The sequence below is a fragment of the Ochlerotatus camptorhynchus genome, unplaced genomic scaffold, assembly GCF_037179485.1.
Source record: "Ochlerotatus camptorhynchus isolate MF236.1 unplaced genomic scaffold, CSIRO-AGI_Acam_v1.1 ptg000360l, whole genome shotgun sequence".
Taxonomy (NCBI): Eukaryota; Metazoa; Arthropoda; class Insecta; order Diptera; family Culicidae; genus Ochlerotatus; species Ochlerotatus camptorhynchus.
The window spans coordinates 125,468-247,363 of NW_027040848.1; the positions used below are offsets into that span (position 1 = coordinate 125,468).

A 121,896-nucleotide genomic window follows, 5' to 3' on the forward strand; every position below is an offset into this window, starting at 1 on the left:
GTGGATGCAAATTTGCATCGGATCTTACAGAGAAATTAATGCATATAATCGATTTTTGCAAGTGGATATTAGCATACATGAAACCCGTCCCCTCTCACTCGACAAGAACGACATCCGTGCACGCACAAGTGAACGCACTTTGCAGTGCCCTCCTTTGCCGTTACTCCTATTTCACATGAAATGTCAACATTTAACCTAGAAGCAATATATTTACGTCCCAGAAAACCTTATATGAAAAGGAATCAAGAGGGAAAGTAAACCTTTAACCAGTTTATATGTATATAAAATTTCTCGACAAAGAACGGGTACAATTCTCAAAAGCTGCTTTTGTCAGATGGGAGAATGGATGTTCTTTGTTGTTGCTTTTCGATTGTTACGTTGACAAATTATCCGTGACAAAAACATTCGATGATATTTGTTTATCGTTTGCATGCTACAAAGTTGCTCTATAGGATATTCAAGACGTAAGCAACTCATCGCAGATGATACAGATGATTTCAAATAGGTAATTGAAATTCTGTATTGTAATGTCTGAGTAAAGATGGGAGTAGATTTAGAAGTTACTTCGGATGTAAATACGAGGTATAATACCGATGTTATCGTTTGCACGCTCTGATAAACACTGACTGAGTTTATTCTCGGATTTCTGATATAGTATCAGCGATACTCACGTGAAATGGCAAACCGAAATCGCCTGATGAAGTTGAAGCTGGTAGTTCGTTAAAACGTTCCGTATTGCCTGACTTCCAACTGCTGGATGGCTGCAATAAGTCGTTGCTAATCGAGGGAATTGGTTTAGGCACACTATTTCTTGATCGTTTAATTGGCAAACTATTTAGTGCCAGCCTCTGATGAGCATGACAAACTATTTTGTGTGTCGAATAAACTTGAATCCAAAACAAAACCATAAAAATCTTCATCCGAGTCCGAATCGTCTGCTTTCTTTCTTGCACGCTTCCTGCTGTCCGTATGATCATTCTGCCATCTACACACGATCTTACACGGACGGCTTCTGGTACCTGAGCTTGATTTGATCGCGATGTGCAGTTACGTGCGTCCCCCAAGCGAAACCTGGAAAACATTTGGAGAAACTTTCTTTAAAAAGGTAGCATCCAACCACCTTTTCTGTCGGCTTAAAAATCTTGAAGTAGATTGGATCTCCTGTACGTAACTTAGCAAACTCGTCTCGTTCAGACTCGTCAGTATTAAAACCAGTGCTTTCCTCCTCTTTTTTAATTTTCAAATGCTGTTTAAAACTACTTTTAGGTTTGACTAGATCTAGTATCGTTTTCGGTTTAAAGTTAAACAGTTTTTCAGAAAGAAACCTTGAATCTTCAGTACAAGTGTTGCAATAGTTAAACAAGAAACAAGAGACTTGATCTTCAAGATTCAAACTTTTCGGTTGTGGATCGATCAAAAACTTCTTCAACACTTCTTTAACAACACGAACCATTCTTTCGGCTTGACCATTACTGGAAGGGTGATATGGCGGAATTTTCATGACCTTGGTGCCTTGTTTTTCCCAGAAATCTATGAGATATCTAGAGTTAAACGGCGGTCCACCATCAGTCACAATGATATCTGGTAGCCCAAACCTGGCAAACAAAGACATAAACTTACTTTTCACTCTTTTAGCATCTGTTCCACCTTTCATAAGTTCAATCTCAAGCCATCTCGAGTAACCGTCAACCATAACAAGAAAAACTTTGTGGTCGAAATAGAAGAAATCTGCGTGTATCCTACTAAAAGGACGGTTAGTAGGAATCCAGCTAGTTTATGATGGCTTCTTGGAAACAATAGCCATTTGATTACAAATGTGACAACTTTTCACAAAACTTTCAACATCACTATTGATTCCATACCAGTAAACAATTCTCCTAGCTAGCTGCTTGATCTTGTGAATGCCTGAATGATTTCTGTGGAGTAGCTTCAACACAGAATTTCGCAATGGAATTATAACACGATCTTGATAGAGCAGGCAACCATTCAACACCTCAAGATCTTGATGATGCAAGTAAACGTCTTTAAGGTGATACTCTAAGGAAGCCTTAGCGTGAAACTTTAAAGGCACAAATGTCAGCTTCCACTAAACATACATATTTGAAATTGCTACTCCTTGTTTGCTGTGCTACTACAAACAGAGAGTGGGGCAGTTCGCTCGTTCGGTTTTTGCACCCTAGCATAGAATTTGATACGCTGAACTAAATCACTCTCACTTTTGTCGAAGCGTTTTCGCAACGCTTCCGTCAAATCCTTGTATTTGATGTCCTTGAAATCCTGACCAGGATACAACAACCTTAGTTCACTGTACACAGCAATACCGTAAGATGCGAGAAATGTTGTCTTCCTTTCGGCTGGATCAACTTTCTGGTGCAAATAAATCCATTCAAGTTGATCCAGGTATTGCGAAAATGTAATACATCCATCTGGATGGGATGGCTCAATTGTGCTCACAACCCGCATTGTCGCTTGAATAGAATTCATAAACAAAGACACACAGATTTTAATACCTTCTCAAGTAGTAGGTTATCTTAAAATTAACACTGTTTGAGAAAATAATTTAATCTCGACAGTCAAAATATTTAAACAATAAATAAAGTCAAATAAAAAAATATGTTCAATAAACATTGGTTCGCAAAAAAATTGAAAAAAAACACACATGTATTGCTCAAATAAAATATTCTTTTGATACAAAACAATTTTTAATGTACTGATTGCAACAACATTAAACCGAAAAAAAAACGATAAAAACATACCTGATTAGCAAGTAGGACTATATCCAACACAACCGGTGACCTTTCCAAACAATACCGTCTATTCAAAACACAAACCACTACCGCGAAAAAAGGTTCCATTTAATTCAACTTAATTAATTTTGGTATCCATGACAGATACGTATTTCGACTACAATGTGCCGTCTTCATCAGTGTCATTCCCACTAAAGAACTTATCAAAATCTAACCCCCTTAAGTACTCATTCTCTAGGTAAAAAAGTCAAGATCATAGGTATAAAAATGAAACTACAATGTGTTGAATCGGAACCTACCTAACTAATAAAAACCAAAGATTTAAGTAAACACAGGCGTATAAAAGCTACCTTGTATAATACGATAATCTTTCATAAGTCGACCAAAGAAAATTCTTACGAGCAGCAAGCAAACACTTCTGAAATCGAAAACACTCGGCAACGGTATTTGCCGAAGTCAGAAACGCTCGGCTTTGGTGTTTGCCGAAGAATCCATACACTGGTGCAAACAATTATGCACGGGCACCGGTACCGGTGCCTTGTTCGCTACGTTTGGTATTTTCAATCGAGCACTGGTACGGAGCGTAAAACTCAATGCTCTTGGTGGTGCGTTTGTAGGCAAAACTGCCTCCCATACAAAAGGACTGTTTTTACCATGGCTGATACCCAGGACTCGTCGGGAGTGAAGTAAGGGCGATGCTTTGATCGTCGGAACCGAAGACAAAACGACGTAGGCAGCACTCCTCCGGAAGGTTCGAGGGGATCCGGAGTTAAAGAAACTAGGAAAGAACGTGGTGAAAACCAGGCGCACCCAGAAAGGCTAGCTGAAGAAGGTTCCTTCGATCAAGAGCTCAGCCTTCAAGGAGCTCATCGAAAAGTCTCTTGGCGAAGGAGTGAGCGTAAGAGTTCTGTCTCAGGAGACAGTGGTCGAGTGCAAAGTTCTGAACGAGATCACTATAGAAGAGGAGCTGAGAAGTACTTTGAGAGTGCACTGCGGTCTGGGAGATGTCGCGATGTCAATCCGGATTAGAAAGGCGTATGGCGGCATGCAAACGGCGGTGATGCGGTTTTCGACAGTTGCAGCGAACAAGTTGTTCGAGACAGGCAAGGTCAAGGTTGGGTGATCAGTCTGCTCGCTGAAAGCCACTCTTCAGGTTACCAAGCATTTGGAGCAATGCTTCAAGTGCATGGGTTTCGGTCACCAGGCGAGGAACTGCAATGGCCCTAACAGATCTGATCTATGCAGGAAATGCGGAGAGAAGGGTCACATTGCAAGAGGCTGCACGATGCAACCGAGGTGTATGCTGTGCAAAAAAAGAGGACGGAAACTATCATACGACGGGATGCTTCAAATGTCTAGTATTCAAAGAGGCGACAGCCAGCCATCAGTAATGGAGGAAACCCATATAAACCGCAATCATGGCGACACTGCACAGCAACTATTGTTGCAGTGCGACGTTGCAATCATTGCGGAGCCGTATCGAGTTCCTCCCGATAACGGTAACAGGGTGGCGGATAGAGCTGAGGTGGCTGATATACAAGTGGTTGCGAGCTCATACAAAGGTTTCCTGATCGCCAAAATTTACGGAATCTTCATATGCAGTTGTTACGCACCCTCGAGATGAACGATGGAGCAATTCCATGAGATGCTGGATGAACTTGCTAATAATGTATATATCTATATCTTTTCCGGTACCATGGAGTCAACAAAGTAAAAGTATAAGGAGAGCCACAAAATAATACGATGCGAAAATGGAATGATGCTCGTGTTACGGTTTTATAAGAGGCAACTAGGAATTCAAGATGACCAAACTAAAAATGTGGACGTCATTATATCGTGGATCACATCAGAAATGACATGGGAAACTTTCAGGAACTAGCAGTGATGGAAAGAAGGACAACGAGCTCACAAATAGACACGACAGTCGGACAAAAGTGTGAAGAAACAGCGAAAGTTGGTGAGATCGTTTTAAACTATTGCTCATATTTGTACAAACATTGCTTAAAATAAATACGCGCCAGAATAAAAAAAAAGGTTTTTTTTTTAATTCTGGAAGTGAGAATGCATTATATGTTTCCAATTGATATATCGATGTGTTCATGCGGGGCTTATTGTATATGAAGGCGACCTCAGAATGTACGTGCATGAGCAGGCATTCTTAAAATGGGTCGTTGGATGTACAGTAGAGCTATCACCTTCCATCGCCAGGGTTAAAACTGTTTGCATCTATGTATAAAAATAGATGCAAACAATTTTCTTCCATAAAAGTCTGCCGGCCAGTGGAAAATGGATTGTAGACACACACACACAGTACGTAGGACGAGAACTTGCGACCGGAAGTGGAAGACGAAAGATCTTCAGCGGCCACATGGATCTGAACGCAGACGAGCTGACAGAAACTTTAGTGAGATCATGCCGAGGAAACTGGAGCCAAATAACATGCGGCGTCCAGCTTACTGGTGGAACGAGGCACTTAGCACCTTTCGCGTTAGTTGTCTTAGCGCCAGAAGACATGTTCAGAGAGCAAGAACAGAAGCAGACAGAGAAGAGCGAAGAAGAGGAGTGTTTCGAGCGACCAGGGCCGCACTTAAACGAGAGATAAATCGGAGCAGGTCAAATAAAACAGGAGCTGTATCGAGACGCTTATGCCAACCCCTGGGACGACGCATACCGAGTCGTGATGGCGAAGATCAGAGGTCCAACGATGCCCGCTGAAATGTGCCCAGAGAAGCTGAAAGCCATCGTGGAAGGACTTATTTTTCCGAAGCACTACCCAACGACCTGGCCACCTACACCGTACGGAGAGGAAGAGAGAGATAACGTCGAAGTCGAAAGGATTGAAGATGAAGAAAGTTCCCGGTCCGGATGGAATCCCCAACGTGCCGTTGAAAGCGGCGATCCAGGCGTCCCTGGATATGTTCAGGATGGTGCAGCAGAAATGCCTGGACGAGGGTCACTTCCCTGATAAGTGGAAGATACAGAAGCCAGGAAAACCGCCGGGGGATCCAGCATCGTATAGCCCTATATGCCTGCTAGGTACACTCGAAAAACCATTGTCGGAGAGGTAGGGGAGAATGGTATACAACGCACCCCCTGGGTAGAACGCACCAGCAGACTTTCATTTGTGTTTTTCATGGCTTTTACGTAACTTTTTTGTTGTCTTATTAAGCAGCACTTCTAGCATAGCATCTGAACTCTAAATCCTGCATGATAAATCCTTGAAATGAATTAAAAATTCCAAGAAAAACTCAAAATAAAATAAAAAAGTGCGTCTTACCCCGGGGGTGCGTTATGTACTGTTCTCCCCTAGTTCGGATTCCGGAAAGGGAGATCAACGGTGGAAGCAATGCGGTTAGTGATCGAGAGAGCCGAGAGGGCATCCAAACAAAAGTGGAGAGAAGATCGATATTGCGCCGTGATACCGATCAACGACAAGAATGCGTTCAACAGCGCCACCTGGAAGGCCATCGCCGAAGCGCTGCATAGAATGAGGGTTCCTGACTGACCTGTACAGGATCCCGAGGAGTTATTTCTAAATCCGGGTTCTGGTTTACGAGACAGACATGGGACAGAGATCGATTAGGGTCACAGCGGGAGTTCCACAAGGCTCCATCCTTGGCCCAACGCTTTGGAACGGGATGTACAACGGTGTGCTAACGCTGAAGCTGCCCAAAAAGTTGAGATCGTTGGCTTTTCGGACGACGTCGTCTTGACGGTAACAGGCGAGACGCTGGAAGAGGTGAAAGTGTTGGCACCGCCTCGGCATGATTTGTAACTGGATGCTAGGAGCAAAGTTGCAGATAGCCCACCACAAAACGTAAGTGTTATTGGTCAGTAAATGTAAAGCGGTACAGTGCGCAGAAATCACCGTCGGGGAGCACGCCATAGCCTTGAAGCGTGGGTAAAATACCTGGGAGTGATGATTGCTGACCGGCTAAACGTCAACAGCCACGTCGAATATGTCTGTGAGAAGACTTCGAAGGCCATCAACGCAATAGCTAGAATCATGCCAAACAACGCTGGTCCCAGGAGTAGCAAGAGACGTCTTCTAGCCAGTGTGTCGTCGTCGATACGTAGGTATGGAGGTCCAGCCTGGATTGCAGCGCTGGAAACGAAGCAGAACCAAAAGAAACTGAGCAGTACGTTCTGGCTCATGGCCATGCGAGTCGTGAGTGCGTTCAGAACCATCGCGTCGGAAGCAGTATGCGTTATCGCCGGTATGAACCCTATCGGCATCACCCTGGCGGAAGACAGTGAGTGCTACAGGCGGAGAGAAGCCGGAAGTGTACGGAAAGTTGTGAGAGGTCGTTGGCTAAGTGGCTACAGTAGTGGAAATATCTGCATCGGTTCGGACACGCAGCGTCACCCCTCTGTCCGGAGTGTGACAACGTCGATTAAACACCGGAGCATGTGGTTTTCAACTGTCCAAGGTTCGAAACAGTGCGAAGGAAGATGCTCGTCCTTAACGTGGAGAATGTCATCGATGAAATGTGTCGAGAGGAGGGCACTTAGAATGTCGTCAGCAGGGCAGTCACTCAAATACTGTCTGAGTTGCTGCGTAAATGGAGAGAGGAGCAGCAATCTAGCAACGTCAGCTAGTGCTGAGAGTATGAGAAGTGCATGAGCACAGCAATGCCCCGAAGTAGTCGCTTCACCGTGGTCCCGGCAGGATCAAGGCAGAGGAGAGAGTAAGGTAAGGGTTTTAGTGAAGCTGCACTAGGCAACTAGTGGATAGCACACCGTACCAGCTTCCCTACTCAACTATTTTAAAGGATGTAGCGCCAGGTGAAAAGAAACCACGCTGTCTCCGAAGGTCGGGCTCAAGCTGTTTCGAGGCGACGCTGGAACATATCGGCGAATCCGGTCCATTCAATCAGGGAATTTCTTCTCGCTTGGGAAAACAGTAACACTGGTTTTGATCTTTATCGATATTTATTCTTAGGATTCTGGTGAAACAACTAATCTTTTTCGAAAATGGATATTGCTTTTATAAGCTAGGGGAAATGTCGGCTTCCGCAATACCTTAACCTATTATTGTCAAAGGGTATACGACGTCCTTGAGAGCTCAATTTTGGCATTTGGATACATTGTGTTTCGGGGCATCTATTGGCCAAATTTGAGTGCTCTACATTAATTCAACCTTTCCAAGTAACAATTTTGGTTTTATGAGGCTCTGTAGGTTATGATTTAGACTTGCAGCGTGCTTTGAAATCTCGACGATACTTCCAATGTTACTTGTTTCCCCATGTAAATGCCAGAAAAACACATTTGATACGTTAAGATTACTGAATGGATGAAGATCATGTGATATTAAAGTAATACGCATACAGATACTCAGTGTACATCAAAAAGACATTTATTTTATCATCATGTTCGCGGTGAGGATAAACCACCGTCCCTTTCTCCATTTGACAACAATAGATACAAGTGTACAAGATTACTAAATTTCGTGTATAAGACTTCTCGTTCGTTTACAGTAATACTTAGCTCTATATTGAACTATAGTCGTCGAGATGACTCTATATAATAACAATCATATAATCGTAAACACTTATAATATACAAACACTTACCAATAATGCAAGCAAGCGCCGGCCAAACTATCCATTCACCGATCAATTCGTTATAATCACAGGTCATAAAGAACCATTTACGTGGCTGTACTTAGTAGACAATTGAAAAGAACTGCTATACTCGTTACGCTAACATAAAACTCCATTGCTGTAAGTCATCCAGCATTCTGGATCAAACTTTCGACTGCTGTTAAATAACCTGATATTTAATCCTTACCAACTCCAGAAACAGTCGAAATAACACTCAACTGTATAGATCCTCTAAAACGACTATTTCGTGGATGTTTTCCGTTTCCTTGTCAACACCAATTTGAAATAGGTCAGGGACCAGGATATACAACTGTATGAGTCATATAAAAAAAAAGTTAAGTTTGTCATCAGTTTACATTGACAAGTTCTCATAACAATATGCATGCAACCATCCCCTAGTTCTCTGACAGACCGGCGCTGCTACTTGCTACGTACGACCTATACGCTATGTTTATACCTTACTATGTAGATACGACAACTGGCAATCAACAATTTTTGAGGCATCGTCCGGGAGAGTTAGAATACAAGTTTGTTGCGTGATAACGGATGATTGATTGATGGGGTGAATTACACGTGACACATGTGATATAAATAGCTTTTCAAAAGTTTTCTCCTTCTGTTTTTGTTTTGTTGTGTTTCTATTTCCAGCCTTTGATTTGAGCACTTTTATTTATAGGTTACAGTTTCTCTATCGCTAATTCAAGGATAATCCTCTACAGTTGAGTAGGATCAGAGCCACACGTCTACGGGAGCTACCTAAGGTTCTAGTTTTAGTGTGTCATTTTGTGTTGTTACGTTTAAAATGAACAACAGCTTCGGGTATCACGCATCCTATTCTCAGTCATTCTCAGAGGCAGTAAAAAAGGTTCTTCCGTGTAATGTGGATGTAAGTGAATAATGATATCAAAGAGAGAAAAAAAAATAATCGAATGAAACACTTTCGAGCAATTAGTTACACACATGGTAGAATAATAGTCATGACGATGTTAACTACCGCACGTGATAGTGAACAAACACAGCAGAAATTGAGACTCATCAAGGGAACCAGGGCATCATCACGAAACGATATGTGGAGTGCGCAGCACTATCGGTGTACAATAGCCACAAAAAGCAACAGGAACATTAAACTTTGACTCGTTGTGGCCATTAGGGCGACCCGGGCAAAACATAGAATGTGTCATTTGAAATTGTATATTTTCCTGAAAAATTCCTTTTTTTTCGATTTTAGAGCAGACATACATCACTACAGAAATGTAAGAAGACTAGAAAAAAGAGTCAAACAATCTTCGTGTCGATTTTCTCTGCCTTCTTCAACGGCAACCGCATTAGAAGCTCAGCCAACCATTATTACCCGGGGCGTTGTGGGAAAACTGCTCACTTCAAACGCCGCTACCCGATAGCCCGGTAGAATAAACATTCAACTTTATCAAACCATTCCATCGGCCAACATCAGCGTAAAACTATCACTGAGTCCACAAGGTTCTACCATTGAGTCATCAGACCCACCCACAAACGGGAAAAGTTTTCCCAGAGAGAAACCGAAAGGGTTGTCCTCACTTCAAAGAACTAAGGGGAATGGCACACGATACAAACATAGCCAACCATCAAACGATCCAACTATTTAAAGGAAGAGTAGCAATCATCATCGTTCATACATATGGATTACCGACTGAAGACCGAATTCCCGTGCGCAACGTTTTGATTGGATGGGAAACTAAGAGCGCAAAATTGCATTCCCATGGCTTGACCTGAATTTTGTCTCCTGTGAATGGTGAAAACGTATCCGAAACTTCTTCATAGTTGTTTCACATTACGAGCTCCAAGGATCGAAAGTGGATGCATAAAAATAAATAAATATATGATTTCGATTTTAACGTAATCCCCAGAAAAATCCAATCAACCAATAGCTTAAAAAATTTCAGGATTTCCACAGAAGAAGTTTCCAAGTTCAGTTCGGACAACCAATGCCAGTGGCCATCCGATTTAGGTTCAATTTTGTTGATTTTCTTTTTTATCCCCCCACTTTCCCCTCGACTTTGCTTTGCTTCTGCTCGTTGAGTGCCTGATTTGTAGTTTTGAAAACCGGAGCAAACGATAACTGCAGCAATTTCGTTCGAGTGCTCTTGTCGATTTCGAGGACATTCCAGATCGGAGCAGAAATATAGGAAACCCGGATAGTGACAAAACCACTGCAGGAAGAACGTTTCCAAATGCGCTTAGCTGCGGTTGGAGATCGGTTTTAGCTTTTCTCAGTCCCATGTGTTGACTTATTGGGCGGAAAAATGCTCTTGGGTGATTTATGTTCGCTTGCCGGCAAGGGTGGAGAGATAAAGCTTTCTGATTGAATACCTGGGTGCCATGGGAATGGTGCTTATCAGACCGAAGCAATGTCAACATGTTCATCATACTGTGAAATTGAATGTTACGAACTGTAGCAAATTCGGATCTACTTTCTTCATTCATATGTGTATGCAATTTGAATTTCTGTCTACTTTACCATCCAACTCATCCAGATATTGGATTTTAGAAAGAGGATTAAACTTGTTTTAAAATATTGAGAGCAAATACTGCACCCTTTATTCGGTTTTAATACATAACTTCTTCTTCTTCCTCGCATTTCAAGCTTATTGCTTATCACATATTAGATTATTGCGTACTCTCAACTTAGTGTTCTAGATGCTCTTCCACAATTATTAATTGAGAGCTTTTGATGCCTTTAAAGTTCTGTCCAGTTAGAATCCGGAATCACTTATTGTGTTGCAGCGGCACGGAAAGTGACCTCTGCAAGAATTATTTTACAGCGGTTTGTTTACCTAGACGCCCACTTTCTGTGGTATAAATTTCACGGTGTTTCGTGCAGTGAGTCAAAAATTATTCTAGATGGAAACCGAGATGAGAGAAAAAATTCTGCACACCCACGTTGATAATCCAACGTGGTCCGCAATAAAAATTGCAAAAACGTTGAAAATTGCCAAATCAACCGTGTATGATGTGCTCAAACGTTTCAGGGAGCGAAAGAGCGTGGATCGAGTGCCTCAAGGTAAGCGTCGTAGTGGAACATATGACCGCAAGCTGAACTAGAAGCTGTTGAGAACCGTCAGAGCAAACCCTGGACTATCAGATAATGAAATCGCCCAAAAATACGCTGCTGCTCGCAGTACCGTTCGAAGAATTCGTTTGCGAGCAGGATATCGTTCTTATCGAGTCAGCAAGCAACCAAACAGAACGTTGAAGCAAAGTTTCGTCACCAAAACTCGAGCTCGGAAATATTACCAGCAGGTTTTGACGAAGTACCAAGGATGCCTGCTCATCGACGATTAACAATACCTACGTCGAAAAAGATTTCGGACAGCTTCCTGGCCAAAAATTTTACATGGCGACGGCACGAGGAGATGTTCCTGCGAAGTTTAAGTTTGCTTCTATGGACAAATTTGCCAAAAAAAAACTGATCATTTGTCAAGGGATATGCAGCTGCGGAGCAAAGACCAAAGTGTTCGTGACGAATAAGACGATAGAATCGAAGCTGGAAGAATGCCTCAAAAACCGTTTACAGTTCCGGCCCATCGAGAGCTTTTGGGCAATAATGAAGCGGAAGCTTAAGAAAAGTCGAAAATCGGCTCGGGACGCGATTCAGATGACCAAAATGTGGAACAAATGTGCCAAGGAAGTTGACTCCGGAGGTGTGTAGCGTTTGGAGGGAGGAATAATGAAGAAAGTGCAAATTTTCATTAGAAACGAAGAAAAATTATTTGTTTTGATATTTTTTCCTAAAAGTACAGTACCTTTGTTTTGATGTATTAACCTTATTTGTCCGTCAATCCGTTACCGAGATACAGATGATTTTATTATTATGGATTCTAAATGGACATAGTTTTATCATTTTTGCATTAATATAATTGTATGGTAAGTACAATCATACTCACCAAAAAATTCTGAATTTTACTGGCGATGTAAACATCCATGCATGCAAACATTTATATACGTAAACTTCCTTTTCACGTAAACTAGCAGCTTGCAAGAAATGTTGCAAACAAAAATGGACAGTTGCATATAATATATGGAATATTGCATGACATGTCTCATAAATTTACACGATCTATAATCTAAACTTGTATGATATATGACGCTCCATTTATGTGCATCATAGTAACGGAAATTTGCACTATTTTTTTTAGCTGTGTACTCTATGCCCCGGGAAATTGAGAAATTTTCCAACCCGTGAAATTCCTAGACCAGACCGGGAATCGACCTCAGCCATCTCTCCAGCATGGTCTTGCTTTGTAGCTGCGCCTTTACAAACTGAGCTAAGGGAGACCGCATATGACATTTGGGTCTAACATAGAGTATCTCGTGATCATGCACACTAATCCAGCATTTAGTTGTTCGGTATTTTTTTATACTGGGCTTGCACCGTAAAACGACATTTTTACTGAAAATTCAGTTCAAATCTGGGAAATAACTGACAATCTGTAAAAACAAACTGAATTTCGGTAACGTTTGATACAAAACACTGTACACAGAATATTAATTTTCGAGATTTCACGAAAAGTCAGTAAAATTAAATACTGTGCACTAAGTAGTTCTTATTTTTTTACTGGCCAGTCAGCAAAATGATCAGTTTATTTTACCGTCCAAGAATTGTAAAATTATAAGCTGTCAATTTTTTAACCGCCACCAGTTTGGCTCCGAAAAAATCCGGAAGCAAGTTATCAAGTTCGACAATAGTTCATTGGCTGGAATCGCAGAATGGATCCAAGTACGTACGAGTATGAATAATTTGCCTTATGGTTTGTGAAAAAATGTTTTTTTTTTTTCGTTTAGATGAACAATCCAATACCAACATCAAAAGCCCAACATTTTTCGTCCGTGGAAAATTTTCAGAAGACATCACCGATGGAATTACCTCCTGAAAGAACGTCACTTTTCTTTGGCAAAGGAATGTTTCCATAATGTTGGGAATGTCTCTGTTTTCAATGTTGACTGCATCGAGCGGCCGAGCGACAAGCAATAATTATTCTTGTATTCCTTAAAACAACTTTTATCGGGGTGCGGGAAACCAACTACGAGTTTCTCCGTAGTTAACATTGATTTTATGGATAACAGCAACCCTACCAAATCTAAATATATGAGAAAAAGTAATGCAAAATTAGCTTACAAAAATGGAAATAAATGAGTTTCATGTGCGTCCAATTATTATTAGAATGCAATGTTTATTTTTCACCTAATTAAGCTTTTAATATAACTGGGTTACCCGGTACAAGCATGCACAAAATAACTGACTTGCCAGTTTAATTGTGACAAAATAACGATCACATTTACTGGGCTTTCCAGTTAATATTTCCGAATGCAACTCGCATAAATTACTGGATATACAGTTTTTTGACAGATTGACTTTTACGGACAGTTCGGTAATGATTTGTTTTGCTGTGATGATTACTGGGCGATCCGCAATTCAAAAACCCAGTAAAATTCTACTGACTCCAGTAATCTAAAGTTAGTGTGTGGCCATATAGAAAGTTGCCGTCTGGGGCAAAGTTGTTCAGGCGACCAGGTCCTATCGGATGGTGGTCAAATTAGTTAATAACTCTCTCACTACGTAGTGCTAGTGAGTATGTGAACTTCCTATATAAGCTGTATCTCGAGATTCTGGCCATATAAAAGGTTACTGTGTTCTGCTAAGTAGTTCAGATAACCATGGTCATATTTGGTGGTCATATTTGGGCCTATTCTGCACAGCGTGTGAGGTGAGGTGACTTGCGGTCTCTTATGAAGTGACAATTGTCACTTCGGGTGAGGTGACTCTCCATTTGATTTGAACGAAGAATCACCACCCGAGGTGACAATTGTCACTTCACCATCACTTCACTGTCACCTCACCACACACGCCGCGCAGAATAGGCCTAATTAGCTAAGAACACTCTCACTACGTTGCACTAGCATGTATGCGAACTTTCTGAATATGCTATGTCTCAAAGCTTACCCCGCATCGATCATCGATGTTGATCCAAAATGGTGGCCATTGGTTTTAGACTGTCAAATACCCAACAATATGGGTGTTTTCAAAACGCGTACGAGGTTTAGATGTCAAAATTCGATATCCAACGCCATTTTGGAATCCAAGATGAAAAAAAAAAAAACTGTCAAACCTTACAATATGGATATGTTTAGAAAGGGGATTACGTGTAGAGGTTAGACCTGTGCGCCGGTCCTTTCATCGGCGGCGGCGGCGGCGGCGGCGTAGAAACCATGTTTGCCTCGGCGGCGGCGGTGGCGTGCATCGGCGTATCACTATGGTAGCTGTCAAAATGTCACATTTCAAAGTTGAAGCTAAACCAAAATATTGTATTACTGCATATTTGACTTGTTGCAGATAACTTTATTTTGGATTTGTTACCGAAAACACCATAAAAACATTTCGGAATAGTATTGGAAGTTTTTCCTAATGTGTTTTTTCAGTAATTAAGATCATCCTGGATTAAATAGCCTTTTCAGAAGAGATGGTCAGGTACGGGCATTTGTACCCGAAATCCGACCCGTAACGGGTTCAGTTCGGTACGAGTATGCTAAATAAATAAATTTTTGGATCCGGGTCGGATACGGTTTAACAACAAACTTGGAAAAGTCGGGTACGGATATTTCTTGCATCTCATCCAATTAAGAAAATACGAGATGAACTATCCAATGAGCTAAAAATCTCGCTAATAAAGTTTTAAAAGATTAAGAAAGTAATGATTTTGAGCATCAAAACAAGCTTTTTGGCGAATTTCTTCGACAAATAACACATATCATGTGCTTTGACAAAAACAGAAACCTAAAATCTAGATAGAGCTGGAATTAGGGCGAACAGCTTTTGTAACATTCAAAGTGTTTTTATGTTACTTCATACGCGAAGTTAACGATTTTCAGAGTTTTTTGGAAATGCTAACATGAAGCTTTAGTGTGATGATTTATTAGCTAGAGAATGATCTTTAGAAGAGGGTAGGTGGATAGTTCCGTAAGAGTACGGTAGTATGAAAATTGAATAGAAGTTGAAAATGAGCGAAGGGCCATTAATGCGACAGTTTTTCAAGATAGACGCAAATTTTTGCCTAACCCGTACGATGTACGCGGGGACTTGAAGTATGTCTCCAACTCCACAGGCAAAAAAGGGCGTCCCTCTTGTTGCTCATAAACTGACTGCGGCTGTGGAATAGTTCTAGCGACGTTTTCATCACTACCTAAAGCCCCACGTGTGCGTCTATCTTGAAAAACTGTCGCATTAATGGCCCTTCGCTCATTTTCAACTTCTATTCAATTTTCATACTGTCGTACTCTAACGGAACTATCCACCTACCCTCTTCTAAAGATCATTCTCTAGCTAATAAATCATCACACTAAAGCTTCATGTTAGCATTTCCAACCAACTCTGAGCTTTTGTAAATAATGACTTCTCTCAATAATTTCTACTAAATCTAGGCTTGTCCACGCAAATCAACATCACCACCGGGTAGAGGAAGACTTCCTCTACCCAATGGTTGTATTGGATTGCGTGGGAGTGCCTTGTATTCCTAGAAATCTTCAAGAGAAGTCATTGTTTACAAAAGCTGTTACGCCCTAATTCCAGCTCTATCTAGAAATATAGGTAAATATGTCCATTGAACTATATATGGCCGTCGCCGGTGGTGTAGTGGTAAGCGTGACTGCTTTCTAACACTCCAATGGGTCTGGGTTCAATCCCAGCCGAGGTTGGTGGGATTTTTCTGAGGCATAAAAATCTCTGGTCACGTCTTCCTTCGGAAGGGAAGTAAATGGGTGCGATATTCTACGCAGGTGTGGAAGCTGCCTTCCTGCACATTCGATTGCCGTCAATGGATGGCAATCGATGTCCGTCGGTGATTGGCACTAGATTGCGGAACAGAGACCGACGTTAAAATAAAGGAAATAAGAAGAAGAAGAAGAACTATATATGGCCAGGAACGGGTTTGTTTACCCAAAAATTCACCCATACCAGGCAAGTTCGGGTCGGGTACGGGTTTTCAGAAAACTAAATTTTCGGCTTCTGATTGGGTACGGGTACACAGAAAAAAATTCTGAATTTTAATAGTGATGTAAACATTCATTCTCGTAAACTTGTATTTCATTTTAAGCATCCGAGCAACTTGTAAACAATGTTGTTTACATCAATGGGCTTTTGTATACAATATTTGCTGCATTGCATGAAATGTTTCAGAACTTTACAGGGTGCGTGACGAATTTTTGCAGTAAATTTCAAATAGTAATTTCTCATGCTTGTGCATCATGATTTAGATATATTTGGCAGCACTAGATAGCTTATACTGTTAGGTGTAAGATTTAAACAAACAATGTTGAGTAAACGTAAAGATGTCGAAACAAGAGAGCAATCTGCCAGCCGTTGTCGCTTTGTTGCGCGCCGGAGTATGCATGAAAGAAATAATTCGGTCGGTAAATGTGCCTGAAAAAACAGTGTATAATATTAATAAAAGGCTTGGGAAAGTGATAAGACAGAGCACCTGCTCATACTGCTAATAAAGCACAGAAATGGCTTACGGAAAATATTTCGTAAATTTGGGAGGAAGAAATTTGGCCCCCAAGCAGTCCCGATATCAATCCGTTGGATTATTTTGTATAGAGCGTCGTCCAACGGGATACCAATAGAACCCATCACACCACACTTAAGTCGCTAAAAGCTAAAATAAAGGCAGTGATGACATCTATGGATCGAAACATTTTAAAACGTGCATACTGCAGTTTCCGGAAGCGTCTAACTACAGTCGTCGAAAGGGAAGGCAATTTTTTTGAATAAATTTACTTACAACTTCCATATGTTGCGAAAGAAAATAAATCGCACAAAATTCATTGCTAGAATAACTAACTGGTGTATTTTTTCTCAAATATGCCATTTACTGCAAAAATTCGTCACGCACCCTGTACATGATATATATTGTAAACGTATATGATATGTGACGCTCCATTTAGGTGCATCATATTGAACATAAATGTACACTACATTTTCGAACTGTGTATTTAAAATAAAAACACATTTCGGGTTCGGGTCGGTCACATGACATACCCGACTATCCCTATTATTCAGTTAAAGTAGTTTTATCAAACCGATGACGGTGAGGTGGTTTAATTTTTAATTTAAAGTTCTAGTAAAGTTCTATGAGCGAGCATCAGAAAAGGACTTTCTGGCAGCCTTATTTGCTATTTTGTTTTGATTCTGCGTTCCGTTTTGCATCGATCTATTTCGCTTTTCTCTATAGAGATTTTCACGTCCGGTTGTATTGGTGCGATATGTGAAAGCGTGTTAGTGAATATCCGAGAAAAATACATAACAAATCGATGTAAAACTCATTTTGACAGATCTACTTTCATACATTTTTTAGGTTAGCCAGAGGAAAATAGTAAACAATTTTAAACGGCGTTGCTTCCGCTAGTGTGCGTGCGATAAACATCACTCATATCTATTCCATGTGCTGAATGTCGCTTGAGAAATAATTTGAATAGCATGACAGTTTACCGGGAGTCCACGGTATTGGTTTTTTTTTTTGGAAATTTCACCTTGTTTGTGTTTAATTATGTGCAATGGTTCACAATTACTTCAGCAATGTTCCGAGAATTACACTGAAATTTAAGAAACGTAAGAAAATTTACATGAACATCAGGGAAACGTGAAAACATTTAAAGGAAGTTTGGCAACTTCAAGAACTTCATAAAACTTCGAGAACTTCTGAAGATAAGTGAACTCCTTAAAAGTTTAGAGATTTTAATTGTTTTTGATCTAATACAATAGAAATTATGTCAAATCATGATAAAATAGACTGCATTGTTATGCTCAAAAACAAATTTATTGCACATGATGAAAATTAATCAGAAAAGTCAGTGATAAAATACATTGTTTAAATAAATTTACCCCGTTTTACGGTTCTTCGAGGCCCATCGGAAAACATCATAGCAGTCCCATTAACTTAAAGACATTGCAGGAATTTTCAAGGCATTCTGAGGAATTATGGGATATTCTTAAGGCATGTTCCTAATGTTTCCTGCTTAAGGGGTCTTCCGAGATTTTTAAGAATATCAGAAAAGTTGTCGGAACATTTGAAAATTTAGGAAATTTTTAAAAAACTTCAGGAAATAACAGATAAATTAAGGTATAATTGGAGTTTTTAGATGTAGTTCCACGAGCTTCAAAGATGTTTTCAAATCTTCAGAAAGGTTATTATGGGAACTTTAAGGCAATTTTGTTATCTTCAGTAAAATTTGGGTAAACATTTTTTTTTAAATACCTGTGCGCCTTAAACATCAGTAAAATGTAAACTGTAAGCGAAGTTTTAAGATGACGAAAAATTAGTTTCGATAATTTAAGGGCGGTTCCATGTAGTTGAGAAAATTTTTATTAATTTAAGTGAGAATCTAAAAACAATATTTATAAATTCGAATTAATTTCAGAAAAATTGAGCGATCTCACAGAAGATCCGGCATTTTCCTAACAATCCAAAAAATTGCTTTCCCAACAGGCCAAAAAGATGCTTTTCTGAGTTCTGAGAAGCTAAGAAATTGTAACATCTTCACAGAAGTCTAAAAAACTTCAGGAAAGCTTTAAGAACTTTAAGAAGTTCAGAGAAAATCCGGGAACTTCAGTTTCATGAATATCAAGAAAATATAGGAATGTTTTGAAAGAAGCTGCGTTAGCTTTAGAGCTGTTTTGAGAAATAATAAATATCCCGAGAACTTCAGGGAAGATCAGATAAGTTCATAACAGTTCCATTTATTTCAGGGATATTCCTAAAATTTTAAAGAAGATTCGTGATCTTCAAGGAATTTCTTTAAACTTCAGGAAATTCCTACGTTCCAGAAAATTGCTAGAACTTCAGGGTGACTGAGGCCTTTAAGGACGTCCAGTGAAGCTCAGGGAAGTTTAAAGATTTCATGGAAAGTACCGTGAGCAGCAGGGTAACTTCGAAAGCACTTCAAGGCAGATTCATTAATTTTAGCAAAATTATGGATACTTTTAAGAAATTCTGAGGACCTCCCTTAGCTCAGTCGGTAAAGGCGCAGCTACAAAGCAAGACCATGCTGGAGGTGACTGGGTTCGATTCCCGGTCCGGTCTAGGAATTTTATGGGTTGGAAAATTTCTCGACTTCCCTGTACACAATTATACTAAAGCAAACATGGTACCAGTATCGAAAGCTCTCAATTAAGAACTGTTAAAGTGCATCTAGCACACTAAGTTGAGAGCACGCAATAAACTAATTTGCGATAAACAATAAACTTGGAATGCGAGAAATAGGAAGAAAAAGGGCATCAAAAAAGTTATGTAAACTTTAAGTTAATACGAATTCGAGGAAGTTCAGAGAAGTTCGCGAAAGTTTTGAGATCTTTAGGGCAGTTCCTAGAGCTTCAGGATAATTCCGAGATCTTCAAGGCTGTATTTTGAATATCAGGAAAATGGCAGGATTTCCGTGACCTATGGACTGTTGAAGACGGTCCCGGCGTAGTGGTTAACATCCCTGTCATGTACCTTCTGGCAAGTGGTCACAATAGGAAAGAGCAAAATGACAAGATCGTAGGCTGCATCTAATAATAAATTGACCGCATTCAAACATTTTGAGGGTGCCTTCGAAGGAGAAACCAATTTATATAATATGGCACATTATACCACATACTATTTAATGCGGGTTTGAGTGTCGTTGTCTAAATTTAAATAAATAAAAAGGGTTCGATCATACCAGAGATGAATCAATTTATGTTTAAATAATAATTTCACTCTGACTCGCACTTTGGCGAGTTAGTCGTAACCAACATATTTTGGATGTTTTCAAAAGCACAGTTCTGACAGTTTTGAATATTACAAGAATTCTCTATGCCCCTGGCATATTTCAGTACTCTCGAGGTGTACTCGAAATTCAGAGAGTTCTGAGAATTGAGTTAAAGCTTATATAGAAGATGTGCATAATTAGATAGCTCTTAGATTATCGGGTTTCCGTAAATTTTCCGAGGGTTACTTATTTTCCAGGCGATTCGAACTTCTTAGTATTCTTGCAATTTTTAATGCTCTGACAGTTCTTCTCTTCTCGTTGTAGAGTGTATGAATTTATTTAATTACCAAGAGTTCCATAAGTTTCAGGAAGTCTAGGAATTTTAAGATGTTTAAACATGCCCAGAGTACCGGAGCGTCTTGGAGTTCTCAGGAGTACGGAGGGTTACTTGAGTTTGACAAGTTCACGTAGTCGTAGAACTTTAGGATTTCATGAAGATATTCAAGTGTAGTCTACGTTTCTTCCAATCCTTGCCAAAGTACATCGTGGTTCTCTGATCTCAGAGTAACCTGTAGAATATCACGATCTACATTGTAATAATCCAGAAACTCCTCAGTACGGCTAAGTGATGCCAGAAATGTATTCCTTCTCACATTCAACCGTTGTATTTTTACTTGGTCTTCCATCGCGTGTTAATAAGTCAGTTTCTGAAGCAAGACAAACAAGACCAGAAGCACGGGAGGGAAATAATTAAGTGTTAAAAATGGTACTAACCTGTCTATTTGGGGATTTGTGCCTTGCCTATTTTGGATTTTCTAGATGACTACGTATGTGGACATTCCATACCAGATGTTCGTAGCGCTTATCACTATCCTGGTCAAGGAACATATTTTTGTTGATCGTTACTTGCTTTTATGTCGGTTCTGTAGAGCATGCTTTAAAACTTCGATAAAACTTGCAATGTTACTTGGGCTGCGTCACTTGTACGATCTGCAACTCGATAAGCAGACCATTTTATTACAAATCACGAAACCTGCAGCAATACAAAAAGCATCTTAGAAAAACACACTATCAGACCCTATTTCCTATAACTGGGCATTGATGTTCAGCCCCGTTCATTGGAAGCTTAATCGATACAGTGATGAAATAGAACATCCCTTCAATATCGAGTTGTAGAGAGTTCACTGTACTTTTTTTTTTTAAATGAATCACCCTAATGTTCCTTGCACAAAAATAAGTACCGAATGTCCTACACGACAGCTTTTAATTCCATATTTTAACCATGACTTTTCTTAATGTTGTGATTTAATTTATTTAAATTCAAGAATTAACATATAAATGACAAACAACAAACATTAGAATTACATAATGGAACTCATTCTCTTACATTGAACTATGCTCATCTGATGTGAACAATGCTGATCTGATGTGAACCATGCTGATCTGATGCTTATGATCAAAATTAAGTGAAATGTAGTGGATTGAGTAAATGTAGGAACTGTTACTCTAGATCGCAGCATATATCTTCTCCCAGAAATGCACACATTTAGCTAAGATAGATCAGGTAATTGCTCACAGAAAATTCGTTCCCCCAAACAGCCGTAGTTTAGTCAACTCTGGAGATAGCTACTGTAATAGGGTCAAAGGTAAAATACTATAATAAAATCCGCTTAGAACTGAATAAACAAACAATTTGCCACATCAACCCTTGTCCTGCGGTTATCAACTCATTCACTCTTTCATGCACACATTTACATCTCAACAGCAATGTTATTACCATCATCTACAACCGAGTCAGGTGTATCCATTTCTTCCATAGCGCTATCCTGTTTGCCGTCGCCACAATATGCCTTATCACGTGCTCCCGAGCCACCCACCCCCACGTCATCACAACTGCCCTCACTGCTGACACCCTTTCGCTCACCATCATCAACGCCGCCCAGGTGCGTCGGCACAGTTTCTTCACTTTCGACACTGCTGGCACCTGCATTATAGATAACCGTGTCATACCGTTGAATGGAGCTATTGTGATCCGTGCTTTGTTTTCCATCACCATCTTCATCATCATCATCGTCGTCGGCATCGGTTGAGCCACCTTGTTTTCCTCCTTCAACCCCCTGTAGACCACAATCAACGGCAATCGTTTTCGTAGTTGCCTTCTGTGGGAGCTTTTCCGGACTAGCTTGCAATAGATTGGTCATGGCAGATGAAATGTCGGCCACCACGCTAAATTTGTTCGAACCTAAGCTCTCCCCAACCAGGCAGAAATCATCACCTTCCTGTCGACAGGAAGGGACCTCCTGGCCCAGTCCACTATCCTGATCCTGTGTCTGCTTTGACTCATCCCCACACACACTGTTGAATTTACTAAAGTTCTTACTTCGTCGCTCGTGTATAACCTCAATCGAGTCGTAGTAGTCATCATCACGTGCATGATGGAAATTAGGATAACGATTACTTCCGGTGCCCGAGCCAGCGAGAGCCACCGTTGCCGAAGGGCTTCCGTGCTCGGGTCCACCGCCACTGCTGCTGCTAATCACGTATATCTGATCAAATTCGTTGCTTAGTTTTTTGCTTTTGATTTTTGGTTTCGGTTTACGGAAGCTTTTCGTAGAATTGCTCCGATAGAGGAACCGATTGGCCTTCTCGTTCGGTAGATGACCGTCGTCAGTGGTCGATGTCCTGCCCACTAGAACTAACGAGTCCGGTCGAATTAGCTGTGCAGATTTTGGCCCCTCTGTCTCGGGAAGGGGGGATTTATTCGTTGAGGCATTGCTAATAGGCGGTTGATGACCATGACGGGTGGGAGATTTCCCTGCACATTGCGATTGTTCCTCCTGCTCCGGACTATTCTCCTCGCACGGTTCTAAGCTCGATTGACAGGACAGATTGCGAGGAGCAATCGCCGGTTCGGAGCATATCGATAGTTGACTCCTGAGAAGAAAATAAAAATAAAAAACACCTATGAGTCTTTCGCACATCTAAAGTAATGATTTCAACAACATAAGATGATACTCAGATACACTGAATGAGCTGAAATAGCATTTTGCCTGCATCGACGAAAATCACTAGCGGAAGACTTGGGAAAACTAATTTGCCGGTATTGTTCCAAAGTTCATTGCCACTTGCCGAAAATAACCAAACGGATATTCCATATCCTTCCACTGAGCGAAATAACGTAGCCTGTTGAGCTTCTCATTACAATTTAGAAATCAAAATAATACAGCTTCATCATACTGGGCGGTTCGGACATATTTAATCCATCACAACGTCTATATCTATAGGTAACGGTTCATTCAGAAGGGGGTAATACGGTATCACTTCAAGTCATATAATCATTTCTGTTTTATCGAGATTCTCGACCAGCCATATTACAGGCAGGTACGACCTAAAGGCACAGCGGGAAACCGTTCGACTGATGGAGTTTGGTTTCATGGAACTTTTCTTTTCATGTACCTAGCTAAAAGAGCATATAAACTTGTAGCATGAGCTAAATTTTTCGTGACACTAATGATGGCGTTTCGTTTTGCGGTTAGTCACCTTGGCTTTCTTTCGATTTCTGGTGCCTGCTACGAACAGACCACTAAATTCTGAAATCTGTTGCTTACGTGTTCGTCCGAGGAAACTTGTTGGTAGAAAATAGGCAAAAACGAACTTCTGCTCGATTAAAAAAAAACCGGGGTTTTTCACATTCACACGCAAGTTATTCTGATTACGTAGATAGGTGTGAAGACGTGTCATTCTTAGAACAAAGAACGTCACTAGTCAGGGACACGCAACCAAGTCGGTGACCGCTTAAGTGATTTCCGACAAAAAAAAATAATGGCTTGATATCAAGGGGTAAGCCACTCAGCACATTATTCCGAAAGTAGAATCGGTACACCTTTGGCACAATCTCGTAGGCATTGGATTGTTCATTGCATAAAATGGGAGCAGTGCTGAACAACTGTCATTGAAGTTGTTCACAACATTACGTCGTGTTTGACTGTATATTTCAGGAACATCCTCTAATTGAATACACCAGAGGAACCCGACCAGCAGTTACTTCTCGGTTCATAGAGTGCCAGGGTATATGTAGATTTGAATCCGCAATGTAGGCTTTAGCGAGGGCTTAAGAGTTAGAAGCAGTTAATCAGACCCCAATAGTAACCGTAATTGAAAAAAATACTGCAGCTCACACAAAACAAACTACAAAAGTACATACTAATCAAGACTCATCATCCTCCATATTCGGTCTCCAACAATGTTCTGCACCGGATCCAACTCTTTCCTGCCGCTAATAGACCGTTGCGTTTCCATTGGCGTAGCTAGAAAACTTATCTGGAGGGGGCCTGTTGCATTTTTTTATTTTGCTAAACTATGGTTAAATAAAAACTCGGGAAGATGCTATTCAATCACATTGCGTCAAGGCGACATTTAGGCTTGCTATGCTGAAACAATAAATTTGATTATTTTTCTTTCATAACAACGATTGGGAACTCAACTGGGGGAGCATCTCAGACTTAAGAAAAGTCTCAGAGTAAGGTAATTTCATAAATTTTGTAACTTATCATTAGTTAAATATTAAACTTATGAACCAAAATTAAATTTTAGGAGTTTTAATTTTAAACCAAGTAAAGTTCACACAGAATAAATTTCATACATGTAGGACTTGTGTAGGAAAATTTTCAATATATATGTCAATGCTTATATGTCTTAATATTTTGACTAAGACTTCGTTAAAACATAAATAGTTTTGTGTAATGAATGTATTTGTACAGATATCGTAACGACCATATTGTTCTTTATTCACGACCAAAAGTACATGTTTATCGTCTTCTTCTCTAGTCCATGACTGCCGCTCGACTCCTCATTGACAGGCGGACACGTCTGATACAAGGGGTGACTGAATGCTTTCGATTACTAATTACCTCTAACGTCACATTTAGAGATCCCAAACCCATATTTTTGCCAGATTTTATAACTAAAAGAATATAAAAAAAATATAAACTAAAGCTTAGACAAACTTTGCATCTCCTGAACTTCAAAATTCGTAATCCAAGATCTTGGTAAACTTACTTAGATTCTGAGACTCACATAATTTTTCAAGAGGAAAATTCTTCGAGATAAGAAAGTAATTTAAAAATCTTAACATCTGGCAAAAAATATGAAAAATTATGTTAAAATTTGTCATAATTCTGATATTTGAAAGGAAAATAGATTGATAAAGCATTTATCCAGCACAATTTTTTATTCAATGCATCGGACTAACTAACATTCGGAGTTATACATAAAATCAAGATTAAACATTTATTCCAATCGAAAGGAATGAACTCAAATCTTGAATGATTGTGTCACTGTTTGTAACTTGATCATAATTGAATTTATTTTTACAAAAGCATTGGGATTTATCTATTTTTTAGTTTTAAATGTAGTTAGTCTTGGATTGTTAATGTGCTAATATCCTGCAGCCGAATTCCTGGTATAAGTTTCATCGAAAATAAAGAAATTTATACATATTATGTACATACAGATATGTCCATTTCTTCGTTAAAATTTATGTCCGGAATTCAGCTGCTGGAGTACCAATTCTCGACAATATAGCTAAAGCACCAAAGCACCTATAGAAAATGTACAAACATGTGCATAAAGTTTAGATTCATCATTCAACTAGCTGGAAAACTTTTGAATACTTCCTGAACTGCATACAGTCTTGAAAGAACATTGAATTTATAAACAGTTGGAAATTCTTAGAACTTGATCAACCTGAAGTCTTGGAAGAATAATCAAAGAACCATTCTAATATCTTCGTCTTTATGGAGATCTTTTGAGCATTCCCTGCTGCCTATCAAGGATGTCTGAAAGAATATCCTGTAACTTATTAAAGCTTAGCTTAGCTTAGCTTAGCTTAGTTAGCTTAGCTTAGTCTGACTGCACGTATCGATAGTTGCACTCCGTGATTGATCTGAACCAGTGAAATTGTACAAAGAATCAACTGAATGTGGCTTGGTAGTAACCTGCCATTCTCAGTGTACATGTTCCAGTGACTCCTACCTTTAAAGATCAATAACGTCACCGGCCACGTCCTTGCAATCAGGTGGGAGAGGGAAGGAATGTTAGTGTGTGACTTTTGTTGTTTTGGGACCGTGTTTACCTCTGCATCCCACAAAAGTCACAGGAAGGAGGTTTTGTTAGTGGGTTAGGTTCGTTGGATCAGGATTCACCTTGATAAGTGATGCGATCTTTTGTTTTGTGTAGTTATTTATAAGTGTTTTCGATTTATGCTCTAAACAGCCGGCTGTCTAGAGATGTAGATCATTATTAGATGTGTGTATACCGATTTAAACCAACAATAAGGATACTGTTGGGGCCCCTCACAAAGTGTGATGATGGTTTATTTTATTTTATCAATGACCAAAATAATTAATTATAAGCGGTTTGAACCGATTTAAACCAACAGCAAGGATGCTGTTGGGGCCACTCACAAAGTGTGATGGTGGTTTACTTGATTGAATATAAAATAATTATTAGAACCGATTTGACCCGATTTAGACCAACGGCAAGGATACTGTTGGGGCCACTCACAAAGTGTGATGGTGGTTTATTTAGTTCGGAAGAAAATGAATATGTATACTTCTTTTTTTTTTTATATAATAGAACGAATTTGTACTGATTCAAACCAAAAGCAAGGGTTCTATTGGGGCAACTCACAAAGTGCGATGGTGGTTTATACTATAAGGGCATAAAACAAAATCAAGAGCCATTTCGGTTTCCATAGCTTCCTAGACACTCGGCCGCAAAATAATCTTATCCGACGGAAACGTCTCGATCATCGCTGCACAATGGTTTATTATAGCATTTATAAAGTAAATTTGAATACCTTATTGTTTATTTATTATCCATTTTGACTTGACTTGGTACCGTTCAGTTTTATGATGACAAAGTTGCCTGGAGAAAAGTGACAGTTCAAAATGTTTCGGAAGGGAGTCAGCTAGTGTCGTCCAAGTTCAAGTGCGGAAAAAATGCCATTTAAAGTGGTACAAACAATTGAAAGATGCGAAACATGCCTAACCGTAATTCTTTCTGGTTGGAAAGAAGCTGGAATCCTACACTGGCCGGAAAAAAAACGCGGTAGCGAAACTCTCTCAAGACGAGTTCTCCATGCCAAACCCAATGTGGGAACGTATCAATTGAGTGAAAAAAAGAGAGTTCAAGACTCGCTTGTAGGCTGAAGCAGAATTGGAACAGATGTAGCCAGTTTCGGATACGGAGGCGAACGAAGGGAATAATCCACCACCGTCAAAGAAAGTTTGCCCCGAAGTCTACAAGTCCCCCAGTCGGAAGGGAAACACAATAAGAGACTTTAACGAAGTTTTCCTTATTCCTGGGCAGGAGGTTGACACCTGTGAAGCTGACTGTAAAATCCAGAATCAGATGAGATTATAATATATGCGACACAAATTCACTTTTTTATAGGGGAACATGTGATGTGAATAGAACCCACCATCAGTGCAAGGATTACATATGACTGCAGATACTTCACTGGTTGTAAAGTTCTGCCTGATGGTTTGTTGCAGCTGGGTGAATCAACTTCATTGAAGACCTTTGGAAGACAAACGACAAGATGTACGTCTATCAACACGTGACAAGGGACTGGCAAATCCACGAACACTTGTCCAGTCTACAAATCCATTGAAACCCTTAGGCTGCCCCCCCCCCAAACCCAACATATAATAATGTTTGATTGATGAAACGTATTCAAAAAAGGGATATTTAGAGAGAACAATCTTCAACTGGAACGTACTCACCAAATCAATACATCCGGGAGCGCATTCTCGATGCTTAATTTTCTCTAGTCATTTTTAAACAATTCCTCCTCCAGCGAATCCAAACACACAATAACTAAATATCACTTTTCTTCTTCATGTCACTCTGTGCACAAAAGCAATGCACACCGCAAAAACCTAATAATAGATCAGCGCGGTCGAGTCACACTGTCAACAAAGGGAGCGAGAGCACACCAGGCACCAAAGCAACAGGGGAAAAACAGCAGCACAAATCATTCTAAATAGAATTATCGCGTCCGGGACATAAAACTATTCAAATGCGAGCACCGAAAAACTACACGGCAGCACAAAGATAGCCCGAGCTCTAAAAAAAAAAAGCACGCAGCGGAGCAAAAACACACAACCGTTCTCGGACGCTTCTCAAAGCGGACTCTAAGAAAATAGGGAGAGGAGTTGGTGAGAAATACAGAAATTAGCTTTATTAGATTTAAAGTTTCACAAACGCGAAGATGCGTGAAAACACGATGCTTTTAGAATAAAAATAAAGTCATATAGATCATCTCACGACCACACCAAGTATTAGGAAGCAGAACAATGCATTAGCTCCCAAGCAACATTGACAGACCCTCTTTGTAGATTTTCTCTTTGCATGTTAAGGCACTTACAGTTATTTTCAATACATAGTTCGATATTAGATGCTATTATCTAGCATCTAATATGGCAAATATGACTAGAAATGGTTTTGTAGCCAAGTTATTAACGAAAGAAAAAGTCAACGAGGAGAATCGATGCTACTTAGGATTCAATGCATTGTTCAGCTTGATAGTTTTTGGAAGGGCTTTCACGTTAAATTAATCTAACTCATATTTGAATCGCGTTCACTCAAATTAGAAAAAACGTGGTTTACTCATAGAATAAGTATGAGTAAATCCCACTTATATATTAGTAAATGTCACTATATGAATAAAATTTACTCATATTTGATAAAAAAAATCTCATTCTACGAGTGACCCACGCTTTTACAAGTTTGAGCAAACGGTACGGTACGGTATGAATTGGTCTCATTTGCCGTGAAGTTTGTTTTGATGGGAGGATTGACTGCACGCTATTTCTAAACAACCAAAATTTGAGTAGGATCTACTGCCGGCGCCGGTGGTGTAGTGGTAAGCGTGACTGCTTTCTCACCCCAATGGGTCTGGTTTCAATCCCAGCCGAGGTCAGTGGGATTTTTCTGAGGCTTAAAAATCTCTGGTCACGTCTTCCTTCGGAATGGGAAGTAAAGCCGTTGGTCCCGGCCCATGTGTGTTTGAATGGGTGCGATATCCTACGCAGGTGTGGAAGCTGCCTTCCTTGCTCATTCGATTGCCGTCAATGGATGGCAATCGATGTCCGTCGGTGATTAGCACTAGATTGCGGAACAGAGACCGACGTTAAATAAAGGAAAGAAGTAGAAGAAGAGTAGGATCTACTCATATCCTACACTACACTAAATTGAACAAACAAATTTGGAACTGACAAGATGACAAATAAACAACTTCGTTGGGATTCAGGTTTCCATTCGACATCTAAACTTTGTTTACTAATTTGGGGTGGCCTACTTTTGACGAATATGAGTAGATCCTTCTCAAATTTTGTTTGTTTAGAAATAGCGTATGCACCGTGTCGACCCTTCCTTTCACGCTTAGATTAACATTTTGCCTACGGGATTTTTCAGTGGAGTGAAAGTATAAAAAACGATCCGCTATGTTTCACGAAATTCGACATTTGCTTATGGCATTTTCCTATAGGAGTGAACAGCTGCAGAGTCATCGTCAACGCGAATGGTTTCATCAATACCAAAACAAAGTTATCAAATAAAATTCGTAGGCCATAATTAGGAACACATCTCAAAATTATGTCCCAAAAGTTCGGTCTATAGTATAAAGTGCTAAAACACCTTCAATTTATGAAATAGGTACCTGCATTATGTTCTCATTGTATTTTCGCAATTCTTCTAATAGTTAGCTAGAATTCTGCAGATTTCTAATTACTCCAAAAATTAATTCAATCATCTAATATATCCATGCAAGAAAATCGGTTGTCCAGGAATTATTCTAAAGAGCTTGAATTGATCAAATACCACCATAATGTTCTCTTCTGGGGGTGACCTCGACGTAGTGGTTACATTCATACCTCTCACGCCAAAGTCACGAGTTCATATCTCACCCCCGGACAAGTCATAAATGACCCATGAGCTTTAAAGTGAATATAATTTAAAAAAAAAATACAATTAAAATAAACTTTATTATGTTAAACACAAATTATGCTTCGTGTGTAAAACACGCTGTTTCACTTCTCATCGATCTTGTTTTCCGTGCTGAGCACCAATGCTACCAACGCCAGGGAGACAGCTTCCACACCTGGACCCTACCTATCGACTCATCAACTCATGAACCGGGGACCAACGACTTTACTTCCCTTAACCACGCTTAACACTACACCACCGGCGCTGCTATTTATTCATTTCTGTTTGATATGTTTACATGTTACACTCAAAAAATTCCACACGTCGTCATTATGTGTCTCACACTTAATTTTGCGCATATTGTGAAACACATCCATTTCATGTGTGAATCTTATGCTATGAACCATGTCTGAACACTATGGATTTGAATTGTGACACACTTGGATTCTATGTGCCTCATATGGTGATATCAATAGCTTTGCACACCATAGTTCAATATTCTACAATATTCTACTTTATCGAATTCTACTTTACCGACTCTAAAAATGAATCGACAAATATATAAACAAAACTGCCAGAGGCCAGAGCTTTCACATATATTTTTAATGGGTCTGATTTGGGATTCGATCATGGACTGTTGGGGTATGCTGCTGCCGGAGTCTTCGTTCGATCTCACTGTGTCACGGTTCTCATATATGAGGCAGGTTGATAGGATAAAGTCACAACTCTTGTTATCGATGTATACCTTTCTGAGCAAGCAATTCACATCGTATTGAAATGCAAAACACTTTAAATCCATCTGTTTTGAACAGTAGCGTGATTCAATGTGCATTACACTTGAATAGATAGTGAAAGATTTTCAACATTTCAAAGTTTGAAACACTATAAATTAACGTGTATAACACATTGAACCAAGGTGAAATACACTTAAAGTAAATGTGATTGTGCATTTAGAAAATCAAGTGTTTAAACACTTCGATCAAACGTGTGAAATTGTTTGAGTGTATACCTCAGGGAAGCCACATGGGACCGTTAATTTTTATGCTGTACTTCAACGACGTGCATCTCATCGAAGCTCCTCGGTTATCATATGCAGATGACCTCAAAATCTTCCTACGAATCTGCTCCATTGCTGACTGTCACTTTCTTCAACGTCAACTGAATGTATTCGCTAGTTGGTACAGGTTAAACAGAATGGTAGTGAACCCAGTCAAATGCTCCGCTATTACGTTCTCACGAAAACAACAACCGATAATATTTAGCTATGACATGCTTGGCTCGAAAATCGAACGCGTGAATCAGGTGAAAGACTTGGGTGTGATCTTGTATTCGCAGCTTTCATTCAAGCAACACATTGCATATGTTGTTGATAAGGCGTCAAGAACTTTAGGGTTCATTTTTAGGATAGCTAAAAACTTCACTGATATCTACTGTCTAAAATCTCTCTATTGTTCGCTTGTTCGATCGACGCTTGAGTATTGTTCAGCGGTTTGGAACCCAAACTACAACAACGGTGCCGAGAGAATTTAATCTGTTCAACGTCGCTTTCTTCGTTTTGCGTTGCGTAGATTGCCTTGGAATGATACGTTTCGATTACCAAGTTACGAAAGCCGTTGTCAACTTATCGACCTAGAACTTCTCCGGACTAGATGAGACACAAGCAGAGCCCTAACCGTGGCCGATATCCTACGAGGAAGGACAGATTGTGAGGCTATTCTGAGGCAAATGTTCAACCCCGACCGCTTCGTAATAACCTTATGCTAAGACTGCCTCTACGTCGCACAAATTATGGAGCGTATGGTGCGATTTGCGGACTGCAGAGAACATTCAACAGAGTTGCATCTGTTTTCGACTTTCATCTCTCCCGTGATGCGCTTCGTCGAAAGTTTTCTTCTGTTTTTCGCCGGCAGGAGTTAAGATATTGACTATAAGTTATAAGATATACGTTATTTAATGTTTTTTTAATTTTATGACCATGCTTGAATGTATTTTTTTACCATAGTTGATAAGGTTAAAATCATTGGGGCCAGCCTGCTGTTGATGTAAAACAACAATAAACAAAGTTTGACAAACAGAAATGAGCATTGCGTGTAGTTACCAATTTTTCAAGTCATAGACTTCAGATAACTGTTCAAAGTCCCAGACTTTTTATAACGGAATCATGAACAAAAAACCAAAGACCACTATGACAAACGCGATCGGTCTGAAGGACCCAAGTTCCAAACCCTTTTGTAAACTCACATTTTTTTTTGGAAATACCTCAAAAGCCTATTCCAGCACTTAAGGGGAAGTTAACAGGCCCGAAAAAAAAATATTTTCGGTGCGTTTTTATTTTCTAAAAATATTGGGAAAAAATATCAAAAATCCAAGAAAATCAGTTCCTTCCCCAAATTTTTGTCAAAAATTACATGCAAAAACACCTTTTCCACCTCATCATGGAAAAATTGGACCCTCAGCAAAACCGAAAAGTTGATGTTTTGTGGTTTTTGAAAGAATATCCTGTAACTTATTAAAAGTTATTAAGTATTTATTATTGCAAAATTTCCTCATCTTCTAAGAAGTTCCCTTAATTGAACATGTAGAAAGTTCCTTGAAATTTACCGAAGTTCCCAAAACCTCCAATAAGTTTATGGACCTTGTTTGAAATAAGATCTCTGACAAACTGCAACGAATGTACTGGTCGAAAGATCATATATGATTACCTTTGTATGGGTTCCCTCACATTGCTCAATCCCAGGCAATGAGAAGGCGAACTTTATGACAGGCAAATTTCACACGATGAATTTTACCATTTAGTGCGTCAGAGTACCCTTTCGAGTTGGCAAACCGATTGGGACCCTGGAAATCTTGGACGGTGGTGTTCAATTATTCCTAATGTTTCTTCGAGAGCGTGGTTTAAAGGCTTGGGCTTAAGTCGTGACTTCATTCGCGTGATGAGTAGACTTATGTCCAACCACTACTCGCCAGATGCTCATCTCAATAGAATAAACCTCGTGGACAGCAACATCTGTCGGTGTGAAAACGGTTACGATGACATCAATCACGCAGTTTGGCAATGTACAGATAATGACGCCGCCAGAGAGCGACTTTTGAATACCCTCGAGGCCCAAGGAAGACAACCCTATATCCCTATCAGAGACGTGTTGGGTACCCGCGATCTCTGCTATGTGCAGTCGATTTATGTGTTTCTGCAAATGTCTAGTATAAGAATTTAATTCGTTTGTCTTTTGTATCTCTTTATTAGTTTTTGTTAGTCTTGTTCCCCGTCTCGATGAGTCTCATCGTCGCCCACTGGTCACCATAGCCGGTCAAACTCCAGACGAATCTAGAACCTTACTACCGTTCATACTAGCAACATCGCTCTGATGAGACAACGCAACCCTACCCCCAAGCTCCTTCCCTTTTCCGATCCTTCGACAATGTACCTCTCTAACCTGGCGGTAGCCACGAGTATTCGGCCCAACTCCTACTAGACATAGAATTAAGTGAATTTTGTTACAAACAAAGAACAATGAATTATTGGCTAACGCGATTGAACCTACGAGCGGTTGAGATGTCGAAGAGGAGTTATCTCAAGGGTGTTCTTGGTCCGCGGTCTGGTTCCAGGCAGTGTTGCCAATTTTTGTCTAATTTCTATTTATATTTGCACCATATTTTTTTTTTCAAATCTGTTTCTGGATGACAAATATCTGTATAATTTCTTTATTATATGGTCTTAGCGCGTATCAACGTAAATCTTCCTGTGGAAAATCGTAAAATATGAAAATTTGAAAATTTGCAAAATGCTTTAATTTGCGTTATGAAAAATCCTTATTCTGATGTAAACAAACGGTTTTGTTGTCATTTCCTCTCGAACTCGCCTGGCCCCGTCTACATTGGTGGTACACAGGCCTAGAAAGCACATCAGAGCGTTAGTAAATCAACTTTGTGCATGCATCTTACAACACTCGACGAAGAGTATGTGGTTCTCCGAATATAATATATAAGCGCTAATGTCTTCTCTGAATTCTTTGTAGACTTTGCTTACCACGACTGCATGCATAGGAGATGAAGAAGGGCATATCAAAGAAAATTTTTTTTTTTTTGCTATTAGCGAATTCGTTTATTATTCAGTTCCAACCTGGATCGGGTATCAAGATTGGGTCTGCTTGTTTTCTGACAAACGTCAGTTTGATCGTTTGTTTTTAAAACCCAGCTCAGGTTGAGGTTCGCACTGACAAAAAGTTCGGTTTCGCACTGGGTTGGAACTGGTTCCAACCCCGATAATAAACGAATTCGCTATATGTTTCCCATCTGCAACCCTACACTGAGTGGCGCTCTTTGCGTCGTAGCCGTCGGAGTCTTCTCTTCTCTTGCGCAGGATGAAAAACAAGCCAACTTTGTGTTTGCTTGATTCTCACATTGTATATTTCTGAAAATCAGTACATTGCGCACATTGAGTGATCAGATGACAGCCCAGGTGGTGCATTAAAAAAGCCTATTCAAATGTATAAATATTTAGTCACCAACTGTAATCAATCAGTGTGTGCGTTGTAAATCCGTTTGTTCACTGATTCGACAAAACCAAAATTGACATACCTACAATACGTGACAATCTACAATACCGAAAATAAAATCCTAGTCACATAGATTGGTGTGAAGAAGCTTTGAAAGAACGATCAGCTTTTGAAAGAAGGAAGATGAATGTGATGGAATATTTTATTAGTAATGCCAAAAATGTCAAAACTAGTAAAACTCGAACGAACTGCTCATTTTTGAAGAAGTTAAAATTTTTAAAAACATTGCATTTTATTTGCTTTCCAAACTTGAATCTTTCAAGCTTAAGGAATTTTAAAATCTTAAAACATATCTATGCTAGGAAGCTCGTTAAAATGTATTCAAGTCTGGGCTACTGACCAATTTCACGTAACATAAAAAATGCATGTTCCCTCACATCCTACCGAGGAGCTTTGTGTTGCACACTGCTTCGATTGAGCTCAATCGCCTTCGATAGGAATTTTGTTTTTCATAGATCGAAGTATACTATTCATAAGCAATACATATAAATAAAATGATTAACACCCAAAAGTCCGCATCGTGCTCTCTGCCGTGTGGATCTATTTGCTTTTTGCTGAAGGAAGTGTTACTACTACCTAAAGCTACAACAAATTTAAACAGCACTTTTCAGTGCTCAACCTGTAAAACTTCTATCTTGTTCAACTCTTATTCCTCTTCGATCCTTGTTTGGACCCTACCCGAGGTAATCCTTCTTGGATATCGATTTGGAAAATGCCTCTTCGATCCTTCAGATTCTTAAAGTAATCTGCTTGGAAGTCGATTTGGATAAAAATTTACTGCCGCCATGGCGATCAAACGCAAAAGAAAGGGGCAAACTCTTGATCCCCCTTCTGATGAAAATAATTTGAGTAATCAATTTGATTTGCTCACGGATGAATTCTAGTAAACTTTCCAGGCTTAATGCCAAAAAGGAAAAGATTCCCCCTATTGTGATAACCCCTTCCGATTTCCATGCTCTTCATATGGAACTTTTAAACTTCGTGAAAGTTAAGTTTTCACTACAAATTGGACGTCGGGGTGAATGCCGTGTATTGGCTGAAACCTTGGACGGATTTAAATGTCTTCTCAAGTATCTTACTGAGAAGCAGCACAATTTTTTTAGTTACGACACCAAAACTGAACGTGTGTTCAAGGTTGTCATGAAAGGACTGCCCAGTGGTGAATCCTTGCATCAGATCAAAGATGAACTGGCAAAATTACTTGGAGTTGTGCCACTCCAAGTAATCAAAATGAAATTGAAATCCCGTCCTGGCGATTCGCGCAACGGGATTTCTAATGATTTTTATTTAGTTCACTTCAAGTCTAGTGAACTAAACAACCTTAAGGCCTTAGAAAAAGCTAGCCTTATGCTCCATGTCCGAGTGAAGTGGGAACACTTCAGGAAGACTGGAGGAAATTTCCAAAATCTCACCCAGTGCTGTAAGTGGCAGTAATGGGGTCACGGAACTAAAAATTGCTACATGCCAGCTAAATGCATGGATTGTGGTGATTCCTCTCACGCAAAGGACGACTGTCCTGTGAATGAAGATCCTAAGAAATTTAAATGTTCAAATTGTGGTGAAAACCACAAATCCAATTTTTGGGAAATCGCAAAGCAATCCTACAATTTTGAAGTATGTACTTCATACATACTTCAAGTCTCCGCGTACATCGTACGGGTTAGGCAAAAGATGTGCGTCTAACTTTAAAAACTGTCGCATTAATGGCCCTTTGCTCATTTTCAAACTTCTATTCAATTTTCATACTGCCGTACTCTAACGGAACTATCCACCTACCCTCTTCTAAAGATCATTCTCTAGCTAATAAATTATCACACTAAAGCTTCATATCTTTCTATGTTTTTTGAGATGTACTATTGAAAAAAGGTGGTTTGTTCAAGAAAAATTAAAATCAATACCAAGTCAAATTGTCCCACAGCGAAAAGTAACCGCAAGTCAGTCCCATTAGAAAAAAACATATGTTAGAAATGTTAGACAACACATCGCATCATGATATTTGTCTCAAGACAGATTTCATCCACTTACCCTAGGGTATCTGGAACATGTCCCAGATGTGGCCAATATAGTTCTTACGATACTCAGTTTGACCGCCCATGGATATGGCTTTGAATTCTCATGTGATTTGATGTATCGCTTGATGGATTTTGATTTAAAAAGGATTTACTACTTCCCCGGGTGTGGCCAACATGGTGCTGGTCACTTATGATGACTTTTATTCTAGTTTTTTACTTTTATTTATTATTCAGGCTACAACTGCAAATCGATTGCCAAATCATGGCCTTCTTCGCGAATTTGTCGGCAAACACGAACTTGAATCTTCACGGCACATCCCCACGTCCAGTCGCGATGTAAAACTTTTTAGCGGGAAGCCTTAAAATCCAGTTTTACGTTTGAATCACCCGGGTGCGAGAGATATCATTCTCTGGGGTGAATCTCTGCTTGCCTCCTCGGAGATTTTTCTTGACACCACTACTGGAGAGATTGTTAGACACAGCACGAGAGAGTGAGAGAATTAACAGTTCACTGCTTGTCTGTTTATACACTCACTTCCGTGAGAAAGATGGCAGCGCAAATGCGTTATCGTTTCTCCAATAATTCCGGCAGAGCTTGACGTGAGTGTATGAAAACATCAATAAAAATGGCTGAAAAACGTATACAAGAGGACAAATCGTGAAATTTTTTCACGATGAAAAAACCCCGGTTTGACGACGATACCGAAAAAGTGGTTGTGAATAGACTGTTTCTATGCACCACCAATGTAGAGCTAGGGGATTATGAGAGGAAATATCAACCAAACCGTTGGTTTACATAAAAAATTTCAATTTTTTACTTCAAATTAACGCATATCTAGATAGAGCTGGAATTAGGGAATAACAGCTTTTGTATACAATTACTTCTCTCGATGATTTCAAGGAATTCAAGGCATGCCCACGCAAACCAACATAACCATTAGGTAGAGGAACTCTTCCCCTACTCGGTGGTAATGTTGATTTGCGTTGGCGAGATCTGACTTTCTAGAAATCATCGAAAGAAGTCATTGTTTACAAAAGCTGTTACGCCCTTATTCCAGCTCTATCAAGATATTAAAATTATACTTCTGAATTCAAAAAAAGGGTTGTAACAGATATGAATAAAACGATCTAACAATCAAGACAAATGTTTTGAACCATCTTAATTTTTTAAATTGGGTTTCATAGTACTTTGAAAGAATTAGTCATTGAATTATAGATGCAAAGTCTGTTCAAGTCGAGGTTCATGTACAGCTTCCAGTATCAGAAGGTCATCATATCATCGTTATGGCAATACTCTACGGCATTGCATGTTTTTTTTTTTAATAAATGTAGTAGTAAATTAGAAACAAGCAGCCACAAACCGAGTTAGTTGCCGTAACATTGTGAGCAGGTGCAATCTTTAAAGATGAAGGACCAGGAAAAGTAAGAAAGTAACGTACAAGGTAAACATAACTATCAACTAGAGAAACGACATCAATATACAATTTAACCTTGTAACATGTTATAACTGAGTAGTTTGCACATTACATTACGGTAACGGTCAAATTGCATTCCCAGGTTATTCATTAAAATCACATAGCACAACATCACATTGCCGAACAAAACTGAAGCAAATTTCAATAATGATGCGCTGATGCACTTCCCTTATGCGCATTTCCAAACTGTGTACATTATTATTTTACCAAATTTTAAAATAATTGACTACATACCTACTGTACGTTTATAGAAAAAGTAACCTTTCAAAAATCTTTGTATGCCACAAACTAACAACCAAAGTCTTCACTGGGGTGATTCTCTCTGGTGAAGCAAACGAACTCTCTATGGTGCTCTCTAGTGATCACTCATACGCTCCGGTGTGTTGGATTGGTTGAGGTGCGAACGACAGAAAATGTGTTTGTTTGCGAAGTGGGAGAAACGGTAGAAAGTGAAAACAAAATAAAGATCTCTCGGGTGAGTTAGCTTTTGTCATAGTGCGAGGTGTCTTTTCAGCTCATCACCCTGCTCACACTGGAGAGAGTGGCATCGCTGTGTTTCGTCATTGATCAAAGTGTCTTGTGTTTCATCAAAACACGGTCGTACAAAAGCCTTGCACACTTTTTGGCCACGGAATTCTGCTTCATGTGCCGTTTCAGATGTTTGCTAGCTTTGTACGACTTGTATCCTTCCCTGGAAAGGATGTTCCGCACCGTTTGAAGGTTGGCGTTGTAACTTCTGGTGACATCTTGGATCGAAAGACGATCCCTGGTTCCAGTTTTTACGTAGGTCCACTGTTTCCTTTCCACACTCAGGGTTTCCTTGTAGGTTTTGTGCACTCGACAAACTGTTGTTTACGGCATTTTCAATACTTACAAGCCGGCTAGGAAACGGATAACTCCGGATTTTTCAGGTGTTTGTGCACAATATGTTTTCTTCTTTCGAGTTCCATTTGACGTTATTTCTGAACGCGATCGACTACTTTGATCAAACTTGCACCAGTTCTAGATAGAGCTAGAATTAGGGCGTAACAGCTTTTGTAAACAATGACTTCTCTCACGCCCACGCAAACTAACATAAACTCCGGGTAGAGGAAGTCGTTCCCTACCCGATAGTGATGTTGATTTGCGTTAGCGAGCCTTGATGTTCTAGAAATCAACTAAAGAAGTCATTGTTTACAAAGGCTGTTACGCTCTAATTCCAGCTCTATCTATAGAAGTGTCAAAGATTTTCTACTCCCAACACTAGAGGCGTGCTAGCGGCGCGCGAGGGGCGTACCAATTTAATTTTAGTCAACCTTTAAGTAGTTGAAATTGAATACAAGTATAACTAAATGCGTGGTAATTTCACGGAATCGAGTAAATGAAAACGTGTCCGTTTGTAATTGATGATGAGACTATTGATCGCGTTCGGGAGATTAAATATACTGGCGTGATTTTTTATGACGAACCTAAGTTCAACGCTCACATTAACAATTTCATCAAGAAATTGCCATGAAGTATGAAATATCATGTGGATTGAAAAACGATTTAACTATTACCAGTAAAATACAGCTCTACAAATCTGTTATGTCTCCTCATCTAGACTTTTGCCCTTGCATTTAACTTTTGGCCAATGAAACAAAAATATTGCGTTTGATTTTGAGATGTAATAGAATCACTTCCTCAACTTGGATTCTAGATAATTAAAAAAGGTTCACCGACAACCAATTACATATTTGACTATGGTGTTCATTTTTAAAGTAGTAAATGGTTCGCTGCCTCGATTTTTGTGTGATAAAATCGAAAAAGGAAGTGACTTTCATAAATATAATACTAGAAATAAGAACACCACATTTCTTGACTTGTGCTTCACTAAATTCATTATATTTTTAAGGAATAAATGTTTTCAATTCAATGCCTCGACATTTCAAACGTTCAGCAACACTTACAGAATTTAAGAAACACTGCATTTCACACGTTAAAACTGTGTTTTAAACAGTTATTCAGTGATTTTTTTTTCTGAATTGACAAATGTTGTACCTTGATAAAGTTATCTCTAATGAATTATTTTGTATGGATAATTGTCATAGCAACTTTTAAATAAATATTGTAGCACTGAAAACCATTGTTTGTTGCCACGACGGTGATGATGGATTTTTGATATTTGGTTTGATATTAGTTGTTGATTAAATAAAAATAAATGTGAGAACTATACAAAAGTTTGAGCCTCGCGCGCCTACTACGGATATAGTGGACTGAAATTAACACTGGACTTTGGGTCTTTGAAGCTTATTTGGAAGATAGTTTGAATTAGTAGTAAGTTTTCTGGGTGAATGTCGGGGGCTCTCTATGATATTTAACATCAAATTGCGGAGTTGCTACTGGACCTAATATGATACTTTGTTGATTATTCATGAACTCTTGATCGCTGGGAATGCTTGTAAATATTTGAGGTGGTCAAAAGGGTGAATAGGGAGGCGAACGCCTAAGCTTTTCACATTTATATCGCGGTGAAGCAACTGAGAAGTGTTGAGGGAATTTATATCTGTAACTATAACCAGTTCGTTTTCTTTGCTTATCTGGTCATACTTAATTATCTTAAAGAAAAATAGTCCAGCTCAAATATTGGTAGGGGTGAGAGGTCATGATTATTTAAATAAGCTGCAAAATAAATGCTTTCAAAACGACTAAATAGTGTTAAATTTGTAGAAATTCAAAAAAGTCACTTACACTCCAGTTATCCCAAATTGGTGTTCATAGATCACCAATAACGTTTATGTACTCCTGAAACTGCGTAGTTGTGATAAATGTCCTCCAACAAAACTTTACGGAAGCCATTTATCTTCGGTAATGGGCACATATTTGCTCAAGCACCAAAACATCAGGCACATGTTCTCCGAGGGAACACCACAATCATGAACAGAGCTATACATCATCAACAACTGCAGATTGCACACTCTACTATGGACATACATTAGCCGCATAGACACTCTCAGTCTGATTCTAGCCAGAAAGAACGTTTCGAGTTTCCATGAACGATACCGTGTTGAACTAAAGCAAGGCAACAGGAAAGACATGTGATATCTTCATGCGGCCATCTAGCAGACACTTCTACTCGTCCCTCGGATGAACGCTCAAGAAAGTGAATTTCCATTTTGGCCCAGTTTATTTACACATCACTTACTTTTCCAGCCAATGTGTGCTTCGGTCGGATTTTGCAACAATGGTGCTCGGAAGCATCCTTCCGGCGGTCAATGTGTGTGCCTCTCCCCCATGCTTCCTGCTTCCACTGTCCGGGGGAAGAATAGTAAAAGACAGTTTCCCACTGTGTAATTGATGAATATTAAAATGGAAAACCTATGCTGGCATTTCTGCACCATCACCGCCCGACCGAAGAACTCTGACTTCGATGTTGCTCCATGACACTGGCGATATGGTTGGATATGTTTACCACAGGTCGAAATGTAAAATGCAGCAACTGGGCGCAATGTGTACTTTTGGATAATGGAATTCGAAAGCAGAACATTGTATGAGTTTTGGAAAACCACAAAATGGAATGTTGAAATGTTGTGTACCGACGTTAACACAGATCAATTGTTTGGCTTTCAGTCAGTGTGCTTTGTGTGGGCACAATGAATTCTGTAGGTCACGTTTCAGTGGCAATCGGTCCGGCTGTTCGGATTCCCAACTATGCACATGATACGTTTAACGATTATTTGCGGGAAGTTTGTGGCTTTAGCCATCGACATAATTTGCTTGATATTGCTCGTTTGCGGGAAAAGTTTCCTGTTTAATTTAGAAAGCAAAATTCATGCATATCGAAATATGTAAGCGACTAAATCAACAGTACACTGCATATCAGTATGTATTCTAAAATCATATTGAACCACCACTTACCGACACTCCTTCTCCACCGACGGGGTGGACATCTGCGCCATTGCGTTCGCCTTTCGCGGTGTCATCGCCAGCAATGACCGCTCCGGGCTGTTGACTTCCACCGTCGAGGCCGCTCCCCTCGAGTCCATACTAGGCGTTTTGGAAATAGTTGAGGCACGTCTACTGCTGCTCTTGTTCAGCTTGGATGAGGCATTCGAAATGGTCGACGAGCGTCGGCTGTTGGCGAGCGGATTATGCTTCGGGCTGGCCGGTTCGTCCTTTTCTATCTTCGTCTGCCGGGATAGAACGTGCTTCCGGGCCGTGTCCGAGCGCTTCGTTCGGTCACGCATTTTGTGCACTATTGGCATGTCAGTCGGATGGCCATAGTGCATCGAACCGTGTGATCGGGTTTGGTTCAAATGTCTGTACACCGGACGAAATAAAAGAGCATATATGTACAAGGAAAATGTGAAAATGATGGAATTCCCATTGTGCTTTGTAATTGGATTTACTTTGGAAACGGTTCCGGTTCGTCGACCGACAGTGCTTGTCGATGGTAGTGAAGCATCGCTGGATGCAACAGGCTGCTGTTCGTTTCCCGCGTCGATCGATGGACCATGCTGCTGACACGTGATCCACGGTGATGTTTCACAGCCGAGCGCACCCCAGCCGGTGAACCGGAAACTGATGGAACGGTCAACTTGTCGTCGGATAAATTTGGCTCGGAACCACTGCGAGAAACTCGTCGACTTTCATGCGGCGACTGATGGGTGGCTTTGGGAGTCCTGTAACGGTAGAGATGTATGTGACGGATGAAAAATGTGCATTCGCTCAATCAACTCAGATAAATAAAATGAAACGATGGCAAGTTGCAGGTCTGTTATTAAAATTCAGGGTCTAGATGCAATTGTTTGCTAAGGTACTGGCAACAGAATTCATATAGGTAACATTTGTTCAGAAAACGATATGAAAGTTTTGCAGCATACTTTAAAGCGTGATTTATAAGAGTATAATGTAGTTATTTTAGTTGATTAAAATATAAAACTTAAAACTCATTAAATATTGCAAATGGTGGCCAGTTGTGCGGAAAGGGCCGAATTAATTAATGAAGTGGAATGGATACCAACAGAAAGATCAAAACCGTTAAGTAAGGATACCGGATACCTGACGGCAATTAATGATTATTAGAACCTTTAATTTCAAGGTTTGTAAGTGCCATGGTATTCTATATGATGGTATTATTATCGATCTTTAAACAAGTAAAATGATATTGGATGGGTAATTTACCATGATCTTTCGTCTAGATTGATTCGATTGGTAAACTTAAAATTACTTTTCTAACCTTTTTGTGTGTAGAACCAAATCATAACCAAAATTTTCGCAATCCAATGCTTTTAATAATTAGAATCAAATGTAATCCTTGAATTGGTGCTGTTTATTTGATATTTTGACCTATTTCATGAAGTTCTTCGCTATTTTCAGGTAGTTTTTTCACGCCAAAAAGTAATTTACTTCTAGTAGCATTTATTTGTGACATTATTGACTATATTGACTATAAGCACATGTGGAACTCGATCATCCAAAATCGACTCCATTTCAGTGATTTCAAGTTGTATAGAAAGACATAGATCTGTCAAATTGATTATACCAGTTATAAATGAGAAAGGGAATCAAGAGGGTAGTCAATTCTATTGAAATAATAATAGAGTGGTTTATAATTCTATGATTTCTCAGCACTTCTAAGCTCATGCCTTTGTTTATCGTGAACTATTTATGTTCTTTATTTATATCTATATAGCTGGATTTAACAAATTCATCCCCTTGCATCACACAGCTAACAAATAAATAAATGTTTTCATTTAAAAAAGTAGACTTTTTTCGCCGATACTTTATACAATGACCTGCCACCAACGTTAATATTAAAATGTCATTGTAAGTTGCCGTAACTGTTTACAGCCCAATTTTGAAAGTATTGTTTTTCTGTTGTTATGGCAGAAAAGTGAGGAAACTTCTCGCGAATACTTGTTTGATTCTTCTAATTCAATATTTTTGCAGGTATGTTTTTTCAATTAAATTTTGTAAACTTAAAAAAAGAATGTATGTACCATTTTTTTGTTAAACTTTTTCAAATCGTTTGATTTCATAGGAGGAAAAATACGACCGCGCAAACTAGGAGTTTACATCACATATTTTGAAGTCCAGAGCGAAGCAGCAAAATTTTGCAGCAAGTGGATCAGTTTAGGCGGAAAATATGCAATGCTCAAATATGCAGTGCTCAAATTCGAACACAAAGATCTATTCCTATTATTTTGTACTCGAAATCATGAAAAGATTGATCTAAAAGGCAAAGGAAGGGCTAAGGATTCTAACAAACTTTTTTCGACCACTATGGCTAAGATTACAGGCTGGGACTCCCAGGAACAGCTATTTTTTTCAACATAAGCACTATTTACAAACAAAAGTAATTGTTTAGATCTATTTTACGTAAAGTAACTGTACCAGTTTGGACATAGTGGTATAGTTTGTGACCCCAGGGCTTAAATCAAATTGGAAATAAAATTTCATGGTTATGACAAATGATATGTTCGAACACTGTATCGAAAAAAAAATGAAAATAATGTAAAAAATGGAAATTTAGGATAGGGCCAATTCGAGGACCGGGGCCTAATACTGGCATACTTACCCTAGTTTTATTTCTAGCGTTTTTGGAAAAAAAATCAAGTTTTTATTAAAGGTAACCGTTAATATCCATCAACAGAATAGTTCGTGCTGAAATCATAACATTCATAAGTAGACTTACTAAAAACACAATTCGTGACGTGACGTCGTCATTCGCTTGTTCATCAATATTTACAATTTTTTTTTTTTTTAACTCTTTATTTGTTCCAAATTCAAAATAAATTACATTTCATTTTTTAACCTAGGTGCTCCAGTTACTGCAGTAACGTACCAGCCTTAATTGTTATGATATATATCTAAGTGTTTTTACATTGTTCCTGTCTTGGCAATTCAGTATTTTAAACAGGTTTTTTAACCTGCATGTAAGTATAACAATTGATATCTTAAAACTAAAAACTAAAACTAAATCTCATCTAAGTATAAAGGAAATTAATCGTTGCAATTGAGGATTGCAACGATTTTTGCCTGAAATTACATTCGAAATTCTATGTACCTCGATAGTACTGTACCAGGGAGGCAACTTCAAAATCATTTTCAGAACTTTGTTCTGAATCCTTTGAAGTGATTTTTTCCTGGTAGTGCAACAACTAGACCATATTGACACAGCGTAAAGCATGGCCGGTCTAAAAACTTGTTTAAATATTAGAAGTTTATTCGTCAGGCAAAGTTTGGATTTCCTGTTTATAAGAGGATACAAACATTTAATATATTTGTTACATTTAGCTTGAATGCCCTCAATGTGATCTTTAAAAATTATTTTTTGGTCAAGTATTAATCCAAAATATTTCACTTGGTTTGACCAGGAAATTGGAACTCCGTTCATAGTGACTATGTGACTACTACTAGGTTTCAAAAACGAAGCTCTAGGCTTGTGTGGAAATATTATAAGTTGAGTTTTGGAAGCGTTGGGAGAAATCTTCCATTTTTGTAAATAAGAAGAGAAAATATCTAAACTTTTCTGCAGTCTGCTGCAAATAACACGAAGACTTCTTCCTTTAGCGGAAATGCCTGTGTCATCAGCGAACAAAGATTTGTGGCAACCCTGAGGAGGTCCGAAGTGAAAATGTTATAAAATATAGGCCCAAGAATGCTACCCTGAGGAACTCCTGCTCTAACAGGTAGTCGATTAGATATGGAATTTTGATAATTTACCTGCAGAGTTCTGTCAGTTAAATAATTTTGAACTAATTTCATAATATAAAGTGGAAAATTAAACTTTTTGAATTTAGCAATCAAACCTTCATGCCAAACACTGTCGAATGCTTTTTCTATGTCTAGAAGAGCAACTCCAGTTGAGTGGCCTTCCGATTTGTTTGAACGAATTAAATTGGTAACTCTTAAGAGTTGATGAGTAGTTGAATGCCCATGGCGAAATCCAAACTGCTCATCTGCAAAAATTGAGTTCGTATTGATGTGAAGCATCATTCTATTCAAAATTATCTTTTAAAAAAGTTTACTTATTGAAGAAAGCAAACTTATTGGGCGGTAGCTAGAAGCTTCAGCTGGATTTTTATCCGGCTTCAAAATTGGAACAACTTTTACATTTTCCATTTATCAGGAAAGTATGCGAAATGGAAACATCTGTTAAATAATTTTATCAAGAGAGACAAGGTACTCTCTGGGAGTTTTTTGATGAGGATATAGAAAATTCCATCATCACCTGGAGCTTTCATATTTTGAAACTTTTTAGTTATAGACCTTACTTCGTCCAAATCAGTCCCCCAGGAATCATCAAAAATATTTTCCCAAGAGAAACTATTCAGATAATCCCGAGCAACCTGATTCTCAATAGGACAAGTAAGACCCAAACTGAAATTATGGGAACTCTCGAATTGCTTAGCAAGTTTCTGAGCTTTTTCCAAATTTGTGATCAAAATGTTACCACCTTCTTTAAGCGCTGGAATAGGCTTTTGAGGTTTTTTCAAAATTTTTGTGAGTTTCCAAAAGGGTTTGGAACTCGGGTCTAATTTAGAAATATTATTTTCAAAAGTTCTGTTCCTCAGGGCAGAGAATCGCTTTTTAATTTGTTTTTGCAAATCCCGCCAGATAACCTTCATGGCAGGATCGCGTGTTCTTTGATATTGTCTCCTACGGACATTTTTAAGACGGATCAAGAGCTGAAGATCGTCGTGTATTATAATTGAATCGAATTTAACCTCGCATTTTGGTACTGAGGCAGCTCTTGCTGCAACTATAAAAGTAGTCAGAGATTCAAGAGCATAATTAATTTCATCTTTGGTTTGCAAAGGAATGTTTGGATCGAAGTTATATTCCATAAATGTTCGATACTGCTCCCAATCAGCTCTATGGTAATTGAAAGTAGAGCTGTTGGGATTAGAAATTATTTCTTGGGATATTTCAAAAGTTACTGGAAGGTGATCAGAACCGAAGTCAGCATGGTTAACCAATTGGCTACAAAGTTGACATGAACCAAATCAATAGTTGAGGGATTTCTTGCAGAAGAAAAGCATGTTGGGCTGTTTGGATATTGAATAGTGTAATAACCTGGCGAACAATCATCAAACAGAATATTACCATTGGAATTGCTTTGAGCATTATTCCATGAGCGGTGTTTTGCATTAAAATCACCAATAATGAAGAATTTAGACCTATGACGGGTAAGTTTCTGAAGGTCACCCTTGAGAAAATTCTTTTGCTGGCCTACGCATTGGAATGGCAAATAGGCAGCTATAAACGTGAGTTGTCCAAATTTTGTTTCAACAGAAACTCCCAAAGTTTCAAAAACTTTGGTTTCAAATGAAGAAAGAATTTTATGTTTGATTCGTCTATTAACAATGATGGCAACGCCACCACAGGGTCTATCAAGACGATCATTTCTATAAATTAAAAAATTTGAGTCCTTCTTAACCATATGCTCAGGTTTAAGGAACGTTTCAGTTATAACGGTAATATGCACGTTATGAACTCTCAAAAAGTTAAATAGCTCGTCTTCATTATCTTTAAGAGATCGAGCATTCGTTTAATGTTTTAAAATCAATTACTGAATTTTAAAGTCATGACAATATTATTAGCAAATTTTACTCCAGTTTGAATAGCATCAAACATGGAGTTAGATTTAAGCATATCAGAAATCATGTCAATTAATGAATTCTGTAAAAATTCCATTTTAGAGGCAGTAATGTTTCCTAAGTCAAAATTGTCAAAATTTCCGTTAGAATTACTTTGGTTAGTATTTTGATTTCTACCCACTGCAATAGCAGCATAGGTAGCTCCATCAACTCGCTGAACATTGTTAGCAGCGAGGGGATTAGGTACAGATGAAAAAATTGAAGCAGGGGTGATATTTGTACCTACGGGTACGAATGTAGAATTTGTTCCTCGCTGACCATTGTAAACAGCAGAGGAATTTGTACCTGGTCGGAAACGTGGAGTGTTTCTTACCTGACGGTTAGAACGAGATTGTAGGATCGCTTTGCGAGTCTTACATTCCCAAAAATTGGATTTGTGGTTTTCACCACAATTTGAACATTTAAATTTCTTAGGATCTTCCTTCACAGGACAGTCGTCCTTTGCGTGAGAGGAATCACCACAATTCATGCATTTAGCTGGCATGTAGCAATTTTTAGTTCCGTGACCCCATCCCTGGCACTTACGGCACTGAGTGAGGTTTTGGAAATTTCCTCCAGTCTTCCTGAAGTGTTCCCACTTCACTCGGACATGGAGCATAAGGCTAGCTTTTTCTTAGGCCTTAAGGTTGTTTAGTTCACTTGACTTGAAGTGAACTAAATAAAAATCATTAGACATCCCGTTGCGCGAATCGCCAGGACGGGATTTCATTTTCATTTTGATTACTTGGAGTGGCACAACTCCAAGTAATTTTGCCAGTTCATCTTTGATCTGATCCAAGGATTCACCACTGGGCAGTCCTTTCATGACAACCTTGAACACACGTTCAGTTTTGGTGTCGTAAGTAAAAAATTTGTGCTTTTACTCAGTAAGATACTTGAGAAGACATTTAAATCCGTCCAAGGTTTCAGCCAATACACGGCATTCACCCCGACGTCCAATTTGTAGAGAAAACTTAACTTTCACGAAGTTCAAAAGTTCCATGCGAAGAGCATGGAAATCGGAAGTGGTTATCACAATGGGGGGAATCTTTTCCTTCGTGTTATTAAGCCGGGAAAGTTTACTAGAATTTTTCTTGGATGATGGATCATTCTCATCATCCGTGAGCAAATCAAATTGATTACTCAAATTAATTTCTTCAGAAGGGGGGTCAAGAGTTTGCCCCTTTCTTTTGCGTTTAGGCACCATGGCGGCAGTAAATTTTTATCCAAATCGACTTCCAAGCAAATTACTATAAGAATCTGAAGGATCGAAGAGGAATTTTCCAAATCGATATCCAAGAAGGATTACCTCGGGTAGGGTCCAAACAAGGATCGAAGAGGAATAAAGTTGAACAAGGTAGAAATTTTACAGGTTGAGCACTGAAAAGTGCTGTTTAAATTTGTTGTAGCTTTAGGTAGTAGTAACACTTCCTTCAGCAAAAAGCAAATAGATCTGCACGGCAAGAGAGCACGATGCGGACTGATCAATATTTACAATATTTTTGCTTCTAACACAAGCAAGCTGGAAGATGCACTATCAACCAGGAATACCAATAATACAGAATAATCTGTGTTTATACAGATTTTTTAGCAGCTTTTAAACCAAAGATCTGTATATACAGATATACAGATTTTTTGATTGGGTAAATGTTTATACAGATATTTTGGGATCTGTCTTTAATTCAGCAAAAAAATTGCGTCAGTGTTACTTTCATGTAACCGTATGATTTATAACCTTGCCTCGAGAGTGTAGAACTCACTGAAGTGGATTACCGGGGTAAATTATTCGGGCACACACAACTGCATACACATTGTTTTTTTGATTACTAATACTATTAACCAATTCAATCTTAAGGGGAGGTTCTTATTCAATGACCAAAAAGTAAGCAATGTTTGGCATTTTTTGTGGCCAATGAAAAAACATAGAAGGACGCGGTTTTAAAATTCAAAAACCTTAAAACTTCGTCTTTATTTTCAAATTTTAACAAGCTGACAACAACAAAATGGCGCCCATGGTCGCGTTTTGAGCCTGAAATTGTCAAACTGCATACAGCCAAGAACCTCAGGATCGATCTGAAACACAACACGATTAATGGGGCTTTAAAGTGAACTAAATTTATTGGAGGAATGACCTAAGAACGGGTAAATAAATTCAAATTTGACAAAATAGTGCGATCTCAAACTTTTTGGTCGATTTTCACCCTTTTTTTTCTCTTTAAGGCTTCATAACAAATAGTGAATACAGAGAATTTCCTCCAATGTAAAAGGTTTTCTTTCCAATGGTCAAAGGTGGAAGTCATTAAATTGAACCGTTTTCAAATGAGATTGTACGCAGTTTTGAAAAATCATGCTTCGAGATTAACGCGTTTATAGTTTTGGCAACATTTTCGATCGAATATTAGTGCCGGTACGCCGCTTTGAACAATGGCGTGTAGAAACTTTTCTTGTGTGCGGATCGAAAACTCTTAGACACTTATACCTTTCAAAACATGCAATAACAAAAAAATCGAGTTTTTGAAAACTTTGAATGAGCCTCTTAAGCAAACATTTGCAAAAGTAAATCTGAGTTGAAGCTTACCGCTATTAATGTATTCGGCGCAAATACGCAATATTAAAACTATACAGATATTGATACAGATTTTTCGAGGAAGAAATACAGATGAAAAGATTTTTATAAGCGAAAATACATATTTACTTTTGGAAACCCTGCTACCAACGGAAAAGCAGCTTGGCACAGCTACTATTGAAGATGGCTGGAGGAACATCCGTTCCGCTGCAGCGGCACTAGGTACTGCGATCCCGGACCGAAGAAATGAATGGTTTGACGGCGAATGCAAACTGTTCGTAGAGGAGAAGAATGCAGCTCGGGCGAGAATGCTGCAACACCACATGAGATTGAATGTGGAGCGATACAGACAAGCGCGGAACATACAAAACTTGGTTTTCCGAAAGAGGAAGCGTCAGCGGGAAGACCGAGACCGCGAAGCGATGGAAATCTGTACCGCGTAAACGACAAAAGTAAGTTCGACAGTAAGACAAATAGTTCGCGCAAAGGCTACGTGCCGCTAGCCGATATGTGCAAGGACTTTGGACGGTAACCTTCTTACGAACGAGTGTGACGTGATTTAAAGGTGAAAGCACTACTATGACGAGCACCTCAACGGTGATGCAGCAGAAAACGAAGGGGCACGGCAACAGACCTTGGAGCACACGCAGAAGACGGCAGGCTACCGGCCCCTGATCTTCAAGAAGTTGAGGAGGAGATCGGTCGACTGAAGAGCAGCAAGGCAACTGGTGTAGATCGACTACCAAGTGAGCTATTAAAATACGGCGGTGAAGCACTGGCTAAAGCGCTGCACTGGATAATTGCCAAGATTTGGGAGGAAGAGAAATTCCCGGAGAAATGGATGGAAGGTGTCGTATGCCCAAGCTACAAAAAGGGTGACAAGTTGGATTGCTGCAACTACCGCGCGATCACAATGCTGAGCGCCGCTTTCAAGGTACTCTCTCAAATTCTATGCCGCCGCCTGTCACCATTTGCAAGTAAGTTCGTGAGGCAATACCAGGCGGGATTCATGGGTGCCCGCGCTACTACGGACCAAATTTTCGCTATTCGGCAGGATTTGCAGAAATGTCGCGAATACAGTACAGTACGGATTTGCGGATAAACTGACGCAATTGGTCAAGGCGACGATGGATCGAGTGATGTTCGTTGTTTGAGTATCGGGGACATTCTAGAGTCCCTTTGAATCTCGCAGGGTGTTACGGCAAGGTGATGAACTTTCGTATCTGCTATTTAACATCGCGGTAGAAGGTGTGATAAAATAGCTTGAATAGACACGAGTGGCACGATCTTCAGAAAGTCCATCCAGCTCCCTGGCTTCGCCGATGACATCAATATCATGGCACGGAACTTTGAGACGATGGCGAAAACGTACATCAGACTTAAGGCTGATGCTAGGCGGATTTGACTTGCCATCAACGCATCGAAAACAACATACATGAGATTAAGAGGTTCTAGGAAATACAAAGTTAGCCTCCCACCCCGAGTTCAGATTGATGGTGACGAAATCGAGGTGGTCGATAAGTTCGTGTATTTGGGCTCACTGGTGACCGCCGAAAATGATACCAGCAGAGAAATTCAAAGACGCATTATGGCAGGGAATAGTGCCTACTATGGACTGCGGAAGAAGCTCCGGTCGAATAAAATTCACCACCGCACAAAGTTGACGTCTACAAGACGTTAAATAGACCGGTAGTCCTCTACGGCAAAGAGACCTAGACTATGCTCGTGGAGGACTAATGCGCCCTTGCTGTTTTAGAACGTGTTGCGTACCATCTACGGTGGAATACAGATGCATGACGGAACGTGGAGGAGGCGAATGATCCACGAATTGCACCAGCTCCTAGGAGAACCATCCATCGTCCACACTGCAAGAAATGGACGACTACGGTGGGCTGGGCACGTCGTAAGAATGCCGCATGGTTCTCAAAAGCAACCCAACAGGAACTAGAAGAAGAAGCTTGCAGCGGGCAAGGTGGATCGACCAAGTAGAAGGTGATCTGCGGACCCTTCGCAGACTACGAGGCTGGCGAAGTGTGGCCATGGATCGAGTAGAGTGGAGACGACTTCGTCGGACAGCATAGGACATCAAGGCCTCAGCCTGATTGGTAAGGTAAGTAACCAGCAAGCTGGCTATTGTTCCAGATCTTGTATGATTGACATCGCATCTGTAGGACCTCTGGGGGAACTTGCGAACAGCTTTCAGGAGAAGTCGTAAAAATCATCTGGCTTCAGTAAAAAGAAACATTCAGAGCACGTTTGAAAAAACAAACTCCGTTACGATGGTAATAGAAGAGAAATCCAGAAGCACTCATGAGAAAAACTGGGATAAACTTCCAGTAGAAGTTGCAGGAATCTTCCAGTGGAAAAAAGAAGAAAATTTTAAGATAAATCCGAAAAACCGTTCAGAGGAAGTCGTAAGAACATCCTAATTAAACTGACATAACTCACATCGGTAGCAGCGATAGATTTAAATATTATTTTATTTCCAACGCGTTACTGACAAGAATATCACTGATATAAAGTTAGACTATAGAAACTAAGCAAAAATTATATGACATAATTGCATTTTTGCATGGAAATTGCAAAATCAAAAGTAATATTTAAACGGCGCCGGTGGTTTTTTTTTTCGAACTTCTCCTTCATAGCAACCTTCCACAACATTTGCACAGAGCTCCCGATTGCGTCCTCGTAGCTCACAGGTTCTTGCTCGACAGCCATGGCTACGTCCACCTCATAATCTCCCAGATGCTTCGGAAGTACGCCTCTTGTGCTCCGAACTGTTTGCTGGTTCTGATCGGGATCTTCTTCCTCGGTTTCGAAACCGTAAAATTCTCCTCCTGAATCTGCTGCTGTGCATCCTGCTCCTCCTGAACCTTGGCATCGTTCATTCCCAAGTCGAGCACCACACCATACCGACGATCCATCATCATGGAACCATTCTGCAGCTCCACAAAACGAGCGTCTCGGCTTATGGTAATCTTGTTGGTCTCCGGATCGACATATGCAGCACTCCCGAACACTCGAAAATGCTTCAGCGATGGCTTCCGTCCGATCCATCTCTCGATCTATCTGGCGTTTTGTCCACAGATCGTGACGGCATACGATTCTGGATGTAACCGGCAGTCATCACTGCCTCCCCCCAGTACTGCTTCCCAAGACCTGCGTCGAGCAACATGCAGGTTGCCATTTTCTGGAGGCTGTGGTTCTTCCGCTCCGCAACTCCGTTCTGCTGCGGGGAGTAGGCAGCCGTGTACTGAGCTTGAATTCCCTCCGAGGCATAGAACTCGTTAAGCTCTTGGTTCACATATTCGCCAGTCTGTCATCTGGAAGCCATCGCTGAGTTCCTCCACTTGGATGCGCTGCAGCACCGCAGGGTCGCGGTGTCCAAACCGCCGGTGCCAGGTGTGCTGGCAGCTTTCCGAATGCCGAACCTCCTTGCTCAGCCGTGCATCCTGTGCCACGCTCAGCTCGTACAGGTTTCCACTAAGAACTGCCACTGCAACCACTTCTCTTTCCATATTCACCACTGTACACCTTGACGCGATGAATTCCACCTTCAGTCCCTTTTGTGTTAACTTCCGAACCGACAACAAACTACTGTCCAGGTTCGGCATGTACAACACATCTTGAAAGGTAATGTCTCTCACGCGGCCGTCATTGTCAACACACTTCACAACACCTTCGCCGATTCCGGCCGATCTGGTCACAGATCCATCGGCCAACACAACATCGATCTTCACATTTTCATTCAGTTCCCGAAAAAAGGCTTTCTCGTTCGTCATGTGGCTCGAGCTGCCACTGTCCACGTACCACGAACCGCTGCACCGATTGCTTCCAACCGTGAAGCAAATCGGGCTGTCCGTTTCGACAGCCTGTTTGGCTTTACGCGCACTTCTCTTCTTGTCACTTCTGGAATCTTCTTTTTTCTTCTTATCCTGCTGCAACAACCGGCAATCACGACGAAAGTGACCAGGCTTACCGCAATTGTAGCACTTCTTCTCCTTCCGCCCTTTGCTTTGCAGCTTCATCGTAGTTTCACTACACTCACCGGAACGCTCCACTCTGCGCAAATACTCGTCGACCAGCCGCTGTTTGACGAATTCGATCGTCTGATCTGCGTCCGGACAGCTTTCCATCGCCGTCACCAATCCGCCATATGATTCCGGGAGGCTGCGATAAATCATCGCTACTTTCAGTGGTGTTTCCAGCTTCTGACCGGCGCACTCCAGTCGGTCAAATAACTCCTCCAGCTCGAAGAGGTGCTTCTCCACGTTTCCTCCTTCCGTCATATTCAGGCTACAGATCCTTCTGAGCAGCGACACACGGGATGTCATCGTGGCTTTGTTGTGAAACTTCTTCAGCACGGCCCACGCATCCTTGGCCGATTTGGCGTACTTGATCAAATTTAGCTGGCTATCCTCACAAAACAACACGATGTTAGCCAACGCCTTTTGGTCTGCTGTCGTCCAAACGGGAGTGACTGGTGTCGGCTTCGCGTCATGCCCCGCGAACCACAATTCATCCCGCTTTAACAGCATCTCCATCCGCAGTTGCCACGTCGAGTAATTCTGGTTTTTGAGGCGTGGAAATAAAACATGTTTCTCAGCCATTTTCGATTTTGCTCGAACTCACTGACGAAAAACTGTTTTTTCTTCAAAACACGACACGATCGAACACGTTCGTTTATAACCTCAACAACGCACGCGAATTCACTCTCGCTGCTGCTGTCCTCCCGTCTCACGACCGAGCAACACACGCACACAGGCAACCAACCGTACGCCACTGACGCTATCGAAACCAACGCCACCGACTCAACGCTCCGCTTCCCCACGCCGAATTTTCACTTCGCAGAAAATGTTCAGTTCCGGGGGAAAATCGCACTACCACTTTTCTTCAGCCTCACTTGGGCCCATAACCTGTGGGAAAACGGGATCGACCAGCAGGTTATCACAGCGCACAGAACCCGACACAAGGCAGAAACTCGGGTGAACGCGTAACGAGGCCAGAAAAGAAAACGCAACACGGAGCTCGGTACGAAAACATCTTTATTCGCGGTCGGTACAAAAGTAACTGAAAATCGTTTCTGTTCTTTACTTACTCTTTCTCCTCTCTCTCGTTCATCGACTGGTTTGTCGACTCATCGTCGGTGTCGCAGTGGTGGCGTATATAAATATCGCCCCCACCAACAAATTGTTCCGTCTGGCTCGTCCAGCAGACAATGAAGCGGGCCGGACTTCATGTCTTCAAGGTAAGGAAGGCGCCTAACCGAACCGATAAACAGAATACGGTGGCCAGGAAGCTGTACCGAGAGTGGTTGGTGCAGCCGAAATGCATCGTAATGGACCACGAGACGTACATTAAGGCGGACGCCAAGCAGATCCCCAGCCTGGAGTTTTTCATCGGCAAGTCTCGCCTGGATGTTCCAGAGAAGTTCCGGAAGAAGAAGGTCGAAAAATTCGTAGTTAGTGTGGCAGGCGACCTGTGGGTGTGGCAAATTCAGCAAGCAAGCAAATATATAAAGAAGAATGCCTCCAGAAGCACCTGCTGTCCTTCCTCCGATCCCACGAAGGTGACACTTTGTTTTGGCCGGATCTGGCATCGTGCCATTACGCGAAATCGGTGATGGAGTGGTACAAATCCAGCGATATTTTTTTTTTGTGCCGAAGGAGGCAAATCCGCCAAACTCGCCAGAATTTCGCGCAATAGAAAAATTCTGGGCGATTATGAAAGGCAAGCTCCGGAAAACAGGGAAGGTCTTGAATAACGCTATCATGAACGTCGATTGGATTGATTCGGTCTTCGTCCAGACTCTTTCCTTGATTTGGTAGCCAAGACCGGCAACGAAATTAACAGTAGATTCACTTGATCGAGTTTCGTCACCGTTAGCCCGGCAACCTTCAGTTGCATAGCGTCAAATTATAGACTGCTTAGGCTGAGTGTGCAAGCACTGCTCAATTCAATTCATTACTCTATTTTAATCGTATGTTCCAAACGGTAAAGGACAGAAACTTTTAACGGCGCCGGTGGTGTAGTGGTAAGCGTGATTACCTCTCACCCCAGCAGGCCTGGGTTCAATACCAGTCGGCGCCGCCGGGATGTTCTGAGGCATAACATCTCTGATCACGCCTTCCTTCGGATGGGAAGTAAAGCCGTTGGTCCCCGGTTCATGAGTTGATGGGTCGATAGATAGGGTCCAGGTGTGGGAGCTGCCTTCCTGGCACGTCGGTAGCATTGGTGCTCAGCACGGAAAACAAGATCGACGGAAAAAACAAACCAAAGAAAAAAAAAAGTAATATATAAATGATGCACACGAAATAAATTTCAGTCAAACAAAACAAGTCTTGTTCAAGCAGACTCATCTTTCAATGTGCTCTTCGGCTGTCACAAGCTCGCGTCTACCACATACCGAAAGCAATCCAAATAAACAAATAAATAAATCATAGTCGGATCCCCCTACAATTAAGTTTAACCCAGCAATTCTGGTTCCATCCAAATGATCTTCTCACCATTTTGTTTTTGCCTGGAAAAAGTAAGCCTAACCGTGGGATTACTACAGGATTGAAGCAGTTTGAATAAACATCCTTTGTAATTTTGACGAAATGTTTAAATATATTGTGTTTTAAACAAGTTTACATTGTCGGGTTACACTCCCAATTGTTGACCTTACCTAATTAGTGCGTCAAGTGAAAAATGGAACGGTGTTTTTAAAGATATAAGCCAACATTACAAAAGCTATGACGTCAGATTCAATTTCAAAAAAGGTTCCGGCTTACCTAAGAGAGCTTCCACGTCTCGCAAAAATAAATTTCTTTAACCCACCTCCCCCTTTCGTTACGTTTTTCTTATACCTTACGCAATGCTTGCCTCAGATTTCTTAGCTCCCTTTAAAGCAGGGATTCCCAACCAGTGATGCGCGGCCGAAAGGGGGGCCACAAAGTTTTTTCATGAGGGCCGCGAGGGTCTTTATTTGTTTTGTAAAAAAAAACTATGCCAAAAGTCATATCATGGTTAAAATCAAAACATTTTTTGAATCGGGTGGTTTACAGTGGGAAAAAAGTAAGTGGAGTTAATACCGATGGCGCTCTATCAATGCTTGGTAACAAATCCAGATTTCAGAAAGAAATTAAAGAGCTTGCTCCATACGCCACAGGTGTTCGATATGCCCTTGTCAGCAAGAGCAAGACTCTGCCGGAACTAATGTTAAAAGTACTTGATTCTGTCATCAAATCTGGCGCTCTGAACACTCGTTTATTCAAAGAACACTACTAGCAAATTGATTCAGATCACGTGGTTCTTCTTTTCTACACTGTTGTGCGCTGGTTGTCCAAAAGCAATGTTCTCAACCGTGCTTTTGAATTTAAGGAAGAAATCACAATGTTCTTGGAAGTTCAAGGAAAAAAATATTTCATTGCTAATTTTAGTGTGGAAGGTTGGCATAAGCGTCTCGTTTGTTCAATAAATGTTTGTGCATCAAATTTGCTGGACATGAAACTACGGGGCCAGTAATTTTTTTTTTATTCTATTATTAATGAGATTTTTCGCTGATGGCTAGTTCATCTCAGAGGGCTAGCAAACCCATCTAATTCACTTCGAAGACGATCTTCAAGCATTCAAGCAAAACTGGCCCCGATAAGTTAGTATTGGAAATGTTTCCATGTTCCATAGACTCTCAAATATGACTGACAAAAGAGCTACTTAACGATCCTGCACACCTCCAGGGGTAATGGTCCTTTGTGCAAGATTTTTATCCTGGGCGATTACTAGCTTTGCCCAAGTAACATTGCAAGTTTAATAGTGGTTTTAAAGCATGCCACAAGCCTTAATCATGGTCTACAGAACCTTCATAAAACCAAAATTGTTACTTGGGTGGCCTTGACCTGTGCTCAAGTCAAATTTCGGTCAACGTACTTAATTTCACTGTTTAGGCTCCGCCGCCACGAGCCTCTGGGTCTGCCTCTGCTGCGATGTCCTGCTAGATTCCAGTCCAGTGCTTGCTAGCAGATTTCGTTTCCGCTCCGTAGTAGTGCGTGGCCAACCCACCTCCACTTCCGTTTACGAATTTCTGTCTCTATCGGCTTCTGATTCAAACGAGCTTCAAATTTGAGATCCAATTGTGGGGTCACCAGGCACGAATTATGTACCGCAGGCATCGGTTGATAAACACCTGCAGCTTCTGAGTGTTCTCCACTGATACACACCATGTTCCACTGGCGTATAACAGCACAGACTTCACGTTCGAGTTAAAAATTCAGATTTTGGTGCGTCGACTAATCTGATTCACTCTCCATACATTTCACAAACTGGCAAAAGCAGCCCTCACCTTCTTTATCCGTGCACCTATGTCGCTCTTGGTGACGCCGTCCGACGCTATCTGGCTGTCAAGATATTGGAAACTTCCGACTTTCTCCACTGCCTGCCCAGCTACCGTGAAATTGGAACGGTTTTCCGTGTTGACATCCAACGATTTGGTCTTGTTGACATTGATGGTTAGACCTGCTTCAGAGGAGCGTTCCACAAGGTCGTCGAGCTTACTCTGCAAGTCAGAGTGCCGTTGGGTTAATAACGCAACATCATCAGCCAAATCGAAGTCATTGAGATGCTCCATAGTAATAGGCTGCCACAGCAACCCACGGTTCGGTACACGGTTAACGGCTCCAACCATGATCTCGTCGATTGCGATGAGGAACAGTAGCGGTGATAATATACATCCTTGCCTCACACCCGTGATTACCCGAATCGGGTCAGACAATGCTCCGTTGTGCAACACTCTGCATGAGAAAGCCTGATACTGCGCTTGGATGAGGTTGACGATCCTCTCAGGGACTCCCTTGCGTCTCAGAGCGCCCCACAAGTTTTCGTCGTTTAGTCGGTCGAATGCTTTTTCGTAGTCAATGAATACCAAATACAGGGACTCTTGGAACTCATTGACCTGCTCCAAGATGATGCGGAGCGTGACAATATGGTCCACATAGGATCTTCCATCACGGAATCCTGCCTGCTGTCGTCGGAGAGTCGCGTCGATCTTCTCCTGTATCCGATTGAGGATAACTTTACACAGAACTTTGATATGCGATCGACCCCCGGGGCTTCGGATGGCTGGTTCTATCTTCTGCAATAATGGAGCTTCAGTGTTGATGCGAGTAACGCGCCTCACCCTTGGCGGATCATGCCGAGATATTGATGGTTGGTTGACCGCTGAAACTTCGAGAAGTTGTTCAAAGTGCTCAAACCAACGTTTCAACTGGTCAGTGGGGTCGGTGAGCAACTGTCCAGTCGCGTCTTTCACAGGCATCCTTGGGTTCATCCTTGCCCCGCTCAGGCGTCGTGAAACATCATAGAGGAGGTGGATATCGCCAGTTGTTGAAAAAAGAGCAAATGAGCTAAATTCGCATCTTTATTCAGAAAATATTGCTCATTTTCACTCACTGGATGATCAATGTGAGCTGTGTTTCCCTGAGCTGATACAAGAAGATGCTGATGTAGTCCGCAATCCGTTTTCTCACCTCGTGATTTGTTCCGTGAACAAGATTTGAACCAGTGGTTCTGGCGTGCCATGTCGTATCCCCTAGCAGACATTGAAGATCCTTGTCCAATTTGCATATTCGTACGTACGTACGAGAGCGGATTTTCAACTCTTCTCCACATTAAAACCATGACAAGAAACAGATTGAACGTTGACGGATTGACATGATCAAAAACGCAGCATCGGAACTAGATTTGAGATCTATAACAATCGCACTGAACGAGTTATTGGCTGTTGTTAACATAGTATTTTGAAATAAAACGAATAACTAACAGATCAAATTAATGGTTTTTATTCATCTCAGCGTAATTTATACAAGGTACTTTTCAGGGGGCCACGGAACACTCAATTGTTCACAAAGGGGGTCGTGGAGCTGACAATGTTGGGAACCACTGGTTTAAAGCATAACGTACGTAATGGATCGCCCCTAATAGACTATCTCAACTTCTCGTCTGATTCCATCCGACCCACTTCAGCACCGCTCATACGTGGTCGGGCGTACGATGTTGTGACGTTCACATAGATTTATTGCATAATTTAACCCAAAACGTTTCAGCAATTTAACTTCAAGACAACCCCGACTTGTTTACTTTTGTTGGCCCGAATTTTACATCCTTCTCGGCCTGAATCACAACTAGCTCGGCAAAGACGAAGTATTATCAGGATCAAAGATAAGTGCTGTAAATTTCTCGCTTTAAAAATACCTCCATAAATCAAGCCCAGTGACTGCCTGACTGTGACGACGGGAGTCACCTTCTTATCCTTCGCGCTTTTGTTTCGCAGTTTGACATGGCGTCGTGGGTTAAGAATGATTTGTCTCACCACACGACCCGGTGTCATCAGGTCGGGTAAACTCGAGAAAGTTTATATCCTTACGTGTTTATTGCGTTCTGGTGTTTCTAGTCGCAGTCTTTAGAACCACAACCACAATGCACACCGCAGTCGATCGTGCCGTCGTTCATGATGGTGGCGAGACGAGTCTTTCGATAAAATCCTAATTGTTTTCGCAAATGTTAGTCGTAAATATTTTCTACCACGAACGGTGGCGTGAGGTAACCAGTTCAAATAATAAATGGCTCAAACGTTGCCGGCTGCAATACAATATGTTGACTGTGGATAAATTTCCCAGGATATTATCGTTGAAGCTACCGGAATGACTTCGTCGTCATCATCATCATCATCGGCAAATATTGTTCTTTGTTACTAATTTTTTTCGTCGAGGGAAACCGGTGAAAATTGAAAAATATTACAGTTTATCTGATTTGTTTTAGAAGCTGTAAATTTAAAACATTTCAATTTATTCAACTGTAACTAGTTGACGCTCAGAAATTTTTAGCTCCATGGTACGAATGACACGCCAAGCTGATATAGAGTCTTAAGCTGCCACTCTGATATTGCGAGCTTCAACACACACACGCACCGCTTCCAGGTCCTCTTGAAAATCAATTATAGGAAGGAATATGGCAGAATTCACAGGTCTTCCTGAAGGGTCCTCCACTGAAATCCCGTGAGATTGGGGAGTGTCCTGTCCGGGGTCTTGAAAAAATCCTCTGATCTCGCAGCTTTGCAAGGTCCGTCCACTTTCCGATGTCGCCTTTAATTTTTCTAATAAACGGTAGTCTGGCACTGGACCATTCCGTTGCCCACGCTGCCCGCACTGTGCAAGTGATCCATCTCTTCACCTCCTGCAACGGTACCTTGTGCGAGAATCGAGAACCCGATGGGCCTGACCCGGCTAGGTTGTCCGCCTCGATGTTCCCTGGGATCCCGCAGTGTCCGGGAATGCATGCGTATGTAGTGTTTGGTGGCGCAACTTCTGCCGAGAACACCGAACATTGTTTTGGCAGACTTCTACTCGTTGCGGAAATGTCACCAGCGATTCCCATTCCAACTCCAGCTCTCGATCTTGACCCGTCCGTGTAACGATGCATGTAGTTTGGGTACAATCCGGTCAGCTCTGCTACCGATCTCCTAAGGGCTTCGGAATTGTCCCCGGCTCTGAACTTCTTCTCCGGCTGTCGATATTTGGTGCGGGAGATTGCCAACTCTTATCTCCGTACCAGTGAATCTTGGCCACTGGGGGGAGCTCTGCGTTGGCGATTGTACGGCGAACTCTGTCCCCCTCGCTGAGGAGGCAGATTCTGTCGTTTCCGACGGTATTTGCTGAAAATGCAGCGGCTTTGTTGGCAATGGCTGTGTAGATGCGGTACCGGAAAGGGAGAGTTCCGGCTTCGAGGGTAGGAGACCGGAGATGATGCGCGTGTAGCTATTGTACACCGGGGCGAGTATTTGTATTGCCTTGTCGGTAGCGATGCAGGTCAGCTCCAGTCCATACATCAGCCGGCTGTCTACGATGGCCCGGGCAACACGGAAACGTACTTCTCTGTTGTTGGACGGGTGGGGACGGGAGATTGTGTGGATGAGGTTGATCAGGCTGCAACAGCTGGCCTTGACCCCTTGAAGGTGCTAGTCAAAACTCAGCGACCGGTCAATGACAACCCCCAGCAGTTTCACAGTTTTCTTCAATGGGATAGCTTGATTACCGATCTTTATGGAAGGTCCGCAGACCCGATGTCGGTACTGGCAAACGTGGCACGTAGCGCTCTCTCCAGTAGACAGCTGAAAACCTTTCGAAGCGGTCCATCTGGCTACGACGGAAACCCCTGCTTGGGCTCTAATCCTCGTTCGTCCCGGAGTTTGACCTGTGGTTACGATTAGCACGTCGTCTGCGTACACGAAAATGTAGATGTTCGCTGGTAACCGCTCGAAGACACTGTTCATGGCTACCAGGAACAAAGTGACAGCGATCAGAGCTGTGCTGAGTTGCTTAAGTTGCTAGCTGTATTGCTTTGTTGCTCTTGCTTTACCGTTGAAAACTGTTGTTTAAGATCGAGGAAAATTAAAGAAATATCATTGCGTAATTCTGCTAGTGATTCTTTCGCATGTTCAAGCCGTTGGATTTGCTGATATCATCATACATCGCCGAGAAATTAACATCAACCATCAGAAATCGGAAGATTGTTATACCATCGCTGTTGAACTGAGGATTCCATTGTCATTGAATTAAAAAACATGCCGTGCAAAAAGTGCTCTCATCCCATCGACGCAAAAAACGATATATTCACTGTCTGTCAAGGAAGATGCAGTAAAGCTTTTCACGCACACTGCTTAGATCTCACAACAGATACAGTACGTGCTCTTTGCAGAAACGTCATTTGGCTTTGCGATGATTGTTTGGTAGAATTTGGATCGGTTCGCTATCGAGATACAAATAAATGTATGCAACAACAGCAACCACTGCAGATTATCAAGGAGGTGACGAAATTGAAGGCTCAAGTTGCTGAAATGATCAAAATGTTGCCTGGAGGTAATCAGATGCTGGCCACAGAAAAATCATTCTTGATGCAACATTCAACGCCAGTGTCGTCGTCTAAGCCTTCAGATTCAACGAACATGTCCAGCCATGGTTGTGGCGTCAGCCCGAGAAGAAAGGATGATTACTTCACTATTAGTAGGGATAACTCGTTTTCATTGGTACTCTCAAATATCGATAACCAAGTAAAAGAGCATGACATCGACCTGCTGGTGTCTCAATCGCTTGGTATAAAAGAAACGGATATTGTTAGGGTGACCAAACTTGTGCCTAGATGGAAGGTTTGTGAAGATATGGACTACGTTTCGTTTAAAGTTATTCTTAATAAAAAGAGGAAGTATGCAGCTTTGAGCACTTCTACATGGCCTCATCAAATTAAATATCGTGAATTTGTCAACCGACGTGCCGTTGCGTGGTATCCTATCCAGTAACATGTTAATGTTATGAAGTTCAATAGCAAGCAGATTCTTTTTTTCTAGCGGTGAATAAATTCTATGTTAATGATTATGTTCAAATTTTAATGTTAAAGATGTGTTTGTATTATGTTTGTATGACATTGTTTCTCATTATTGTACTCAACTAATTTTAAGTCATCATTGGGGCTATATCAAGCCTGTTGATGTAACAAAAGAATAAATAAATAAATAAATCACTGAACCTTGGAGAATGCCAGTTTCCTCGCAGAAAGTGCGGGATTTGGTATTACCTACCGAGACTCGGAAGGATCTGCCAGTCAGGCAATTTTGGACAAAATTTATATGGCCGCTAAGTCCCCAGCTGACGGGTTGCTTCAGTACCACGGGCGTCCATGTACGGTTGAAAGCTTTCGAAATGTCCAGGGAAACCAACTCCGTATGGAGACCATTATCCTTGGCATCCTTGAAGAGCTCTCCTAGCGTCGCAAAATACGTGGATGTACCGTGGCCTTGCCGGAATGCGTGTTGGCGATGGCCTAGAAAGCCGCCAGACTCGAGAAACTGCTTCAGTCGTCGGTTGACCATCCGCTCGAACACCTTTGCCATGCAGCAGGTGAGCGCAATGGGTCGGAACTTCGCCACGTCCCGTGTCGGTTCGTTTGCTTTGGGGATGGGGACAACCAAGCTCTCCCTCCAATGCTCTGGATACGAGTCTGTCTGCCAAAGCTGGTTGAAGAGTTACAGCATTTTTACTTTACCCGGGATAGGCAGGTTCTTGAGCAGCGGGTAGCCGATCTCGTCTGGGCCGGATTTCCCGTTGCTTCTACTAAGCGCGAACTGAAGCTCCTGCCAGGTGAAATCGTGGTTGATCTTCAGGTTGTTCGTGTTTGGAGAAACTCGAAAACTGCTTACGGACGAAGTCGATGGGTTTCCTAGCCGTTGAAAGGTTGCCTCGTACTTGGAAATCGCAGAGAGGTCAGTGAATTAGTCGCCAAGCTTATCTGCAACGATTGCGGGGTCGGAGTTTGCGGCGCCTTCTTCCTATATATGCAGTGTGGCCGTACGAGGGCGTTGACCTTACCCCAGAGCTCCGCCGAAGACTGTGAGGCATTTATGCTTTCGAAGAAGTCCGTCCAACTGGATCGTTTGGCATCTCAGACCAATTGGCGACACTGGTTGTGCCGTTCTCGATAGATACAGAGCGCGTTTTCCCTATCCGGATCATCTATGGGAAGCCGTTTGACTCGTCGCAGGGCCTTAACTGCCTTCTTCGTTTCCTCGTTCCACCATCTGAGCGCTTAACGCCCCGGAATGCTGCTGGTTTTCGGGATGGTTGCTGACGCAGCTGCGTTTATTGCTTCAGTGATACTCTCGATGCTGTCAGGGTTACGTTGTTGAAGGAGCGACTGGAAGGTTTCACCGTAACTCTCCCAATCGGTTTCGTCATAGTGCCACCGAGGTCTCCGCGTTTCTGCCGGTATAGCGGCGGCAAAAAGTTGCACCTGAAATGGATTACTTTGTTCTGTTATGATCAATTGAGCTAAAATTTTGACACAGAACCTCAAATATGCTGAATTTTGCGTGAACAAAAGATCAAACTTTTTGAAACTCCTGCGGAAAATGCTGATACATGGTTAAACATGTTTAAAATAAAAGCATTTTGGATATTCGAAATATTTCAAGATCCTTATTTTAAATTATTTTTGGTACACGCAAAATTTACCATAGTTTGTTTCTGCATTACAATTTTGGCTTCACAAATCAAAATTATATAAAAGTTGGCTAATTTACATGAAAATCCGCCTATGATGCTATTTTATGGCTGCAGGTGTAAAAATGTATAAGAATATAAAATATATTAAGATTTTTTTTAACGTTCAGTCATTAATAAAACAGCAAAAAAAAGGGTTATCTTCCATTAAATTCCACTCAATTAAATTTGGTATCCATGACAGATACGTATTTCGACTACAATGTGCAGTCTTCATCAGTGTCATTCCCATTAAAGAACTATCCCCTTTAAGTACTCATCCCTAGGTATAAAAGTCAAGATCACAGGTATAAAAATGAAACTGCAATGTGTTGAATCGGAACCTACCTAACTAATAAAAACCAAAGATTTAAGAAAACTAAAGGAGAAAAATCTATTCAACTCTCTAATAAGGAAAATCCCACTAGCACTAGCTAGTATCTCCAATATAACTTTATGCCGGTAGATCAAATTAAAATCAATACCTGTTATTTGACCAGCGGTTTCCGGATCATCAAAGAATCTTAGACTAGTGTTGATCGGCAACTTGTAAGAAATGCGAATCCTGGCATGAAAAACGGATAGTACGAATTCAAGAGAATCTGTGTTGATTTTCTTTTTAACACCAAGATTATTGAATTCCTTTGAACTTGCGCCACATACATAAATTTTTCATCCACAGACAAACAGACATAACACATTGAATATTTTTCAATACAAAACATCGTCACTAAAACACTATTGCCGTCTGTTGAGCATACTGTGATGGGTAGTACGTTGAACATATGGCAGTAGTATGTAAACGTCAAACGCAAAGGCTATTGACTATGTGCGCCACAGGTGGCGGTACTTAGTTGGTAGTAAAACATTTAAATTGACCGTTAAATGCGTGTTCGATGAAAAAATTGCCAGTGTTATATCTGTTTGTCTGTGCTTCATCATTGATGTCGTTTCAGCTGCTGCATTACGCACTTTCCCATCAACCATAGTGACCATAAAAGTTAGTCTAATAGTGAACTGCTTGCCATTTAATATAACTTTGGTTGACCGTAGCGAATTGATTGCATTTGAAAAATATATTTGATCTCTTCATTAATTACCTCAGATGATTCCTTGATAAACCTAATGTGGATTGCGCAACAGTAGCGAGGTTAAGATGGAGTTGGGTTTTGCCAAACTATGTTTGCATTGGATCCACAAACTATTCTCAACTTTGAAACACACTCGTATTAGAATCTATACGCACCTGATGGAATTATGAAACAAGAAAAATATACCTGAAAGGCAATCAACACCCCCCCCCCCCTTCCCCCTCCAAAAACAAGGTCTGAATGAATGAATGTAAATGTCAATAACTGCATTTGTGTACCTTATTTTTTTTTTTGACGTAAGAAAACGTCTGTGATTTCTATATGGGGGTACACTTTATGAAAATGCAACATGTAACAAAGTTATGAAAGATTTTGAACATTAATAACTCAGCTTCTCCTGGACCAATTTCAATAATTTTATCGCCAATCGATCGGAAATATTTCTAAGCATCTGTTTAATTTAAGACATCATCATTTTTCCAAATGTCACTATTTAAAATTTGCACGGAGTACAAATGTTGCTATGATAATTAAAATTATCACCGATTGCCTGCAAAAAGCGATTTCCCTTACACGGATTTCAAAGTTCAATTCCACCCGGTCTGCTGAGTGGTGGTGTTCTCCAGTACACAGCCAAAGGCTGCCTGCAAAAAGCGAGTTGCAGTTCACATGAGCATCCATAGAAGGAGGAAAAAGCAGCACCGCTATTGATCGGAATCAGTAGCTCTTCGTGAGTCGCTGTGGGCCATCTATGTCAAGCGCGTCATGCTAAAGAATTTAAACAGAGAGAGCCCCGCTCAAATTCCTATTCCTACACAAAACACAAGCTCCTGTAGCAGTTTTTTTTTCCTTGATTTTGTTTTCCGTGCTGAGCACCAATGCTACCGACGGCAGGGAAGCAGCTCCCACACCTGGACCCTACCTATCGACCCATCAACTCATGAACCGGGGACCAACGGCTTTACTTCCCTTCCGAAGGAAGACGTGATCAGAGATGTTATGCTTCAGAACATCCCAGCGACGCCGACTGGGATTGAACCCAGTCCTGCTGGAGTGAGAGGTAATCACGCTTACCACTACACCACCGGCGCCGCTGATCCTGTTGCAGTTAACAAATAAGATTTATTATATAAGACCACGTATTCCTACGTCACCACTGCGTACAACCCCATAGGGCTGTCCCTGAGTGGTGCGAAGACGGACCTCAAAATCGAACCACTTTCGAGCTGTCAAATCGAACCACTTTTTTATCATTGTGGTTCGTTGAAATAGATATAAGTATTGTTATCGTCCAAAATAAAAAAAATAAATATTTTTCAGTAATGTTTTTGATCTTGATCTTGATTAAAAACGTGATTCGAAACGACTCAAACAATTAAAAATAACAGTATTATTGCGTATTTTGGACCAAAGTAGACTCCTGCGCTGAAAAAAAACCCCTCCGATTTTTTTTTCGCTCAGGAACGACTGTGACTTCGGAGAACGTTCTAAGGAGATTTGTGATGATAGTACAAAAGTTCCAGGAAATTTCAACAGATTTTTCCCGCGACAGAAGAGGTTTCAGTGGATATTTTAGTTGCTGCCAGCGAGGTTCTACGGAGTGAGCAAAACACTTCATTCTGAATTTTATTCCCCTCCGTAAAAACTCCAGCTATGAACAATGTCAACAAACAATCACAAAGTCACGAATCGGCTCTGCACAAAAAGCCTTTTGACACTTCTCTCTACCAACCGACGGTGATGAAACGTTTATTTCAACACTACCAACATGAAGAAAATTTCACTTCGCACCACCAACAAATAATCCTGTCCCTTGTAGTTTTTGATAAATTCGCCTATATGGACGCGCCATCTTCAATTTCCAATTTCTCGAAAGATCGCAAATAATCGCAGCTGATTTTTTGCTTTAATCTTCTATACTTATGTACATATAATGCCTCATATATGCCTTTGCAGGATATTACAGGATAAGTCAACTTTTTTATCACGATACAATTATTTTATAGTTTTCTTCTTCTTTCCTTTATTTAACGTCGATCTCTGGTTCGGAATCTAGTGCCAATCACCGACAAACATCGATTGCCATCCACCATTGACGGCAATCGAATGTGCAGGAAGGCAGCTTCCAAACCTGCGTTGGATATCGCACCCATTCAACACACATGGGCCGGGACCAACGGCTTTACTTCCCTTCCGAAGGAAGACGTGACCAGAGATTGTTATGCCTCAGAAAATTCGCACCGACCTCGGCGGAGATTGAACCCAGACCCATCGGGGTGTGAGAAAGCAGTCACGCTTACCACTACACCGCCGGCGCCGGCTATTTTTTTATAGTTTTAATAGCACTTAAAGACAAGATTTTCATAAACTGCTTCTACAATTTCAAAAAAATCAGCTGATGTCACGTGGAATAAATATTTCAATACCTGCTTGATCACTATCCATTTTTGCAAATTAATGTGATTATCCCAACAACAAGTAGAGACACGAAAACAATGGTACTGCGGAACGATTTTTTCTAACCAAACCAACACGATTTAACAACAGGCAAGTTTAAACTGATGCCACAAAGCGGTCAGTTTAGAAAAAGAAATAATGAGTACAGGGCATTGTTACCCTACACCTCTGAAGTGTTCAATACATGCATTCAGAATCTGTGTTAGCTTATTTTGAGAAATCGACTTTTGGCCAGCTAGCGTAGAACAAATACCCCTCCGTGCGACTGCCATTAGATCCAGTGGGCCTAAATAATTTTTAATTCGTTCAGCTCGATGAGAGCTTACATTTTGAGGTCCGCTTTCGGCACCCCTTCTAAGACGGTGTTATTTATTAAAAGCCCATCCTTCAACAGAGATTATGAGGGAAAGTCGAAGTTGTTCAGTTTAATCAGTAGTACCAATCGTCGATGAAAATCCCCTTGATGGGATGGTCTGCGGATGACGATGAAAGGAGGATCTAGGATTGGATTCTAGGAAAGGATACGGATCAAATAAGGAAGGAGAAGGCACATTCGCTTTGCAGTGGAGATCATCTTCTATAGGTTGAGAAGCTCCCCAACGCCTATTTTGGATTTTTTTTTCACATTTATATCTTTTTTAATGCTGCAAGACTGACCGCAACAACAGCAGGCTTGATAGCATTAGCACTAGCATCGAACAAGTTGCACAATATCGTAGGCAGTGTTGGCAAAATCAGAAATCAATTTATACTTTTCCGCTCTCATGCGCTCGCAATATCACGCGTGATATGGGAACAAAATATCATGCTTGATATTGATTTTACAAGCTCCTTTGATATTGCGAGACTATTCACAACGTGCAAAAATCAAGCTGAGAGTTGACTCGACACAAAAATGATTCCATTGCACATCGTTTTCTAAGAAAGAGAAAGCATAGTTTGCTATCTTTTTTTAATCTTCACCGATGGCAGACGTGGATGGACTGCTGCAAGCCGTAATAGAAGTTTCGGTTGCATTCGGGTGTAAAGCAAACATCATTAAACTCGATCTCACCACAGTATGGTGAGATTTGCAGTTGGTGAGTTTTGTCAGCTTGATATTCCGAGCTGCGATATCACAGCTTGCAAAATCAACCGCAGTTGTTTGCTTGTTGATTTTTGATTCACAAAAATCAAGCGTGATCTTGAGCGTTGGTGAGATTTGATTTTTTGTTATTTTCCCAACACTGATCGTAGGTGGTACGAATTCAAAACTATTAAGAGCTAGACTGATATCTATTGCTGGACAGATAGTAAGTAGGAAATAATTACTATCTCCTCGATAAAGACATATCCCGCTCCAACAGTTAACGATTTTCCTGGCCACGTCCTTACAACTGGTAGGGATAGGAAAGGTATGTTAGTCAAACATTTACATAAGAGAAATGCAGAGGACTCTACGACCCCTCATAAAGGTCTCGAGATTTAGAAATTATGTTAGTAGGGAAGGTAGGCCATAAGATACACCCAGTCAGTGTACCGTAAGCAACAGCAGGCTTTTGGGTCATTTTCATAGTAACCTGGAATTGGACAATTAGAGCCAATGGTAGAGTGACATAAGTGAAATTTAAAATGCTTCCATAGCAATTCCCATACAACTTTAAACTAATTTGGGTGACCTCTAAACCTCCATCAACTTTTACCATTATTTGTACTGCCTCATATTTTGAGGATATGAATCAAAATGGAGGGTGGCCTATGAGAAATCAATATGCACGCTATTGTATAACTTTGCTTGCAGTTCAAAAAAAATAATTTTCGAGGTAAACACAGTCTCGTTTATTGCCGCTCGAAATGAATGGTTACAATAACATGCACGAGGAGTGAATGGGAAATGTTTAGGCGTACTGTGGGCGTTTTGGAAAACATCATCCGTATAAACTCATGGCATAGTTACTCTAGTAACAGTAGTATGAAGTAATGTAGCGTGGGTGTGGGACATTAATTCAATCTAGAATGAAGATAATGTCACAGACACGCTACAGGATTCCATCACATGTTATTCCGTTTTACTTGTATTTATATAGATTGTTCAGTCAAAAGGTGCTTGTTCAACAACACCCTCGCTCTAAATCCAGCCCAAAAGAAGACACATTCAACGACAATTGCCTGGCACAAAACGAAAGCTTAGTTGGAAAGTGGAAGCATAATTGTGTTACTCACCCCAGCGCTCGGGAAAAGTGAACCAACGCTGCCGTCAGCGCTTTTCGATCCGGAACCTGTTCCACAGCCGGGGACGTTCGAAACACTCCCAAATGTTGCTCCCAGCGTGCAGATTGCGTCACGCCCGAGGCGGGTCCATTTGTTGCCGCTGAAATTATAGCATATATTGAGGGTTTAAGTCACAGATAAGCATAGATACATAGATGGTACTAATTGAAAATAACATCGATTACGGCTGTCTTTATTCCGAATCAATTAGAATTATGTCCAACCAAATATTGATTGCCGGTGTGTATAGTCACGGAATTAAGCATAATTGATTGAGCATGTGTGGTATTGCACCGTGAAAATTTAGAGTGCTGTTGAGTGCATGTGATAAAGTTACCTATTAAAACTTGTTCAGCTGCTGTCATGATATCTGTTTTAATGAATCATGGATGTAGCCTCAAAATATCAAACCATGAATTTGTCTATCTGTGGTCCAATCAGGCTCTTCCTAATTATATTTTTTTTATCTAGTTCGTTTATTTGTAAGGCTCAATCGCGTTAGCTTTACGGAGCCGATAATTCATTGTTCTTTGTTTGTAACAAAATTCACTTAATTCTATGTCTAGTAGGAGTTGGGCCGAATACTCGCGGCTTACTCGAGGTTAGAGGGGCACATTGTCGAAGGATAGGAAAAGGGGAGGAGCTTGGGGTAGGGTTTCGTTGTCTCATCAGAGCGATGTCGCCAGTATGAATGGTAGTGTGGTTCTAGATTCGTCTGGAGTTCGACCGGCTATGGTGACCAGTGGGCGACGATGAGATTCATCGAGACGGGGGACAAGACAAACAAAAACTAATAAAGAGATACAAAAGACAAACGAATTAAATTCTTATACTAGACATTTGCAGAAACACATAAATCGACTGCATATAGCAGAGATCGCGGGTACCCAACACGTCTCTGATAGGGATATAGGGTTGTCTTCCTTGGGCCTCGAGGGTATTCAAAAGTCGCTCTCTGGCGGCGTCATTATCCGTACATTGCCAAACTGCGTGATCGATGTCATCGTAACCGTTTCCACACCGATAGATGTTGCTGTCCACGAGGTTTATTCTATTGAGATGAGCATCTATTCCTAATTATATAAATACCAACAAATAATCCTGAATCCACCTTCAGGATGCGATATCAGACAATTCTATAGTGAGATAGGGTAAGTTTCCAATGTTTGCCCACTTCACATTATTTACTGTGTAGCATTTATCCATGACCCTGACGCTTACCGATCAAGGTAACATGTTAATAATTGATCAATTAATATTCAATATCGGAAGTATTTATCCAACATAATCAACATAATCCAAATCTCTAGTCTTTAGTGGGAATGACACTGATGAAGACTGCACACTGTAGTCGAAATACGTATCTATCATGGATGCAAAATGGTAAGTGGAATCAAATGGAAAATTATCACCTCTTTTTGCTCGTCTGAGAATTTCACTAACAACCCAATTCATAATATAGCCTACCTTTCTCAAGTCGGTCCGCAAAACTTGTAATACAGTGCTACGAAATGAATCAATTTCCCGCACCTTTCCAAGTAGCTTTAACAGCCAAAGTTGAAATCACTGTCTAAACGAACCCATCCGACCGTTTCAATCCTTCCCTCTCCAAATACAAAAGTTTCCCTTCTATAATGAACCAAACTTATCCCACCTAATATCCTTTTCCACATTGCTTACTTCTCCTTCGTTCGTTACCTGTTAACTGCAAACTTCCCGTCTAAATCACTTGCCAAAAGTTGAAATGGGCAAACGAACTCCGTGGATCCTGCTGCGGTGGCCTTTGTCCGGATTAAGAGGATGGGTGACTCGTTTCTTCATTCCATTTCGAAATTGAATTGGTCGTAGTAGCATCATGTAGGTAAAACCCACCTGTCCGTCACAGAGGATAACGGTCGAAAACTTCGTTTCAACGTAATTGTTTTAAAAGCTTCATTAAAACACGTACTAAAAAGCATCCTTATCTGACGAATCATTTGATCCTCGGAAGAAGCCGAGAATACAGTGGAGGCAGTCCATGCTTAAACGCACTCCCACAACAAATAAAGGTAGCAATGTCACAAACAGCCATCCGCGGGCAATGTAATTTATTCTGTTTTCCAATATTTATGCATTTTCCTCTGTGAGAAATAATGGGCTCGGTGATGGGTGTTGGGGGATCCGACGATGCTTTTTTTGTGTACGTACCTGTGATGGCAGTCTATTTACACTGGAGTCGGTTTTTCCGCGGATGATACGTGGCGCGTAAAAAAACTGCAAATAATAAACCGCGTAAATCCCAATAACCGTGCATAAACCGCATACATTCTGAAATCCACGTAGATTTTGTGACAAGCAATGCAATAGGTATACACACTTAGAAAAACTTACGGAATCCACCTTTGACACAAAGTATGAGACGTAAACAAACGTGTCATGTAAAATTAAGTGCTCCGAGACTGAAAAATTTGTTACTCGACGAAAAGTGCATTTGATTGAGCTGAATTTCACGTCTATTATCACTCAATTCTATGTCAAAATTGACGCTCGTATATGTCAGTCTCAGAGCACCTAAATTTACATGATTTTTTCTTAGTGTGTAGAAAAAACGTCACGATAAGGGGGGGGGGGGTAAATTTCTCTTCGATTTAGCGTGACATAATTAATGCATGGGCCCTAAGTGTCTAACAATGTATTGTTTGGAATTAGAATCTGGTGTTTTAATATGAAATCCCATTTTTCTTAATATTTATGAACATAAAATAAAACTTCCACTTCCTTAAATGGTTCGTACCGTTTTATTTTTGATCATATAAATCCTGTTTCAATAATTCGTGTGCATAAATCAATTCGTTAGTGGTAGATTCAGTCAAGAAAATATTTGTGGGACAGTTATGCGTAGAATTTCAACATAGGAAAATTAGGCTTAATGTTGTTTTTATACAAACCCAGAACAAATTATATGTTTATCTATTTTCATTCCAAAGTCTACCTAAAAAAGTACTGTTTTATAAACAAAAGTGAAAAAAGTCCAAAAGTAACAGTTCAGTGTGAGTTATATTTCTGGTTTTCCACGTTTTCATCATCTTTGCACCAGTTCTGATAGCGATTGTACGAATAAGGATGATGTATGGACCAAGGTTAAGCGAATTGCCTGAATTGTGGAAAAAATCAGTGTAGGGTGCATGCTTTTTCTAAACAACCCAAATTTGAGTAGGATCTACTCATATCCGTCAAAAGTAGGGCTATCCAAAATTGAGTAAACAAGATGGACAAATGGACAATATCAACCTGAATCCGAGCGATGTTTTTCATATCTGTCATCTTGTCAGCGCCAACTTTGTTTACTCAATTTTATGTAGCTCTACTTTTGACGGATATCAGGGTGTTCAATAAGTTCGAATACAACTTTTCATCATTGTGTATGTGCGCACCATGTGCAGTCTGTGTATTGGTATTGGTGTTATCTTTTGCCTTATATATAGGATCACCGATGTGCACGGTGTCGACTTGCTGTCATTTGTTGTTTGTTTACCGCGCACGATGAAGGAATACCAACAATCAATACGAAACTAACGATTGTAAATTGGCTCACTACTTGTCTAGCCTATTGGTCCCAAGCAAATCGATTAACGTACCCCATTCTAGTCGAAATTCTAGCACTACACTATGTTTGTTTTGATTCGCTATGAAAGTTTGACAGATAAAATGAGGGGCTCGTGGATTTTCCTATGTTTCGAGGGGTGCATCGATTAGCTTGGGACCGAAGAGAGTACCAGAGCTGAGCCAAAAAGTTGAGCTCGTTTCTTCGGGACCTTCTGGTCTTAGAGTTACCTCTATGGGAATACCGCGACGTCGTAGTAAAGTTGTTTGCGAGAGGTGAGCGAGCCGGCGACATATTCCGGCATACCCACGGGGTGAAGCGGAATTTCATCTATACCACCATCCATCGGTAGCAGGACATGGGCTCGGCGAGATCCGGGTGGTCGCGTTCAGCGAGGACGCCAGCAGCCATCAAGGCGGTGAGGGAGTGGGTTCGTCGAAAAATGAACCGCTCGATCCAGAAGACCACTGCTGACCTGGATGTGTCGATCAGGACTGCCCACACCATCATGACGAAGGACCTGGGATACAAAGATACAAGTCACGCAGAGTTCACGGGGTAACGGAGGCTCCAATGAAGAATAGGCTGGACAGAGCCAAACTGATACTTACGCGGCACGCAGGTCTGGAGTTCGTGTTTTCTGATGAGAAATTCTTTGTCTTGCAACAGGCGCATAATGTCCAAAATGATCGGCTGTGGGCGCCGACTTTGGCAAGCACCTCCCGTCACAAATAAATATCCCGCGAATCCAGAGCGCCGCGTCGGTGATGGTTTAAGGGGGCGTATCCAGGCGTGAGAAGCTCCCACTGGTGTTTATCGAGAAAAACGTGAAAATCAACGCCGCATATTATAAGACCGAGGTTCTGGATGTGGGCCCGGCATTTCGGGACCTCTACGGGAAGAATCATTACGTCTTTCAATAGGAGGGTGCACCGGCCCACACGGCAAATATCGCCCAAGCGTGGTGTCGGGATAATTTGACTGATTTTCTCGATAAGACTTTATGGCCTCCCAGCTCCCCGGACCTTAATCCCCTGGACTTCTATGTATACTTGTACATGCTGGCCAAGCACAACAAACATCAAGTGAGCACTATGGACCAATTTAAGAAGCTCATTTCCAAGATCTGGGACGAAATGCTGATGGACCAGGTGCGTGCCACGTGCGATTCTTTTGAGAAACGTCTCAAGCTCATCATACAGCTTAAAGGGGGAAGGGGGTGCTCCCAGCTAATATGTCGTAAAGGTTCTGAATAAATATTGCTTCAATAAAAATTGACTCAGAAAAGAATATCTTTTATATTTAATTTTTTCAAAACATTTTTAAAGTGTATTTGAACTTATTGAGCACCCTATAGAGGTAAGCGACGTTCAACACATTTGATTCTATGATGTCGTGATCAAACCACCAACAAATCGACATGAAACTTAAACTTAACTTTTGATCAAGAATTCATCTGTCAAAACCAAAGAAATATTTATTTAGATAAAAATAATTTGTCCGAAATACATTAGACACGAATCAACTCATAAATTTTGTATGCGTCTTCGTTGCTAGGATAAATATATTCCGCGAACACGGCGGCAGATGTCACTGTTGTGTTTTTATCAGAAATTTCTTTGTAATTTGTTTGATCATTCATGTCAGTTTGTCGGTGATCAAACTGTCAAGTTAGAGCTAATTTGTGTAGTTGGCTATTGGTCGCAGATGAAAAGACGTGTTGAATCCAATTTTAAAACCTTAATTATACGATTGGGTAACAAAGGTAAAAGCCCGTGCGAAAAGAAACGCGTAAAAAGTTACTCCAGTGTACTTTTTTTTTTTGATATTGCACCCAGCACAAAGCTGTATTGTATTGTACGGTGTTACACTCAACTTTGTCGAGTTTTTCATTTTGCTCCTCTGTTACACTCAGCACAGAAATACCTCGAAGCTTCGGGGATGCATTAATTTTCTGGACTGTTTGCACTTTGGTTATCCAGTCGAGAGGATGGCGCGCCGGTTTGGAGAGGAGTTTTTCCCCGCAACGGAACGCAGATGCTTCCCATGCTCTAGGATAGGTGGGAAACTGTTGCATATTTATATGAGGGCATACATACTAGGATTAACGCTTACCGCTGATCTTTTTGTTCAGTTGGTAGTACCATTCCATTCCAATACCAAATTCTGCAAATGCAATACCAAAACACAACCATACAGGTATTCTTTTGATATCCGAATATAAATTTTTGTTTTATAACAAGTATTTTCTTTGGTATTTTACCTCTTATGTCATGCTGATTAACACCAAATTTTGGTATCAGGTCAGAATTAGGTATTCATTAGTTATTTTCTCCTGCTCGGGATGTCGTTGTGCCAGAAGAAAAGCATTATGAAGTGCGTTTAAGGCAGGGTTGTAGAGTTGGAGTCGTAGTCGGACGCAATTTCAAGCATCAGATGTCGAAGTCGGAAAAAAGTGCCGGCTGTCGTGGAAAATAATCTTAAGTTCGTTCGTTCCGGAATTTCATTTAATTTGAATGTCTATCATGTCAACTCACATGAACCATTTAATCCCAGCTTTGGTTGATTGCGATCTTACAAACCTCGTCATCAAGGGGTGTTCAACTCTGCACATCTCAATCTGTGCCGAGTTCTTTATCTGTGCCAAAAGGTTGGTCTTGCATTGTGCCGAACGTGACGAAGTATGGCAATTAAGGTATCAGTCTCAGTACTTATGAGATTTATTTGTTTACAGTTTCAAGTTCTCGCAGATGAAAAATGGAAAAATTGAGAACATAAATTTCAAGATAAATTTAAATATTAAACGAACTCGTTGCCATTCATCCGCTTCAAGGAAGTGACACTCAAAGTTCAGCCCCTCTGTGAGAAGGAGAAGTGTGACTGATGACAGAAGCTGGAGCAGGAGAAGAAAGTTATGAATTGTGCGTTGTTCTGAAACCAAGTACCCAACCGGCACGTGAAAGATTTGCTGCATAATCACCATACTACTCGGGCAATGCTACACGGGAAAAACTCCGATCTCCGAAATGAGAAAAATGACTCATGATTTCATGAACACAGTGTATTTGCATGTTATGGAAATACACCATGAATAATATTCATGACATCTTGAGCAACTTTTGCGTAACGCAGCAAACATTCCCAAAATCATGAATCATCCGAGTTGAAATCATTAGCTAAATTCATGGGTTTAACTTTTAACCAAAAATGTAAAAAGTATTAAATAAAGCATCAGACTGGATTCGAACCAAGAACCTTGAGATCACTAAACCTATACTTTGACCACTAGACTATCAGACTACTTGTATAAGATGGACGGCAAAAGGCGTATAAGAGATACCTTTGTAGTGCGGTTTATGAGCACGGTTTGCCAAGTACGTGTAACGCTTTTAGCAGTCTTGATTCCTCTGCATTATGAAATCATGAATTTCCATCTCGAAATCATCAATCATTGTTAAGATTTCATGGGATAGCAAGTTTTTTCATTTCATGATTTTTTATTCATGAAAATGGAATCGGATTTGTTTCCGTGTACAATCTAGACCTGCAGTAGATTCCCAGTGCCAGAAGTCGTGGTTTGGTACTGCATTCGTCGGAACTGACTTCACCTTTTTATGGTGGAGTAAAACTACTTCGTCCGCGGTTTAAAACTTGTGAACAGGAGATCCATGAAACCACAGAGGTTGGTCATTTACGAAAAAAAAACTGCGTAACTTCCCTTCTTTCTCATCATGGCTCTCAACTTTTTACTTCTAATGCATCTACATTTTCCATCGAATAATTTCCACGAACTCGATACTGGTTGCAATCGTTTGATGACTACCTACTTGTATCTGCTTGTTGTTCCTTCATATTTTGGATCCTTGCTTGGTCATGCCGGAATCGTATATTAATCTCCCTGAAATTCGTGGCGGTTCCGATTGCCTTCAATAATACCGTGCATCAGATTGTCTCCGTTACCTTCGGTGTGGTTACCTTTACAAGACTTTTAGCAGCATATTTCTTAATACTGTGAATGAGCGTAAAGAGACTGCGAACCGGTAATACGGGATCCACTGACTCCACCAGCCTCCACAGTCATTGTTCGGCACCGGGCTGTTGTTGATATCGTACATTAGCGCTGCAATCGGAACTGCATTCTACAATTCTCCTTACCTACATAATTAGCTGTCGGTCTGGATGCAATTGCCATCTGGGGGTAACACATATTCTGGCCTATTTTACGTGGTGTTGTGACTCTGACTAATTCGTTTGAACATCTCCAAAATCAAAAATTCTTTGGAAACTATGGGCATCTCTCAAAAGCCATGTGGACTTTCTGTAGCGTAAACAAAGTAGTAAACCTTAGCAACGATAGGCAAAATGTCAACACAAAACAGTGATGCCGTTTTATATTATATTTGGTGTCATACTTGTCTTTGTGTGCCATGAAGCGCCGATCAGTGTACCACGATGTGTTTCGGCATGGTGGGCAGAGTTGATTACCACTTGCTCCTCATATACATTACAGTCCAAATTTATACTTTCAAAGCTTTTTTTTTATTTTGGATTTGATAAAGTTGATAAACATGATGAATGCGGTATAAATGGAACATAACAGTAACAATTATAGTGGTTGTGACTCAGTTCTTTTCGGACAAGAAAGTTGGACGAAAAGATGGACTCACAACTAAATTAAATGAAAAATAATGTCTCCGAAGTGTGTAACAAAAAATAAAAATATACGATGTTGAAGAAGCATCACAAATATCATACTTAAAGTGTTCATTTTATACGATAGATAAGGAGATGAAAGTGTAGAGCTGATAGCTTCGTTAGAGTACGGCAGTGTAAAAATTGTATATAGAAAGTAGAAATCGAGCAAAGGTTAATTTTGAGGAAGGCACGAAATTTTGAGGAAGGCACGGAAGGGTTAATCATCTCCTTTACCAAACTCCCCTGTTGAAGAGAGATGACGAGGGGTATCTCTTCCTGCCACCATTGAAGGCAGCTAGTGAGGTGCCAAATAAGATTAGGAATGATTTACGATGAAATCCGTTTTCAACAACTGAAACTGGCTGATCTGATTTCAAGGACCATGCCGTACCGGTCTGGTACCAATTTATGTAAAAAATTCTGTGAAAGAACACGGTGATATTCTACAACATAACAAAATCTAGCAAACCGAGTATCCATACCCAAGTGAATTATCGTCTGATCCGTTTACTAGACGAGTGTGTCGATGGGAACGGATGGGCTTTTGGAATTTCAAGCACTGAACCAAACTCTTTCCTTGAAGACCTTGTTTGCATAACAACGCATAAAACATTACTAAACAAAACAAGTTAGATGGAAGTTCGCAAGATAAAGTATAAAAAACTAAAGCTATTTTATTTTAAAAGTTACTGAAAACTGACTGCCAGCGCAAACGTACATGATCCTCCGACCAACCTAAGGACCTCTATTCTACTTCAATCCATGGTGGCACCCCTCTTCACAGTTGTTTCGTAGATCGTACGTTTACAGGTGATAATCTACTAATAATCCAGTTAATCATGTCGAAAAGATCAACCAGTTCATTCCGGCCTCGAGTCCGGCTTCAATTGAGCTTTCGGTTAATGATATTTATTTTCCGGTTGTGATTTTTGTAGTCTATTACGCAATATTTCTATTGCGGAAATGTGGTTGTGTCGATACATTTTTTGGAATATTTGACAGCTGCGGTTGTTTCTTCTTCTTCTTTGTGCAATTTCAATGCATGCTAAGAATTCTGTGAATTGATCACTTTGTCAAAACTGGAGCAACTAATTTCTATTTTTTTATAAAACGCACAAATGTTGGCTTCTTGTCTCGTGGTTCTAGGAGAAAAAATCTCAAAATAATGTTTTATTTCAAAGTTCAAGTGGTATTAAACGTCATTTTAACTGCTCGAAATAAGTGGTTAATTGACCACTTTGTCAAGCAGTTTTGGCGTGACTTTCTACCAGCGATTTCACAAAACTGGACCAACTAAATTCTATTTTTTTATGAAACACACTAATGTTGGCTACGTTTCTCGTGGTTCTAGAAGAAAAAATCTCAAAATAATTTTTTATTTCAAAGTTCAAGTGGTAGTAAACGTCATTTTAACTGCTCGAATGAAGTGGTTAATTCACAATAAAAGAACTAGCGAGGGAGCTTGCTCGAGCGGTGCAGCACACAGTGCATGAAAAATAAAAATAGGATAGAGCGCTACTTCGTCGTAATAGCCCATTTCTGTTCTATTGATCAGAAAAGATCGATAATATCTATGATTTCATTGTGCACAAATCAATAATAGGTTTGTTCCGATACGTTAGTTCATTAGCTACATCATAAATCATATTAGATGCTTAACGTCAATCTCTGACTTAAAGTGAACATTTTATACGATAGCTGCGGAGATGAAAGTATAGAATTGATAGTTGCGTTATAGTATGGCAGTGTGAGAATTGTATATAGATAGTAGAAAGCAAATGACAATTTTTGAGGAAGGTACGAATCGGATCGAGCTGATGAGGGGTGATTGATCACCGAATTGCTCATGTACCTCCGGCTCCGATGTGCGGAAACGATTGTTACACACTCAAGTCACCATCTGACGTAAGCAGTTTGGTAAAGGTAATTCAGTATAACGGAACTATTAATTCTATGCTTTCATTTCCTCATCTATCCTATAAAATTTTCACTTTAAGTCTGAGATTGACGTTAAGCATCTCCAACTAATCGATAACTTCACGCATGAAGTAAGTCAAAGTCTTTAAATTTGTCAAAATGGTCAGAACTTAAATGCCAAATGGTCTTGAAAAAGTCTAATTTTTGGTTATTAGAACTCAATTGGTATTATCTCAGTATTATTTTAAAATCTGATAAATGCTCCATGCAATGTTATAAACATCTGTTGTCTGAATTTCTGCGACCATTTTTAACTATATTAGGAAACGTTATGCTACTCAAATGGATTCTACAAATAAACACCTTAAAACGTGATTTTCTTGAAAGTGTGGTGATCAATATGATTTACAAACAGTTTAAATGTGTTTGATATATTTCGTTTTGCAACGCATTGACTCAACATAACTTTCATCAAAACTAAATTTCTATGCACCTACTCGGCAAAAATCAAAGGAAATCAAAATTTATTTGCCATAAGCCATCATCGCACAAATCATGCAACATATGACGCATGACATTTACGATGTCTCGGCATGAACTAAAACAATATTTTAACTCCATGAGGAATAATAATTCATAAAAATGAAAAATAAGAAAGCAGACAGTGCTTAGTTTTTATTTAAGACAAAAATTAACATATTACATTTTGCTCCAAAGATTTTTTTTTATATTTATGAAAAAACAGTATACGCATTTGATGGTCTATGCTGGTTGAAGACATAAATAAGTAAACAAAAAATAGGTTAAATTGTCAAAAAAAAAGTTTAAATACGATTTTCCATCATTTTACATGCTTACAGTTTTAGAAATCTAACAATTAAGTAGTATTGATCATGAATCTTCCCTATCTTGTAACGTTAAGCTATACTGTAGCAGTTTTCACTCAATTTAAAATGAATAGGCAAAGTGGTAACACCACGTAGGACAAAATTCGATATGACTGGACGCTTTTCGACACACAGCTGCACATATTTTGTTGTAATTTAGAGATCAGGCAAGTTTAAAGGATAAAGGTTTTAGTCTAAATGCTTCCGCATATGTGTATGTTGAGGTAAAAAATTAAAAAAAATATATTCGCTTGTTTTCGTAGGAAACAATAAAGGCAGAATCATAGAAAATAATTAGTTTGGTGTTTTGTTAATGCGTTTTTTGTAACAACTTACTTTGAATGTTCATGAAAAAGTTATGGGTTTAACAAGTTAGACAGTGGCACCGGTTTTGTTGTGCTAAGCGTGATTGCCGCTCACCTCAAAAGGCCTGGTTCAATCCCAGTCGGCGCCGCCAAGAATTTTTTGAGGCATTAAATCTCTAATCACGCCTTTCTTCAGAAGCGAAGTAAAAGTTGATGGCTCAATAGGTAGGGTTCAGCTGTACGAGCTTCTTTCCTTGTCTTTTGGAAGCTTTGGTACTCAGTAAGAAAAACAAGATCGACGGAAAACAAATCAATGGAAAAAAAAAATTATTGGGTTTGGATCATAATATCTAGAATAAACAATGCAGATACAACGTAAAATCATGAAAAATGTTAGTTTTATAAAGTCAACAGTCATTAGTTGCCCATTTTGCTAGGTTCACTGAAATTGAGAAATTGTTTTTAGCACTGGAGGCTAATACGGTTCAAAATCTACAATTTTCACCATAATACTTTCGGTTGGTCAAAATAAGTTAAAGAAATGTGGATGTTACCACATATTCAACATTTCGTGATGCAGATTAATCCCAGACTCATCATTTGCCTTCAAGAATTTTTCTTTTCCTCATTCTATATTTCACTGTGTTCCGCCATCGAAATAATGCCTTTCCTAATCTTAGCGATGCTTATTACATCACTCCGCCCCAGCATGAATAAAACATTGAACATGTTTGCTCTTGGAACTCTCACTGGCATTTGGTGGCTTGCACAGGACGACACAACGAACGTTTCATCTCATTTTATTACTCGATGGCATCACCCATGCTTTCGTATCATTTGTGGCTGATGCTACTTCGACACACACACACACGTGCAAGCAATTTGCGAAAGCATTCTCCACGATCTTGAACTTGGACTTAACTTTAACATGAGATTTTTTGCAACGTCGGAAACAACCACCAACAGCTACGTTTTGTGCGCTTTGAATTTTTAGATTATTTCGACAGAAGAATCACTTGGACCAAGTCTTGAAACGCTGCAACAACAAACAAAACCAAATCGTACACCCCAGTCGTGGATCAGTTTTTCCAGGAAAAAAATTTCCACAATATTGGGGAAAGTTCGTTATAGCTTGTCAGGTAGAAGAAAGCGTCCTTTTTGAGGGGATTTCCTTCGAGGAAATAGCTTCCCTCGGGAAACACCGACGAAATACTCTGCGATGGATTTCAGTAAATAAAAGAGCCATAGGATCAAAAGTTACACAATTTTCCGATTTCCCCCCCACGGATAACGAAAATGTGGAATGGAGCGAAATACTTACTCGTGGACCTGCGGGATGCGTTGCTGCGGCTGGCGTTCCGGGTGTTGCCACTCAGCTTGAAGCGGGCCGGAACCACTTTGGCAGCCGAGTCACGAGCTTCGAATGTCATTACGCAGGAAGCTACCACGATGAAACCTGGTGGGAGAGATGAAAAGGATAATAAGGTCAGACCTATGCTCAATTCTGACAGATTTTCTGGCGAACGAAAGGTGACAAAATCTAATCAAAAACGCTTTGTGGTGGTTATGAGCTTCGTCGTGAGAGATCCAAGCGATCCGCCAGCTCGATGGTTCGGTGGTGATCCAATGTGTCTATATCTATCTAAGCAGACACCTATAATAAATGAATCAATGTAGATCTCAGAAATGGAATAAAAACGACCCCTGTAAATGCCTGTAAGATCGTCCAATACGACGGTACGGTGCGGAATACGATTGGCGAACTGAATGGACATAAATCCTCTGAACGACGACAATAATATGCCAGCTACGGAGGATTTTTGTTTTGTTTTACAAGTTTGTTATGCAGAACGAACGATAAAGAAAAAAAAAAACACATCATAGGGGTTGTGCGTGATGGGTTTTGTATTTATGCCAGGTTTGAATCCCGGTCTTGCCAAGGGTGTTCCGGAATGAACATTTTTTTGGCTTTCCCCTGCGTTTTTCCTCAGATATTCTAGCCACTCATTGGTTTCAATTGGTATGTACATCGATGGAAAATCCACGAGACTTTATAGCGATATCCGTACAAGTCCCAGTGCGTATTAACCCTTATATTTCATAAGATCTGGACCGATGTACGATTGCCTTAGCGACACTAAATAATTTGCTGTTCAGCCAGATGAACAACAACAAGCAAAGGATGCTACCTGTAGTTGAACTGCAGATGCAAAGCATATCTGTATCGCGCACCATTTCCGATGTATGACAGATATGAAGTGAGGATCATTTAATGGTTTTCACTGATGGTACATTGGCCATTGGATTTGATTGGTGGTATATTGGGAAAGGAATTACAACTTCAAAGGACCGTGTACTTGGTAGGCTTAAACGTGTGTAATTGGGTGGTGGTAGGAGACATCATAATCAGAGATACGATAGGCTTGACATCACTTCGAGGACACGCACTTCTGAGTCGATCAGATGAACTGTTTCGAGGATGTTGTTTCTAGGGTGGGATTGAACTTTCACCCGTTCGAGTTCTGGGTTTGATTTTATCGGGGATTATTTTACTGGTAGCTGGTGGATCAGCGAACAGTGATCAGGCTACACCTTCGTTTCTGCACACGTTTCTTGTGAATGGGTGGTATAGGTTGGATTGCTTCCAGTTCCTCTTCCATCACCCACTCCGCTCTCGTTCTAATGAGAATGAAGCTTAATGTTTGCCATGATCCATGAATTAGAGAAATTTAAAATGCAAACACAATCACAAAAGTCTAATTTCATGGCTGCCAAACTCATTGGATATTGACAACTTGATTGATACACTTCGGCCTACTTCGGAACGATCGGCACAACGCTTGGCACAGATTAAGGTGTGCAGAGTTGAATACCCCTTGACTCGGATTCCGAAGATTGATGCAGCACGTAGCCCCCCAATATAATTTAAGTGGAAGAGTATTCCACGGATTATGTGTGTAATTCATTATACGGAAAACTAGCAGAGAAAATTCATGTGATTATTGATGGAATAAACCTTAAGTCATTCACGACCGACATATGGCTAGACCCCAGTGCGAATGTTTCACTCTTAAGCTTGACCTGTCATGGCATTACGGACAACTTGGATCGAGTTTTGGTTGTACTTAGGTGTGAAACGTTTGATGAGAGGCAAACATGTAAGATTAATTAATTAATTCATAGCTCTTATCACATTTCTATTGGTTTGATTGCAACGTTAGTGATTTTTTTTAACTTTATAGTGAAACAAAACAAGTTGCCAACCGAAAGAGAATATCTGTTGAACAATCGATTAATGCATTTTCTAGTATACCTTTTACGTTGTTGCATTTGATTTTACTACTATTGTATCACTTTCACTTCCACTAATTTACTTTCACTATCACTTTAAACTTTAACAGACGCGTATTTCGTTTACTAATGCAAACTTCTTCAGTGTCTATTCATAGACTTCAAAAAGGAAGGTTGCAAGTAAACGAAATATGAATCTGTTAAAGTTTAAAGTGATAGTGAAAATTAATTACTGAAAGTGAATTACTGAAAGTGAAAGTGATACAATAGTAGCAGAATAAAAGGATCAAACAACGTAAAAGGTATACAATTATTCTACTTAAACGCTTATCAATCAATGTACAATTTCTAGTGCTTTTTCAGATTAAAAAAGAATGACACTTAGCGTTTCATATAAAAATTCTTGTTATATGTTTGAATTATTGGAAAATTGATAAGTTTAAAATTTGCAAATCACAGATATAAGGTAATTACATTCTCATTTTTGATAAATTTAATTTAAAATTAAAACCTTACTTGATCGCTTTCAGGAGACATAATTTTCGAGAAATTCGGATCGATGTTAGATTAATGAAAAATATCAAAATCTCAAGTACATTGCATGATACGCGATGAAGGATCGAATAATAGAAGAGCAATGAAACTTTCATCATTAGACGATGTTGACTGTACTGCACACGAACTCCAGATATGATTAAACTGATCGGGAAATGAAAAAAGATTGTAGCTCACTTCAATAATTCAACCATTGCTTTGGTGCTTTGCACAATATCCAAAAGTGATTGAATCGACCGGTTTGTATTTTTTCCTTAAGACTTGTAACACTCGCTTTTTATCAAAAACTCCGATTTGAGCGTTACATTGCCTTAGTCCCTGCCGTTGAAATTTGGTTTAACCTATGTTAGCCTACAAACGACTTAAGCGCCACTCCGTTTTGGAGGCCGTTTGAGGAATGTTTGGTTCAGGGATGCCCGATCAGAAACTCTGATTCTCAAGGCGAGTTATTTTTGTTGCCAAACCGAATTCTACGACGTACGGAAATCTAGAGTCCAGTTCAAATTCAATTCGTGGACCAAGTCAAACACGGCGTAAATTAAAAAGTTAACCGCCTTACTTGAGTTACCCTTAGTGGAAAGTAAAAACAATACCTTTCATGATAAAGAAAAGATTTAATACGACCTATAAAGAATTAAGTCCTAGCGAATTTTAGCTTAAAAATGTTAGATCTATTTATCTTCGAGCTCATTATTTTTTCAGGGTGGACAATTCTTCCCCTAACACCAGGTGTGCACTAACCTGTGTGGTAACGTTACCATTCTTATTGCGTCCGTCGAGTACCTGCATGTAACGATGTTCCCGTTGTTCCGCTTTCCGAGGCTTGAACCTTAAACGTGTTCGAAGCTCAACAGCGTAACGCTTTAGCGAGGATGGATGGTAAGTGTCTCGACTAGCTTCGAATTACTCTGCTTAGCTGACTAATTCGAGCTAGGAATTTTCCGGGGGGAGGGAAGTGGGTGGTAGGCGAATTCCAGGAGTAGAGTTGTCTCCGGTCGAGCGTGGAATGTTCGTGTTTCAGCCACTAACGTGCTGGCTTCTCGATACGTATGCTGCCCACCGTACACGGAAAGATCTTCTCGTGTCGACTCGTCCAACAAGAGTCGGTTAAAGAAGGTTCCACTTTTCCCAACACCGACGTCAAACCAGACGCCGACACCGACACCGACACCGACATCCACGTTAATGGGTTTCCTATTGACGTGAAAATATGTTGCCTTAACGTACTGACGCAGGTTTTACAATGTGCATTCTTACCTGTGCTTTTCACTAGGTTTAGTTTACAGTTCGCCACTTTCGGCCAGTATTACTAAACTAACTTTAGCGTACTATAAAATTCAAATAAAATTCAACAGGTTACAATGAACATTAAAAGTGCTAATTTCATGGCATTACATAATTATTGTGTAGTTATGGCGATCTCATAATTCGAGTTCTAAAGGTGATCATAAACTATTTACAAAATAAGATTTAAACTAATGAATATTTACACTTTCACAACTTCAATAGATTTTACTTATTTCAAACTGCTTTGCCACAAATCTTTTATACAAATTATCACTAGAACTCACTTCTTCTATTATTTCAAATTTTCCAAAACACGTCTTGATGAATTGAACATTCCACTAAAAGTGAGGCAAGCTATAGTTCTTTGTTCACAAAGAACCCTGATTTTTATTAGACGAACAAATTTGTTTATGTCCTTGAGCTGGCCTTTTGAAATATTTTGCGTCGTAATATTGTGGATTATTAATAAAGAAGTATATCTACTCCCGTGATAATCAGATTGAAACAAATCGAGCAGTAAAGGAAATGAGAAAAACGGGTCAAGCTGGTTCAATGCTGGAGCTCTCACTCGCACTCCTTTCGTGTGGCAATTCGGCTCCAGGGGCTGATAGAATCAAGTTCAACTTGTTGAAGAACCTCCCAGACGTCGCTAAGAGGCGCATGTTGAACTTGTTTTGTCAGTTGCTAGAGCTCAATATTGTTCCGGATGATTGGAGGCAAGTGAGAGTTATAGTCATTAAAAAGCCTGGAAAACCGGCTTCAGATCATAACTCGTATCGTCCCATCGCGATGTTATCGTGCATTCGAAAATTGTTGGAGAAAATGATTCTTTTTCGCTTGGACAAATGGGTTGAGACGAACCACCTACTCTCAGATACTCAATTTGGTTTCCGTAGGGGCAATGGAACGAACGACTGTCTCGCGTTGCTTTCCACAGAAATTCAGTTGGCTTTTGCTAAAAAAGAGCAAATGGCTTCTGTGTTCTTGGATATCAAGGGGGCTTTTGATTCAGTATCGATTGAAGTCCTTTCAGACAAACTCCACGCTTGTGGCCTTTCTCCATTAATAAATAACTTTTTGTAAAATTTGCTGTCAGAGAAACATATGAGCTTTTCTCATGGAAACTCTACAGCTTCTCGATAGTTACATGGGTCTCCCCCAGGGCTCATGTTTAAGCCCCCTTTTGTATAATTTCTACGTCAGAGAAATTGACAATTGTCTTAGTGACAACTGCACGTTGAGACAACTTGCAGATGACGGCGTAGTGTCTATGACAGGGCCCAAAGGGGTCGACCTGCAAGGACCCTTACAGGATACCTTAGACAATTTGTCTACTTGGGCTATTCAGCTAGGTATTGAATTCTCCACGGAGAAAACTGAGTTGGTCGTTTTTTCTAGGAAGCATAGCCCAGCACAACCGAAGCTTCAACTTTTGGGTAAGCCGATCATTCATTCCATGTCTTTCAAATATCTTGGGGTCTGGTTCGATTCCAAATGCACCTGGAGATCCCACATTGAGTATCTGAGACGAAAATGCCAACAAAGGATCAATTTTCTCCGAACAATTACCGGAACATGGTGGGGAGCTCATCCGCAAGATCTTCTGACGTTGTACCGGACAACGATTTTATCGGTTTTAGAATACGGCAGTTTTTGTTTCCAGTCGGCGGCTAAAACTCACATCATCAAACGGGAACGTATCCAGTATCGTTGTCTTCGTATCGCGTTAAGATGCATGCACTCGACTCATACGATGAGTCTCGAAGTGTTAGCGGGCATGTTGCCACTTTCTGATCGGTTTTCGGAATTATCCCTCAGGCTCCTCACCCGTTGTGAAGTTATGAACCCACTGGTAATCGAAAACTTTGAGAAGCTTCTTGAGCTCAACCCTCAAACTCGTTTTATGACATTGTACTACGTGTACATAACACAGGATGTCATGTTGTTCCGTGTTGGGCTGGAGGACAGCAATCTCTGTGAATGTGGACAAGGTTACCAGGACGCCGATCATATTATTTGATCATGTGCTGAGCATCGTGGAGTCAGATCTGAGCTGTACGATTCCCTTCGGGCTCGAGGTAGACAACCTAATGTTCCAGTTCGGGATATTTTGGCTAGACGTGATCTGGAGTTTATGAAATTCATATATGTTTACTTTAAGAATATTAACCTTAGATTGTAAGTTTGATTAACCTTGTGTTTAGTTTGTATTTTGTACGTGTGGGTTTTTTATGTTTGTTTTCAAGATGAATAGAAATAAGTTCATGTTTTAGGATTAATCAAACATTTGTATCGTAAACCACATTTCAAACCTCCTTCTCCCTTTTCCCATCCAAAAAAATTGTAAATATCCACTAACCTCGAGACAACCGTGAGTATCCGGTCTAGCTCCTCTAACTTTAAATATAAGACATCAATAATGTATAACGAAAATGATAACTCGGCTCTGTAAAGTTTATTCGATTGAGCCTGTACAAATAAAGTAATTAATAAAAAAAAAAAAATATATCTGAAAATTAAAGACTCGCTTTGTGTTTACCCTAGTCAAAAGTATGTGCCGATCATCTCAGCCGAGGAGTGGAAAATCATGGAAACTTGTATTATCATTTTGACGCCATTTGAAGAAGCTACTCGTGAGCTAAATAGTTCGTCTACTTCTATTTCTTTAGTCATTCCTATTGTGTACACGTTGATAAAGAACTTTGACGGAATACTTGATGAGTCAAAGGAGAACGACTTGGCTTACAAAGTAGTTTCAACGATCAGAGAAAGTATGAACCAAACGATCCACAGGTTCCCCAAACTCGAACAACTCTTCAACTGTAGAGAACGTGTGAATCATGCTCGTAATAAAATCAAGTTATCCAAAAGAAGAGCAGCGTGACTCCTGGTGCAATAGGAACGATGAGCGTAGAAATCTGCTTGGCGCACGAAAGTTCAGGCAAGATAGTAAGTGGAAGGAATCAATTTCACCACTTCATAGCTTCGCGACGAATGTTGCCTGTTAAATTTGTCATCGTCGTTCTAAAGTATCCATGCTAAGCAAGCGACATCTCTCAGCATACAGAGGTAAGTTTAGTGGATCTCTCCAAGACAGTTGCCTCAATGCTCGACGAATTAATGTTTATTGAATACGTTCTATTCTAATGCTCCAGGAAAGTTGGCAAGGAATCCAAACAACAGATGCAGTCTCAAGAATCGGGCGCACAAGTGAACAGTACAGTGCCTTTAAATAGTACGGATCCGTAATAGATGAAGATTGTGAACAGCAAATGTCCTAAATTGCTGCAAAAAAAAGGTGACGAAGAGCACAAATCCAGCTTGACACCAAAAGTTCTATTGGAAAGGTACGATTTCAGAAAATCAACCAAACCATCCGAAATTTCCAGACGAGACAGTTTCCGAAGAAAAATGGCATGACGAAGCAATCAAAGGCCGCTTTCAGATCAGTATAAACGGTATCAACTTGAGTCCTATTTTCCAAGCGATTTATACAAGTTGAGGTGAACTCCAATAAATTTGAGGAAACTGAACGTCCTGGCATAAATCCGTGTTGCATTCCTGACATGATATACCACGATAGTTAGTCACGTCACGTTAATCGCCCTTCTTATAAACAGGGAACATAAAGGAATGCCTCCATATTTCGGGAAATACTCCTTGGTCCAACGAAGCGGTAAAGATGCAAGCCAGAGGATCAGCTAAAGCAGCAGCACAGCGGCAAAAAATGATTGCAGGTACACCATCAGGAACAGAGATGCCAGATTTACAAACATGTCTGTGAATTTACAGACTTTTGTTTTTTTTTTCACAGAATTTTTTTTCGTTTCAGGCATTTACAGACATTTTAGATTTTATTAAAAGATATTTACAGACTTTTAAAATTTATTTGGTTCCACTGTTTTACATATTTAATCAAATTACACGTGCGATTCTGTTTGCAACACGCATTAGAAAGTCGCGCGTTTTCAAATCCACCACACGAACGAGCTGTCACTGTCATAGACCGTCATAGTTATAGACTAGAGTCGCTATATTAATAGACTAGCGGATAGAATTTCGCTCTATAAAAAAGCGGAACCAATTCAATATATTGTTGACCAACAATTGAAAAGGCACTCTCAACTTTTATACACAAAACGTTGATTAGTCTTTCCTCGCTAATCGAACAAAAATTACCAGCATCATCAGATAGGGGATACTTTCCCCAACCCAAGGATGGTGTTAGTTTGCGTAGGCGAGCCTTGAGTCACGAGCAAAGGGTTTCCGAAGTTTTGATCGCAATAGATGATGTGCTCTTTTCTGTTGTTGATCGTGATTTGCTCGATTGGTTCCGCTATTTGACAGCTCAATTGGTTCCCGAGATTCTATCCGCCAGACTATGAATATAGCGACTGTATTATAGACCTGTCAATATGTTGCCATTTCGTATCCAAAACGAACATTTTCCATAAGAATGGACGGTTTGTTTGGATACAACTTGACTGTCTATAGTCACTGTCACTGAAAAAGTTAATGAAACGGACAGTGTGTTTCCATCCTATTTAATCTTTTTATTCAAGAACCCCCGGATGCAGTTTTAGTGCTAAACGAAGCAGTCATTTTCACTGTTTTGTACCTAAGTAAGAGTCGTAGAAATGTGGAAAAAATCGAGACAAATCAAAGAGAACCCGCGAGGAAACCACATAGCAAACTTGTTCAAAGAATCAGGTAAGCTACAAGTTATTTTTGTTTCAGTTCTGAGTCTCAGTATTATATTTGTGTAGCCACTGCTCTTGCAAATCGTTCCGAAGCTTCATCCAAAACCGCAGGTCAGAATCAATCCGTTGATGATCCGAGCCGATTTCAGCCGCTGCGCACTTTTACTCTTCCATAAAAAAATTTAATGAGGTTTTATGGAAAATCAAAATAAATAGTTGCACTAATAATTATGTTGAGTTGCATGTGATTTGGGTGCATTTCGGCGCATGTCAGAATATGACCACTTCCCGGGGGTACCCGGTACATCTGAAAGAGGCCATTGTATGTCCACCATTAATCTTATAGTAAAATTCTAATGTGATTTGAGGTCTCACATGATGAGTTTTTGATAAATCAATCTTTTGCGAACTCCCCAGTGAAGTCACATTTTTGTTCATATCTTCGGAACCATAATTCCGATCGGAAAAAAAAATGCGATCTATGGGGATCTGAAACACATCTTCTGGAACTTGTTCCAGTCAAATTGGTCCAATCATCTATGCAAAAATTGAGTGAGTTACACTCATACAAACTTACAAACATACATACATACATACATGTATACACACATACAGAAAAATTTTCCAATCCCATTGAGATGAGTCTATTAGTATATGCCATTCGTCTCTCCGGGTCTTGGAACGAAATTGTGATTTTCAAGTGATATCATAACCTTTCGGTACATCTTGGTGTACGAGAAAGGCAAAAAGGTTGGTATCAGCAAATTGTGTTATATGTAACCAAGTATATGTTGCTTGATATATCTTATTTTAAAATTGCATTTGTAAAATCGATACAACAGTGTTAGTGTTTAGCGCCAATTCATCGTAATTGGCGTCGCTGTACAGTACTCTCCATTTCTCGATGATCTTTATTTCTACCCATTTCCTTCCCATCTTAATGGTTTCAGCAACGCTGATCCTGATTCATCAACACTTTTTGAGCACGAAGTGTTTAGAATCGTATTATAAGCTTATAAATTGTTCTTTTGATTATCGATGTCACCATATTTGGGTGGTGGAAAGTTGAATCTCTTACTAAGATGTGCTCGTTCCCCCGCTGCTGGCGTGCAAAAGGACCAGTACTAAGTGACTAACGGATTTTCACACTACATGACATCCATAATCGTAGAGATCGCAACCGTAATGTGCTCAAATTCTGAGGAATGATCATATGCCTAGCCAGACGGGCAGGGTGTGACTTGCCCCCTTAACTCAGCAACATTAAAGCGTTCAACCAAATGATAGTTGGCCAAAACCTCCATAGTCAAACAGCAGCGCCCTTGTTTTTTCCTTTGTTCGCGACCTTACACCACTGCTACCAGTAATTTGATCTATTGTAGTATATCCCGTGTCCTTAGTTTAGTGCATGTCGTATTAATCCATCACTATTGAGAAATGATGAAATATTCGATTTTTTTTACAGTTGTCATTCTTGCATTTATCGCAAGGATCCGACTCTAATTGAAAGGTCCCGCTATGTATACCCTTCGGAGTGTTGAAACACCCTCCAAAGGCGCGCCCCTTTGTCAGTCAAAATTGAATTCCTTAGCAACAAAATTAAGGAATGACACCGGTTAGACCATGCATCAGAACCCTAGTCTTAACCACTTCAAACTAGGGAACAAGGAATGGAAGATTCGGAATCACATAGATGAAGACTAACTAACTCATTTTTCCCTTGTTTTAATGTCATCCTCGGTCGACAAAGCCGAGTCTTGTCACTATCAACAAGGCATAAAAAGTAACAAGGACTAAGATGTGTTCCTTGAATTACTGAAAAATCCTGTTCCCCTAGCTTGAAGTAGTCAGGACTAGGAATCGGTGGTAGATCTTACATCCCGTAACGTACCACGAAAAGGTGATTTACCCACGTTACGAGGCAGCAGCGCCCTTGGATATGATTTAGAATCGATTGAGAGGAGTGGAGCAAAATCTATATGCTGAACCAACGTAGTGCCCATAATTCAACGTTAATGAAAAGTATTTATTAGGTACCCAAAATTGTCGTACCTTTTTACTCTTCCTGAATTCAATTAAAATACCCAACACACCGTAGTCTCCTGTGTGTTATAAACATCAATCGTTCCGTTCGCAACTTCATACAACTCGTGATTCAAGTAAGTTAAATACAGAATTAAATAATGCCACTCAAGTGAACATGTCATTAAGAAGCACAATCTCTGATGTAACTCTTGGGCAGAGCCTACTTAGCACTTTTCCAAGTTTGAGCCCGTAAAACGTGTGAGTGGGTCCCTTAAGGAGAAAAATTATTCCGCGTCAAGGCTAAACGGCTTTCTTACTCCACTGTAGGGGGAAATGTTTGAACAGCATCCCCTTTCCGCATTTGTGTCAGTTATAATTTTCCGCTTCAAAATTTTGAATTTTACAAACGATACATTCTGGCAGCAAACACAAAGAAACGTGCACAAGTTCGCGAGAAAGAATTTCCTGTGTTAAAAACTTTTCATTCGAAAATAATCCACTGTAAATGGTTTGCTGGTGTGCGTGAGTACGAACGAGGTTTGGTTTTCTTTGCAGCTGGATCGCATTTGTTGGAGAGTTTCTATTTGAATTATGCATTACCTCTTTATGTTGAGCAGGATGGGAATGGTATCAAGCAACAGAAGTTTAAATTAATTTAGGAACTTTTTCTCCATGTGTATGCACTGTTAATTTGATCTAGGATCTTGTTTCACTTTGCTGAATTGCGAAACTGAGCAGAGAGCGTAAGAAAATCTAACTAACTTCCGGTCTAGTTTTCTAACTGAAATCAGCGCTAATCAAGTTATGTTTGATTCTCTATTCCTCCTTAACCAATTGCAGCAAACACGTTCGAAGCCATTATTTTGCATGCTTAACGAGAAACGAACCAAATATTTTCACAACCCGCCCGACGGTCTCAGTAGATCACTCATTTATCGTTCTCTCAAGAGGCCCAATTAGTTCAACTTAAGTCATTAAAAAGCCGTAAAAAAGTTGCTCCCGGTTGGCATCCACCCAGTAGTGCAGTGGGTGGTGCAATTTCGTCGGGAATATAATTATCATGAATTATACGTTGCTGCATTTTCGGTTTCGCAACATGGAGTCATCATCCACCCAATTCAGCAACCAGCTCTGTCATCATCGCCGTCGTCAGTGTGAACGCTGTTTATGGTGGTGGGTGATAAAAAGCTTTTCACTGTTCCAGCTCCTGCAAGTAGCGACAAAGCGATCTCAGTACATGAAAATAGAGCGAAGCTGATGAAAACCATTGAGTATTCACCGGTTCATTAATTGCGTATTATTGCACGGTACTAGAATTTGCACCCACTCTGGATGCTGGAGAAGCCAAAGTTGTCCTTACGAGGTGAGCGTTTTCCGTACATATTTTCTGCAGGAGTTCAGATGTTCGAAAAGGCAGAGTATCACTTCAATACTAGTGCTGGGACTCGGATTATCCGGATATTTTTATTTTTTTCAATTTTATTAAATTTTAGCAATTAACAGATCTGCCATTGCACATCAGGTCAAATGGGCACCTTAAACCCAACTTTTTGACAAATATTTAGAGAAGTAAAATAAACTGTTAAATGGAGAATAGATTTGAAATTTCACTATCCGGATATCCGGATCAGGGATGGAAAATCATTTGCATTCATTTCGTGCATATGTGTATACGTTCATTTGCCTCTAACTTTTTTTCATCAACAGAATTCCGTAAAATAGTGATTGAAGCTTTTGTGGGCTTTGGTATTAGCTACATCTTTTGTAAACAACTCAAATCAATATCTCTTATGCATGATTAATTCAGAACGTTAAGAACCCACCATTGTTTTTCAGTGAATGTTAATTGCATTCAATGGCATGTGCTGCCAGCTCTAGTTCGTCATGTATAAGAAATTCAGATTTTCATTATTAACAAAAGTTGTAATTAATATTAAAAGCTACAAAAGCTTCAAACATCATTTTACGGTATTATGTTGATGGAAAAAGTAAGAGGCAAATGAATGTAATTCAATGCACGAAATGAATCTAAATGATTTTCCATCCCTAATCCGGATAGTTACTATCCTCCTGATAACCATCTCAACGTTTTCTCAATTTATTTTATTTCAATATTGGGCACTAGAAAGCATGATATTCTGTATACCGAATATCAATTCAACGATATTCTGAAGTATCCGGATAATTGAAGTCCCAGATCTACTCAATACGGATTGGATCCACTCTAATGGTGGTAAGATCCAACCGGTATTATCCTTGGATTAAATTCCGATCAAGACTGTCCGGCTTTGATGTCGACATCAGAGTTAATCAACACGACTCTAAACGAACATTTTGCAGATCATCCAAACAGAGTCGGTATTAAAAGTTAATCTGAGTTGGAGCTTTTTTTTTAATTCTTATGTGTCTAATTTTATGACAAGCTGCATTTACTGTGCAAAAAATAACTAGAACAACAAAACTCCAAAGAATTGCTCATGTTAAAAAGGGTGGCTAAAAATACCAAAATTACATAGCTAACAGCTTCTCTTTAAAAGAATAATGAATGCATCAACCAGGCATGGAAAATCATTTACATTCATTTTCCTTTAACTGAACAACACCAGTATTTCGCAAAATGATGTATAGACCTTTTGTAGGTTTTGTTATTAACTACAACTTTTGTTAAAACTCAAATCCGTATCTCTTATTCATGACGAACCAGAGCAAACAGAATCCACTACTGTTTTTCAGTGAATGAATTTTACATTCACTGAAAAACAGTACCGAGTTCTGCCCGCTCTAATTCGTGATGCATAAGAGATACAGATTTGAGTTATGAGCAAAAGCTGTAGCTAATAGCAATACCTACTAAAGCTCTTTACATCATTTTGCGGAATGCTGTTGATGAAAAAAGTTAGAGCCAAATGAATGTAAATGAATGCATGAAATAAATGTAAATGAACGGCGCCGGTGGTGTAGTGGTAAGCGTGATTATTTCTCAACCCAGTAGGCCTGGGTTCAATCCCAGTCGGCGCTGCCGGGATGTTCTGAGGCATAACATCTCTGATCACGCCTTCCTTCGGATGCGAAGTAAAGCCGTTGGTCCCCGGTTCATGAGTTGATGGGTCGATAGGTAGGGCCAGGTGTGGAAGCTGCCTTCCTGGCACGTCGATAGCATTGGTGCTCAGCACGGAAAACAAGATCGACGGAAAAAACAAACCAAAGGAAAAAAAAAAAAATGTAAATGATTTTCCATGCCCGCCATCAACAATATAAAATTTCAGTTTTATACAATATAATATAATTGAAAAATCCCATATTTATAAATCAGAATTGTGGGAAGTAAAAAAAAAGTCCACCATCGCAACATTCTACTACTCTCATAAAATTCAACATATTTTTATTGGCGAATTTCCATGTTAAATTCTACATGATTTTCATGTGTCCATATACAAACAGAATCCACTCAGAAGCACACATGAAATTTATGAATCAAATGAATAGTATGTTTGGTTACACATGAATGTTATGTGTACACATAAGAACTATGTGCCCGACACATATACGTCAGTTGTTTATCACACTGCAAAAATTAATGTGTGCGACACATAAAAATAATCATTGAGTTTTGCTTAGTGAAGCTTTGGATCTGGGATCTTAAAATTACAGTGAAGCAAGAGTTTTGAAACATTCAGGAATGGGAAAATGTCTTCAGTACCTAACGAATTGAATTAATGATCCCCTGTGAGCCCTCAGATTTACCGTTCTGTTTGAGAAATAAGCTTATAAAAGAAGCTTATAACAGAAACTTTTAAAAGAAGCTTATAGAAAACGCTTTCCCGGCGCTGCGCTCCTTTAACTAAAAAACCACGGGCATTTCAGAAAATTTGAGGGTTACACAATTTATAGAACATTTCGTTGAAACTTTTTTGACTTTATTGTACAGTTTTTTTTCCTTGATTTGTTTGTCCGTCGATCTTGTTTTCCGTGCTGAGCACCAATGCTACCGACGCCAGGAAGGCAGCTCCCACACCTGGACCCTACCTATCGACCCATCAACTCATGAACCGGGGACCAACGGCTTTACTTCCCTTCAGATCAGAGATGTTATGCCTCAGAACATCCCGGCGTTTATTATACAGTATCATCCGACAAAATCATGGTCAGATGATCGAGTTTTGACTAGTTCATCCGACTGTTCATACTAAAAATCAAAACAACAGACACCATGCTTACAGCATAAATCTGAAAACTAACAGCACATTGTATTGAAATGCGTGTTAATATTTTTCAATCAGGCATTTTCCGGATTAACGAGGTCCAGATTTTCAAGTCGTCAGATTGTCGAGTGTCGGATAAGCGGGGGGATAGTGCAGTGATTTTCAGCAATGGATCGTTATTATAGCTGCCATTTAGGAATCTAGTAGTGTTCAAAAATTGGAAATCTCTTTTCAAGTATTCGGCAAAACGGCTTTTAGCAAAATGGCCGGACACCGAAGCAATATTTAGTAAATACGTATTCCGTCAATTCTAGATACACATTTAAATTAGAAACGTCTTGGCCAATGACCCTTCAACCGAAGGAGCTGTTATATGTTTTATCAAGGACGCCAACATGTATAAGAACATCTGACCTAACTCACTGACAAGAACCAACCATAACCGACCCACTGCATCGAACCAGGACCAACCTCTATAACGGACTCTGAATACACCACCATAACAATTATCCGACCAAATGCACCAAACCAGGAACATCTACTAGCTACGACAGCACCTCGACAACCAACTCTGATAAACAAATACTCTGTTACCAGGGAGGTCTCTTCTGGACTGTTTACTCCTCTTAATTAGTAGGTCCCTTCTGGATACCCCACCTCATCAACTCTATAACTAGGGGGTCCCTTCTGGCTCCCCACCGCTATTTCAAACTCTGTCACTAAGGGGGACCCCTTCTGGATTCCCCAATATTCGTCAAGAGATGAACCAGCCTCTGGCTGAAAGTCTCGCTAATAAACATAACCTAACTTAAACATTTAAAAATATTTTGATGGATCCTCTCAATCGTCTCTCTCTTACGTTAAGGCCCAAGCGCAATGACAGCGGAAGGGGAACGACAGCGGCAGCGGAGAAGCCCGATCTGAGTAAGCCTACTTGTCGGATTGAAAACTAGTTAGAACCAAATCGACTTCGGTTAGGCATCTTGATGTCATTTGTTTCAACTGTCCTTTCCGTTTCCGTTCAGCTTCCGCCCTCATTGCGCTTGGGCCTTTATTACTCAGCTTTAAAACCTTTCGCTGTTCTATTTGACGCTAAAAATCAAACTAGGGGAAATGGCTCTAATGATAGCCTATGGATCTAAGATTGGGCCCATCGCTAAAAATCTGCTATTTATCAATTTTATCTAGATGAACGCGTCATTGGGACGGTACCAATGGATGTTTTTGGTCGCTTTTGTAAATTTAGTCGATTGCTGAATTTATGTATGGGCCCAAATTAGGGGCATTTAGGCCGACATTACATCCATTTTCTCTATGTGAATACGGTGGGTAAAAAACTTTACGCCGACTACGAAGCCTCCGAAAAACGTGTAACGGCAAGTTTGCAATGGCATAACTTAGCCATTTATAATGAATTTCAAAAATTTTAGAACCTTTAGAATTCCTAGGGTTTGTAGATGATTTTGATTGCAAAAAATGGGAAAATAGAGTCGTTTACTTTTTTAAATAGCGAAAAGAGTTGTTACACGTTTTTTTGAAAAGTGTGTTTGTAGGGTTTTGCAAGTGGCGCAAGATCTGTAATTTAGATTAATGGGCACAAATGTTCACAATTAGCCAGAAAACAGTCATGGTTCCTATATATGAATCCTGGAGACAACGGAACGGCCCTCAAAAAATTCGGAACATCCGTAAAAGTGGTCAATCCATGAAACTGATCCTAGAGCTCCGCGTTTTTTTAACATTAGGATCTGTGATATAAGAATGAATTTGAGTCATGGACCCAGATGCCCATGCCTAGAACTACAGAGCTCTAGGATCGATTCGCGAATATGAACCTATGAATCCCGGTTGGTATTGCCCCACGATCTCTCTTGCAATTGGTGACAGGCGGCGGCATATAATTTGGGAAAGTACCTTGTAGGCAGCGTTCAGCATTGTGATCGCGTGGTAGTTGCAGCAATCCAACTTGTCGCCCATTTTGTAGATTGGGCATACGACACCTTCCATCCATTCCCCCGGGAATGAATCTTCCTCCCAAATCTTGGCAATTACCCAGCGCAGCGCTCCAGCCAGTGCTTCACCACCGTATTTTAATAGCTCACTGGGTAGTTGATCTACACCAGTTGCTTTGTTGTTCTTCAGCCGACCGATCTCCTCCTCAACTTCTTGAGGATCAGGGGCCGGTAGCCTGTCGTCTTCTGCGCGTGCTCCAAGGTTTGTTGCCGTGCCACCTTCGTTTTCTGCTGCTTCACCGTTGAGGTGCTCGTCATAGTAATGCTTCCACCTCTCAATTTTATGGAGTGACCATTTTACGGATGTTGTTGATCTTCCGGACGACGGTCCCATGGCTATCTAGGTACATGTTTATGTCACGACCACAAATTCATTCTTATATCACAGTTCCTAATGTTTTTGAAAAAAAAAAAAACGCGGAGCTCTAGGATCAGTTTCATTGATTGACCTCTTTTACGGATGTTTTGAATTTACCAGAGGATTGCCTCATGGCCATTTGGGTCCATGTTTATGTCATGACCCCAAATTCTTTCTTATATCGCAGTTCCACATGCTTTCGAAAAAATCGTAGAACTCTACGATCAGTTTCATTGATTGACCATTTTCAAAGATGTTCTAGATCTTGCGGAGGACGGTCCCATGACCTTCTTGGTACATGTTTATGTCACGACCGCAAATTAATTTATATATGACAGTTCCAAGTGTTTTCGAAAAAACCGTGGAGCTCTAGGGCCAGTTCCATACATTGACCACTTTTACGGATTTTTCGGATCTTCCGGAGGACGGTCCGATGGCCATCTGGGTTCATGTTTATGTCACGATCCCAAATTCATTCTAATATCACAGTTCCTAACGTTTTCAAGAAATCCACGGAGTTCTAGGATCAGTTTCGTGAATTTTCCACTTTCACGGATGTTTCGGATCTTCCGGAGGACGGTCTCATGGCCATCAAGGTCTATGTTTATGTCACGATCCCAAATTCATTCTATCATCTCAGTTCTTAGTGTTTTTCAAAAACTTCGGAGCTCTAGGATCAGTTTCATGGATTGACCACTGCTACGGATGTTCCAGATCTTCCGGAGGACGGTCTCAGGGCCATCCAGGTACATGTTTATGTCACGACCCCAAATATTTTTTATAGCACAGTTCCTAATGTCTAAAAAACAAACCACAGAACTCTAGGATCAGGTTCATGGATTGAACACTTTTAAGGATGTTCCGGATTTTTTGAGGACCGTTCCATTGTCTCCAGGATCCATATATAGGAACCATGACTGTTTTCTGACTAATTGTGAACATTTGTGCCCATTAATCTAAATTACAGATCTTGCGCCACTTGCAAAACCATACAAACACACTTTTCAAAAAAAAACGTGTAACAACTCTTTTCGCTATTTAAAAAAGTAGACGACACTATTTTCCAATTTGTTGCAATCAAAATCATCTACAAACCCTAGGAATTCTAAAGGTTCCAAAATTTTTGAAATTCATTAAGAAATGGCTATGATATGCCATTGCAAACTTGCCGTTACACGTTTTTCGGAGGCATCGTATTCGGAGTGTTAAAAATAGCGTGAAATCTGTTATCAAAAGAAAAAAGTCGATGAAGAGAATCGATCAGAGCAGATAAGACCTTTTGAAATGTTTATTGAGAATTCAGGGAGAAGAATCGTAATTGGATGGTAAATTTGAACTTCAAAAATCGGAGGAACAACCCAGGATCACTAATTCCTATCACGTATTGTTGGCTTCAACACTCTGTAGGGGTTACTGTTTTTAAACGCTCGCTGGAGGAGGTTGAGCAAAATTGTGTCTCTGATAGAAGTCTCTACTCTTGTCCTATGACTGTGATTTAATGACGGAAGTCAGACGATTATGGAACTCTTCGTGAAACATTTGCATGGCTGATGTTAGCTCATGTTAAATTTTGAGACCAATTTACCGACCCAAATGAACGATGATGTTACCATGTTACTGCCTAAAGGTTTGACAGTCATGGCATCTCCTTTCTGCTTGGTGCTTTTCAGGTTCATTTATTTTCCTATTTGAGTTTAATATTAATGCAACGCTGTGCTGTCCAGGAAAGACAGTGATACCGTGAATTTCTACTACATTTAATAACATTATTTGAATGAATACGTTAAACGCTGTTAAATGCCGTGCTGGTACTTTAAATTCCAAGTGCAGCCAATACAAGAAATGCTACTTAACGTCAGAATTAATTCAGGGAACTGGCTCTAATGTTGGCCTATGGATGTAAGATTGGGCCCATCTCTAAAAATCTGCTATTTATCAATTGTATCTAGATGAACGCGACAGTACTAGTGGATAGTTTTGGCTGCTATTGAAAATTTAGTCGATTGCTGAATTTATGTATGGGCCCAAATTAGGGACACTTAGGCCGACATTACATACATTTCCCCTACATTCGATGGAATACACCAGCTTAAATATTGTACTCGAAAAAAAATGCAACACTTTCTTTTGTGCATAACTTTTTCTTGCATGGGTAAAAATTGATGAAATTTTAAGTAAAACTAGTTTAAAATGAAATGTTTACAGATGCAAAATCTCGTCACAATCTGTCAAGTGATTATCGAGATGGGAGTGGTCGTGGAAAATCCAGGCCAGTCTCACAGGTGGATCGCGAAAGAGTTTGGAATCGACAATTCGACCGTGTCCCTCTGGGAGTTTTTTGATGAGGATATAGAAAATTCCATCATCACCTGGAGCGTTCATATTTTGAAACTTTTTAGTTATAGACCTTACTTCGTCCAAATCAGTCCCCCAGGAATCATCAAAAATATTTTCCCGAGAGAAAATATTCAGAAAATCCCGAGCAACCTGATTCTCAATAGGACTAGTAAGACCCAAACTGAAATTATGGGAACTCTCGAATTGCTTAGCAAGTTTCTGAGCTTTTTCCAAATTTGTGATCAAAATTTTACCACCTTCTTTAAGCACTGGAATAGGCTTTTGAGGTTTTTTCAAAATTTTTGTGAGTTTCCAAAAGGGTTTGGAACTCGGGTCTAATTCCAAAACATTATTTTCAAAAGTTTTGTTCCTCAGGGCAGAGAATCGCTTTTTAATTACATTCATGGCACGATCGCGTGTTCTTTGATATTGTCTCCTACGGACATTTTTAAGACGGATCAAGAGCTGAAGATCGTCGTCTATTATAATTGAATCGAATTTAACCTCGCATTTTGGTACTGAGGCAGCTCTTGCTTCAACTATAGAAGTAGTCAGAGATTCAAGAGCATAATTAATTTCATCTTTGGTTTGCAAAGAAATGTTTGGGTCGAAGTTATATTCCATAAATGTTCTATATTGCTCCCAATCAGCTCAATGGTAATCTAAAATAGAGCTGTTGGGATTACAAATTATTTCTTGGGATATTTCAAAAGTTGCTGGAAGGTGATCAGAACCGAAGTCAGCATGGGTACCCAATTGGCTACAAAGTTGACATGCATCAGTTAAGACCAAATCAATAGTTGAGGGATTTCTTGCAGAAGAAAAGCATGTTGGACTGTTTGGATATTGAATAGTGTAATAACCTGCAGAAACAGAATATTACCATCGGAATTTCAACTTCCTGAAATTTCTCTTTTCATCTCTTGAAGTTTGTTCCAACTTTCCCTAGGAATGTTCGCCCACCTTACCCTGTAAATTATTTTACAATTCCTTTCGGAAATCTATTTCAACTTTCCCTTGGATGCTTCGTCTGGTTGCCCTTGAAAGGTTCTTTCGTCTTCTCCCTTACCTTACCAATCAATCAGGCTAACGCCTTGTTGTCCTCTGCTGTCCGAAGAAGTCGTCTCCGCTCTCCATAGATCGAGCATGGCCACACGTCGTCAGCCTCGTAGTCTGCGAAGGGTCCACAGGTCGCCTTCTACTTCGTATTATCCCGTCAGTTTTTTCAACTTCCCAGGAACTTCAGGAATGCTTCCAGAGATTTATAATAGTTCCATTAGCTTCAGGAAACCTGTAGGATTTTTTCAGAACTTATGAAGCTTCAGAATAGTTCGGACTTTTGGGTAAATTTAAAAATATGTAAGGGTGGTAAGTTCCGATAAATTAAAGGCAGTTTCAGCTGTTAAAATTCGAGAACCCAGGAATTTTAGGAAAGTCCAGAGAACTCCAGTGAACTAATGGAAACATCTGAAATATTTTGGAAACATCACAATTCAAAAAAAAAACCTTCATGGAAATTCAATGGTTTTCAGGACACTTCCATTCGGAAGAATTGAGATAACTTTAGGAATGTTCTGAGACAATCAAGACACATCAATTACTGCAAATTTCTGAACCTTTAAAGGAGTTCCGTTGAACTCAGGGAATTTCCAAAAACTTCAGCAAAGTTCCGAGAGGTTCATGAAAACTTTGTAAACTTCAAAACAACCCCATTAACTTCTGGAAAATTGCAAGAACTTTCAAGGGGTTCCAAGAAATTAAGGGATTTTCCGAAGTGCATTTCAGGAATGTTCTGAAAATTTCAGAGAAATTGTGGGGTTTCAGGAATGTTTTAGCAATACTGCTGGAACATTTGAGCATGTAAGGAACTTCAGAGAATGTTGTTAACATCACCCAGAAATCTATTTCATCCAGATTTTTTCCTTATTTCTCCTTGAAGTATCTTGCGCTCTCTGGCTTTCACCTTTTCCAGAAGTTTCTTCCAATCTACATTAGAAAGTTTCTCCCAGCGCCTCCAAAAAGAGTCTTCGATCTTCTACAGGAAGTTCTCCCAGAAGTTTCTTTCATCCTCTGGAAGTTTCTCCATATGTCATTCTCGGTAGGTTTTTCCGACTTCTATTGGAAGTTTTTTTTTTTCGAGCTTCTTATGACTTCCCCTGGAATTGCCTTCCAATTTCCAAAACTTTTCTGGTTTCCTCTCGGTGTGTTATCTGATTTTTTTTTACCGAAAGCTTCTAAAGTTTTCACAAGAAGTTTCTCTATATTTGTCTTGGAAGATCCTCATCGGACCACAAGATCTTCTTTATTCATTCTCTAGAAGTTTTGTCGATATCATTAAGAGACTAATTTAAATATTCCTGGATTTTTTTCCGACGTACAACTTCGTTCTTAGTCCAAATTTTTTAATTTTTGTCCACAAAAAAGGCAAAAATATAAAATTAATTAAAATAGTGAATACCGGTAAATACCGATTTGATACCGGTAAGCTTGAAAATATTATTATTATTTAGCTTAATTTAGGAGGTTTTCAGCCTTAGGCTGGTTCGCCTCCACCGCTTGAAAATAATCTGGCAACGCTGGACTGAGTGCTCGTCTGTCAGTAGTTCGTTTACCTCCCAACCATTCAAACTCCCACGAAGCAGTGAATTATGAGGCGGATGGCTGTTCATATTCATATGAAAATGACTCATTGAGCCTGAATGTTCAGTCACAGACAAACAGACGTAACTCTTCATTGTGTATCTTCGTTTATGCATTTAACGGTTGATTTGAATATTATCAGTTCCGCGAACTACTCGCCGCAGCGCTGGCATCGGATCACTTTGACGTTTCTATATATTCTATAGAAATTTTATGCAATATTGTTTACGAGTTAGCGGGCAAGCTTGTTTTCCGCGAGAAGCCAGATAGATGTCGTTACTGAAGTTATATGTTTTGAGATACTATGTTTTCAAGAACAAGTTTTTTAAAGAGTTACGTCTGTTTGTCTGTGGTTCAGTTGTCGTACGAGCTCGTCAAAAGACCGAAAATGTTCCATTAGCGCAGTTCCTTGGTCCATCGGCAGCAACGCCAGGGATCGCCGAATATACGTTTGAGACGCAAATCCCTTATTGGAGAATGTATTTGACAGGGACTCCCACTTGACCTTTGCTGTCTGCTTGTCCCGGACATATTCCATGTTGCTATCCGCGACAAAAGTAACCAACAATGCCTTCGCCTTGTCGTCCTTTTCCTTGAAGACCTTCTCGACTTCTTCATTCACCCTTTCCGCTGGTCCATCGATCGAAAGAATCTCCCGGACATCGCGAGCCGCTAGCTGGGTCTCGACCCAAAACTTCCACGTATCGGATATTGTTCCTGCAAACTGGACGATTCCAGCCTTTTTCGCACTGATAGCCAACCTCTTGCTTCAGTAAAGAAATCTTCCGATTTCCGTTGATTCTTCAAGCGTTTCAAACTTCTAACAACTTCTTCCGGTTTCCCGAACTTTATTTCGCTCTTCTGGTTATGCAGATTGATGGTTGTTGCTTGAACAAAGGTTTATTTTACACTAATGATATTTTTTCTAGGTTACATAGTTCAAGCTATTCAGAAAGTCAACTGCTTCTTCTTTTTCTTATTCGCATTTCAAGCTTATTGCTTAGTGGATATTAGCTTTTTGCGTGCTCTCAACTTAGTGTTCTAAATGCACTTCCACAGTTATTAATTGAGAGCTTTCGATGCCAATACCAATGCATGAATTTGTATATTGTGTGGCAAGCACAATGATACTCTATGCCCAGGGAAGTCGAGAAAATTTCCAACCCGAAAGATTCCCTCGACCGGACCGGGAATCGAACCCGCCGCCTCCGGCTCGGTAATACCGTGCCTTTACTGACTAGGCTATGAGGCCCCAAGTCAACTGCTACTACACCGTTTGAAAAATTCATGTAAATTTCTGCGAGATATAGCGCACATATAATAAACGCTAGATTTGGCATAAATGTACACGATATTTGGTGAAAATTTGAGTGCAATATTGCTTAATTTAACATTATTGTATACAAGCTTGTAAATTATTTCGTTGTTTATGCCAACTGTAGATCTAAATGAAACGAGGGGAGATTTTACGCGATAGGTAAAATTCAGTTTTGTTTTTTTTTTTCTGTGTACGATACCGTTCTTTTTCAAGGATGATATGGACCGTGGTAATATAGTCCAAACTAGACTGTGCTGCCACAATCCTGGCAATCTTCTCCCGTCTTCATTCTTGAAATATCATACATTAATCCTGTTCTATTTCACCTAGTAAATAGTTTCATTAGGTCATCAATCGTAAAGATGGACAACCATGGAGAAAACACGTATCCACATCCCACCGAAGATATTTTCATTTCAAATTTCCGAACCACACGACTAACATAACTGAAGCACCTATATATATATATAAACATCAAAGCAAGCGAGGAACTTACCCCCGACTCCCATGATGATGGGTCCGACGTAGGACAAGTTGTTCAGATGTAAGCCTCGATGCTCGTTCTTTACACGAATCGTCGAAGTGCTGTTGCTCTTAACGTCGGACAGTGATGGAAAGTTGTTGGCGTAGTACCCTGGGAAGTGCAAATACAAATAAAATGAAAGAGACCAAAATTACAACTAGGTACCATTGGCTGCCTGCGAGATTGGCACTCTGCCAGTCCAAGAAAAATGACGAAAGAGAACCAGATTTGAAATATTTATTATTCCTGAGATGCTCTGCTCTTAGAAGGATCTTTTGGTGGCTTATAGCATTATCTATATTGGCATCTTTGAAGAATATTGGTCCATCTGGATGTTTTATTCGCTCAAGTCAGGAATAGCAAGGGCGAAGGTTAATGAACTAAATAAAGTACCACAGCAAAAACTTACCGACAGTGGCCATTCCGCCGCCGACCAGCATGAGTACGATGCCAAGGACCAGCGCCCGGCAAGCATGCCAAAGGCATCGTGACGTCATCTTGCCCCGTACGACCTGCACGTTCCATGTTGCTCCGGATGCGGGATGGGCTCGCCGTAACGGCCCGAGGGAGGGTTTTCTTCGACTCTGCCATTGTGAACCTCCGCGGACATGCATAGCCCACACAGTCACGTGTCGAATTTGAACTGTTCACTTTCCTATGGTACCGATGGTGGCGCTGCCGGACGCGTGTCATGCGAATCACCCCCAATCACTCACCCCCGGAAATGAAAACCGAACGGAAATTTTTCCCAAAGTCCACGTCGCCGGCCTGCACCCAATGTCCACCTGCTGTTGGGTCAGAACCTGTAAAAAAAAGCAAAACGAAAACTCGGTATTAGAGCTACGGTATACGTCTAACCGTATCAAAATTGATGTAGATAGAAGCAACCAAAATCAGAAAGCACTCGATCGTTCATAAATATTCCAATCAGAGTGGCTTGTTGAATGGGGAAAGTTTAACCACGTCCATCCGCACCATTTGCTTCCGAACATGGGGCGGCAGTCGATGCAAATTGAGATGGAAATTCTAAATAGTTTCGCCTGCACCTTCCTACAATGGTGTGCAACATTCGTAATTCAGCCGGAGGCGAGAAGTTCGACTCAATTGCAAAAACCCACAGGCATTAAATGTCGCAATCTGATTAAGTGCCATCACAAAATGAGAACTGAAACTCGCTGGATGCAACAATACCCACATCCGGTAGCATCGGTTTTCGAATGTGTTTTCAAGCGCGAATCTCAATTAATTCAATTCCAGCTCGTTGAAGTTCAATGCAGATGCGGTAAAATTTAATGAAAGAGCATTGCACCTGTGCTCTGCAAACGGTGAGTGTTTAAGTGGGTACGATGTGCATTGTTTGCCATAAATTTGCATTTTGAAGATTCAGCTTGAATGAAATGAAACAGTTTCGTTCTGGCATTTTATCTGGATACTTTTATGGGACATTAAAGTTAAATAGCTGTAAAAAAGTTACTTACTCAGCCATAATATTTCCCGGATTCAAATTCAAGGAACTCAAATGGTGCATAAGCAGATTATAACCCTTATAAAACAAACTCAACGTCTGACAAAAATCCCTTATATGGCAATAAGACGTTCAATTATTTATGCCCTATCATCTCACCTGTCATATCACCTGTTTTTCTCGCCGTTCTACGAAACGGTACATACACCGGAAACATATTCTTAATATATAACGATGTATATGTGCTTGCCTTTCACAAGTGATGATATTTTTCCTCGCCTCAGTCAGACAGTATATTAAGCGGATATAGGTACATACATGAAGGTTGTTGAAAGGAAACGTTTGCAGTCAACGAGACAGCTAAAGAAAGGCTGAGGCAAACTAATCAAGTTCCGAATGAATAGGGAGTCGTTTGATACGTCATGGTTTCACACGTTCCATCTCAGTGCTATCAGTGCAATAACACGGAACGTATACCGAACAAAAGAGAGCAGCCTTATGGTTGAAATATGGATGGTAATCTCGCCTGTTTGCGACAAAGTAAAGCGAATTAAAGATTCATCGTTTTTTTTGCTTACCTGTGAGCAGGGTTACTTCCACTCACTTGCTATAAAAAATTGTTTTTCCGAATTATGAAAACATTAGATGTTATAGTGATAATTAGAACTTGTAAGTTACAAGAAGAGGCCGTGAAGTATGTGTTTGACTCATAAAACCTGTCAATTTCGCTTTCAGAGCGTCACAATCAGCGATCTTATGATTCGCGAGCGTTCACTCAGAGTGAGCGCTCACAAATCGTTCAATCGCTGATTGTGACGCACTGAAAGTAATATTGACAGGTTTTATGTATCAAATACATTCTTCACGACGCCTTCTTGTAGCTTACAAGTACTTATAATCACTATAACATCTAATGTTTTCATAATTCGGACATGTTTGTGAGCAAGTGAGGGGAAGTAACCCTGCCTGTGAGACTGAGATACCTTCCTTCAAATCATTTGGTTGTGACAAATGGAGCTTTGCTTGGGATTTGAATGGGTAAGGGCTTCGGTATATTTGTGCGCCTAGATGTTTGTTATAGCAAACATCAGAGTTATAATGTCTTTATCTATTACACTGTGTTCATTTTAATGCTGCAATCTTGATATGTGAGGTTTAGAGAGCATCTAACACTGAACTAGCTGTACTCTTTAACAATAACTACTTATCTATTCTAGGTTTAAGAAGAAATCATTTTGATGAATGTAAGTAGCCTATTTTAATTCACAATGCCGCTGCTATAAAACAATTGGCTGTGATAAGCAGTTCCACGCCAAATAAAGAATTGATATTCATTACTAGTATCAATAACCGTGATTTTTTCTTAGAAAGGCTTTGTTTCTTCCTACATCTTTATTTAAGACCTCATTTCGATTGGACATCAAACTTCCGTGCTATGATTTATTGAAAAATATCTAATAAGCCATTTTTAAAATTTTAGTAAAATTCAAAATGACGGAATTCAAGCACAAATGAGAATCAATGTCGATTTCAAATAATTATGTAAACTTTCATACACATTTAAGATGGTTGAATCTAAAATTCAATTATTTTTTGGCTCATTGGCCAGGGATTGCTGTATAATGGGACTTATAAAGTTCTAAATTTAGATGAAAAGTTGATGTCTCCGAAAATTTTGCAATGTTCTAGAGAAGAATAATGAAGGCCATAATCGTGAATAAAATGTCTGTGCACAGCAAAACATTAATTTTGATATAAGTGACGAACCAGTCAGTGGCTGAAAGTCATTCTAATAAAGATTTTTTTTATATATCTCATCAAAGTGGATGCACTTCAATCGTGTCAAAAATATGGTCTTATATTACTTGCCAAAAAGGACAAAATTATCATTAATACAGTGCATGAACTGACACTACACTGCTTTTACTGCATTTGTTTATTTTTGTGGTCATAAAAATTACATGAGATTTTCGACATGATTGAAGTGCATCCTCTTGGATGTAATATTCAAATTTATTGTTTGCAGTGTGATCGGAATCAAGACTCATTTCCAAGAATTCTTAATTACAAAATCTGAATTCTTTATTGCTTCAATTGCTTAAAAAACACAAATTTAAAGGTTTTATTTTTTTTGATTTTAGCATCATGTACTTTTTCCCCCGTGGTCCATAATTTTCATAGTTAGATCGTAATCATGGGTCACCGGTGAATGGTCCATTTGCATCATTTGAGTGAGAAAATATTATGTTCACCGTGCGTATGATTATAACAGAACAGTACAGCCGAATGCCGACCCAGAGTGACCCAACGGGAAGCGAAATAACTTCAGAACCATGTATTGGCCCATTTTTTTTCTGACTGTTTTAAAAACTTTAATAGATTCCCAACAAAATCCCGTTTGTTTTGCAGAGAAAGATTGAAAAGTGGTGTTTTTAGAGCTAATTGAATTATGAAATCTATGAAAATTAAGACGTTAGGCACGCAATGGTTAAAGGTCCAAATTATCGCAGTGGTTTGAAGTGGTGATTTTTTTTTCAATTATTATAAAACCATAAAAATGCTTCAGAATCCTTAAAATGGATTTCGAAAAAAATGAGCGTAAATACAAATCTTAATTCTGTTCAATCCTAGGATTACAACAAACTTTAAAAATATCCAGATTATAGAAAAATGTTCCATGTTCAGTCCCTGATCAAAAAAGTCTAAGTTTAAAAACCTTGATATTTCTTCCATGGAATGATAAAGGGTGTCCCACATCAATTGCAATTTCTCTTGAAAATTTGGGTAGAAGCAGCTTAGAGTGTATTGTTAATACTGTATTTTTATCGCTGACAGTTTTTCAAAAGTTGGAAAAAATGGTGTCATCCGAAAAGCATCGTCACGAATTGATTTTACGCAAGCACCTGGAAAATCCTCAACTCTCTCATCGGTACATCGGAAAACAACTCGGAATCGTGCAGTCGTGTGATTAAACGTAACTCTGAGCATCGAACGGAAGGAGAAATGTGGTCAGAATGGATGTTCTAAATATTACTGATCAGGATCACAAGCGTGTCGTGAAAGCTTTTAAGCGGGATGTGGCCAAAAAGTTGAACTGGGGAGGGACTGCATACGTACAAAGTGCCACCAAATTGGCCACATCCTCCGGGGAACTCAAAATCTGTTCCAAGGAAACCAGGGCAAGCTGTGCACTTGAAAAAGCTACCATTGGCATTGACTTGCAAAATCTTGAAGTTGGACACCCATATTGATATGGTTCCGGTCATGTCTAAAATTGGACACTTCCACGGGGCATCCAGAACCTGCTCCAGGTTAACCATGGCAATCTGTGGACATGAAAAAAGTTCCATTGCCATTGGCTTGCAAAATGTTGAAGTTTGACACCCATGTTGATATGGTTCCGGTAATTTTCCAAATTGGCCACTTTCCTAGGGGCATCCAGAACCTGCTACAGAGCAGCCTTATTAGTTATGTGCCTGATAAAACTGCCACTGGTGTTGGCTTGTAAAATCTTATAGTTTGACATCCATATTAACATGGTATCGGTCACGCTCGTAATTGACCACTTCCCACGGGGCACCCAGAACCTGCTCCAGTGTAATCTGGACAAGCTGTGGTCATAACAAATCTACCATTGGCATTGGCTTGCAAAATCTTGAAGTTTGACACCCATATTTATATAATTCCAGTCATGTTTCTCTGGAGATCTGCGATATTCTTGAAGTTCTGAAAATGTCTGTAAAGCTCTCAAAACTTCCCTGAAACTCTTCAAATTTTTCTCTGAAAATTCTCGGACTTCCCTGAGTTCTTCAAAATTCTCCAGAGATTCACGGACTATCCCTGATGTATTTGAATATTTTTTTAGTTCTACGAATTTTTCTGAAGTTCTTAGATTTCTCTGAGTATCTATGGACTTCCTTGGGGTTCTTAAAACATTTCAGAAGATCGACGAGCTTTCTAGCATATGAACTTTCCAGAAGTGAAGTGATGCAAATTTATCAAAAGGTCTACGGATTTTCCTGCAGTTCTTTAATGTTTTCTAAGATTCACGAACTTCTGCAAATTTGTCTAGAGATACTGACTTCCATAAAGTCCTTCATAATTCTCAGAAGATCTACACACTTAGTTTTTTCTACCGAGCTCGGCTGTGCAAATCTCGGCAAACAAAGTTTTACTGGGATCTCAGCAAACATTTAATTTGTTTGCTTAGATTCAGCTAAGCATTATCCGAGACTCAGCAATCAAATGTCACTTTTGCTGATATCTCAGTGAAAATTACTTTTGCCGTGATTAGCACAGCCGAGCTCGGTAGAAAAAACTAAGTATGCACGAGCTTTCCTGTGGCCTTTACTTAAGTTCTGCAAATTTATCTGAAGTTCTACGAACCTGCATATGAACTTTCCTAACGTTCATCAATTTTATCTGAAGATCTGAAAATTTCCCTGAAGTTGTGAAAATTTATATGAGAAGTATCGAACTTCCCTGAAGTTCTTAAATTTTTCTGCAAATTTTCGAAACTGAAAATTTTCCTCAAAATTTTTTAAGGACTTGTAAACTTCACTGCTACTTCTCTGATTTTTTTTTTAAGTTCTTCGATGTTGCATATGAACAATCCTGAAGTTTTTTTTTTTTTTTTTTCCTTTGGTTTTTTCCGTCGGTCTTGTTTTCCGTGCTGAGCACCAATGCTACCGACGTGCCAGGAAGGCAGCTCCCACACCTGGACCCTACCTATCGACCCATCAACTCATGAACCGGGGACCAACGGCTGTACTTCCCATCCGAATGAAGGCGTGATCAGAGATGTTATGCCTCAGAACATCCCGGCGGCGCCGACTGGGATTGAGCCCAGGCCTGCTGGGGTGAGAGGTAATCACGCTTACTACTACACCACCGGCGCCGTTAATCCTGAAGTTCTGTAAATTTTTCTAAAGGTATACGGACTTCCCTGCTGTTCTGAAAATGTATCTGAAGATTCACGGACTTCCCAAAAGTTCTATAAATTTCTCTGAAGGTTTAAGCATTTTCCTGAAGTTATGCAAATTTATATGAAGATCTACGAACCTCTCTGAAATTCTGCAAATTCCCTGAAGCTCTACCAATTTTCCTGTTGTTCTGCAAATCTCTCTAAACTTGTACAATAAAAAGTTCGTTGCAAACTTTCTAAAACACTGCATGTTTCTTTAAAGTTCTACGAACATGCATATGGTAAATATTAGAAATACTCAAAGGAAGAGATGGGCGGAGAGAATGTTTTGAGCCAATCGGATTAGATTTTTTTTTTTTTTGAGAATTTCTTATTCTTACTAGATTAGATTTGAGAGTATTGCAATCGAATAGAAATTCAATCACCTTTATGTTTCGTGTGCTTCTGAAATTCAACTAGTTTTTGGAATCAAAAGTAATATTCTAACTCTATTGATTAATTGAGTTGGTTAATTAATGGCACCGAGAAATGTGCAAAATATTGCAATTCAATCAATTATTAATTTATACGTAAATCGAATCAAAAATAAAAGTCATGTGAAATGCTAGCTTCTAGCAAGGATTGCAAGCTAGTTTAAGTACAAATCCCTGATGCCAAATTGTATTTTGTTTTCTCCGCCTTTCTCTCCCTCTGAGTATTTCTAGTAAAAATCAGCATCACAAAGTACCTTTGAATATTTTCGTAAAAAGGTAAACAAAGTCCTAGAGCACTCATTTTTTTTTGTATGAGCATAGACCGTGTTTCAGATCTTCGATTGGCCAAATTTGTGCGCTCAAGGACTTTGTCAGGGGATAATGACAATAATAGATTAAGGTATTGAAGAAGCCTACATTTACCCTCACAACTTTTCTTAAGTTCTGCAAATGCAAATGCAATCTAAAGATCTCTGAACATTCTTGAAGTTCTTCATATTTCTCTGAAGCTTCACGGCCTCCCTGAAGTTCTGAAAATTTACCTGAAGTTCTGTGACTTATCGTGAATGTCTTAGAAGTTCTTCGATTAATTAAATTTTATGTACGGCAAAATAATTTCCATTACTTTCATTACTATTTTAAAAGACATTTATTACATGAGCTACTTGTGTGGATTTTACTTTTCCGAAGTTCTAAAAATTTTTCTAAAGATCAACGAATTTTCTCTGAAGTTCTGAAAATTTCTGTAAAGATCTGTGGACTTTTCTGAATTTATGATACTATCCCTGAAGACCATCGATTTACCCTGAAGTTCCCTAAAGTTCTAAAAATTCATCTGTTAATCTAAACTTTTCTGAAGATCAACTATTTTCTCTGAAGATCTATGAACTTCTCTGAACTTCTACTGACTTCTTTGACTTTTTGCTGATTTCTCTGAAGATCTCTGAACTTCCCTGAGTTTCTGTAAATTTCTCTGATTATCTTTTCACTTTTCTGAAATTTTGCAAATTTATCGGAAGATCTACGAACTTCTCTGAAGTTCTGCAATTTTATGTGAATATCTAAGATCATTCCTGAAATTATACTACTGGCTTATTCTGCAAGGCATGTCAGGTGAGGTAACTTGCTGTCACTTGCCAAGTGACAATTGTATCTTCGGGTAAGGTTACTATCCGTGCAAAACAAATAGAGAGTCACCTCACCAGGAGGGACAATTTAACAACATGTGAAAATGGCATACAAGTAAGGGGTAGGTCACTCCGCATACCAATCTTGGGTCATATTTTTTGTCAGTGTGCCGCAGTCCTGTGTTTTAGGGTTTTATTGTCCTCAAAGGCAGATCAGAAGCCTAGCTTATTGTGATGTGGAAATCAACGGTCTATCACCGGCCGGCAAGAGTTGGAACCGGTGGGGAACATTGTTGGAGACCGACTATAGAGGATGATGAATAGACTTCTGTAGTTTGTTTTGTGTGAGTTGCAGTATTATTTGAGTTGAGGATACTAATGGGGTCTGATCAACTGCCTCTTTCTCTTGAGCCAACTCTAGACCCTTCATTTCTTTTTTTAGATCTGGTTTGAGTTCCTCTGGTATATTCAATTAGAAGATGTTTCTGAATATACAGTCAAACAACACGTAATGTTGTGAACAACTTCAATAACAGTTGTCCAGCAGTGCTCCCATTTTATTTACAACAATCCAATGCCTACGAGATTGTGCCGAACGTGTGCCGAAGGTATGCTGAAGGTGTTCCGATGGATGTGCCCAAGCTGTGGCGAATCTAATTTTGGCACAATGTGCTGAGTGACTTACCCCTTGCATACAAGCTTTTTGTAAACAAACCTTCTTATGCCCTCTCAGTTCTCGTCATCAGTGAAGCCATAATCCTCACTCAAATGATTTCCGCTCTCAAGGGCTCCCAATATCACGCATGATATTAGAATAAAAAAAATTGATTTTACAATCTTCTTTGATATTGCGAGCCTATTTACAATATGCGAAATTGTAGCTACGAGATGACTCAACACAAAAATGGTTACTTTGCCAAGGAATCAAAAATATCTCCAAATGACAAAATGTCAGAAGTGGAAAGCAATAATGATGTAAATAATCTTCTTTCTTTTTTTCATGACAAGCAGCCCGTGCGACACAGCTCACTCGGGGTGGTAGAAGGAAACGACCAAATTGTTGGCAAGCTGCTTCACGAAGTAAAGCAAGCCGAAAATGATACACGTGTGTTATTGGGATTTTTTTTGTTAAGGGAAAACTTGGCTTCGGCAATACCTTAACCTATTATCGTCAGGGGTTAAACAACGTCCTTGATAGCTCAATTTTGGCATGTGGATACATTGTGTTGCAGAGCAACTATTGGCCAATTTTGAGTGCTCTAGGACTTTGTTTACCCCCTGACGATAGTAGGTTAAGGTATTGCCGAAGCCAACTTTTCCCCTATGTCTTTTCTCGATTCATATCAAGCCATGTCCTCATCCGTGTATATTGCAACAAAGCAGGCAAGCAATATATCATTATCCTTCTACCACTCCGATCGATGTGTATTACATAGCGAGTTTGTCATGGTAGTCGTAGCAACTGTTTTGGCTGTATCGTTGGTTGCTTTATGTGTTTGGATTCACTGTCCTTTGCACATCGTTTTCTTAGAAAGAAAAACCAGTGTTTGCTATCTCTCTTTACTCTTCACCGATGGCAGACACGAAGCTACTGCAGCGATGGAAGTTTTGGTTCTTGTTCGGATGTTCAGTAAAAATTTTGAAGCTGGAACTCACCACAGTTTGATGATAATTGCAGCTGGTGATATCTGAGCTACCGTATCACAGCTTGTAATATCATCCGCTGTTGGTTGGTTGTAGATTTTTGTTTACGATAATCAAATGAGATTATTGTTCATTTGTGAGATTTCATCTTTTGATATTTTCCCAATACTGCCCGTCATTACATTTCGTTTGCTATTTTACACAAAATGACATGAGCTTTTTGCAATCTAAAATGCTGTGTAGTTAAAAAGTGGGTTTGAATTTTTCGAAAACGCATAAATTGCGCCTTAAAAGGGTTTTGACGTAGGACTACGTCTGTGATTTCTATATGGGGGTACACTTTGTGAAAACCAAAAATGGAACTTGTAACACAATTATGAAAGATTTTGAACGTTATTAACTCAGCTGCCCCTGGTCTAATTTCAATAATTTTATCACCAATCCATCAGAAATATTTCTACGCATCTGTTAAATTTAAAATTTTATCATTTTTGAAAATGAAACTATTGAAAATTGCACGAATGTGCAATTGCTGCTATGATAATTAAAATTATGACCGATTGCCTGCGAAAAGCAATTTCCCTAACACAGATTTCAAACTTGAATTCAATCCAGTCTCCGGAATCACCGCGTGGAGAGTGGTGGTGTTCTCCAGTACAAAACGAAAGGCTGCCTGCAAAAAGTGAGTTGCAGCCCACATGAGCATCCATAGAAGGAGGCTGAAGCCACACCACTATTGATCGGAATCAGCTCTTCGTGAGTTTCTGTGAGCCATTTATGTCAAGTGCGTCATACTAAAGAGTATAAGCAGAGAGAACCTCGCTCAAATTCCTATTCCTATGTAAAACACAAGCTTTTGCTGCAGTTAATAAATAAGATTTAGTATATAAGACCACGTAGTCCTACGTCACCATTGCGCACAACCCCATAGGGCTGTCCTTTGTAGTTTTTTCCAACTAAAATTTACTGCCGACATTCAGTTAGATGATCAAAGAAGAAATAAATAAATAAATATAATCGAGGAAGCTTCAAGGATTTTTAGTGTAATCATACTCAATTTTGAGAAAATCTTATCGGCCGTGTATGGCGTCTAACAATGTAAAAACCACGCCATCCACAGTAAACCACATCACTATCGGCTCATCCCTCTGTTCTCTCGATAACAAACACGTGATTGGTTTATTACGATCAAAAGTTTTAAAGATTTTGCAAATAATATACTGCTGTATTCTTTATTATCTTACGTCAAATCTGAATCAAACGGTGTGTTACGAATTGAAATCCATCCATAAATGGCCGAGTTATAAGCGTTTCAGACCTGACACTATTTCACAACACTTTTTTTTTTTTTTGATTTTATCCCCAAAACCGCCTCGTTTTACGGTATTGCATCTTTTGATGAACAAATTTCTTTGTTCTAGGACCACATTATGCAACCAAGACGAATCGACTTGGCCATACAAGCATTCAAACAAAAAACGCTTCGTTTCTACTTCCCCAATGAGGCCCCCGTTCTTCTTAGAAATATGAATGTAATGTAAATTCGCGTATAAATTATATGTTTTAGTTTGATATTTGTTGATATTTTCATTTTAAAATTAATTGCGCCATACATTCTCAACTTTATTTTCTACACCCAACCAAAGGATGTAAGATTTGCGATAAACCGAGCCGCGGTACAATGCAAGAAAATGGATAACATGTGGAGTGTAGTAGTGAGTAACATGAATCATGTAAAAAAATGATCAAATGCTCTCGAACCACGACCATTGCGGTTAGCATACCTGTGCTTTCTCCACTGCTCTTTTCATGTATCGGAATATGGATAGGCTAATAGCGAATAAGAAGCGCTCATTTCCTCTCATACTCGACTTCGTGTGTTTTTTTCTGCTGAACGGGAATTGGAGAGAGTAGTGGCAAGTGTGTGCGTCGTTGCACAATGTTATAAAAAAAGCTTGCTAGAATAGCAGGGTTACTTCCACTCACTTGCTATAAAAAAATGTTTTTCGGAATTATGAAATCATGATATAGTATAATGCTAATGAGTACTTGTAAGTTACAAGAGGAGGTCATGAAGTATATGTTTGACACATAAAATCTGTCAAAATTGCTTTCAGTGCGCCACAATCAGCGATTTTACGACTCGTGAGCGCTCACTCTGAGTGAACGCTCACGAATCATAAAATCGCTAATTGTGACGCTCTGAAAGCGAAATTGACAAGCTTTATTAGTCAAATACATACTTTACTACCTCTTCTTGTTACTTACAAGTATAACATAGCATTATTGCATCTAATGATTGCATAATTCAGAATAATATTTATTTATAGCAAGTGAGTGGAAGCAACCCTGTAGAATAGTCGAAAGCGTAGACTGAACACGAAATAAAAAAGATAAAAAATCATAAAATCGTCTGCAAGGTCAACTTATACCATTCGTTACGGTATTCGCTGTGGAGAATGATAGGAAATGCAAATGTCATACATTTTTAGTGTGCGTGCATCAACCCATATGTTTTTAAGTGACTCTACCTCCAATGGTAAGCGCTGTCAGAAGCAATGCAAAGTAACCTATTGGGTTCTTTAATTTTGAAAAATACATCGGTTTAATAACGGTATTGTTTTCGAACTCACGTTCATCTCAATTTTTAAATCAAGATCAAAAGCAAAACAATAACTTCACTATTTGACACTAAAGTAACAAATTGACAGTCCACTCCCATACAAATTCCCATCGATGGGCACTAAGATGGTGATTTTTGCTAATCAAATCGCAATTATTTGAAATAGTTCCAGTGCACCAAATTTGAGGAAATTTTGGATTTCGATTCCATTTTTAATGCAGATTACGAATATGCATTTACCTCAATATCCTTAGAGAACCCAATTGGTATTGCTTTGGTTAGGATTATCTAAGCCAAAAATCGGGAAATTCAACAGTCTGTAACAACTGAATGGGTCGTTTCGATCACTCTAAAAAGACACTCTCGTTTTAGTCTCAAGACAATATTGTGTTCCTCCTATCCATTAGGTTTTATGTACCATGTGGGATATCACCATTTAATCTAGTATGGCACTGTTTCCTACAGGCATCCAATTCAAAAGAATATAGACATAGATACATTTATGACTGATAATTGGCTTCTGAAGTGTGTGCTATCGAGCAGTTATTATAATGATTATAGTATGCTTACCGAGGGGAACAAAATTAATTAATTCATACATTCAAACATTTCTGTGCCCCACCGATTAAGCAGTATCTCTGAACTCACCTCGTTATTGCTTAATTACGTTCGCCGAAGGAACCCTTTTCCACCGTAAATAATCCTTCTAATAGCCCGAACATATATATACCAGCGGACAACACCTCATTTTCATTCTCATTCACACATCCCACATCCAAACTTTGTCGGGTGATGCTTCTGCATTGTTCGCCTCCCTCACAAATTCTCGGTTATCCTTTTTTGCGAGAACTGACGAGCACAAATTCCAACATAAAAGCAACTCAGCTTAGGATTCTACGCCTCACGCGTTACCATCAGCCCTGTCAACCCTAGCGAGAAGGTGGCTCACTTTTATCTCGCATTCGCCGAAAGCTTTTCGCTCCGTTTTCCATTAAGCATCGTGGTAAAATTCTTATTATTCCGTTTTCTCCTAATTGTAAGACACTCTTAACAACATATACACCGATGAAGCAGCATAGCTCATCAGGCGGAAAAATTATTTGCCACCTCCTTCACTCGCTTCGCTTTGTTCACTTCTCGGAGCTCCCGGGACGTAAAAAAGAAACTGTTGCTTCACAGTCGGCTTTTCATGTATCACTTTTTTATCACTGCTTTTGCCGTTACAAACCACCCTCTACAGGGATTCAACAACGCACTCAAAATTGCGTACAAAATTTATTCCTCCCCGATTTTCGATTCAAAACAATTTCATCACTCGACTCATAAATTTTCACTCAAGAAAGCTTTCAAATCCCACGAGCGAAAATAAACAACCTCGATAAGAATTTCACTTTCATTTTCTCCTTCCACTGGGATACATCTGAATCACTCCTCCCTTCTGCAATCGTGGCCCAGCCTGGAATCAATTGATTTTCCGCACCTTTCGTTTCCCTCTTCTCTGTTTATGTACGACATCATGCGTTATGGGAAAGTTCCATCGTGAACAGACTCACTTGCGTTCCTCGAAAAACGATTTAATTCTTGTATCCGACTCACATTCGCACCACAGGATACTGGATGCTGCTTTTCCGACCGACCGACTCTCACGACCGTAGACTGATAACTGAACTCCAAACGCGGTTGGTCCAGGAGCATCCAGCATCTTCGCGGGAACCATCGCAAGTGTAAATGTATATGCTATGCTAGAAGTGACGTAGCTAGGGGCAGGTGAGAGAATGTGAAAGTGAAGTGAGGTATGTATAAGTGGAGCAGCACCCTACGTATTTGAAGATTAG

The 121,896-nt window shown here is 40.0% G+C and overlaps 1 protein-coding gene across 1 annotated transcript; it reads right to left on the reverse strand.

The window, feature by feature from the left end:
- Window positions 1-21,809: 21,809 nt before the first annotated feature.
- On the reverse strand, window positions 21,810-120,942 carry LOC135709391 (uncharacterized). The gene is made up of 8 exons (XM_065231684.1): window positions 120,710-120,942; window positions 108,215-108,608; window positions 107,779-107,916; window positions 83,879-84,013; window positions 71,123-71,270; window positions 42,510-42,782; window positions 42,019-42,420; window positions 21,810-23,043 (listed from the first exon to the last, which is right to left on the reverse strand). Exons 2-8 carry the CDS (start codon window positions 108,417-108,419, stop codon window positions 21,861-21,863), a joined length of 2,484 nt encoding a protein of 827 aa, XP_065087756.1. The 5' UTR covers window positions 108,420-108,608; window positions 120,710-120,942; the 3' UTR covers window positions 21,810-21,860.
- Between the last annotated feature and the right edge of the window lie 954 nt (window positions 120,943-121,896).

Coding starts and splice junctions, on each gene's coding strand:
- LOC135709391 (XM_065231684.1), bottom strand. CDS start 108,419: ATGCATGTCCGCGGAGGTTCACAATGGCAGAGTCGAAGAAAACCCTCC. Junction 42,783..71,122: donor CACTTTTCCCGAGCGCTGGG/GTGAGTAACACA, acceptor CTACCGTTACAG/GACTCCCAAAGCCACCCATC. Junction 23,044..42,018: donor TCGGTGGAGAAGGAGTGTCG/GTAAGTGGTGGT, acceptor TTTTCTTCTCAG/GAGTCAACTATCGATATGCT.